General features: G+C 39.5%; 2 protein-coding genes and 2 long non-coding RNA genes across 9 annotated transcripts; 2 read left to right on the plus strand and 2 right to left on the minus strand.

The window, feature by feature from the left end:
- Positions 1–4,273: 4,273 nt before the first annotated feature.
- kitlga (kit ligand a) lies at positions 4,274–33,552 on the minus strand. 6 transcript variants are annotated; one of them, XM_044193570.1, is made up of 11 exons: positions 33,360–33,497; positions 33,158–33,254; positions 14,047–14,157; positions 13,588–13,644; positions 12,841–12,993; positions 12,337–12,517; positions 8,317–8,370; positions 7,082–7,179; positions 6,729–6,838; positions 5,822–5,886; positions 4,274–5,688 (listed from the first exon to the last, which is right to left on the minus strand). In XM_044193570.1, the coding sequence occupies exons 2-10, from the start codon at positions 33,170–33,172 to the stop codon at positions 5,856–5,858; spliced, it is 810 nt and encodes a 269-aa protein (XP_044049505.1). In that variant the 5' UTR covers positions 33,173–33,254; positions 33,360–33,497; the 3' UTR covers positions 4,274–5,688; positions 5,822–5,855. The 6 variants fall into 6 exon arrangements, with proteins under 6 accessions (XP_044049505.1, XP_044049502.1, XP_044049504.1 ...); XM_044193567.1 differs by lacking the exon at positions 33,158–33,254 and having other exon boundaries at positions 33,360–33,552; XM_044193569.1 differs by having other exon boundaries at positions 33,158–33,453.
- LOC122874964 lies at positions 32,779–46,509 on the plus strand. The gene is made up of 2 exons (XR_006377714.1): positions 32,779–32,913; positions 45,451–46,509. It is a non-coding gene; the product is annotated as an uncharacterized LOC122874964 (long non-coding RNA).
- LOC122874963 lies at positions 33,738–35,668 on the plus strand. The gene is made up of 2 exons (XR_006377713.1): positions 33,738–33,979; positions 34,631–35,668. It is a non-coding gene; the product is annotated as an uncharacterized LOC122874963 (long non-coding RNA).
- Positions 46,510–67,898: 21,389 nt separating the features above from the next.
- si:dkey-106n21.1 (solute carrier family 23 member 2) lies at positions 67,899–111,188 on the minus strand. Its single transcript, XM_044194275.1, has 12 exons — positions 110,816–111,188; positions 103,346–103,498; positions 93,941–94,098; positions 93,094–93,277; positions 90,250–90,431; positions 87,637–87,754; positions 83,272–83,428; positions 77,993–78,246; positions 75,457–75,621; positions 74,570–74,678; positions 69,617–69,712; positions 67,899–69,521 (listed from the first exon to the last, which is right to left on the minus strand). The coding sequence occupies exons 1-12, from the start codon at positions 110,885–110,887 to the stop codon at positions 69,337–69,339; spliced, it is 1,833 nt and encodes a 610-aa protein (XP_044050210.1). The 5' UTR covers positions 110,888–111,188; the 3' UTR covers positions 67,899–69,336.
- Positions 111,189–144,179: the final 32,991 nt, after the last annotated feature.

Genomic DNA, 144,179 nt, shown 5'->3' on the forward strand with positions numbered 1-144,179 from the left:
ACGTGATAATTCTTCCTCTATTCTCCCATTTACTTGACCCATAGCAACCCTATTAAAATTCCATTGATTGTACTGTAGTACTTCAGGTACTATTAGATATGCAGAGGAACTGCATCAAAGCTAGAACAGATACAATCTTCTTTGTATCTTTAAAATTCAGGATGGAAAAATAAAGACTGAACAAGATTTGTGTTGTTCAAAATTAAGGCTTAATTCCATAAAATACATAGGCTCAAGAATTGAGCATTGTGGTACACCACACTTGATTTGTGATGTAGAAGAGAAATGGACACAGTTACCTTTCTGTCAGTCAAATAACCAAAAAGAACAAGTCTAGAACAGTCTTTGAAATACAAACCCATCAAAATGTTTCCACAATGCTGCACTTAAGTAAAGAAGCACTTATGAGCATTAACATTAACAAGTTCACAACCACCAGTGTTGGAGGTAACGTGTTACAAAAGTAACCCAATGAGCTCCCTCTCTAGTTATATTTTTAATTTTAAAACAAAAGATTTTAATCTTAAATAAAACTAGAGTTTAAAAACCTATGGTTTAATCTTTAGTTTTTACCATGAGTGCTGCAATATAGAGGCATCTGCGGGGATACCGCTATGAAACAACATTACCCTCTTCCATTTAATAATGCCTAGTCGTGCTTCTGTGGTTATTTTGGTAAATGATGCAAAAGTAGTGTGACGCATTTCTCTACACAGAGTAATATGAAATTAACTAGTAAGATATAATATATTCCTTTTTCAAAGTAACTTGTCCGACACTGACAACCACTACATGGGCAGCTTCAAGGCCGTGATGGAAAAAAGGTTGAACTATGCTTTTTCCCAACACTACTAGGGGCTTCCAAATGATTCTCCCTTTCCAAAAATGGGGTGCATGTTGAGGTGATAATTGAGGTAAATGGGTTGATAATTGAGTAATTGAGTCTTAACAGCATTAAAATACAGAGCTGTTGACAATCAAGAGGAAAGTGAGACCAGTTAGTTTGGAACACTTCTGACAGAAGTTTGGTTGGTACATCGTCAAGAATGGACATGATGATAGATAATCTGTCATTATGCCCATGAGCTCTTCATGAAACATCTGTGTAAACTGACTCCTGACAAAGTAAGCAGGACTGTTGATGTCCTTAACAACATTTCACTTTCAGCTGCACCAGCAGAGTAGCCTCACAAAGCCAGACTACAATGAACTCAAGAATAATTTACTTAGAAATGGATTTGGTGGATAGTTCTGAAGGAACCAGTCAGGTGTAGTGGAGCCTCACATGACCACAACAAAGAAAGCAAAAATAGAGGGATTTGCATGTTGAATGTTGCATAAAAGCAATAGCATGCTCAAGGTTGTGCTAAACCGTGAGATATTGGCACCATTGTGAGGTGGCCATAGACAGAAAGCTGAAGGCCAAGTATTATAGGCCTAGTGTTATTGCTTTATTAAAACACGGTCATGATGGAGCTAAAAAGTCTTGCATTTTATGATTCTACTCTTCTGGGAGAGCTGAAACCCTGCAAGGCAAGAGATGTGATTTGCCAATTTTTAATAGAGAACTTTTTTTTAAAATAACCTGATACATATTTTCCTAAGTTATCCTTGGAGCTCAGTGTGATTTATTAAATAAAAATTGACATCTAAAGCAAGTTAATCTACCTAAAAAATCAGTTAGACAAAATACTTTAAAAAGTACATTGTTGAAGAGCACAAGCACAAGTTTTTTGGAATCAAACCGGAAACCCTGAACTCTTATTACGTGATTTTGGACAAAAAAAAAAGGTTGTTCAGAAGCTTTAAATCTCTTTAATAATGTAATTGAGAAAGCCAGGAACTAACAAATGCATTAAATCTAGAACTAACATGTCGCAAACATAGTAAACATGACCGTTAATGTGCATTTTTCTAAAATGCAAAACAGTGCTTTTCCTTTTAAAATCAGGCCGCCACTGGTTGAACTGGTTTTGCATTCAAATGGCTACAAACATGCAGTTTGAAACTTGTAGATTTCTTTCCCAGAGGCATGTGTGTAGTAACAGTCACCCTACATGTCTGCAGCTAAGCTATTTCGCAAATGTTTGCAAAGTGAGTGTGCCCCGAGTTTGATTCCCAGCTGATTTCCACTTTGAAAAGAGATGCACAGAAGCTTGATTAAAATTCCTGAACAACAACAAACAAACCACTTGGATACGTGTACTTTTTTCATATGTCATATATGTTTCTTTAAATACAAAAATACAGAATACAGTAGAGTTTTCACCCAGAATACCAACTGGGCAATAGTTACATTTGCTTTTTGGCACCCAGACTTATTTCCTGCCTAGAGCCATTTGATTCACTCACTGAAGTGGGATGGATTGGATCACTTGAGCCCAAAAGCACTGTTCAGGATGTGGCTCTGCTCACTCTCAGACCACACAACAACCCACATAGGAACAGTATTTAAGGGCAGTCATTCTCTCGATTAATGCATGAAATTGCTCAGTTTCTGGCTTCCATGCATCAGCCATACAGAATGTTTGAGGCTCTCGCAAAGACAGGAAAATGGGAGACCATGTTTTTTTGTTTTGTTCACAGCTTAGACCTGTTGCAGCTCAGAGTATGTATAAAAAGCAACTTTTGACATAGTATACCTTGTTTGTTGTCATTTTTGTGGTTAGACTAGCCCGTGGCTCTGTCAGAATACTGGGCACTGCACGTAATAGTCTTCATGTAGAGAAGCGAAACCTAAAGATGATTGAAGAGAAAGTCTCACGTCTGAACTGCCATAGATATAGATGCCAATATAGTTCCAATATTGTTCAAAAATTCATTTTCGAATAGAAGTTATAGGCTAAAAGCTTTAAAATAACAGTACTCTACCACACCAGTAATTTCAGATATTCCTGCTAAAAGTACTGTTGCTGTGGACTATATGAACACCAATGTGGTATACTTTCTTTAACACAGACTCAGCTCTAAACTGCCATAGAGAATATGGCACAGGTAATACGTCGCCATTAACAGTGATAATAATTAAGAGTACTCTTCAAAAGTGTATTTTTGAATGAATAAAATTATCTTGCAGTTCAACACAACAAACAATACTTTACCACACCAAAGAATTCCAGCTATTGATGCTGAAAGGTACTGTTGCTCTGAACTATATGAACACCAATGTGGTATACTTTTTTTTCAAACAAAGATTCAATTTTGCACAATATACTCTCATCTCCTATCAGAAAAATTCCCAACATATAGCCTCAAATACACATGAAACAAGCAGAGTTACCAGTTGAACTGTTTCCTAAAGGTTACAAAGACTAAAATGTAACGTGTGGACAGAAATGTCACAACCACTGCAGTTTATTCTGCAGAGTTTTCACAAACTGAAGCACTGCTTTTCCAGGAAACTACTCGAATCATAACTGGGCACAGGTCAAGTCACCTAAACTGTCATGGTTTTGACTTCAGTTAAGAAAAGAGACAGAGATTAGGGTACATATCTGATGGGTTATTGTGGTGAGACTAATCTAATCTGCCCTGTAATGATCTCTTTCACTTTCTGCTACCACACAGAAATATAGATAGGCTTTTCACATTTACACACTGAGTCAATCACACTAATAAAACAAGGCACAAAACCAAGAATGGACATAGTACAATGTAAGACCACAAACATGATACAAACACTCAAACTAGATACAGAAACAGATGTTTGTGTACTTTGTCATTGTCAACTATTCGTAGCAGGGCGTCCTGATGGGAAAGGTCACAGTGTGCCCTGTTCACACTCCTACCTCTTTACTGAATTTATCAGATTCAAGAGTGCATAAAAGAAAGGAGTCAGGGACGTGCGCATTGATTTAATATCGGAGTGATCCTGAGTGCTTCTGCAATTGGTATAGCTAGATACATGTGGATTGAACAACCTCACGTCAACTGTGTGGATTAGACTATCAGTAAATGATTTCCTGCCCTTCACATGGATCTTTGTATACCGGAGAGAAACAACTCTAAAACTCATCATGTGTCTTTTAAAAAAATTTTTTTTTTGAAAGTTACACCATTATGAAGGAGATGACAGTACACTTCCTTTGAGAGTGCATTATGGCGCAACTTTAAGGCAAAATTGATATTTAGGTGTGCATTGCATTCCCATGTGGTGAGCTTTGTGGATTGTGAAAATAACTAAGGTGCATGTCTGTAAATTTCATAAACAGTGGTATCATCCTTCAGCATTTCATTACAATTTGAATCTTGATAAATGCACTAACTAGCTTTGTCAGATTGTCTATAATGGGTTTTATTATGCAAGCACAACCCTCATACTGGACAAAGGCAAAGTCAGTAAAAACAGATGAAACCATGTGAGTGAACAGCGTAAGTTAATGGGTTTGATTCACGAGTATATTTGGTAGTTGAGTGAACAGTCAAGAATTGATAGCTTGATTTAAAATTTTACATCATAGCATTTGTGTATTACATATCATTTTCTTTTTACAAACTTTCTTTTTACAAAAGTTTCTTCCTTTTACAAGTTTTTGTGATTTCGTTTCTTTCATAGAGGAATGGCCGTCAAAAATCTCTCCTGTAACTGTTTTTGCCTTGCAAGCATAAAGGTGAGATAAGTAAAAAATAAAGGCATTGTTGAGCTAACATTTACTATGGGAGGCCCATCATTCTCTTACTATGTTCTGAATTCACCTTTTTTTTTTAAAAAATCCTGGATCCACAGAAGTCATCCCTGATACTTGTTAGCAGAAAGTCATTGCAGATTTCAATAGTCTAAACGTAAGTTAGTCAAAGCAGCATATTTTGTATATGTGTTTTTTTTCTCCATGTAATCCATTCACACAAACCTAAATCACCCACGTCATATATACCGACAACAACAACAAACAACAACAACAACAACAACATCATACAAGGAAATGTAACTTGTTCAGGAATGTGTTTTTTGGGTTTACGATATGTTAGTACACAGATTGTTCTTTATATGTGACCCATTAGTAGAGGTGCTCTTAAATGATCGCTTGAAACATTGCAGTTGTATCAACAGCAGCAGCTCAGTGCCGCCACCAATAAATAAATACATCATACACCCCCGTGGGTACATGCCTAAACCAGACAATGTGACTACACCTTGGAACTACAATGTTTAACATTATATTCTTTGGGAAACCCCAGACTAAGAGCAAACTGTAGAGCTGTTGAGGATGTGGTTAACGTGAGGGTCACCGGAGGTAGTAATTCATGCCTCAGTTCACACAAGAGATAACCAGTGTCAGTCACTCTCTGCTTTGCTGTTTGAAGATGAACTGGCGGGCCCCAAAACACACGCAGACTGTAGCAACGTGCTGAGGGGGAAGCAAAGTTTTCCCCAAAGAGTTCATGATGCAGCAGGTTCTGATGGATGATTCACAGGAGCCAGAGAATCCAGTGAGGGTGTGGTACGGGGGTTTCTCTCTGCTAAAATCTCAGTCTTTTTAAAAAGCATGGGGTTAATGCAGTCTTACAATAAAGGCAAGCTTATCCATATGGTAGCAGGAGGCGTGGTCAACCAGAAGAATCTTGGTCATTCACAATTGTGAATCTGCCATCATGAATCTGGAGAGCAGTCAAAACCTCACTATTGAATTCAGCTTCATGTTTGTTTTTCATCATCTTTGGACACCAACAGGAGAAAAGAGTAGAGCCCTGTGAGAGAAAAGTGTGGGGAGAGGTTTCAGAGCTCTGTGTCATGCAAGGATTCAAACATTTATTTTTAAAACTTTAAAAGTAGATTTTGTTTTTGTCACTCTAATTTACCGTGGCATAAAAAAAATCTCACCAATTACACTGAAGAACATCGAAGGGTCAAAGCATTACACTGTTTCAATGACGTTCAACTTGTTTCTGTAATTGGACAGAAAGAAAAATATTAGACACTAAACTTCACTTACTACACAGCTGAATGATCAGTGAAGACTGACTGGTGTGCCTACAGTCACAAGCTGTCAAGAGAAAATTGCATTTTTAGCCTTCATTGTTTTGCTTGTGAATTCATGTAATGTACAGAAACAGGCATATTATTATTATTTGAACAGCCAAAGCCAAAGTGAGGTAGAAAACTAGTATATATTCCTTATGTCCAGGGCCAGACTAACCTGCTGGGGCGCCCCTGGGGCTAACATTTTATGTGGGCCCCAATTAAGGGGTTACAACTGTGATTTAGTATTGTACATCCATAAAGTTGGGGGTCTCAGAAGAGACAGAAAAAAAGGATGGTCAAAATTGAAGCAGCACAGGCCAAAATATCCTGACTTTTGGTCCTTAGTAAATGGTAAATGGACTGTACTTGTAAGCCAGTATCATACCGTCGACCTTCCGATTAGTGGACGACCTGCCGGTCAAGCTCCAAATTATATTTTTTAAGTTGATTTTTATTTTTCTGCTCAGTTTTGATTAATGCTACCAACGTGCCTGCTTTTAACTTCTTCAAGTGAGGCTAACCCATCCATATCGCAAAACCACTGAGAGAAAATGCTCAAATATGTGAATTAATAATACTATTTTATTTTTTTCTTAATCTAGATTTTGTAGCTCTACATGAACACTGAATAAAATTAGAGCCTCTCCCACTGTCTGCTGCCATTTGGTGTGGAGCAACTAATCAATTTGCAATGTGAGCAGGCAGTGGGTTACATAAAGGGGAATAGTTACCAGTTGTAAATGCACATAAAAGAGAAAAGGCTCACTTTTCTGATATTTGAGCATCTAGTGGAGGTGCAGTCCCTTCTGTTCCTGTGAAGAGTCCACCTTCTCCAGGATTCTGTTGAAGATCCTCCTCGTTCCTCCGTGATCGGACCTGTTTCGGGGTAGGAAATCCTTTTTAATGCCAAAGTTCTCAGTTCCAGCTGAAATCACCACAACTCAAATCAACATAGTCTGCACAGCATCTGCAGAAAGTTGAAAGGCTGTCGGCAGTTGTAAAAAATTTCATTGAACAAAGCAGTTTCTCTGGACAATAAAACCGAACACTAAAAAATTGTATCTTTGGAGTGCCTCAGGAAGTTAAACAGGAAGTGTCAGGGGTCAAAAGTCAGCTCACCTTCCACACAAGCAGGAATACGAGGGCTAGGAGTGGAATGAACAGTAAGGAGAGAAGGCTTCGCTCCACCACCTCAGTCAGGGAGCTCGGTTCATGATCTGAGACAAAAAAGAAAAATAACATCACTTTCTCCCCTCCAACTCTTAACAGTTTTAGTAACAAATCATGATTCAAGAGACTTTTAAATATTTGTTTCCTCTGTTACTCCTGGACGATAATGGACATTAAAGATGTACCATCCTGCTTTTTATGACGCACAATCAACAGATGACTTTCAGAAGTGGCAAAGAAACAATAAAATGGTAAGCTTCAACTGTTGATTCTTAACATCAGAATAAACCACTGACTTTACAAGTCTTTTTGCACTTTAGATTAGCCTTAAAGAGCCCCTCCAGACATGGTTTAAGACATATAAAAATTATCTGTTTTAAATAATATTTTTGTCTTATGTTTTTTTTTTTGTTTTTTTACAAAAAAGTTAATTTACCCAGTTTTAAAAGCACATCTACTCCTCCTTCTCCCTCATTGAAAAATCTAAACTACTATTACTATTACTACTGTTGTAACCCACCCATGCTGACAAATACATGACACCAGACAGCCACAAAAAGATGAATGATAAAATATATTTTATCAGTTATTTTCCATTTTACTAGACAAAGTGCTCAACTAAGCCACTGTAAGAACCAATAGGAAACTCATTTCAACGTTACTGTTGTTGTATTACAACCAGTTTACTGTATGGTGGAAGTTTATTGCCCATTTCACTAAGCACTTACTTAGTATTATGTATTATTATTATTAAATGTGTACATTTCTATACAAATTGTTTTAAAAAATGACATTCTCTCTGTTAAACCCACATGACTGGGACATCCAATCACTGAAACAGAAACAGACTAACTTTTGAAAATGTAGCACTCTGCAAGGGTCTCAACAAGGTGGGTAGACAAAAGCCTTTGCCTGCAGCAGACAAGATGAGACATGGGACAGACACCGTGATGAGGAATTTGCCCCACAGTGGGACACAAGACGTGATGAGGAATTTGCCCCACAGAGCGTCATTAATCAAGTGACGGCAGCTCCGAGCAAATGGGCTGACTTGCTCTGGAATGTGGCAAAATGCTGTAGCCGGCAAAAGCTGCTGCTTTGACACACCAGCTGGGCTGGTTTTGCAACCTGATCACAGAACTGACACTGGTTTTCTCAGAAATGCTGCAAATATGCAAACTTACGTTGATTGCAGCCTGTTGCACACCCTGGGCCTTTACTGCTCGACTTGGGTGATTCTGAGGGAAAACAAAAAAAAGAAATGGCTTGGTGAGTTTGGGGTTACGAGGGGAGACAAGCATAAATTGGGAGGATGGATGAAAAAGGGGGAAAAGGGTGGGGTGTTAGTGCCATATGATGAAAACATTTCATTGTCCGGTGCTAAAAAGTCAACTCAACCCCTAACCCAACACACACACACACACACACACACACACACACACACACACACACACACACACACACACACACACACATAAAAAGATCTGATCCGACCACTCTGGCAAAGAAAAGCCAAGCGCTTGGGAAGATTGGAAGATTGCTCTGTAATCAACACGTATACAATCAGGTTTCGGCCCTTTTCTTCCTTTTCACATGCGCTACCTGGGGACATCTTCCCTCAGTCCTGTGACTCAGCCATGTCTCAATGGGCCGTCTCAGCACTGAGACCGTTTTGAGTTTTTATCTTGCAAAGTTCTTGTGAAGAAATAATGGTTCCTGGATTAAAAGCTTCTAGAAATGGCCACAAGAGATCTGTCCTAAATAGAGCCTGTTCACAATAGTCCAAAGAGAGTGGCGGGGGTTTTACAAGCTGAATTGAGCTTGTGACTGGAATGTTGCTGGTTTGAATCTGTAGAGCAGCTCAGGAAATGTGTGTTGGAAGCGTGACCTACAATAAAACACTTAAAGCTGACTCACAGACATTATCACCAATTATGAGTAATGTAAATAGGTTTCATGACCTCTGTATTTTAACCAGTAACAGTGAGGACATAGTCTTTGTGGATTGTTAATGTTCTGAGCAGTGAGATAATTATTCATATGAAAAAAATACAGCAGTTCTATCACAAAATGGGGCTCGATCCCACTTATCGCCACCCTGTAAATGCACTTTGTTTGCCAAATAAAATGATGGCGTTGAGCCTTCCAACGCCACATGAAGAAACAAACTCAGTGTTTGTTTGGAGTGTGAAATCCAAACAGACTTAAAAACATCACCTTCATCCAGAGAAAGCTGGACTGACTGTCAGATCTTTTCCAGTCTTCTCATTTTATTGTAGTATCCTTTGGCTTAAAGCATCACACACCAGATGGGATGTGAGTGCTCAGCGTACAGTTCATTGTGGGGATGTTACAATTTAACGATTTCAAATCACTGTACTGGGGTTAATGCCTGAGATATGTCAGTTCAAACAGTTTACATCAGAGCTTTTCTCAACAAGAGTGTGTCTCATTTTTGTTTTAACTAAACGTGTGGCTTTTGTCTTTTCTGAGTCCATAAGCTTGTCTCAGCCAACATTGTCACCCCAGGGAAGAGTCACATCACATATGTTCCTTTGCTCGAAGAAAACATACTTCTACCCAGTTTCCTGCTGATTTGGTGAGAACAAAACATCTATAAATCACATCTGGCAGATTTTATAGTAAAGTTGGAAAGCTTGATAAAAGTACAGCAATATGCGGAGTAAAGCCTGCCAAACATTAGTGAAATATTTAGGCAGCGGAAATAATCTGCAGCTGATTCTGAAAGAGGCCATGGACTCATTTCCCCTTTTTACCTGCAGTTAACAGTATCACCAGTAACAAACATGCTCTCCCAATAGGTCTGCACCAAAATCCATTAAAGAAGCCATAAACACAGCATCAAGGTGCTGTAGGGCTGCAACTAATGACTGTTTTCATTATCAGTTATTCTCAAATTTAAAAAAAGCATCGCAATTCCCAGAGCCCATGGTAAATTGCTTGTTTTGTCTAACCAACTGTTCAAAACATAGAGATACTCAGTTTACATTGCTTTACGAAAGAAAAAAGTAGCAAATTCTCACATTTGAGAGGCTGTGTCATGGATATGCCAGGCTCCATCAGTTTATCATACACACCTGCTCCCTATCATACTCCTGCTCCCCATCAGCACCTAATCACAGTCAGCATAAAAGCCCAGCACTCACCTCATCCAGTTGTCTGACCTTGGTTGTACTAAGGACTCCCCATAGGATTCTTCAGGATGCCTACAGTCCACTCCAGCGTGTCTTCACTACAGCGGGTTCCTACTCCTGCGTGTCCCCCACTCCTTCCTACTCCAGCGTGTTGCCCACTCCATCCGGCTCCTGCATGGTGTCCACTTCAGCAGGATTCCCTGTCTCCTTACCTGCACACCTGTTTGCTCTGGCTGTAACCTAATAAATACCCATCTGTCTCCATATCGGTGTCTCCTGCCTGTCTGTCCGTAACAGAAGGTCGGACCATTACCGAAGGATTATAGCCATCAATGACGTCACTTCCGCAGTTTGTATCCATTGGCGTTAGAGCCCTCAGTTCCAAATCTATACCTGGCTCGAGGTGGGTGCACGCAGTCACCAGATTGCACTCCAGTCTGCCAGTCATCAGCCGGCACCCCGGCCTGCCAGTCATCAGCCTACTAACCAGCGACTTGCCTGCACCACTGCCCAGCTGCACATCTGCTACGCCGCCCATCTGCTCGCCAGCTCCGTGGCGGCCTCCAGTTCCTGCGCTGCGGTGATCATCCACCCCTGCTGGTCCGCAGCAGCTCTCAGTTCCCGGACTCCCTGCTGGACCGCCCCAGCTCTCAGTTCCCGGACTGCCTGCTGGACCGCAGCAGCTCTCAGTTCCCGGACTCCCTGCTGGACCACAGCAGCTCCCTGTTCCCGGACTTCCTGCTAGATTGCAGACGCCTGCTGGACTCCCTGCTGGATTGCAGCAATACCAATCCCTCATTACCGCAGGAATGCAGCAGCAGCCAGCTCTAGTCACAATTGGATCACAGCCACCTCCTGACTCGGTGGGACCTCAGCACGCCGCTAAACCGTTGGCTGGTTCGCAACACGCCGACAAACCGTTGGCTGGGTTGCAACATGCTGCTGAACCGTCGGCTGGTTCACAGCAGCAGCAGCACCCTCCTTCTCTGCCGGAGTGGCAGGCTCTGGATTCCGGACATCCTTCGTCCTGCCAACTCATCAATCTTCCCGCCACTGGCTCGCTGTCCAGCTGTCCGGCCTCCAGAGGGGTTCTGCCTTCGCCACAGATCTTCAGGGACCCTCAGCCTTTGCCGCCGGCATTCCGCCGGGCCTCTAGAGAGTTTTGATCTTTGTCACGGACCTCATGCGGTGTGGTCTGCACTTGTCCAGTTCCTCAGATCCACCCAGGTCAAGCACCCGGGTCGTCCGCCCGAGGATCACAGCTCCGCATCAGGAGCTGGCCATTGGGGGGGGGGGGAGTAAATGTCTCCACCATCAGTTTATCATACACTCCTGCTCCCCATCAGCACCTAATCACAGCCAGCATAAAAGTCCAGTACTCACCTCAGCCAGTTGTCCGACCTCGTTTGTCCTAAGGACTCTCACATTATACATTCCACTCCAGTGAGATTTCCACTCCAGCATATTTCCACTCCAGCGTGTCCCTACTCCTGCATGTCCCCCAATCCATCCTACTCCAGCGTGTTTCCCACTCCAGCGGGATTCCCTGTCTCCTTACCTGCACACCTGTTTGCTCTGGCTGTAAGTTAATTAATACCCATCTATCTCTTGTTTTAGGAGATTATTTGAGTTGAGTGATTTTAATTTTTTACCATCAACAATGAAGATTCCCAAAAGAATAAAAACTGACAGTCATTTAATGTTTACCTTTCTCTCTTACAAGTAACTTTATTGATTTATACCAAATTTTGTTTTTCTCGCATCCAGGTGCCAAATGGTAGAAAGAGCTGATAGTGGTATTTCTTGAAAATTGTACAATGAAAACGATAATTAATAATCACTGATTTTCTACCCAGATACATAACAAGAGATAAAGAAAACTACTGGTTCATTGATGTCACTTCACACCTCAAATTGTTCAAATTGTAGGCATTTATGTCATGTATTGCCAATGAAGTGCCACCGACATGCTAAGTTGCCAAATACTAACCCTGTTAACAAGCACAACAAGCAGGCCACATATAAATACAACATATAATAAATATTCACCTTCTAAATATTCTTCTGTTGTTACTGTGTATGGTGTGGTGGGACAAGGAGGAGGATCACAGTCATCTGAATCTTCCCTATTCTGTGCAGCTATAAGGAAGTCTTTGACAAAGTCAAAGTATTGCGTTGTCTGCCACCTCTCTTCCCTGTAGTGGCACTCAAAATCATACATGATCGGCTCCTGCAAAGACAAAAACACAGTTCAAAGAAATTCATGTTTGCCTTTAATGGCAAATCAGTAATGTGAGTACCTGAATTAGCCAAGTACAACTCTGGATATTCTGCCCTTTTTTAAAATTTATGGATTTCAGCTTTAAATTTATAAATCAAGGCTACAAAACTGTCACTTCAAACATATACTCGCCACAACAATGGACATGTTCATTATGGTTCATTAAAGACACAGATCACACATTTGTTTTTGTCCCTAACAGTGATGACTGTTTTCCATCTGTTATTGGACACATTCAGTAGGTTTATGGTACAACCACAATATGAACTTACCACAGACACCATGTTGAGCCGCAGTTCTTGGAGCATTTGGATGAATATGCTAATATCTTTTCTGTTGGATGAAATGTTTCCAAACTTATGTGCTAAATCTTGTAAACTCTCCTCCAAGTAGAAGACATTTAATTTTACCCAACACATCCCCCCCTAGAAGAAAAAGAGCAGAGATATGGCATAAAATGAACAATAGCAAGTACTGTATAATAACTAAATACATGGTGCGCTAATCAGATTTACCAAAATGTCAACAACAAAGCTCTCAATCATATATCGAGATCAAGCATATCCACCAGAGTCTAATAATCCTCCCAGTCAGATGTTACTTTCACAGTTAAGACTGAACTTAGCAGATGAAACAATATTAACACATATGTAAATATGTAAATACATATACAGTAGTTGTAAGGTCAGCCAAAGTTTGGCATGAAGGTGTAGCTGAGGAAAAGGTAACCAAAGTCAATAGGTTTCTTCCTCTTGGGAGCATGAATGTGTACACATGTAAAGTTTGTGTCAGTATGAGTAATGGTAAAGAGTGCTACAAAGCTTTCTAGTGAAAATGAAAAAGTTGGAAATGTGATCATGCTAAACCCAACCCCAAACTAACCCAAAACTGGTCATTATATTTTGAGAAATGCTGGTCACAAGCCAACAAACGGAAGGACAAAAAGCTGGTCATTATCATCAATTTACCAATGTATTATTCCCCATGATTTACTGTGGGCGGATAGCACAATATCTTACCTCTTCTTTTGGAACGTAATGTACAGGAATTTTGTAATCTTTAGGAATATTTTGTCTCTGTAAAAAGAAAAAAAGTACCAAAACATTAATCAAATTGCATTAAAATCCTAGAAGGTAGAAATTACACGACATAAACTTTGGAATGACAAAACTGCAAACACACAATGACCTAATCCAAAGTCAAATGCATGGCAAGTTTGCTTTCCATTCTTTTTCAGTATCTGTTTACATGTTTTTTTGGTCCTATCATTATTTTGATTTTCTCTCTTTGCTGACAAGATGTTTTTTGAGCTCCCTCACTTTTTTACTTTTGTACATATTTACTTTGCTAATAAAGCAGGTGGCACCAAGCTACTGAAAAGAATAGTAAAGTCATAGTCCAGCATGAATACGATGACCATAACTAGGCTGGAGCTTTAGCTTAAAATCTTTTAAGTTAAATTACAGTATTGTCCTTACCAAAATAGAGAGTCTTGAGATGTCATCTGTCACTGGGTTGACGTCAAATTTACTTGAATGTACCCCAAGCGTGATGAACAGCAGTAAATGGACACAGATGCCTATCCAAATCTGCAGGTAAAATGAGACAAACACAAGACATTTTGTCAGATAGTCCCATCTTCTACATATAATACTGTTTTTATTTTTATTCAGCCTTTATTTAACCAGGTTTGTCCCACTGAGATCAAAGATCTCTTTTACAAGGCCAAGAATAGCAGCAACACAGAAAGTAAACAAAAGTAAACTAACAGGAAAACACATAGATTTGAGTAACATTAAAATACTCAGATAAAAACATTTGTGCACAGACAACTTGGACTCAATAAATTTAACCATTGCTTTAAAATCATTCAGGGTTACTATGTTTTGAAGTTTAAGATCAGTCTGTAGATTGTTCCATGCAGTAGGTGCAGAAAACCTAAAAGCTTTATTTCCCGGTTCAGTTCGGACTTTGGGAACAACAAATCACAAAATGTCCAGAGAACGAGGATTGTAATTTCCATATTTCAAGTTTAAAAGAGAAGATAAGTAAGTAGGAATTTTGCCGAGAATGGCTTTGTAAATATAAACATACCAATAACTGAGGCGGCATGCACATAAAGCAGACCAGTTCACTTTTGAATATAGTACACAATGGTGAGTAAGAGAAGTATGTAACTGAAGAGTGCACTCAGTAGATTGCAGATCTCCACCAGGTGTGTCTGGGAGCATGTGGGTGGGGAACAGGGGGTGCAGGGCAGGCTGTGTGTCCAGTGTGCATGCATGAGAGTAGTGGATTGTATAGTATAGTGTAAGTTTTCTTATAGAGACGTGTGCAGCATTTTTAATACAGTGTTTTTGTATGTATAGTCTCAGTTTTCTTTAAGATGCATAGAATAGTGTAATGGTGTTGTAACCGAGCGTCCTGGGTTCGCCTAACTGTATAAAATTAATAAGGAAACAATAAATGGGACAATAAGTCCAAACTTCTGAGTTTAAACATTGTTATTTATTTAGAACAGTTGTAACACACCACACAAAATATAACCCTTTCCTACCTCCCTCTCCCCTCCCAAACAAAGAAGAGTTGACTCTCACTCAATTGTCCCTCCCGGCTCCCTTACAGTCAAGAAGGTAGTGAAGAGAACAAAATGATTTATTCATCTTGTATCGTGCCTAACTTTAGTGGATCATAATATATCGGGTATGGAATTAATCTGCAGATGCTCTGGTTCTCCGGTACTGGATATGCGGCCGTAAATAATACATACATATGAAATAGAAGTATTTTTCAGTCTATAGATAATAATAGACTCATTGTAACCAGCATGTCAATAGTGGACACTGAATTAGAATTTCTCTGCTCACAGTAAATTACAGAAACAACAGGAAACAGCAGATTTTTCAGGTCACACTGCAACAGGTTAGTAAAACCAGCTATTAGCCTCCCCAAACCATTACATTTACATTATATGCACAAAGCAGCCTTTTCTGTTATGCAAGTCAGCAATAAGCAATGGGACACTGTGATTTACAGTGATTTTACAGCAACTTAGAGGTGTAGCTGGCAATAAAAAAAATGTTGAGTAGATTACTATGTTCACTGGCTCATTGTTTCTACACCAGTATTGCAAAGAGTAGGCGAGTGAATTATCAGTATGGTCTTGGTTTTGGACAGACCCTCAGATCCAGGTCATGTCCGTCCTAAATTACTATATAAAGTCTTAAGTCTGTGTAAGTCTGATTGGACCCAATGGAACCAATCAGAGCACACGAGAAAGAGTCTGATAGCATGAGCAACATATGCAGAATCGTTAGTCACTCAAACAAAATGCAAAGAATTGGCACCCATGCTGGCCACTGAACTTTTTCTGGGCTAAAGGCACTTGAATATGTGGGTTTTTAAATACATGTTTCTGTTCTCTTTAAGTGCAATGATGACACAGGAAAAGAAATGCCACTGTTCTGAGATAGAAACATTAAGCTCAGTTCAGACGAAAGATTTGCGACGAGACAAGTTGCAGCTACTTGCAATGTGCAACGTTCTGCCAGTGAGACTAGACGAGACAGTGTATCGTCTCCATAGCAATAACTCTGTACTTCTGTTCTAACTGTATTTTCAGGCTTTTTTCATGGCTGGATATATTTGTAGTGTCTTAAAATATGAATGAGGATAGTGATAGTGAGTTACTTGCTACAGTTGCATTTCTAGTATTGATGAAATGGCGAAAGCAAAAAAACAAGACGGTCATACATTGCTGTTGTGCATTGTGAGAAAGGGCAGTTTGTATGTTGATCTTATTTGAGTAAATTTTAAGGCTTGGGTCATACAGACACAGCTGTTCCTCAAACAAATCAATGAGGCGATCCTCTCTTTCCTCTGTCCGTAACTCAGCCATTTCAACCAGATGACTTATTCCTGCACGTTCTAGAACGGTTTCATCTTGTCTTGAGGCCTTTTTCACAGCAGACATTTTGACTTGTCATAGCAGAAGCAAAGTGTTACTAATAACATTAACAATGGCTTCATTCCATTCAAGTGTCCCAGTAAGCCATGCCAGTGTGACAATGAGACAGCATGCACAATACCAGGACCCTAAAACTGCATCATCTAAATGGTATTCAGCCATCATTCATTGTATTTATTTACACCTTTTATTCCCGTACTGTGACCTTTCACAATGTCTTCTGTGTAAAGGGCCTATTAGATTTTAATCAGAAATTTGGAGCTGTGTAACAAAGAGTGCTAACTGCTTTTCTGGACTCAGGTCTGTTAAGGCTTGATTATAATTTTTGTTGGATCCTTTGGGGGTTGGTAGTCTCTTTAAAATTAACAGATTTTTTTGCGGGGTATGTTGGTTTTGGTACAGTAGTCCTAGCTCCTTTTTTGGTTGGGTGTAATCACATTGCTACGCATCTAAGGGCCACTAGAGATAGATAGTAAATGAGCAAGTGAATGAATGAAAATGCAAATCAAATACTTTTGTCATTAAAATTGTAATACAACAAAAGAGTGACAGAAAGAAAAAATGAATGAATAGACTATGTGAAATAGTTCCCTTTTCCATACCAATGTGATAATTTCCTTGCAACTACTGTTAATAAAGATAGTTAGTCTTCCACCAGGCAACATTACTCTTGAAGTAATGAAAGAGTAATATGAGAAAGGCTCCTTTCATACAGATAACATATTCTGCTTTGAACTAGCAGCTTTCATCCTGTTTTAATTGGGCAGACCGACAGTTTTCAGACCACTGACCATTTTTCAGCTGTCTTCAGTTGCTGTCATGCAGCTGGCTGTCAGCCACCATTGAGTGCTGTGAGATAGGTATAGACTTCTAATAGTTGACTGTCATGTTGGAACAGTTGATGTTGTGAGTTGCAGGTAAGTGATCCAAAACTATCAAATATCATCACATATGTTTACACTCGAAGAAGCTGAGGTGCAAATATTTCTCACAGTCAGATTTAATTAAAACAGAAGATATTATCATGATCTGAATGTCAGGATCTGCATGTGCAGTGTCTAGTAATCCGATACATTTTGTTCCATCACCGTCTCTTAAAAGAAACCCTGAGCCTGTCAACAGCATTACTCAGCGACAGAAGATGTAGTAATTTGTCTACAACTCATCAAATTGACATCTTAGTAAGGGTGGAATCAGTTTGAAAATAGCAAGCTAGTTGTCAGGTCTTAAAGTGGTCAATATGCAAATTAGCATTGAAGGGAACAGTGAATTTCAGTTGGCACTCAACATGTTTGTTAGACTTAACGGGTACACAGTGCCTTTAGTAAGGAAAACTGAATGTAAACATAACTTTAGTTCAGTATTTTACTGCGTAATGGAGCTGCACTGGCTTACCATACATTAACAGTTTCCATTCATTTGGCTGACCTCCTACCTCTTCTCTATGCCAGTCTGGTCATATTATGCAATGGACCCACAATTCCACTCTTAACAGAGATTAGGGCCAGCCGGAGCCCAACCCAAAACACTTCAGCAACCTTGAAAGTGAACCTCGTCTTAAAATAAATAAAGCTTTAGAGTGTTTCACAAATGGGACTCAGTGAGAGGGATGAAAAGATCATAGTGAACTGAGCCATGTCTAATCTTCAACTGTTGCACTTCAACCAGTACAACAGGATTTTGTTCTATAGTTTATTTAATCAAGGGTTTGATGACCATGCTTGCTCTTTGGCAGCAGCTTGTGGCTTCTCATTCACAGTTACATGCATTTGCCGTCTACATTTCCCTGCCAGTTTGGCAGTTTAGATCAGTCATTTCAAAATCTTCAAGGCAGAGTCCGCCACCCACGTTCCTCCTGTTACTATATATTTGTCAAACGGAACACAACAGGAAGCGACTGGAACAATGATCTATCGACAGCAGGAAAGGCTGAAGGAAAAGCGTCATGTAAAGGGCAGATGGGATGTAATTCAATTCCGCCTAGCTTCTACTGCTCACCAAAACTAATCGTCTTCAAATGGCAGACAGGGACGAAAAACAAGTAATGTTCTAGGAGAGATTAGCAAAAGACAAATGTGTGGGACATGTTGCAATTCATCAGTTACGCCTCAACCTCTGCATGTCATGAACCACATTTGTACAGGATCATAACAGTGATTGAATTCAGAGATACCCCAGATTCAACTACAGTACATAAGGTCAGGGGTTTTGCAAGTAGCCATGTTACAAGTTGTTCAGCAAAGCAAAACTTTGACGTTTGCCCCCACAAATCTAAATAGATTCCCCTACTTTCTCTATTTTTAAAGAATTCACATAATGCACAAAATCAACAATAGGATCTTGTCTTCTTCAAAACATGCGGGGTAATTCTAAATAAAAAAAAATGTATTTAAGAAATTCCAGACATGGCAAAAGACCAAAGTCACAAACAATCTCCAAAGTGATTTCCCAACTCACTGACAGCCATTAAACCCCTACAACTACTCTTGACTTTATCTCTGTCTCAAATGCACATTGGTGTTCCACACCTGAACTGACTGAATGAGAAACAAGCATACTGTTTTGTCTAGTCTGTGCTGACACGTGGTGGACTGGCAGCCTCTTCAGCAGGGAGTGTGCTATGTCAGAATGAATAATATAGGGAAGCTTGTTACAGAGGCAATGTAAGCCTTTCGGACAAAATTATTCCATGTGGTTTCTCCATGTGATCTGACACCCTTAGACACATATGTACTACTAACTCTGAATTTTGTGTCTTGATTCAGCATGTCAAAATCCTTGTTTTTGTCTTTAGGGGAAGATGCAGATGCTTTTTACATTTTTAAAAAGGCCAGCAGATAGTCCAGCTTATATTTCGCTTCATGTTGCAACAAAGCACCAGGGCTGACTGTTTTCATTTATTTCATAGCTTCATAGACAGTTTCACTGTATCTGGTTTCAATGAATGGGAATTTCACTCAACAGTCACTTTTGCAGGCACTACCCTGTTTTTATCCCTGCAAAGTTTGTTTAAAGGATGATTCAGTAGGTGGTGGCCACTAATGCTTTCATGTCAAACAAATGAAAGACAGTAAATGAAATGATATCCGTTCCTTCAAATCATTAATAAAAGTACAAAAAAAACCAAATGTCAGTTTTATTTGGATAGAATCCAGCGCAGAAAGGATCAACAAGCCAGCGTCCTGAAACACAACCGAAACCAAAGAGGCAGAGCTGTCACTCAGAAAGCCTGGTCTATGTTGTGAGCAGTGCCACTCCAAAACTAGATTTACTTACAGTGCGTGCTTGCTAGGACATTACACATGCTGGTCCCACATCGTCGGACATTTGTCTTCTTTGCCAGTCAATGTCAGTTTGAAGAAAAAATGTTAAACAAAACCACATGGAACAGTTACAGAAAATGTTTCTCTCTACAAGTGCGTCCAGTATGTTGAATAAAGGTAATAAATGTTCTGAACACATCTGCAGTCTTCATGCTGAACGCAGAGCAGCTGTGACTGGCTAGTGGAGCTCATAGTTGCCATTCACAGTCATATGCTGTTCTTTTAAACTTATGGTCATCCCTGTGGATTTTTTGTGAGAGCAAGTACTCTAGGGCCAAGTAAACATAGCAGTATACACAGCAGGATGTGAAGCGTGAGTGATGACAGCAATATCAGCAGCCATTCCCTGGGTTTTTATGAGACAAATTCACAGCTCATGAAACAGGCCAGCTGAAAGTTACTAATGTTAGAGGAACCGCACGTTCTAATGGCAAGCCAGAGGTTCAAATCTCACTGGAGCTCTTGGTGCTGACAAGTTGTGAAGTGGCTTTCTGAATCACTTGTGAACAGATTTGGTGGGCAGATGGGCTGTGGAAAGGAGTAGCTGTTTAGATTTCGATGGTGGTCCACAGCTGACATTTCTGCATTTAGGCCTTTACTTTCAGTTCGACTTGTGCAGCACTGGTGCAGGTTTGCAAGTATAAATCATTGTTTCTTTGCTCCAAGGCTGATCAGTTCTCCAGGTTTTATGGAAATCCATTCATGTTTCTGAGATGTTGACAATTAACAATTTGTTCATTGTACTCCTCTAGAAAGTGTTTGTCTATCTCCTTGGTTTTTACTCACCAGGTTCCGAGCAGACATACCACCAAGGATTTCACACAAAAACTTCTGCTGACTCCGCACCTCCTTGCAAACCTTTGGCTTTCGCAGTATTGATCTGTCTAGACTGCTTCTGTTGAACTTTCTTCTACCATGTAAAACATCATGTTCTCATGCTCATGTAGTCCCATCCTGTCATCTGCAGCACTATTGGTTCTGTAATGAAGTTTGCTGCTGTTAAGTTACCATCAAGATATTGACATCTTTAGTGCTGTTTTGTCATTGGATTATAATTAAATATTTATAGGGAGTAAACAATAAAGAAGCCCAGTGAGCTGTTAGGGTAAGTGTTACAAGGAGATGCAGGCGATAGATTATTGCAGTTTGGGCAAACCTTCATGAAGGTAAACAAAACCTGTTCCTGGCGTATTGAAAACCCTTCATATCAAACAAACATCAGAGGCTCTAACTATTGCTATACAAACTGTATGGAAATTCAACATATAGCAATAATTTGCATAATTGTTATTATATCCATCAAAATGTAACTTTGTAGCTGTGAGCTATTAGCTTTACATATCATGAATCCATTCAGTAGTGGTTTTTGCAAAATATCCCAATAAATTCAACAAGCTGGACGATGACAACCCTGGTTATAACAATTATTAAGAATTTCCAGGGGAAACACTGTAAAACACCAAGTTATTGTAACAACCTAACTTTCGACCTATCAACAAGAATCACATTGTTATTGTGTTCCATATGAATCATTAACCTATACAACTTTTGGCTAGTTGTCATTAACGCCATATATATTGCACCTGGCTGTTGAGCAGGTGAATACATATTTTACCTAATAAATTACTACCTATTCACTAGACGGTGTAGTCCCTCATTCGTCCAGGAGTGTTCTATCATAGAAAAGGTTTCAGTCGTAGTCATCTCGTCAATGTTTTCAGAATCAAGACGTTTCGGCTCCCATCCGGAAGTCATTCTCAATTGTCAAAAAATGGACCGGGAAGGAGTCTTCCTGAGTATCTGTTGATTAGGTCAGTTAGGTCAGTTTCAGCCGAAACGTCTTGATTCTGAAAACAGTGACCAGATGACTACGATTGAAACCTTTTCTACCTATTCACAAGACAGACTGAACACTAGTGTTAGCCACTTGGAAATCCACTGATGTCTGGCTAACCAATGAGCTTCAAGCTACAGTATGACAGGACTCTTGGCCAGTCAGTGAGCTGCATGGGTTTTGTGTAAACAACATTTTGGTCAACATATGTTTCTTAAACATATGAAGCATTTGACTGGATACTGAAGACTTAAATGTTGTTGCATGGCTGAAAAGTATTTGTTGAGATTTGCTGGTCTTTTCAGATTGTTTTGTTGTTGTTAAAACCTGTTTTACAGGCCTTTTCAAATTATTTTGGCTGTTAAAATGTATCCCACTTGCGAAAGTCACGTTCTGTGTGAAGGTGTAGAAACAATTTTATGTGGAATCCCAGAGTTTGGGGGATGACTACTTCATACAAAAATTATAATGTTTGCATGAAGCATTCCTTTAATCATCATATATTAGATCTGCTCAAAGTGCAATGAATGTTAGGCAGGATCGTGCTGAGAAAAATAATGTGTTCTTAGCTAACATACTATGGAAAAAGCAATATTTCTGAGGAAATATTAATTTACACCATGCATGGCATTCAAAAATTTTGGAAACCTTCACAACACCCCTAGTGGTCACTCAGTGGTCACAGTGCTACAACAACATTTACATCTTGTAAATGTTGGTATGTATAATTGTATTCAATGTATTTTCCACCATTTTGCTAAGTTAAATTCAGGTCATGTCAGAATGACTGGCTCTGTTCACTGCATTTGGATGTTTGATTGCTCAGTCTTGGCATTCAAGAAAACCATGACGATGGACATTTCTAAAACTGTATGCGTAGATTATTGGCTGCACATTACTTAGATAAGACTAGACTAAGATAATTAATTAGAGAAGCAGCCACTTCAGTATGGTTTTGCTAAAATAACTTAGTTACAGTGCTTAGAGAAATCATTTTAGTCTGAAATGTAGTTTTTGATGATTTATTTTATCTATCTTCTTGTAGTATATGAAAGTGGACATGTTCTTACAAAAATATCAATGTGGTTTGTCACCCATACAAAATGTAGCTTGTAACTAAAAGACTGTTATTATTGTAATAAATGTATTTCTTGAAGGTAAACCATCTTCACATAATACTTACAACATTATCAAAATATTCTGTGATGCAGTCCACAGAAGAATAGATAACATACTTTGATAAAACCAAGATGCAAATTGGAACAATAATTCCTTTCTTATCGTGGAGCTGCCTTATTTCCACAAGGAAAACATCTCGGTTAAATAATGCCCGTGCAAAAACAAACAGATCTTGTTTCTACAAGTTCCAAAAATGCTCATGGACTCCCAACACACAGCTTGGGCCAAACATATCAATAAACAACAAGGCTTCAGTGAGAAAAGCGACTTCAACTCACTCATTTGAATGTTTCCCTGGCACTCTGAGTGACCTTATGAGACTCAAATCACAGCTGCACTGACAGGGAATGAAATTATTTCCCATGCTGAAAATGGTTCCCATTTCTATCTGGAACTCTGAAAACGATGCTGTCGCTGTATCCTTAATAAAGCAAACCAACCACTTTTATTCTTACAACCAGCTGATATCAAACCAAAAGAGCTCAACAGTCAGGTGCAACCCTCCAAACTAAAGCCCTCTTGTCTCTTGTCCGTCATTGTCAGGAGCATTACGGCTCTCGAGGCCTGCAAGCCTGTTCTCCCTCATCATATTGATGCTGAGGATGATTAACCCCGTCTCATTTTCCACCACCACTTTGAACCCGAGGCATCATTAGCTGAACAGGCTCTCCAGACCGCCGGCCTTGTGGCCCTCTTAACCACATAATCTCCTAAAAGCAGAACACAGGTCCTTGCATGACATTAGTCCACCATAGCAACATGCAGCCTGTTTTGTCAGAGAGATGGATATTTTACCCTAATCTTTTGCCTAGATCATTGTTTTGAATTTTGCCATGTGATATTAGTTCCCATGTTTCATAATGAGGATTAAAACAGGGCAGATGATAAAGGCTGTGCAAAGAAAATACCACACTGCTATTGTTGTCCAGATGTTCTAGAGTTGATCCAGGCTAAGGTTAACAAAGGGTTTCAAATGAATGCTTCATTCAGAGGTTTGTTTTTGCCCCTGTGATCAGGTTTTTTAAAGGTTTTTTTTTTTGCTGTTTTTACAGGGATTTTTCAGAAACAAAATAATATCAAACTATTACTTTGCATTGTGTACTGGAAGACGAACCTTCAATGTTGAGCATTACAACTCTGTTCCCAGCCACAATCTATCCCGGATTATTGAAATGTTTACAATATTTGTTGTTTATGACATTGTTTTTATCAGTCAGTACTCTGTACACAGTGCCAACATTTTCTATCGCTTCATGTTGTTTACTGACTGTGTCATATTTCTCTCCCAAACCACACTGTAAAGATTCGACAGGCCACCACTAAGGACCTTAGTCACATTCATATGTCAATATTTAACATCTAATTTAATGAATAAACTGCACAGAAAAGGGGGCCATGAGTCAAACATTACCGGGAACAAGATTGCAGTTATCACCAAATCCATTACCTTGATTATGCATTATAATATGACTTCTTAAATGTATTTTTGGACCATCAAATAGTACAACAAAGAGGCTAAAATAAGAATGCATGGACAAAAAACTGGACATTTACTACATTTTAAAGCGACTAGGGCTCACTTACTTCATGTATAAATCAAATTAGTATCTTAGAAGATTTGGTCTGCTGCTGTCTGCTGAGGTGCACTTACAGCTGCTGGCACTAACACATACACTTAAAGATAATAGAGAGGAGTCAAACTGGTTGTGCAGAGGCTTAAGAGGTCTGAAAAGTCTGGGGTGGCTCTTGGCAGTGATTACTGTTGCATATGTTAGTATTATCTCTGGATGAACATAGTGATTATTCTGTGTTAGAAAAACATAACACAGTCACTGTAACCTTTCCGAACCAGAGATATTCGCTTAATCTGGCAAAAAGATTTATATTGAATTAGAATCGCATACCCCACCTTTAATAACCCTGAATAACAGCTACCTCATTGTATGGAACTAATTGGGTTAAATTCGACAATTTTATGCATCAGGGTCTTCTGTGGTGTTACACTAAATGAATGTAACTTAACAAAAACAGTGCATTTTATAATCACACTGATGAATGAAACTGTATTTCATATGGATCTGGCCGATTCCTGACCCGCTATATATTTTGCACTAGGGTTTGCTGTGGTGCTGAAAATTGAGTTGATGGCCTGCCATGACAGAATTAATTTAATTTAGAGCAGAAAGAGTGAATGTTATGAGTACTTTGAAGAAGAAACTATATTTAACATGGATCTGGCTGATAGCTGATCCACTAAAAATTGTGTTGATGGCCCCCTGTGACTGAATACATGTAATTTGTAGCAGAAACAGGGAATTTTATAATGACATTGATAAAGAAACTGTATTTAATGTGGATCTGGCTGATACTCGATCTGCTTAATAAGGTCTGGCAACTGATCCGGCAGATTGGATCGGTGCATCCCTACTATAAAGGGCTAAATACCTGAAGGGCAGATGAGCAAAAAGTGAACAAATATAATGAAAAACAGTGTGTGACATTAATGAATGCCTTGAACGATAAATGCAAAATAAAGATATTAATTTCAGAAGCAATGTAACAAGCAAGTCTGATGGGCAACTTATGCAAAACATTTAATTACATCACACAAAAAGATGGCCTCCACTGATGTCTTTGATCTCTAAGTAAAGTTACGCAGGTCTGTTGTTGGATTTGGGCTGAGTTCAGTTAAACCATTTAATGGCACTGGTGCTCACAATAACATGCAAGCTGCCACACATACATTTTAAGCAAGGCACTCTTAACCGCAGACAAATGGCTCATTTAATACAACATGAAAACAGTTTGTTTTGTTGTGTGTGTGACTAAGCATATGCTGCTGAGAAAAACAGGAAATAAACAAACCTTGTCAAATGTCTGAGACCAGATCTCACCATTGCGTTGGTGGAAATTAGAGAAAACACCTGTTGTGTTAAACAGTGGGTTTCAAAGATTAGTGTGTACCAAATGTTGCACCCTTTTAACCAAATATTATCAAAGTGTCCGTAAGCTGGAGAGGATTAGAGGTTTTAATGGTGAAAACACAACTAAAAATGTAGCTAAGGAAACAATGGGTACAGAGAGGAAAAACAATCCAGAGGTGCTATTTTCAAGGACATACACAAGATTCCTATTTCAAACTTGGAACCAGTAAGTGTCTTTTGGCTCTGTGAGATCTTTTTATCCCACATTTCCTGAGAAGAATTTCTCCAGATATTTGTTGTTTGAGATGGAGCAGTGGCTTAATCAGATTACTGTCTCTGAGTCCCAACTTGTGATTGAAGAGTTATGGCCCTCGCTATGTCGACTTACTGAATGGACAATCGCTTTTTCACTGTTTTGCTGTCTTTCATTTGTATGACACTCGTGAGTGAACCCGGACATAATTTACGCAAATAAATTTCTGCCTCTTTAGAGGACGTGTTGACTTGAACTGCTGATGCTTTGATTGCAATCAAGTCATCCCATTGATGTCCAGCAGGAAATCTGATCTGACTATTGAGAGATTTTATAGGGGAAGGATGGAGATAAAATGCATTTGATGACTGTATGCTCTCTGATGTTTGTCTTGGAAAGGAAAAGCACTATGTTATCATTCCCTTACAGTGCCTTTATATAGTCACATCACTCTATGTCAACAAATAACAGCAAGTACCGATCTGGTTGATATGTACTAACTGCAGGAGGGGAATTTTATTTGGACAAGGAAGAAAGTTGAGTTGTGCCACTGCAATTTTATCAGAATGCCTTATGCACGCACTGCCAAATTTTTTACATTCACAAGTTCTCACCCACAGCTCAGCTAAATTTCTACCTTGTCTTACTCCTAAATCATTAAATTGCTCTTCCAAAGAAGGTACTGTAAATAAAAAAAAAAAAACCTTTGAAGGTTTGATCTTGTGATTCATCCCCGGATATGTTCGTATGACTGTGGTCGGAAATGTCTGTCATCCTGATGTTAAGCAGCTCATTGTGGACCAATTATTAAAATCCAATTAATTTATTATGCTGTCTGCTTTGAACACACAAGGTGCAACAATAGTGCTGCTGATCAGCAACATGTGCTAGATGCTGTTAGAGGACAGTAAAACACCTTTCTGCCAGAAGTGTAGTGTTTTTTTTTGTTTTTTTTTTGGTAATGGGGTTAAAGGAAGAAGGAAAAGAATGTGCCAATGATTTAAAATAACAAACTTAACTTCCTTCAAACTTTAAGATTCAGTATCTGTTGCACACTGAATTGTACAGAAGGAAATGTTCTGAAGGTCGGCTGGGTATTGAACCTCAACAACTTTTTGGTATAGACTACATAACGTCCGGAGCAAAGGGTTTTATAGAAAAACACAAAAGTTATATTTTGAAAACATTATCGTGAGAGTATCGTGCACTGTAAAGTCAGCATCAAGATTAAAATCCAGTCTTGTAAAAAAACAGATGATGAGCAGATTTCTTGTTGCCACTGTTAAGAGAATAACATGTCAAATTCAGACCAGTCATGTTAAAGCTTCATTTAACAGCCCTTAAAACCACGAGGACCAGTTCTAATTGACTGCACATAATGTCAAGCTTAAACCAATGTGTTGTTTGTTTCTTGCACAGATGACTAACACAGTTTCTAACTTCTGTATCAATTGTCTTTTGTGGCTTCTCATCCTAGCTCAAGGGAGAACTGATCATGTGGACACTGAAATTTCCTAGCAAGCAGACGCTCTATTGGACATGAAGATTTCTATGAACATGAGACAAATCAAACCCATCTAAATGCCCTCCAGCAGCGACAGCTCTGAGTCAGATGTACACTGGGATAGCTCATTGCTTAAGAATGCATAAGGGACCTCAAGCTTCTGTCAGTTGTGTGAGTTTAAGGCAACATGCCAATCACACAGACCCAAGCCACTTAAGAGAGCCTGAACACATACGTATAGCACATCCACATGTGTGCTAATTAAATGAGATGTTTCTTTGCATAAATGGAGTAATACACAGATCACATCATAATTTGCTTTAGATGTCGTCATGTTCACCAGGCAATGTGTCTTCACTTATTCTGTGAAGGCTTCTGCTGCAGAGTGTGAAAAAAAGTGAAACCAAATCAACTGAAAATCACCCTTTTATACAGCAGATGAAACACCACATAAACACATTAAATCCTGCTTTAAGTTAATATAATTAAGCCTCTAGGAGGATTGTTTAATGTAACATTATATCCAGACTTTACAAAATGGCCAAAATGCCGAACAGTAGGAGAGTTTAAATTCAGAAAGGGTTTAAGGGTTACATCCACAGCTCCCTGAAAATACTTGCGGCTACTCTGCAAAACCTTGTATACCCTAAATGTCAACTTTTCAAGGACCAACAAAAACAGACTTGTTTGACTTTGTTTGACTGCCATGAATTTGAGAGTTTATCCTGTGGATTTTTAAAAAGAATTTTCCCAACCCATAGCAGAGCAATGAACCCTCTGACAAAATTTAAAATCACTCGAAATGTGGCTTGGTGTTTTCAAAACATTCTCAAGAATGATCATATGAGACAGAGGTGAAAGGAGAGCGGTTCATTATAAAGAAGCACTGTGGGTCCAAAGCTGGTTCGCATTATGCCCTTATGTCTCTTGGCCAAAGCAGAAACCACAAAATACAACCTTTTCATATTTTGTTTCGTACCTCATGAGAATACCGCAGAGGAGAATATTTAAATGAACCCTTGATGCACCTGCTGAAGTGGTTGCCAGGTTTCTAACATCAGTGGCTGCAGTCTCTGCACTCTCAGTGGCTCAGTCAAATTCCCTTTAAGAAAAGCACTTGCTTTTTATTCAAAGAAATTCAAAATGATATAAACATAAACATATATAGATCAAGCAAGTGAAATAAATTGGATCTAATTTTGGGCACTAGGACTTCATCAAATACGCGTTAGAGAAGCTGCAGTAGTGGCGAACAGGGGAAGGACTCAACATTTCAACTCATAATTATGGAGAGACTGTGTTGGCTAGGGCAGCAACAAACAATAATTGCAGTAATAAGACATCAAATGCTCAGACACGAAGCCCAGGCTCTGTGACAGAAGAAGATCGCGTAACTCAAACCACGTTTGCTTTGTTGCTTTCATAGATTCTGCGTGGTTTACAGTTCTGAAAAAAGTGGGTTTTTACACAAGGGGAAAGCCAATGTTTAAGACTGTGACTTAACAAAGATTTAGAGAAAATTACGGCACTTTCTACGAAGCACTTTGAATGTGTTTGCTGGACTGTATTTTATTATTTTCTATGATTGGATTTCATTTTTAATGAAATTTAACTAAAACAAAGTTCTAAGAAACCAGAGACCACCTACCAAAGTGGTTTTTGCATCCGCTTAACCACACTGCAACCCTGTAAACATCCCTGACAAATGGTCTTTCTTCAGTATCTAACTGAGGTGGGACTTATATAATAATTTCCTTTTCAATTTCATAAAACACACTGCTGTACAGCTGTGGCTCTGGCAGTTTGCGGTAAGTATTATGTACCTCCTCTTTGGATCTGGATGGTACAAATGAGCCGAGAGTCCTGCATCCAAGAACATCAGCTTTGTGTACAAAGGACGGGGAGGCTTACTGGTGATAATCTCTGCTGTCAGGGGTACGATTTTAGTATTGATTCTGGACTTCAACCTCCACAATATTCCAGTATAATATAAATGAATATGAAACTGTTTATACTCAAAGTCCATTAAGTATTCAGACTTCTCAGAATGCATGAAAACAAATCACAGAACCAAACCAAATGAATTTAGTTTTACCAATAACATGTGGAGATCATTTGGACTGAACCTCTTCAACCCCACATAACCTTTGGTGGGTCGATCATCACAAGGTACAGAACAACTTAACTGATGAGCTGGTTAAACCTCCCTGTGAACATGCTTTGGTCAAACCCACAGGACTTTAAGTAGAAGTCTAAATTACAAGATTTCCAATGGTTTTATATGTCGAGCTGAATTACTGAGAAATGAGTATAAATTCGCAGCCATAAACTTACCACTTAAATTTAAAATTGAAGTGGAATATTTGGAACATTAAGGGAACCTTAAGATTCACGTTAGGCTAACACACAATAAGGTAGCAGTGATGGATCTCATTTAACACAAAGCGAATAACTCATGGAAAGATTTGCAGCCAGGCATGAGCTGTGATCAAAACATGAGTCATAGGGTCTATTTGATATGCAGCATTGACAAATGAGCATTCATCACTGATGCGAGTTGCTGATATATCTATCCCAGGGAAATTGAATGGCTTCACACTTGGCTCCAATAATGTGTCATAAATCACCTCTGGGCTAAAGTTCACAGACGCAACAGAAATTATTAACCGGGGACCGCAAGGTAAATCAGACAATGTTTTGATTTGACTTGATTTATATTAGAAGATCCACTTTGGAGGAACGAATTATTTTCAACAGCAGCAACACCATCCTCGCCCTGCACTGAGTGAGCTTACACCTTTCCTGCTGTAAATGTGATCTCATTATAAAACTATTAAAATAAATCATTGACCTGAGACATGACATATCAGATTCAAGCCTTTATTACATGTACTTTTTGTAATCAAACAAACACATCAACATCTTCCTTGCGGCAACGCCTACCTTTTTGTATGCTTCCCGGAACATGTGACGTAAATCTATTGATGCAGAGCGACCTGTCATTTTTTTTCATTCTTTGCCTTCTGGTCTGCACCTACCTGCATCTTTTAAAATCTGAAACAATTCATATTATATATATATATATATATATGTAATATTATTTATATATAATATCCATCAAAAATAAAAAATATATCTGTGTTTACTCAGGGGATTTTGATGTTGCACGCTGGTCCTCAGCAGGTCAGAGGCCACAACAATAAAGCAGAAGCAAACTGAGGCTACATTATGTGAGCAGTTGGCCTGTGGATTTACAGCCTGTGTTAGAACTCGTATCCCCTAGCTGGACCATGAGTGTGTCTAAATCATCCTGGTACTTAAACACTCCAGCTCCTTGTCACCAGGTGTATACCCTGGTCAAATAGCTCAGCCAGTCAACAACCGCAAGCTGCATATAATCATGGAGCTTGGCAATAAATAACACAAATTACTTTCACATATTTGTTTCTCTGTTCAGGACAGAGGGGAACCGCAGACATGTGATGTCTCTCTAAACCACAGCCCAAAGACCTGGACGGCTGGTCTCTCCAACACTGTGCAGGCATCAGAAAACTAGCGCTCCCTTCTGGTGTCAAATGGTCTGTGATGGTGTCGCACACACACACACACACACACTCTCATACATACACCTCGTGTGCCATAGCTTGTCTAAGAATTCTGGACTAGTCTTCAGAGTCTGGTGAACAATCACTTTCATTAGGGTGGATCTAAGCCATTTAATTCCTGGTTATAACTTATTACAAACACCAAAGATAGTACCGTCATCACTTTACTAAACATTTACTATACTGTATATACATTTGTACATATTTTCAACATGGGATTATGTGACAGTGGAAAGCACCAGGAGCTGTGGCAAGGACAGTAAATAAAAGATGAAAGGTGTTTATTAATGCAGCCAGGCACGCAACACAACTTACTATAACTTCATTAAAAAGCACAAAGGAAACTCTGCTCAGAATATGATTAACAGTGGCAGGGATGCAACTTCAAAGACTTTTATTCCCAGATACATGCACACACACAGATACACACCCTGTCTAATCAATATTAATTTGTTTCATGTCCTTTTATTTTTCATTTGATATAGTTATTAAAAGGAGCTTAAGTTGCCAAGCAGAGTGAGGCAGAGCTTTGTCAAAAAACTGATATGCAAAGGGTTCAGTCAAAGAGCCTGGGGGTGTAATGCAGGTTAAACCTGCCTAAATTGATTTCACACACCTTATGCACAACTCACACACACACACATTAAGTATACATAAAACAATTTTCACATGGCAGAGTTGCTCAAATGTAGAAGTGCACAGGGTTTTTTTAAATTGGTAAAATTAGAGATGTTTTCATTTGAAAGACATTACAAAACGTGTTTCTGTTTAATAGTAGGCTAGTTGGTTGCCTTCGGTGATCACCTGCAGGCACAGACAGAGGAACAAACCTTTCGTGTAGGCTATACCTCCACCGCAGTGGCAGAAAATGACAGCTGCAGAAATGTCGTCAATTTGTACATTTTTGGGTCAGCCATGTCAGAGGCCACGGATTATGGTGTCAGGGCTTGCAGTTTCAAAGCCTAACTAAGATGGCTCTGCAGCGCTCTTAGAACAGGCGGCCAGAGGCTGCTCTCGTTGCAAAAGCAGGCTGATGAATAACCTGAAGGCTGCCTAAAGTTAAATTCTTTAAATGGATAATGAATCACTTCAGGCCACAATCTGGCAAAGCACCACCAACACAAAGAGAAATATATCCAGAAAAGCAGAGACCTCACATCATATCTGATTATATACAGTTTAATTTACCCGCTAATTATGGCTTGAAAATCAGCTGCTTGTTCAGAAAACAACTTCTAGCCTAGGCTATTATATTCAATTGTATTGTATTTATATATGGCCAAATCATAACAGAGATTATCTACGGGCACTTTTCATTTCGAGCAGGTCCAGACCGTACTCTTTATAATATTAGCCTGCTCGATTTAGAGATCATGTCTTTCCTGAAAGACAAGCAGTAAGTTACCTCTTCGGCGTTACGGATGTCCTGTAGGTAAAAAGGTGTAAAGTGAGCCTTCCTGACGGCTACTTCCTCCCCGACTACAAATGCAATCATTTTAAGAATAAAGACTAAATAAGTGACAGTTACGCAAGGTGCAAACCGTTCTCAGAAGTGGAGTGCCAGACCGGCGCCGTTAATGTGAACTTAGTGACCGGGATGGCATTAGGAGCGGCGATCTTCCAACGAAATAAGGAAGAGACGTGTACGTGGGACGAGCTGCATAAACTGAGGACAGGTGGAGCATTTTGGAAACCGCTACGTTAAGGAGGAAAGCAGGTTTAACATCTTGCCACCACAAGAAACTCGGAAATGAAGGTAAATGAACAGTAAAGGAGTGGATCACTTGCACCCAGCTATTTATTACAGACCACTCTGTGTCTCTTTTCTAAAACTACATTTAAAACCTTATTAGAATTTCATAAAAAACGTGGCAAATCTGAAAGGCTTTCTGGTTCCGTTTGACTACTCGAAGCAGGAACATGTCCCGCTGCCCTGCGTCATGTCGTAACGCAAACTATTTATTTCCTAAAATAAAAAACAAACAAAACCAGTCACTTACTTTTGACTTCTTCATATGGAACGACAGGAGTAAATCCAGTGTGTGCGAAAGCCTATTTTATTTTACTTCTACGGGGAGGAAAGGGGTTGTCATCATCCTGTGTGCACATATCCAATGCCTAAGTCAGTAGTATCCAAGCAAAGGAGAAACAAGCCCCAGAAAGAAGACAAAGAGGAAAAAAAAGCGAAATCAAACTTTCAACCTTTGCAGCCTGTAGGCTAATGGCGTGTGGCATGTAGCCCATCTATCTACAACACGGATCCAGACACTGAGGGCTCGCAGCGGCGGAGCGGGACAGCGCGCAGAGGGAGGGAGTTAAGCCTTTATAATGATGCATAAAGAGGAGTCAAAGAGCCGCCCTCTGACGAGCCGCGGTGTGAAGAGGTTCACTCCAAAACCACGTCTGCCGTTACACTTTCGGCAAGTTGCAACATTAGCAACAGGTGACGGCGGGACAACATTGCGCCATGGTCGCTACATAACCAGTCCGCACGGAGACCGTTGCAGTAGCGTTATAGAATTACGCAATTTTGATTTCATTTAATAACGTAACAACGACGTTATATCACAGTCCCCATCCTTAACTGCATTACAAACTGGTACACTGCAAAGGAGTTTTGATGACCAGAGTAGAACTGCATACGCTTTGGGAGCAAAATGGGCATAAAGTACACTTCCCGGGCTGCAGTCTGTCTGACTGCCGAGAGGCTCTGACTGATTGAGTCTTTCCCGTCCGCGTCTGAGTTAGGCGCAGCCATGACGGCTACAGTCGGCTGCACGACAACAAAGCAATTTACCTCTACCAACTCCGCAGGACTGTAGGTAAGAAACCACCAAGTGAATAATATTAAGAATATTCAAGTTTGTCTTCTTGTTTTAATTCTCATAACTAAAGGACTAAACACGCTAACGTTAGCAGGTAGAAAATGCGTGGCGTCAGGCTTCTATTTAGTTTAGCTAAGTCGCTATACGAAATGTATAGTAACAGGAAATGTTTAATCTAGGAGAACTGTTGCTGTAGTGGTAACGTTAGCCGTAATCAGTCAGATTATTCGACAATGAAAAATATAGCATTCATTTACGTTAGCTAGCTGCCATTCTGGGCTAGTCTCTAGGCAACGTTAGCTGCTTAATGCTACTAATTTACGCTTATATATATGTACATATATATATATATATATATATATATATATATATATATATATATATATATGTATATATATATATATATATATATGTATATATATATATATATATATATATATATGTACATATATATATATATATATATATATATATATGTATATATATATATATATATATATATGTATATATATATATATATATATATATATATATATGTGTACATATATATATATATATGTGTGTGTATGTATGTATGTATGTATATGTATGTTGATTTGTTTCCTCATATGATTTTTCCTGCCTAATCGTGTCTCTCCTTTGCTCCAGGATCATACCTCACCTATCTGCCAGCCTGCCTGCTCTTAACCCTACATCCACCAGTCATCTCCAGCTAGCCACACCATTCCTTCTCATTCATCCATCTTGCTCCTGTCTCTCCAGCCATACCTCACTGCCCTCCGCCTCAGCCAGCTGCCTCCCTGCTCATTCTACCTCCAGTCCCTGCTTCCCTTACAATAAATACCCTTTTCAGTTAATCTACGTCTGCGTTTGGGTCTAATCTGCAAATCATAACATTTAAAGAATGTTTGCAAGCCCTTAAAAAGTCTTGAATTTATTTTTGTTCATACAGGTGTCTAATACATCATGACAGAATATGTCATGGTCATAAAAGTCTGCAATGTGTCCTTAGCTAAGACTACAACTTGCATGTGCTTACTTGTGTGGCAAACTGTCTTAAATGTTATTCTAAGAAGCATTTGAAATGTTTAAAAAGCCTTAAATTTAACTTGCTAATGCCTGCAGATGTTCTATTTTAATATGTGTAGTTCTTAACTGAAATGTAGTTCACCGCTTGAAAAAGAGTTGCCCTAACTACATTTTGTTGGTAGGGAATATAAACAGATCAGGCAAGAAAACAGGTTCAGAGCTTTGCTGTGCTTGTTGCTCAATAGTGAGTTTATCGCCTACTAAGTGGAGTTTTTTTCATTTAACCCATTATCACCCATACTTTTTGACTGATTTACATTATGTTCTAATAATGATATAGCCTAATAACAAGTAATAATTAGAATGAATTAAGGAAACTTAAAATAATCTAGCCTACCTTTTAATGGGATGATAGGGAACAATATACAGCCATACATTTAGGACATTTATTTCTGTTATTGTTTTCAGAGAGTATAGGCCTATACTTTGTGCAACAAACACAAACCTCTATGCTCATTTTTCTTAAACAGTGAATGATGATCGTAAGATATGGTTGAAAGATTCAAAAGCTTTTGAGTGGATCTTTTAGCTTTGACTATTCAATTACATATAACATTTTTGTTTTATAATAAACCTGTGTGTCTGTGGTGCTCACTATAATGATATAATAGTGGGATCTTATGGGCTTTTGATATTTACATTGTGTTATTATTGCTTAATGCTGATTTTACAGTGGCCTAATGGCATTTCCTGTTGGTGTTCTTATTTGTGGCATATATTTAACCTGTGGTCACTGAACAATTTTAGTGTAGTGATATTTATATCCAGGCCTTCAATTCCACAACTTTTACATTAGTACAAGTACAAACAGTTGGTATACTTTTTAATTATATGCTGTCCTATTTTGAAACAACATTCTTGTGTTGCATGTGACATCAGTCTTTTTTGAAGTCAAGCCATAGAGGAACTAATTTTCATTTTAGCACATTTCCATGTGCAGTGTTACAATCTATATCTTCATGTTTTCATGGCTAGGGACAATTAAAAGGACAAAAGCAACTTTCAGTTTTATGAGACCTGGATAAATTGTCATCAAAGTTCTCCCTGGGGCCATTTGACACAAGGTGAAATGAAATATGATTCTCAAGCTTGTCTGAGAGCAAACTCTCGTTGTAGGTGCTTTGGAGGGAAACATGGAAGCTTGCTGAGTATTTGCCAAAAGCAAAGGGCCAAATATTCTTCAACATTTTTTTTAAAAACTTTTGAGCACACTACAACACTTTCAGCATCCCATGATTTTAATGAGGCCTAAAGTACATGTTGACAGATGACATTTATAAGTGATACACAGTGATATACAAAGACTGGAGTGATACATATTGTATTACTATTTGAATCCTGTGATGTAGCATTGTCTCATTCTTAGGCTTTTTTCAGTTAAACTTTAACACAGGCCTAGCGCTACTATTTTACTATTAAATCAAAAAAAATAATAATACAAGCCTACTTTTCTACAATGTATTACAAATGTAAATACATAATTTACTCATATTTGTTGCTACATACAGTATTGCCTTAAAGAGGCCATATTATGCTTGTTCGTGTTTCCCCTGCCCTTTATTGTGATGTACTACATTTTTGTGCATGTAAAAGGTCTTAAAAGTCACAAAACCCAAAGTCTGTGCGAAAAGGTGCCGCTTAGTCTGTCTGAGATAATTGACCGCTCTGGTCATAGCGCTAAAATTGAGTGTGGAGATAGGTCTGGCTATGCGAGACTACTCTGCTCAGTTTTTGGAGGTTGTTCAGTATGTCTCACAGAAAGTGCTTTTTTGGTCGTGAAGGAAAGTTAGTTTTCTTGATGGACAGATGACTTTACTTGTTGGTAAAGTAACTACTGCTAATCACAGCTATCATTAGCTCAGTTAGCCGTGCAGCTAGCAGTATTAGCTAGCTGACTCTGCCCGGACTGGGAGCTGGGAGCCCGGGTCTGAAAACCTCCTCCTCCTGGCGGTCCAAACTCGTCCTAGGACTGTAAGCATCAAGGGCTCTTCTCATTTCTCAATTTTGTGCTTCCTCGTCTCCTCGCTCCTCCGTCCTGCCCGTTAGCCGGGAATCGATCTCAGCGCGCCATCTTGAAGGACATCTCAATTCCTAAAAGACATTTCAAGGAGACTCCACAAGTGAACCTTTTGTATTCACAAGTTGTATTAATTTTTCCCTCAAGGCTTTAGAGGGGCAGATTCTATTTACTGTGCCTGAGGAAAAACCTTTAATTATAGGATTTCCACAAGTATTTCGCAGAGGAGCACTCATTGGGTTTTATAGATCTGTAGCTCTTGTGAATTTATAACATTTAAGTGCAAGCTTCAAGCAAAGTCCTGTCATCACCTGCTTGTCAGGGGCTCATCATGGAAGAGTTGTGTGTGTGGTGATTGTTTGAGTGCAGGTGATCTGCACATATTTTATGCTCAGCTTTCAAAAGCTTTTGTGGTGTGGGTGCAGAATTTGCATAACACCTTGGACTGATTGCAGATAACATAATAGGATTAACAATCAGAGACGTAGTTGTTTACTGAATGACCACCACCTAAACTGAGAAACCACCTACCTCTCACGTAGAGCTGCCGTCTGAGAGGCATAATTACATAATGTGCTTATTTTGCAAATCTGTCTGTAAAATACTACGCCTCCACAGATATTTATCAATGAATTTAATCCAGACTTGCAAGAAACAGGATTTCCTGTACTTACAATACGAGTCCCCCGTAGAATGTCTGGAGAATTTGGCCACTGAATCCACATTAAAGCTGCATTCATTGATTTTTGGCCACTAGGAGCCAGAAAAAAAAGCAAGCAGCCAAACACACAGGCCTGACATATTATCATCTTGTAAAGCTGATATGACTAATTTGTTAGTAAACAGTATCTTACACATCCAGCAGACACAGAGAAGCATTATCACGCATTTGTGTTTCTTTCCCCCTGATTTATGCCTACTAATATTCACTCTCATTTTAGCTGTTTTTCCGAGAAAAATATCAGGCTCTTTAGCTGTGAGATGATCCACTTTCTTCACCAGCTAGTTGCTAACACTCTCTATCTGCAATTGGGTGCTGGACAGGAAGCATACAGTGGGTATATTGGACCTTTTTTGCTGAAAACTGCTGCCTGCCTCTGATGGACACGAGGATGATGAGAGGGCAGAGACTGAACCATTAATGTGCCAATTAAGACCAAAACAATGAGTTAAAAGAGGCTAAAAAGCTCATAGCAGGAAATGTGGGGAAAGAGGGGACTTTGTGGCTATGAGGTATCTGTTTTAAACCACCAGGCCAACAATGTAATGTTAACATAAACAATATTGATTCATGGAGCTTTAATAATGCTGTTGTAAAGTTAGGTTTTTGGGTACTACTTCCACAACTGCACACTTCATTGCTTTTCATCACCATTACCTCCATCAGTGTGTAATCAAATACACAACTGAGGCAATATCAGTGTTTACAGTTTTGAGTAATATATGGGCCCCCAAGGTGTGCACATTCCTTGGAATTAAATGCTTGAAAACATTTAAAATGTCAGCGTTACTAGCAAGCTTCAATGCACAGTGGCCCCAAAACTGCCCCTGCACAATAGTAAATATCTCTCAAGTAACACACTTGAAAGTTTTGTCTGGTTTATCTTTTACATTGCAAACTCTTCATCTTTAGTTATTTTTGGCTATTATTGTTTCCTGAAATTCAAATTTTCTAGAATCAGATCTTTTTGTTTGATTCTAGTGCTCATTCCCTTAAAATTCTTGAAGCAAGTTGATTTGTGTAGTTGAAAAAGTTTGACACTGCAATAAAAGATGTAGTAACTTGTATGAAAAAAATTTGACTTCCAAGGTAGATTTTTAGTTAGTTTTTAGCACATTCGATTCGAGTGTTGAGATCCCATGCTTGTTCACAGCTGTTCAGAAGACAGTCTGTGAAGTTTTTGGATTTTAAACTTTGTTTTATTATGCTTTAAAGCAGATAAGAGACCATAATCACTGCTAGCTTGTCTGTTACATCTCAAGTGGTTTCTTTTGAAATGAAGATCTTTATCTCATCTTGTAGTGCATTAGGCTAAGTCTTTCTCTACATCTTGCACATTAGATTAGATTAGATTCAACTTTATTGTCATTACACATGTACAAGTACAAGGCAACAAAATGCAGTTTAGGTCTAACCAGAAGTGCAATAAGCAAACGCAGGATATAAAGTGTGTGCATAAATGCAGGATAGAGCAGGAGTGGCCCAGTTAAAGTCCTAACCTGAATCCTATTGAGATGCTGTGGCATGACCTTAAAAAGGCAGTTCCTGCTCGAAAACCCTCCAATGTGGCTGAATTACAACAATTCTGCAAAGATGAGTGGGCCAAAATTCCTCCATAGCGCTGTAAAAGACTCATTGCAAGTTATCGCAAACGCTTGATTGCAGTTGTTGCTGCTAAGGGTGGCCCAACCAGTTATTAGGTTTAGGGGGCAATCACTTTTTCACACAGGGCCATGTAGGTTTGGCTTGTGTTATCTTTGACTAATATTTTAATTTGTTTGATGGTCTGAAACATTTAACTGTGACAAACATGCAAAAAAAAAAAAAGAAATCAGGAAGGGGGCAAACACTTTTGCACACCTCTGTAGTTTTGTAACTTTCCAAAAAACAACAATCTGACAACAAACAGCCACTTTACTGTGATTTATTCTGTACTGTTATTTTATGTGAGTAGGTGGGTGTGGGGGTTTAATTTGTACATTCATATATGTTAAAGGAGGCAAAAGTTGTGAACTAAAGATAATAATAATAGTAATAATATGGTTCTGAAATGACAAAAGCTATTAGACTGGCAGACTGCAGGGCAAAAAGGGTGCAGAGTTGCCATAGTTGTAATGGAATTGAAATTTTTAAATATTTTGCCCTCATTAACCCCACGTTTTTGGACATAATGATTCTGAAGTGCCTCTTATTTTGATGTACCACACCACTGGGTGAAGACCATATGAATGCTACGGTGGCCGACAAGGGCAAACACACTACAACTTGAGAAAACACAAGCAAATTCATTAATTTGAAAACACATGCACAGCATTTAGAAAACACGTGTGTATTTACAGCGCGTTTGTGTATTTGCAGTAGGCTATTGGGCAAGCTACTTGGAAATTGTAGTAAGCTAAGCTACCAGTTACTCTACTTTAAATGAAGCTTCACTACACTGAAGCTACCCCCCAAAGAAATGTAGCAAGCTAAGCTACAGCAACATGGCAAAAGTAGCTTACTACATAGAAGCTTTTATTTATTTATTTATTTTCACATCGAACCAACTTCATTCCAAGTCAGTGCTATCTCAGTGATCAGTAAAACTGTCAATAAGCTGTGATCTCTGCTCTTACTACTCCAAAACCAACCACGCTTACTTTTATTCACTTTCAAAAATTGTGGCTAGGTAGTGGTTAGTTGACAAGTTGCTGGCTAGTGTTTGCAGACTGCACTGAATTGTGATGGTTAGCTTGGTAGGCGATGGGTGTGTTAGCTTTTTCGGCAATCGTGTGAATGTGTAAACTCAAGCTTGTGTGTCTGTATTCCGCTGCAGCTACGTTGTAGGCATCAGCCCAAGGATTGGTACGTGATGTCACGTCACACGGAAGTGCTTCTCTCGGCTACACATACACGTCCATGTATGACAGTGGTGTCACCCACTGATCCTTAGCAGTTTTATTTCAGGCCGTAGCAGAAAGCTCCGTGCTACTGAGAAATATAGTTAAACTAGTAACACCGCTACTTGTAGCGCTGCTACTACCCAACACTGTGTATTTGGTTGTGCTGTATTTGCAGCACATTTCTGTATTTGGTTGTCTTGTGTGTATTTGTAGTGTATTTTCGAAATTTTGTGTTGTCAAATTAATGAAAATGTTTTCTTAATTTGCTTGTGTTTTGTTTGTTTGCATGTGTTTTCTTAAGTTGCAGTGCGATTTCCACTTTTCGGCCACCTTAGAATACTGATCACTGCAACTGCATAACAGCAGCCCTTGAACCCTGCAGCCAGTCACACTGCAGTGACTCTTTCGGGGTCAGTTTGGCAGGGATGATGTCTGCTCACACCTTCTGTCCAATGGAACAGATGGTCCCATTTTGCTTTTGAGTTTTATACCCAGTTTCAGAGCCAAACCACAGTGGATTTATTTTATAACTTATCGAGTTTGGTTTGTGTTTTATGTTATTTTTTTAATCTGAAAAACATTTTTAAATTCCCAGTGACCTCACCTTACAAAATACAGTGCAGACCTCCAGCTGTATCGAAGGAGGAGTTACACAGGCTGATACTGGAGTCACAGACTCATGTCAAAAAGAATCTGGCCAATTGGATGCAGGTAAACCTCAACAGCAGTTGTCTATATGATAAACGCATGCACACAGCTACACTATATACTGCTTTGGGGAAACAAACTCACATCTCACATCGCTCCTACACAAAAAAAAATTGAAAAAGTAATGAAACCTTTCATGACTGACAAGGTTTTGGAGTTGGTGTGTAAATTAAACATGTGTTTTTGTATTTAAGTTCAACATTTTAGGTTGGAAAAATTGGACTTGGTGTGCAAAGACTTTCACACCCCAGCCCAAATGGCTCTTCATTTCTCACTAGCAGGGGCATTGTTAGACCTCATTTACCTGGACACCAGCACCACCAATATTTGCTGTGTCTTCAGAGTTTCCTTTTTAAGGTTCACCCAAAGCCCTAGTGTACTCAGGATGAATACCTAGAAAAGATACACAGGCCAGACAGGGCTATACCATAAGAAGCCACCAGCTTAGGTAGAAGGGATAGCCAAGCAGGAATTAGACTGCAAACTGATCCAATTATTTTTGTGATCTTAAATCATGATTTAATGATCGTTATGGGAATACACCTACATGTTTATAAATAGATTCAGTATTGTGAATATTTGCTGTATACCTGGTTTGCATGTGGTTGGCGTACACTGTGTAATGTGAACCCATTACACAGAGACTTAGCACTGAAAGCACTGTGACCAATTGTTTGCATAAGTAAATTAAGGCTGTTACTCAAGACGCAGCCACCAGCAGTGGTTCAAGTCTTGCAGAGACCACCAGATTATAACCTACATTCTTTTGTCAACAGGAAGTGAAACTGCCAGTGTGGCCAATACTAGACGAGCAGCAGGATTAACTGCACAAAAATAAACCACATTACCTTCAGGGCAGCAGTAGGTCCTGAGGTGAGCATTTACGTGCATGACCGACTCCCCCAAACTGAAAATGGATTATTACTGTAAGTGGCCAAATGAACCAGTTTGGTGCAAATGTGCCTGAATCAATGCACTACTGTTGTTGGTGCGATTGGATTATCTTGAATTACAGCTACTAAAAGAACTAAAATAGTCTTGAATATTCAAGATTGTGTGGCAATTATCTATTTATTGTGAAGCCAAAGTGGCTGTTAAATAGTACTTGCTCTGGGCTGCAATCAAAACTCGTTTGACCTCCCTACCTCGAGGGAGGTTAGAGAGGCACATGTAACTGAAAGGTTGGTTATTTGAATTCCTGGAATGGTTTTGGAAAAGCTAGTTTGAAGAGGTGAATGCCATCTATTGCTACAGACCAGCTGGACTACAGGGGGTGGACACAATGAAAGCAACATCTACACAGTAAAGTTTTATATAATTCACCCATAAATTATATGCTAGATTAAATATAATTATAATAATGAGAATCTTGCAACAAATATCACCAGGTCTGTGAGAGGTATTGACTAGGGTTGGGTATTGTCAATTTCATTGATTCAGATTCTATTCTGTGAAAGCAAGAAACACCTTTATTTTCAGCAGGTTCAGACATACATTTGTCATAAAATCAAAGGTATTTATAAATGAAATAAAGAAATATAAGCTTGCATTGGTTTTACACTTGTTTTTACCTCATTTTAGCATTGTCTGATTCTGAGGGATTATGGCTACATCAAAAATGCTGAATTATGAAATTATTCTTGTGATTTGATTGAGCTGTAAGTTATCATAGTCTTTTGTGATACTTTGTGACTTGATGTTAGCATCATCTCATGTTTCTCCTGTTTTGGTCCCTCTTGGTCCCTATTGAGTTTTCGAGAGCCTCATCTTCCCAGTTGCCCTCAGTGAGTTTCTCTCCTCTAGAGATCACCTGACACAGTCACTTGCCTGCTCAGCTGTCTCCAAATCCCTCATCAATCTCCTACAGGGCACTTTTTAACAGCAATGACGCAGATTGCTGATGGTCACAAGCTGCTTGTAGTTTTCCTGGTTTCTGTTACCTGCCTGGCACGTGTTTCCTGATTTCATTACATAGGTGCAGATGCCCTGCATGCCACACAATCTACTTAGTTGATCGCTTGATTCTGCCTGCCAATACAGCCACATTGGAGGGTTTTCGAGCAGGAACTGCCTTTTTAAGGTCATGCCACAGTATCTCAATAGGATTCAGGTCAGGACTTTGACTAGGCCACTCCAAAGTCTTCATGTTGTTCTTCAGCCATTCAGAGACCCCACAACATCTAAAGAACTGCAGACCTCACTTGCCTCAGTTAAGGTCAGTGTTCATGACTCCACCATAAGAAAGAGACTGGGTAAAAATGGCCTGCATGGCAAAGTTCCAAGACGAAAACCACTGCTGAGCAAAAAGAACATTAAGGCTCGTCTCATTTTTGCCAGAAAACATCTTGATGACCCCCAAGACTTTTGGGAAAATACTCTGACAAGGCAAAAGTTGAACTTTTTGGTTGTGTGTCCCATTACATCTGGTGTAAAAGTAACATCGCATTTCAGAAAAAGAACATCATACCAACAGTAAAGTGTGATGGTCTGGGGCTGTTTTTTTGCAATCATAGCCCCATGTTGGCAGCATTAAATGTGGTGTCTAATAAAGCATAATTTGGTAGCAAAGGTAGAATAGCATCTAACTGTAGCATATTTTGGATCTAATACAGTATTCTATTTGATTTAATTAGACTATAATCTTGTAAAATGGTGTCCATTTGTGTATTATGATCTCCTATTTGGTTTCTATTTGGAGTATAATTCAGTATAACAGTGTCTAAGTATAGTATATTTTGGGTCTAATACAAAATTATATGCAGTTTGTAATTTGGTGTCTAATTAAGGTATAACTGTGTTCGTTTACTGTCTAAAAAAGAACATTATTTCTAGTTTTGGTCTAATTTGATACAAAGTACGGCTTATTACATTTTATGAGTGTACCATAAAATAAAGTACGACCGAAAATGCACACAGAACAATGTGTGATTGTAATTTGATCAAATTGGCTAGACCACTTGTGGTCTGGATTGTATTGTGATCAGATGTCTGCCATGTGTAAATGCAATCTATACAGACAACATTCTTAAGAACAATCCACTCAGCAAGTTGAAAGGTCAATTTCTAGTGGAACAGTGGAAGAACCCAACACTTATTTTATTGTTGACAACTATACTGTTGATAGTGCAATACTGTTCTGTAGATAAGATCTACAGCACCTTTTTGACATGTAAATATCATGTCTGCCCTCCTTCCTTCTCCAGACGCTGTTCTGGCACCACAGCAGATTGTGGGCTAACCACTGAGATAAAAAAAAACAGTTTTTACTTGACCATATCATTTTACTAGATAATCTGCCTTTATAACTGATTGATCTTGCTACTTTGCTGTGTTTTTATTGCCTCCAGATAGGCATCATATAAATCAAGGTATTGTAAAACTAGTAAAAGTGTAACTTGGAATTGCCATGAAAATAAAAAGCAAGCAGTGGAATATTGTACTTGACACCAAATGATCCAAAAATATTTGTATATTGTATTGTGTAATGTATAGAAGTATATGCCGCATGTGAAGTAGGTGAAGGACTGTATGGCAGGTAGGTACAGTCGCACTCACACCGGTGTGTCAGCAAAAACACCAGGGGGTAAGATTCAGATTTGAACTTAACTCCAGGCAACAGCTTCAGCGTTATAGGTGGACCTTGGGGGTCCAGACCCATCCAAAAAGGTCCCCCCCAAAGTCCACCAATAAACATAAATAGACCAAAGTCAACAACTGTTGGGCCAGTCATCACAAAACTTACAGGATGTGTCCACATAAGTACCTGAAACATCCCCTGAAAGTCTCATTCAAATCAACCATTAGGGGACGCTACAAATGCTAAAAATGGGCGTAGCATAACATGAATCAGACTTTAAATAAGAAATTGTTTGTCCAATCATCATAAAACTTACAGGATATGTCCACAAAAGTACCTCAAACATACCTAGATCGTGCCGGAAATTTCCAGTGAAACTCTTTCCAGTGTCTTTGCTTCAAGTATTTGTGCCATAATTTGAGCCCTTCATTTTCTGTCTGTATGTCCCTTGTAAATAAAACTTCCTTGTTATAGGTGCTTATGCTGCCGGATCCTGCTAACAAGTTGCTACAAGGAGAGGGGACAAAGCTTTCAACTGGACTGAAACTGTCAACTGTTGTGGATTGTGTGCACAAACTGCAGGATGAAGGCCTCTGCACGCACTGGCCAGTGCCACTGCCACATCTACCACCATTTCAATGAAACGCAGACCCCAAATCAGTAAAAACTTATATGTATGTAGGTGAAGAAATGACCGGAATCAAGTCCAATGACAAAACTGAGCTACAGAGACTGTATTTCAACGCCTTGGATTGCATACTAGGGGAGAGGGATTCACATTTTAGTCAGCACAAAACCGCACTGTCCACTGCACTTAAAGGGCTTGATCCAGAGGGAGAGATATTTTTGGATGTATCGGCAATAAAGCCAATCATGGACTTGACAAATACTGCAATTGTGGAATCCGAATGTATTGTACATCTCCAAACTAAAAAAAAAAAAAACAGTCAAGAAAAGTGGACTGTTGAAAGGCTCCTGTCAGAACAGCACAAAATACTCAAGGCCATTACGAGAAAACTCATTCTCTACATTAAAGGATGTTGTTTATCCTTTAATTTTGTCATAGTTTGAGGTTTTGTCATATGTTTCCTGTTTTATTTTGTAGTATTCTCCTCCCCTTGTGTGTCTTGTGGTTTTACTTCCTGTCTTTGTTGGCTCCTCCTTGATTGTTTGCACCTGTGTCTCGCTGTCTCACCTACCTCAGTGTATTTACTCTGGGTCTTTTCCTTTGTTCATTGTTGGGTCGTTGTTGCTGTCATGTGCGTGTTTTATTGTACCTATGTCAAGCAGCCAGGCAGTTGTTTCTGATGAGTTCTGTTGGAATTATTCTTTGTCTCCCTTGGACTGTGTCTGGATTCTGGACTTTGAACTTTGCCTGCTCCCTGTCAGCTTTGTTGGACTTATTTCCTGGTTTCGACCTCAGCCACCCTGTAACCCATTTACCTGGACCTATATCTGCCTACCAGTCTGTTACCTGTTTGTTGCCTGTCTGCCTGTGAGCTACATCACCAAATAAATACTGAAGTCATCCTGCTACCTCATAATAATAATAAAACTTTATTTATAGAGCACTTATCAAATCAAAGTACAAAGTGCTTCACAACAAGAGAAATAAAATAACACAGTGAATGATGAAATATAAAGTTTTGAGACGAGACTTAAACGAAGACACTGACTCAGCAACCTAATTTCTTCGGGCAAGTTGTTCCAGAGCCTCGGGTCCCTGATAGCAAAAGCTCTGTCCCCCTTAGTTTTCATCCTGGACTCAGGAACAGACAGGAGACCCCTGCCCGAAGATCTCAAACTACGTGAAGGTTCATAAGGCATTACAAGGTCTAAAATCTAATCTGGGGCCAGGCCATGAAGAGCCTTAAAAGTAATCAACAAGATCCTAAAATCAATCCTAAAACCAACAGGGAGCCAATGTAAAGAGGCTAAAACAGGTGTTATGTGGTCGTACTTCTTGGTCCTGGTTAACAGCCTAGCAGCTGCGTTTTGTACCGTCTGCAGTCGTGTCAGAGTTTTTTGATTAAGACAAGTGAACAGGCTGTTACAATAATCAAGGCGTGAGGAGATAAAAGCATGTACAACAGTTTCTGCATCACTAAGATTTAAAATAGATCGTATTTTTGCAATACCTCATCCACTTACCACTTCCTGGTCTGCATTTGGGTCCTTAAGCTGTGCACTGCATAACAAATTTGTTGTCACCTGTGAAGGTGGCCCAATGTATGGGTTTATTTGTTATAGGGTTGTCACGTTTTCGATTCTAAATCGAAAATCGATCGAAATGAGCTTTCTATTTCGACCTTTGAAATCAAAAGCAGGATTGGCGATTCTGCCAGTTTTCTTTTTTTCCCTCTCCACCCCTGCCTACTTACACTTCAAAGACGACACAGTGTAGCTTACAGGGTGGCAAATACCAACGTTTTGTCATGCACCTCTGCGTTGTGTATATATACGCATTTGGTACCCTTTAGCATCTATAGGAGACTCCTTCAGAACCTACTTGGTTAGGTAGTAGAAAGTCACGTCAAGTCATGACTTAAGTGATGCAAGTCTCGTGACATCTAAGTGTTAGATGTGTGTGTGTGTGTGTGTGTGTAGTAAGTCATATACTATATATTATAGTTTGAGTAGCAAAGGAAAATACCACTTAATTTCGTTATACAACCCTGTGTTGTTTAGATTCTAAACATACAGTGGTGTGAACGTGGTTGCCCCCTTCCTGATTTCATATTTTTTTGCACGTTTGTCAGACTGTTTCAGATGTTTCAGATCATCAAACAAATTTAAATATTAGTCAAAGATAACACATGTAAACACAAAATGCAGTTTTTAAATGAAGGCTGTTATTATTAAGGGAAAACAAAATCCAAACCTACATGGCCCTGTGTGAAAAAGTGATTGCCCCACCTGTTAAAACATAACTGTGATTTATCACACCTGAGTTCAATTTCTCTAGCCACACCCAGGCCTGATTACTGCCACACATGTTCTCAATCAAGAAATCACTTAAATAGGACTTGCCTGACAAAGTGACGTAGACCAAAAGACAGAAAGCTAGACATCATGCCGAGATCCAAAGAAATTCAGGAACAAATGAAAAAGAAAGTAATTGAGATCTATCAGTCTGGAAAAGGTTATATAGCCATTTCTAAAGCTTTGGGACTCCAGCGAACCACAGTGAGAGCCATTTTCCACAAATGTCGAAAACATGGAACTGTGGTGAACCCTCCCAGGAGTGGCCGGCCGACCAAAATTACCCCAAGAGCGCAGCGACAACTCATCGAAGAGGTCACAAAAGACCCCACAACAACATCCAAAGAACTGCAGGCTTCACTTGCCTCAGTTAAGGTCAGTATTCATGACTCCACCATCAGAAAGAGACTGGGCAAAAATGGCCTTCACGGCAGAGTTGCAAGACGAAAACCACTGCTGAGCAAAAAGAACACTAAGGCTTGTCTCAGTTTTGCCAGAAAACATCTTGATCCCTAAGACCTTTGGGAAAATACTCTGTGGACTGACGTCCCATTACATCTAGTCCAAGTACTGAATCCTATTGAGATGCTGTGGCATGACCTTAAAAAGGCAGTTCCTGCTCGAAAACCCTCCAATGTAGCTGAATTACAACAATTCTGCAAAGATGAGTGGGCCAAAATTCCTCCACAGTGCTGTAAAAGACTCATTGCAAATTATGGCAAATGCTTGATTGCAGTTGTTGCTGCTAAGGGTGGCCCAACCAGTTATTAGGTTTAGGGGGCAATCGCTATTTCACACAGGGCCATGTAGGTTTGGATTTTGTTTTCCCTTAATAATAACAACCTTCATTTAAAAACTGCATTTTGTGTTTACTTGTGTTATCTTGACTAATATTTAAATTTGTTTGATGATCTGAAACATTTAAGTCTGACAAACATGGAAAAAAATAAGAAATCAGGAAGGGGGCAAACACTTTCACACCACTGTATATAATTAGTCTAATAAAAACAGACAAAATATGTGCTATTATACATGTTTATTAGTTGATCATATTACACAAGCTGTTCAGTGTAACATTCAGCAACATTTTTAATTCGGCAACATTTAACATTAATAAAACAAAATGCAATATATCATTTTTCAAAAAGGAATGAAACTAGGGCCATTTAAGGGAAGTGAGAAACACTGCAAGATGGGAAACAGCAAAAAAGAGATTTATGTGCTGCAAATGAAACAGGTTTGTAATGACAAACATCTTTTATATGACAAATTATTTGACCATGAAAATTAGGTTGAGCAACAGGCATTTCAGATAAAAATTAACTCTTGTATACTGAAAACATGCCTGTGTTAAGTCATGGGGTGTTAGGAATGTAAAGCACCAACTACCTACAGTGTTTTCAAAATCATAGGCACTCTGGAACCAAATTGTCATAAAACAGACTTAGATTTAATTATGTAATCTCTTGTCTACAAGAGATTGCATAGATGGAAATTAATCATGTTGTCTAAATGTCAGATTATATCCACCAAAAATATAGGTAAATAAAAGTATTCATGAGGTAAGACTAACAACACATTCTCATTTTCTCTCTAAGCACTTTCATCTGCCAACAAAATCAAGTTTAGCTCACTGCTCCAATATGCTTGAATAGCTTGGGTTATAACACCTTACCTATGCACAGCTGATCAGATTTAAATTTCTCTCCAGTGTGTAGGTCTCATTCTGCCCTCTGTGAAACAAGCCATAGCTGCTGTTACTTAAGTATTTTATTCATTAAATAAATAAATAAACAAAGCTTAGTGACCTTACATGGCCTCCTCTTTCATCAACATGGCTGTGTTGGACCCACAAGTCAAATGTTGGACTTCAGTCTAGAACTAGAAGTTAACACAATGTCTAAGAATGATTTCTGATCAGAGGTTTCACTCTCTCCACGGTTATCTCCCCACCTTCAGTATAGACAGTTAGGGAATGTCTGCCGGGAATTCTTACTAAATCATATCTAACTGTCCTGTCAGATAGGGGTCCCTGGGACAAAAATCTTATTAAATGGGTAGTCCATGGCTTGTTATCAATTTGGGGGTCCTTGACATGAAAAGGTTTGCAAACTAATTGTTTATGGTCCAATTGTCAACTGATGGACTGATTAAAAATAAGCATCACACTATACTTGCAATATTCAATAAACAGCATCCGATTCTATACCATAAATATGAATAATACCCATATGAACTTAAATTGCCAAAATCAAAATGTATCCAAAGTGCTTATTCTGTTGTGTATAGCTTTCATTAAATCATCAAATGTCCCACTTATAAGGGTAATTAAAAAAAAAAATCTTAGCGGGTGAAGGGCACATAGTTATAGTTAAAAAGTGGGGGTGCAAGATTAATGACACAGGCAAGGGGACGTATGGCAGTAACATTTTCATTTAATTAACACCTGAAAGTGCCATCTATGCAATATAGAGCCTTCAATCATGACCAATAAAGCTGCTGTTAAAAATAGCAACAAGGAACAACTTTAGCAGTTACCTAGTTTCTGTAGTGGTGACAAAACATTAAAAAATATACATATTAGCAGTTTGAATTAAACTAAAGCTCCATGTGCTCTCTGCCAAACTCCACTTAAGAAACATGACATTAACAATTCCTTATGTGTCCGTTAACTAACCCCCCCCCACACACACACACATAACTTACTAGAAACACAAGATAAAGGGCATCGACAGTCTTGTCAATTCTGCATCAATATAACCCATAAAAATGAACTGTATTTCCGTACATTTGGGATTTTGTTGGCTCAACTCGCTACCAGCCTCCATTGGTTAGCTGCACTATTTTAGTCAGAGAACAAAACAAAGTGGGAATGACAGCCAAACTGTTGCAAGAACAATGATTTCTCACAAAAATAAGTGCTGGTTGGTGGATCAGATGTACACTGAATTAAACACTGACTCATAACACTGTTAATTCACTATCGTATGTGACGGTATTTGAGTTTTATGTTTTACATATGAGTTTATAGAGTTTTTTCGGCTGTTAACGCTAACGATTAAAATACATTTCTAGCCAAAAGAAAGACATGACAGTAATGTTACATAACTTGCTAACACACAATATACTGTGTGTACCTTGTGCTTAAAGTGCATAGAGAAATTAAAACTCACCTGGAACAAAGCATGAATGCTTCTAGCGGGGGTCATTAGAGACTGTATGATGTCAGCCTGGTAGTGCAGTTCAGCCTCTTGTGGCCAAAATGGGTATTACAACAACAAACACTTACAAAAATGACCCTGGAAAAAAATTTCACTTTAAGATATAAAAAAATAATAACTTTGAAAAATAAAAAAAATCTTACTTGCCTTTCAGGGCTTTCACAGATGAAAAAATAAATTCTGCCTGTTTCACAGATGTAATACTTTTTTAAAAGGAACTTAAACTTAAAAATTATCCTGGGGAAAAAAATGTCACCTGTTAAGTCAGAAACACAGGAGAGAAAACTGTTTTGATCAGACTTAGAAAATTGATCACCAGAAAATAAAATTCTCGCTTGCCTTTCAGGGTTTCAGTGTGTGAGTGTGTGCTCACCTGTACGCATAAGTGACAGTATGTATGTGCGCCTCTCTGTCACAGTTTATTTCTTTCATGAAACATGATAATGTTATTTATACACTTAATAAAAGCTATGTGAGGTGAACAAAATGCCCCCGTCAAAGTTGATTGCCCATCAGTTCCTTATGCTGTGGTGCTGGCCCTGCCAGGCAGTCCAAGTTACAGCATGAATTGCAGGCAATCCAATATATTCACTCTGTCCAGTAAATGTGCTTTGTCAACTTCAGTGAATGAACTTAAATATATCTACAAATGTATGTGAGTGTGGTCTACAACAAAACAAAGAAATAAACTTCCTGTTAATTATGTAAACATTTCTGAGGTTCTACAACAAAGAAATCAACTATAAATTACAATCCACAGTATTTATAACAGAATCAAAGTATGTAACATGTACTAGCTAGCCTACTGGTAGTGTGCAAATATCATGTCTGCGCTCCTTAATTCCCCAGATGCTGTTCTGGCACCACAGCAGATTGTGGGCTAACCATTGAGATAACAAAACAGTTTTTATTGGACCATATCTCTAAACTAGATAATCCGACCTTAAAACTGATTGATCTTGCTGCTTTGCTGTGTTTTTATTGCCTCCAGAGGCATCATACAAATCAAAGTATTGTGAAACTAGTAAAATTGTATATTGCAATTGCCATGATAGTAAAAAGCACACTGGAGTATTGTACTTAACACCAAATGAAAACCAAAAATAATTTTACCCTGTATTGAAGTGTATGCTGCATGTAAAGTAGGTGAAGGACTGTATGGCACGTAGGTACGGTCACACTCACACCGGGTTGTCAGTAAAAACACAAGGGGGTAGGATTCAGATTTAAACTTTACTCCAGGCAATCAAATTCACAGTATCCAGGTTACAGCATGAATTACAGGCAATACAATCTACTGTATTCATTCTGTCCAGTAAATGTGCTTTGTCAACTTCAGTGAATGAACTTAAATGAATATATCTGCCGTGTGTGTGTGTGTGTGGTTAACTTACTGTAAATTATTTACAGAAAACATATTGCTGAGGTTCATCATAAACTAGCAGTAAAATTACAATCCACAGTATTTATAACAGAATCAAAGTATGTAACATGTACTAGCTAGCCTACTGGTAATTCAAAGCCCATCCTATCCCCACAAACCGAAATGTGTGTAGGCTTCAATCAAGCAAAATTAAGAGTCCTGTCCAATCCAGCAGCGGTGGTTTGCATACACAAACGTTTATTATTGTTAATGTTTTTCCTTATTAAAAAGATTGTCAAGCAACAAGGTCACTCACTTGCTTAGCCTTCCTAAAACCGCATGAAGCCGATATTTCGACGTCTCATGGCATCATCAATGCTAAATAGAGGTACAAGACACATACATCTTTCTGAACTGAAACAGCAGTAATTGTCAAGTAACAGATGTGGGGCAGTGAGGTACAATAAATCCATAATGGGTTCTTAAAGAAACATGGTACCTGAGTAAAAGTTAAAAACTGAACAGCTTTTACCTTCAGACTGGGGAAAGCGCTGTGGGTTTTATGTTCACATGTGTTATGCAGTATATGCAGTATCATAAACCTTTCATAGTGTTATATTTTCTACAAACATTATGTCAATTTTATTTTTAATGAAACAAACTCGACTGTTTCATTATATTGCTCCTAACTGTTCTCATATCGTTGTCTGGAATTAACTGCCTCCCTCTGTCTTAGCGTCTCTTGTCTCCTTTTCCTTTGTGTGAATTATTCTTGAGTTTTGCCTCTAATGTATTCTTCTTGTGTATATGTTGTATGTCCTCTTGGCAAGTCTTCATGGCACAGGGGAATGTTTTGTGGTCTAGGTGTTAGCAGTTCTTGTTCTTCTTGAAAGTATTTCACTTATTACACTTAATATTTACTTAATATTATATATGTTTGTACTTCATTTACATAATGTCATTCTGTTTCTTCATATGTTTATTTTATTACTGCTACTTCTGTCTACTCCTTATAAAGAGGGATCCCTCCTCTGTTGCTCTTCCTAAGGTTTCTCCTTTTTTCTTTTATTATTATTAACATTTTTTCCTTATTAAAAAGAGTCACAGTTTGCTCAAAACTAGTTTGTCCGACCATGTCTAAAGGCAAAAGTATTTATAGGTGTTCCAAATGGCCGCACTTGAAGACATGGTGAAAAGCTGGCTGTCATATGAGAGAGGTACGAAGACACAATAAATCACAAAAGTTACAGATTTCTGTTTGGCTATCCGACTAGCACTTTCTTTGATGCATACTATTGCCTTAAAGCCCCTGAAAACTTGGTATCAAATCTTAAGTATTTCTTTTTAACCTTAAATATTCATGACTAAATAAGCAACAATAAAAGTTAAAAGTTGTATAAAATCATCCAAATGTATTGTTTAAGGAGTTTAATACATAGCTAAACTGCTTCACCAGGACTGTGTGGGTCTGGTTTGATCAGATTTGATAATTTAACGACAGTGGCTGGCAACAAAAGCAAAAAACACCACAACTGTCATCACATTTTGATTCCCATAGGTGGGGCGGAGCAGGTTTTTATTTTAATTTTTTATTTTTTACCTGATACACAGGCTCCATCTTAGTAGCGTGTGGTTGCATGCCAGCTTTACTGCGTGCATATTGAGTTTTGCCAAGTGATAATGCAGTTGGTTATGCAGGGTTTGGAAGTGTAGGCTATATTAACTGGTACTGAATTCATTAACTGGATCGTTTTACTACAGGATCATGGATACACATTGATTTATTTTAATGTAAAATGTAAAAACACCCACAAGGTTGCTCTGCTGCATTATATTATTTCCATAATTTTTAAACAGATTGTACTCGTTTTTTTACACAGTTCTATGTAGTCTTTACCTGTTCTGTAGCCATGCGTAGAAAAAAACAATAGGCCAGCTGTGTAAAAATAGAGATGAACAGTGGAATGCCAGCACTGGTACATGTGGCTTAAGTAATCAGTGTAGCAGCTTCAGTTGATTATAATGGATGCGCTCTGCTGTGGGCTTGCTGCGGCAGATTTGTCCCATATCAACATCTTTTGTTGTCTGCTGTCTGTAATGAAACTGCGAAAGGTGTTTTTCTTGTTGTATTTTATAAGTGATTTGTTCAGGTTTAGACTGCCTTAAATGTACAAACAAACTAGAAACCCGCAATCCTTGTGTCTGCTGTCACTGCTGTAAATGATCTGATGTTCATGATAGTTGAAAATCAAAGAAAATGGCTGAATGTGAATATCTGTTTCAAGTTTCTTTTGTTATCATTGGATTTCCATGTAAAAGGAAGTTTTGGATATCAGATATCATCAGTATCCTCCAAAATCCCTGAATGGTCAAACCAGATGCTCAAAATACCATGTCTTATTTTCTGCAATGGGAGCTTTCTCAGTAACCAACTACAACATTACATCTATAGTATGCATGGGCTGACAGTGTACGTGAGATGCCTACAAATTAGATTCATACTTAGTTACTCATTCTAATATGCAAAATAAAACAAGGCTATATCATTTTTTTCTATCTTCCTCATTTTCTTTCCAATTACTTGTTGCCATTCCCCACTATGTACCATAATCACTGCCACATGAGTCTTAAGCTTTTTCTGTTGACCTGAGGGTGAGGAGTTTATATAAATATATAAGCTGTATGAATTTCCAGTAACTCACTGAACAGGGAAATTTAGAGCAACACACATCCTTTAAAGACACAGTGAAATACATTTTCCAAATTCTTATCTCGTGACCCTGCATTAAATGTCAAAAAAGCATTAAATAGAACCTGTAGAAGTGCTACAGGTTTTAGGCATTTGCTGTTAAAGGCATAGGTGGGATTGCATATAGATTTGTTTTGCCTGACATTAATTACAACTTCCTCACAATAACATTTGGTCTTGATTTTAAAGTTTAATTCTCAGGGGTGGATCTTGTTAGTTTGAGTGTTTTCCCACATAATACATTATTGTCTTTTATTGATTACATAAAACAATTTCCTGATTTGAGTGATTTGATTTAAAGTCACAGTGTGCCCACAAAGTCAGTCACTGCAGTAATAAAAATACAGCGCATTTGTTTTTCAGCTGTCTGCATCAATACTTTTTCCATGAATTCCCCTCTTGGTCATTCTTCTCACTCTGTTCTGGAAAACCTCAAAGCTGTATAGCAGCATTCACAAGAAGAACGTCTCCTTTGTGCGTCCTGGTACTGGCAGGCAGTGTTTACAAGTCAAATCTATGGAAAGTAGCAAAAGCCTTGTAGCTTGTAGAAGTTGTACCTCCGAAAGCAATATAAAATATTTAAATTAAAACAAGTAAAACCATTTGCATAGTTAAAAACGTACTCTTTGTGACAGAGTTCCATTAATCAATACTTTTGTGTAATCAAATGACTACATGTAAAGTAAACAGGGGCTTGGTTGAAAAAAAAAATAGGTACACACCCTCATTCTATTAGTTTATATACTGTCACTGTCATATTTGCCTTTAGTTTTTTAATGTTTTGTCATAGCACTTCAAACTGCATTCATATGAAACTATGCTATGCCTTGGAACTGGAACTAGCTGCCGTATGAGTGTTGTACTGTGATTGGTGTGCACATGTCAATAATCAGGGCCTCGTACATCATGTTCGCACTGGGCCTGGGCACTGGTTCTTGGTCAAATTATTGTCAAATAATTATACAGCAAGCCACTAGATTGATGTGTGTGTTGCAAGAGTGCTGGTCATTTCTGCCAACCACACTGTGCTTTTTAGGGAGCTACTTAACTGCAGATGTACTTTATTAAAGAATGTTTTATTGTCACTATACAGTGGTGTGAAAAAGTGTTTGCCCCCTTCCTCATCATTCCTTGTTTTTTTGCATGTTTGTCACACTTAAATGTTTCAGATCATCAAACAAATTTAAATATTAGTCAAAGATAACACATGTAAACACACCCAGGCCTGATTCCTGCCACATCTGTTCTCAATCAAGAAATCACTTAAATAGGACTTGCCTGACAAAGTGAAGTAGACCAAAAGATCTTCAAAAGCTAGACATCATGCCGAGATCAAAAGAAATTCAGGATCAAATGAGAAAGAAAGTAATTGAGATCTATCAGTCTTGAAAAAGTTATAAAGCCATTTCTAAAGCTTTGGGACTCCAGCGAACCACAGTGAGATCCATTATCCACAAATGGCGAAAACATGGAAGTGTGGTGAACCCTCCCAGGAGTGGCCGGCCTACCAAAATTACCCCAAGAGTGCAGCGACGACTCATCCAAGAGGTCACAAAAGACCCCACAACAACATCCAAAGAAATGCAGGCTTCACTTGCCTCAGTTAAGGTCAGTATTCATGACTCCACCATCAGAAAGAGACTGGGCAAAAGTGGCCTGCACGGCAGAGTTCCAAGGCGAAAACCACTGCTGAGCAAAAAGAACATTAAGGCTTGTCTCATTTTTGCCAGAAAACATCTTGATGATCCCCAAGACTTTTGGTAAAATATTCTGTGGACTGACGAGACAAAAGCTGAACTTTTTGGAAGGTGTGTGTCCCATTACATTTGGCGTAAAAGTAACACCGCATTTCTGTTTACCAAAAACTCCTGAAGTGACCTCGTTCGTGACCTCAAGCTCAAGCGAACTTGGGTTCTGCAGCAGGACAATGATCCAAAACACACCAGCAAGTCCACCTCTGAATGGCTGAAGAAGAACAAAATGACGACTTTGGAGTGGCCTAGTCAAAGTCCTGACCTGAATCCTATTGAGATGCTGTGGCATGACCTTTAAAAAGGCAGTTCATGCTCGAAAACCCTCCAATGTGGCTGAATTACAACAATTTTGCAAAGATGAGTGGGCCAAAATTCCTCCACAGCGCTGTAAAAGACTCATTGCAAGTTATCGCAAACGCTTGATTGCAGTTGTTGCTGCTAAGGGTGGCCCAACCAGTTATTCGGTTTAGGGGGCAATCACTTTTTCACACAGGGCCATGTAGGTTTGGATTTTGTTTTCCCTTAATAATAACAACCTTCATTTAAAAACTGCATTTTGTGTTTACTTATGTTATCTTTTACTAATATTTAAATAAGTTTGATGATCTGAAACATTTAAGTGTGACAAACATGCAAAAAAAAATAAGAAATCAGGAAGGGGGCAAACACTTTTTGACACCACTGTACATACCTGGTCACTGTTGTTACACGACAAATTATAGTTACTCAGGTATACTTATTAGTCCTTTGGATGTCACTAAAATGTTAAGGTTTTAGCTGCAAGTGCATTTAAAAAATGGAAATTGTGATGCTTAAAGGATGAAAAGGGAGAAACAACAGGCAACCTTAATATCTTCCGTTCAATGGCTAAAATTGTAAAGCAGACAGCTTCTGCCTTCTTTCTAGCTTGCAAAGGGACACTGTTTGTTTCACTTTATACACTTTTACTCACACTCAGTTCAGGGTCGGTCTGGCATAGTAATTCAGGCTGTGAATCTAACTCCAAGTGAGGTCAATCTGCTGGCATATACTTTCCATTACTCCAAGGGCAAAGTAATGCAAAATTGCATGATTTTCTATTTTCATGTCTACCAAAAGTATATTAGTACACAGATGTTTTCTAAACTTGCCACACATGCACACAGTAAAAAGCAAACCTGAAGTGACTTCCCATATCTGACAATGTTCCATTGTGTAAAAGCTGAAAAAACTAATCTGAAGATTAGTAGTGATAACTTTACTTCAAACAGGTTTGTGACACATTACAGAGAGACCAGTAATGTGTTTATTTTTTCCTAATGGGTTGTCATGACCTGCAGAGATCATACCATTAGATATGATCACATATTATAATCAAACTTCCTTTTAGGAAATATTGTGCTCATTGATGCCTAATTCAGAGTTATGTTGAATTCACACCGTTTTACATGGCTATTAATTAACTGTCAGTTAATTGATTAATTAGTGTTTAGGCCTCTGGGATTAAAATATTGTGTAAAAATGCTATGCATATTTTACACCTCGGTCCAAAAGGAAGGGGTTTTCATCAGACGTTAGTCATCACCTATTATGACTGACTTCTGATGAACACCCCTTCCTTCTGCTTTTCCCATGGGTTCAGAGTAAAACACTATTGGATTTAGCAAAACTTTCCCCATTTAACTTTCCTTATGTCAGCTACTGTGGTAGTGTGTGCGTAAGGCCTCTCTTATGAGATTGTGATTCAGTATTTCCTTGTAATTTTTCCTTGTATGATTCTTTGTGTTTTTCCTTGCGCTTCAGGTCCACACTCTACCTGCCTGCCTGCTCTCAACCAGCCATCTCCAGCAAGCTTTGCCATTCACTCATCCACCCAGGTTCGGTCTCCCCAGCCATTGTTCACCGCCCTCTGCTTTCTGCCCTCTGCCATTGCCAGCTGTCTCTCAGCTCACTTACTTTCCAATTCCCTTACAATAAATATCCTTTATATTTTCTTTTTATTATCTACTCCAGAGTTTGTGTCTGTCTTATTTCTTTGTAACAAATCTGGTATGCCATTGCTCACACCAAATATTAGTTTGTTCTGGGTTGATTTTCAGTTCAGGCTTGTTTTTTCCACAGATGATGCTTAACAACTTCATTTGATATCTAAGTCACATTGTATTACTCTACAATAAAATGTTCCTATCTTCAGCTGCTTCTTTTAACTACTCAGATTGTTATGGTCAACCTTAAAGCTTCATTGACCAGTTGTTTGTTTTGTTTTATCTCGCTCAAATAACCTTTTATTGAAAGAAATGGTGAACAAAATGTCAGTGGGGGAAATAAAAGGAACAGAGAAAATGTCCGGGAGCTATTGTGACTGACCAGCACTAGGCTGGCTGGGCTGGATAGTGAGTTAGTGGTTAGCTCACCAGCTACAGCAGTTAACTAAGGAGCCATGCAAGTAGTCACTATATCACCAAGCTTCCGGCCCCACCTGTTTCGCGTGGACGAGTCGCTTATCTGTAATACTTTGAAGTAAAGAAAATGTTTAGCTGGCCTACCTACCAATAGTAAATGGACTGTATTTGTATAGCGCCTTTCTAGTCTTCTGACTAATACATATCGCATTCACACACTGATGGCAGGACTGCTCATCAGCACAATTCACACAATCATTCACACACGCACACTGACACACCAAAGGCACAGACCTAGGGAGCAATATGGGGTTCAGTGTCTTGCCCAAGGACACTTCGACATGTGGACTGAGGGAAGCCGGGATCGAACCGCCAACCTTCCAATTGGTTGATGACCCGCTCTACCACTAAGCCGCAGTCAGTTTCTTAATGTGGTTTGTAGCATAGAATTTGTGCACCTGCAAAGAAGAATGTGAGAAGGTGTAACTGTTGTGTTTGAGAGAAAAAAGATTCTACAAGTTTGCAACTCCTGAAGTATTTTTCTTTGTGACTTCAAATTTACTTATACACATGTGTGACTATTTTCTACAACTACAAATTCCACTGTCACAGGTGCTTAGTTGTTTTGCTCCAATAATACCTTCATAACAAAGCTTTTAATTAATGCAAGTGAAATGGTTGGGCCCTGGTTGCTATACATTTTTAACAGCTCTCTATCCCTGGGCTGCATCCCAGACTACTTCAAATCTGCTAGTGTTCAGCCACTCCTAAAAAAGCCAGGGCTTGATCACATGGTTCTTGGAAATTACCGACGTATTTCAAAATTTCCTTTAATATCAAAAATACTGAGCAACCTTTTAATTGTTGGAGACTCTATCATCAGATTCGTAAAACTTCCCAGTCCAATCACTTACTGTCTCTCAGGAGGCAAGACAGCTGATTTTATTGAACTAGCTCCAGCTCTCCTTGACATCCACCCCTCTTTTCACACTATGATAGTGCACGCCGGCACAAATGACGTCATGTCCGGGCAGTCCATTAAACTGCATTATGAACTTGAGTCTCTGGCCTCCACATTTGAAAGACTGGGTAGGAGGTGTGTCCTGTCCAGTCCCACTCCTACTACGATCAAGACCTCTGAACATTTTAGCTGTCTTTTTAGTCTACACCTGTGGATGCAAAATTGTACTACTGCCATTGGTCTTGGTTTTATTAGTCATTTTGATTCCTTCTGGACAGAGTGGGACCTTTTTTAAATATAATGGGTAAGGAGCAGAAAAACTGATTTATAACTTTCTAAAATGTATTTATTTCTGTTTCTCTCACTAATTTATTTATTCCTGTTAGGATTACTGAAATTCAGTGTGTGATAGCAAAAGCTACTTGCAGTCCACATAGAAACAATCACAGTTAAGACCACTTCTTCCATCCCCGCTGTTGAATCAGCACAATTCTGTTTACTCAATGTAAGGTCCCTTGCCAATAAGTCTTTCATCTGCCAGGATTTTATCATTGGTTTTCTTTAGGATTTTTCAGCCCTTCTATCAGTCATTATGCTACAATACAACAGAGTTCTTATTCTTGGTGATTTTAATATCCATGTTTGTTGCCCTTCTTCCTCCTTGTTTACTTCTGATTTTATCAAACTTTTAGCAGCCCAGCCATGACAAAAGGCACATGCTTGACCTTGTGCTCTCCCATGGTTTCTGTGTGGACGATGGGAACTTGATTGATTTTGCCATCTCTGATCACAATGCACTGCTCTTCCAGGTTCCAGTCCTTTCTCCTGACCCCAAACCCACCACACTGATTCGCTCCTGCCCCCTAAACTCACTCTTTGTTCCTCGCTTCTGTCAAGCGTTTACTGCCTCAAATACACCTTTTAAAACCAGTGAAAACCGTGAACATCAGTGTTTTAACGCCTGGATAACTGTAACAGCCTTTTTACATGCCTAAACAGAAAAACTCTAGAATACAGACAGGACAAAACTCAGCTGCCAGGCTTTTAACCAGAGTTTTTAACAGGTTTGAACACATCTCCCTGATTATTTACTGTGGTTCGTTTAATATTTTTATTCTATTACTGCTGTGTTTTATTTGTTTTTAACTTATGTTTTATGTGTTCTTGCTTGCTATGTGAAGACCTTTGTTACTTTGTTTTGATAATTTACATATAAATAAAGATATTATTATTATTATTATTATTATTAGGGCTGGGCATTTAGGCTGTCGGACCCTCTTGGAATTGCTACTGTTACTATTAGGGGCTGGTCAGCTAGGCTGGTTTCTTGCTTGGCAGATAGCCCAGCAAGATCATTACTTGCTCTTAGTATTTCAAGTCCTGGGTGCTGCAGAATAAACATGCTTATGTCTCCTCAACTATTGTGCTGTGTGGATTAGAGAAGCATGATTTTTTAGGGTTAATAACTGGTCTGGTCTGGAATGTTCTGCTGATGGACTGCATTTGTCAATTTTTGACTCACAACTGTGCAGCAGCTATAATTATTAATGAGTTTAGGTCTTAGTTTCCTTATATTTTGCAAAAAAAAAAAAAAAAAAAGGTTTTTATGATGAAACTAGTTATTCTTAATTATGTTTTGTCCAGAAAACATAATTAAGAATAACCGGAAAGACTGGCAGCAGCAACTGGCCTCCCGATGGCCAACAGAAAATGCTAGGTGGCTAATGTATTATCTGATTGTCACATTTCATATAACTCAGCAAGACATGTTTGGGGTCTGGACTAGTAGTTAAAATACAGTTCTGAGAGTTTAAACAAATTTTAGCCATACAATATGCTTTTGTCAAAATGGCACCATTGAATGGTTTGTACAGTTGATGTGATTATGCACTGACAATTGCACAAATGTTTAGAAGTCTCATGGGCTACACATTATTGGATTACTGCCTGGTGTCACTGTGTGATGGCCAATGACAATTTACTGAAAGATTATTGGTGTCATAGTTTGGGGTTTTGTCCTGTTTCCTGTTTTATTTTGTAGCGTTCTCCTCTCCTCGTGTGTCTTGTGAATTTACTTCTTGTCTTTGTTTGCGTTCCCTCCAGTTTAGAGTGTTGGCCCCACCTTGATTGACTGCACCTGTGTCTTGTTGTCTCACCTACCTTAGTGTATTTAGTCCAGGTCTTTTTGTTTGTTCATTGTTGGGTCGTTGTCCTTGTCACTACTGGCTACAGCGGACTACACCGGACTCACTCGCTCTGGAAGAGCTCAGATCCACCAGTGTTTGCTTGCAGTATATAATAAAAACTGTCCCTACCTCATCAAAATACCGCTTCCTTGTGTTCTGCATTTGGGTCCTTAGACTGTGCACTAACTGGTGGGTGCGTGGTGACCTTTTTCTTTATGAAATGTGAGAGCAAATTGATCTAAAATATATGCACTTATGCATATTTAAACATTTGTGTGTGTATATCATGTAGCCTATAATTTGATCTTGACAAATGTTATGTAATTTATTTCTACAGACCCTTCAAAGGATACAGCTCTTAAAATAAAATACATGCCATTTGCTCCATATGTAGTAAGGTAATATTAAGAATAAAATTTGAAGAAAAAGCTACAATTGACCACTAAAAACAAGATGGTATCTTATCTGCACATGTGTCATGGTTGGAAATGCTATTGTGAAATTCTCCAGTAATCTGCTTGTGAGGATACACTCCCTGCAACGCAGAGGCATGCTAATGTTTTCTTTCATCCAACATCATACTGGTTGGCTTAGTAGTATCACCTATAACAAACTGAACATGCAACAACAATTTGTTATTTCTTATCAAGGAAAGAGTGTTCTTGAGAATAGGTCACTCCTTTCCTGTACTCCTTACACATTGGCATCAGCTCAGGGTTTCTCTCGCATGGTTTATCTCCAGGTGTCTGTGTAACCATAGTGCTGTTTGCTTTTATGATGGTGAACATTACCAAAGATGACATTTCTTTTGAAATACACTGTCGGTGTTTTCGAGGCCCAGCAACAATTAGTTAACAAAGTAACACACTGCTGTGATATGGAAAAGGAAAAATCTGAGACAAGTTCTCTCAGCAAAACAAAAAGGGTCAAAGTGTGACACTTATTCACTATGGTTCTCGTTAATTTAACTATCATTCGGGACAGCATTTTAACCATCGCAAAATTACAGGATGTGGTCATGTTTCCAGTAAAGTTAAACTTCTATAAATGTTCACCTGCAACTAAATAGCATTGACTCTTATGTTCTCAAGGAAACCTATTCTTTTTTTTTTTTATCAACCTAACAAAATTATTATTTAGTGGAACTTTAAGGTAATCGAAACATTGTCAAGGTAAGGGCAGTGTAATTTTATAATGGTTAAGGTCAGTAAACTAAAACACTCGGATGAAGTTAGGGAAAGATTGGTAAGTATTGAAAAAGTCAGATGCATGACACATCGACCCTGACCTCTCCCTATGACCTGTGCTCTAAGAAAATCATGCTACTTTCCTGCATTGGAACAAAATGTTGCCAGTAAACGTAATCCGAATTTCATTACATTTCCCCCATAAAGGTTTTAGACAATGCAAACTAGTTCCATATGAATGTAATTTGTAGGAGTCAGGGTTGGTTACACAGTGCTGTAAAACAAAAGCAGACTATGCACACATCATACAGATATTTCATGTTATTCTTTTTAATATACACAATTATATACATATTGGAAAGTATAGTTACTTGAAAATGCATATGTAAAATAAATAAATAAATATAACATTTAGGAAACACCTGATTTATTATACAAATTAGTATGTTTAAATCTAACACAAATGTAGTCCACTTCGTTGTATACTTACCACAAAATAACCTTGAGTATACTTTAACTTTGGTGGGAGTGAAACCAGCCAGCTCTAAAAGTATTTCAGTAAATTAGTAGGACAAAGTGCAGGACAGTGAGCGCTAATACATTTCCAGTGTAAATCAGAAAGTGAACACAGCTTCCCAAAAAGGTCCATAACCTTTTTGATACTGACCAACTTGGAGACTTTCCGGTATCATCATGACCCAATTAATAAATAACAGATTACAGTCTTCTGAACTAATTCATTATGGTGTACCTTGGAGTAAAGCTCTCTAAAGTAGCTTAAGAGGAAACCTGAACCATTTTTTGGTCTGATCCATGATCTGTTGGTCTTGGTTACAATTGGAGATGAATTTGTTTTACTCTCCCAGCTCACTGTATCTGTTTTGAAAGTCAAATGTGAACTGTGTTATGTTTCAAAACATCTACCAGCAGAGAAATTTAAAATCTGGGGTGCTTTTGAGTTCTATAACAAAATCTAGCAGTCTAACTGCATAACTGTATAAATGTTTATACAGATTTGGGATTTAAAATGTTCTACTTTTTCTTGTAATGAGTAGGGAGTATTCCTAAAATTAAAATTAGTTTTTGTCATGGTTACTATTAATAGCACTGAATGAAACAAATTAAGCTGATTTTCTTAATTAGTATTGATTAGATTCTATGCCTGGAGTTGACAGGCTTAGTTTAGTAGTTGACACCTTTTACTTATCCATCCATAAATCCAAAATCTTCAGCTCAGAGGTGGCACGCGTCCAAGATAAGTCACGTTTCCAGCAGATGATTAAACCCAGGGCACGTAAAGCCCTGACAGACTTTCTCTAATACCTCATGTTCAGAACATTGTGGCTAAAGGTGCCTCTTCACTTAATGAACACACATCTGTCGATACAACTCAATCCTGATTATAGTAATCCTGTTACAAGTGTGCCAACCAAGTTGCAAGGCTAGACAACCATATTAAATACAAATCTGTGCAACTGGCCTGTTCCATGACCGGGTGATGGTCTTGATGTTAAACTTGGCACTTGTCCCAGCCACATGGCTATCACATATGGTACGCTTCCATGTACATTTCATATTGTAAGTGAACATAACAATCCAGTGCACATGTTTGGCAGCAAACTCAATTATATGTAATTTAGAACGCAATAAAGCTTCAAAGTGACACTCCTTAACATGAGCCACTCTGCAAATAAAAACTCTTAGTTGCTGCTATTCCAAAACACTTGCTTAGCATAAAGTCTGGAAATATCAATGTTTTGCATTGTTCCTTCCAAAGTTTGTCTTCATTCTATAAAGGCACATGGCACTTACAGATAGACAGTAAACACCACAGGGGATTAAACCTATGACCTTTGTTACAAAATGATGTACCTGAACAGGAGACGGAAGACTGCAGAGACCCTTTAATCACCCAAAATATCTATACGAGAAAAGGCACCTGAGAGGCAAATCTGTACTGTTGGATATACTACAGACCCAAATCCCAAGAAAGGAAGAGATTTCAAGATTGTCATTATCAGTGACAAATGAAGAGCAAGACAAAACATCAGTCAAACTTCAAAGCTTGTTTTTGAAGAAAAGAATTTGGAAATGCCAAAACGTGGACGTACTCTTGCATCCATGTACAAACCCACACACATATAGACTCCTGTTTATTACATACTTATATACTTTAATCTGTGAGGGTCTCTTAGCTCCATTGCCTAAACCTCACATTAACATTTACTACTAGAAGCCTAATCGTAACATTTCTGTTAACCCAGTTAACCTTTTCCTCAGCCACTATCTGAACTGTAAAACAGGATAAAATGCTGTGCGGCAAGTAGCCACTGCTCAAAATCAAATTTCTACGTTACGTTACGTCACATTTTCTTACTCATTAAAAATAAAAAATTCTCAATCATCCACAGAAGAATCCTTCAAAGCCTGTTTTCAAATAGAAAATGCTTTGCAATTATTGTTGTTAGCTCTTAACATGCTATCACAAGTCCCCAGCATTCACCAGACAGAAGCAGCCCAAAGGAGAGAAAGTAGACAATTGAGTAGACATAGCCTAAAGTATCTTCTGATATAATATCAATTTTTATAACAATCCACCTTTGATATAATTGATCTTAAATTGTGCCAATCATCATTAAAAGCAACAAAACCCTACCCCCATTCACACCCATCCACAGTAACTGATGGTATGATGACCCCTCAGATAATATGCAGGCTGTCTGACCTCAGAAAGCTGTGGTGCAATAGTTTGTTCCTTTAGCAGCGTTGGGTCTTGCCTTAATGTAAGTCTTCAAAAGCATTCTCTTCACCACAATTGGGGTGAATTCTAGAGTGTTTAAACCTTTTTATTTTGTTAAATTTTAAGTGGAAATCAGAACAATGTCATTTGAACTAGGGTGGTACCAAGTAACCACACAGAAACGCCTGAATATCCAACTGGTCCTGCGCCAAGATAACTATGCTGCAGCTTGTTGGGATGAGAGTGAAATTATACCCACTATAGAAAATGATCCCAAGCTGTGAGGGCATTTAGGTGTCAGGATGCTGATATCTGATCAATATCAGCTTATTGTGCTTAAAAGTTGAACACAGAAGAATGAGAGAGCAATTTACAGTCTGGAGTGATGCTAATATTAATAGTCTTGGTTTTATCATTGTGATTTACAGACTGGGATGAAAAAACAAATATTTCTGTTTACACACTCACTTCATTCACTCAGCACTTATTCATGGTGCTTCAACAGTACATCCGTCATCAGATTTAACAAGTGTAATAATGTTATTAAAATGATAATGACATAATTACCACAATTTGTCTGTGTATCTCGCAGATTAATGATTTCACTGGGTGTGTTGGGTGCTAAGCAGGGAGATGTGCTCACCTATACAATAACGTAGGAGTTCAGGTAAACTGAGATGAACATGATGGTTGTTGAGAGAAATCAACTCCACCCACTCCACCATGCTACTCAGCTGCCCCAGGCTACAAAAGTACTTCCATCTACAAAACTGCTTTGAACTCAGCCGCACAAAGACACAGTCACATCACATAAAGTTCTGTTGTTCTGTATTATGTTATATTTTAATAATAACATCATATCAAAGGACAATGTCTGATGTGAGAAGCATCGCTTGTAGTGATGAACATACAAAGAATAAATCTACTCTGCAGTTCAGAGTGGAGATTATAGAGCTTTATAGTGAGTTTCAGCTCACTGTTAAGCTGTCAGGCCCGCAACTTTACTATTTTGGTTCACTCTCACAGCATCCCAAGTGGTCGCAATTTTTTTTAGATTCAAACCCAATGGAGTACCAAGTATTTCATTTTTTCATTATATTTGCAAGGGAACAAATTCCCTCAATTTCATACCTAAAGAGAAATGTTCAACTGACCATCCTTCACCCCGTAGTTGATTTCACTGCTTTTGTGACTTGCTTGTAGTTTTCATTCTCAAATGAAAGAGTGAATGCGCACACACACACACACACATACACACTCACTCACTCACTCAACAAAACAATCATGTGAATTGAATTAGAAACCTGTGGAGATAAAAACAACCCAAATCTAATCTAAATCTAATATCTCAGGTTGAAATAAGTTTGAGAAAGATAATAAAAGTCTTTAACTTAAGAATCTATTTAACAACAATCTTTTATTGTCATTCAACATTGTATTACAAAAATTAGTAAAATTACATATACAGTATATTCTTAAATGTAAAAGCATTATATTAAAAGATTTTAAATTTACTTCTATACAGTGACAAAACACAAAATGAAATATATAAAGCAGTAACCTTAATAAGGTTAATAAAAACAGCTCTTTTAAAGACATATTATAATGTTTTTTTTTATGAAAAAGCCTTACATTAATTATCTGTTTCTGTAAGTTACTATTCTTGATGAGGTAGTAATGATCCTACTGAAAATTTATGGGTTACAACACATTTGTAACACCTGAACAGTGGCTTCAGAGCAGCTTCATGACACACATAATTGCATACTGACTCAGTCTTTACACCAGTGTTTTTCTGACTTTGTTTATTGAGCATAGCCTACATAAATGTATTTCTACATCAAAGTCACTCGGCTGTTGTCCAAAAAAGACGAGGGGCATTTTGAAACATGGGTAATGCAAAGAGTTGGTGCATGCAGAAAGTCTCAGAAAGCTTTGCATACCCAAGAGATGTTAAAAAAAATTAAACTGACAAAATGTTCTTCAAAAATCTCTTTCACAAATAAAGGAGTGTGTAATTAATGTCTTTGCAAGCTCTTCATGCGGACTGATGATTCTTCTTAAGTGTATCATGCTGCTCGTTGCTTGTTCAGGCTCTGCAAATGTTTTATTAACCTAGAAATGGGGTTTATTTTGTTGAATTCCAACTGTAAGGAGACACAGCAGCTCAACTTTATTCTATAAATTCAATAAAAAGTTTAAATAAGTGTTTTACTATATTTAAGGACACAGTAATTTAACTTAACGTTATAACATTTAGAGTATTTATTATTTAGTCAACAGAACCTCAGTCACTGTGGATTGTTATATTTTTTATTCCCTCAGAGTTGTATGTTACTCATTGTAGAGAGGCCCAGACCAGTCCCACATCAGCACCCTTATGTCTGCAGTGGCAGTCCAGTCTGAATGGCGGTTTCAGACACACACTGAAGGTTAAAGCCACAGCTAGTCAACTGCAGGCTGCATAAAGGTGCCATGTGCACTACCCAGGCAAGGCAAGGCAAACAGTAACCAGTTATATTTGTTTTAAAGATTAAACATTTTAGGGTTTCGATTTTGTTTTATCCAATGAACAAACATTCATGTTTTTGAACTGTGGGAGGAAACTGGAGCAGAAAGACGTCAAAGTGGCTCAGTGGTTAAGACAGTGAGGTTTTATATCAACAAAAATAATGTAGAGGAAATTAAACAACATAATGTCTTGTTCACTTTTGTGCCAACAATGCTTAAGTGAGAATAGAAGTACATTTTGATGCAATTTCCTCGTTTTACTTTCTTTTTTCAATGCTCACCAAAGACTGTTTGGTTTTATAGGGCCAGCATCAGCAACTATAAGTTACTTGGATGTCCCCTGTTGGTTGGTCTTGTAAGAAGGGAGGAAGGGCAGGTACTGGAAACATCTAAACCGCTTCAAAACACTCTTGCAGAAAGGGATTTCATAGCATGACTGGTCACACATGTTTTTACCTTCCCCTTGCACCTTGTCCTGCCAGCTCTTGATGCCCCGCTCTTTTTCAGTGCCTGAAAAAGAAAAGACAAGGTTAGCTGATAGTGATGCTATGGCTTGTTTGATAATAGGTCTTTGATAATTAGATAAAATAAGTATTTTGTCATACCTGGAATGGTGTTGTCCAGGATAAACCCAAAGAATCCTCCGATGAACATGTGTGTGGTGAAGAGCACTACAATCACTTGGTCTAGCTCTTTTATTCCTTCAAACAGAGAAGAGAAAAAATGTGTTACCCATTATTAGCTTGAAAATAACAACGTGACTTTAATCTTGTAGGGAGATTCTCTTTGCCCTTTCCTCCTCCACACAGAGGTCAGGTTTAAGTTCTGCCTATTAAAACTGAAAGAAATACAAGCTCCCTCAAACCGAAACCAACAGCAACTGGGGCCTGGCAGCAAATCCTAGCCAACCCATACACGGTCCAGCCCTGATCCATCTTTTGGATGGATCTCATACCTGCTTGCTGGCTTTCTTGGACAACCCATATCTCTGTGTGTTGAACCCTCTGAGCCATATCATTTTAATTCCCTCCACGTGTCCAAAAATGACATTTTCATTTTCAGATGTATATTGGTAAGCATAAGACCTTTTCTATTACTTCAGAAATCAAAATGTGTGAAACATTTCTTAAGATGACATATTCATGAAGCAAAGATTTAGTGCAAATATAGTTTTTCAAAACATATAGGAAGTTAAAGTATCAGTTCACCCAATTCACAGAAAGAAATACAATATTTTCTGACTTAGTCCAAATGATATCTAGCCATGAAGATCGTTTTAGTTTTTGGTTTTATGTGCTGAGCTTTTGAGATATCTGTCTCTGAGATAGGATGGAGGAGGAGAATGGAATTTCTGCAAATCCCCACATTATGTCCGGGGGGTTTACCGGGGGTTACCTCTATAACCTAAAGATATCTGTTTATAGAGATTATACCTGAAGCAACACGCCCCCACCAATGCCCCTTGAATTTTTTAATGCCTTTTTTAACACTCACTCTGGATAATCTACAGATTTCACTGTGATTTCACAGTTTTCATTGGAGCGGAATTCTTAAATATCATTTTTCAGTTCTGTAAGCACCACAAACAAAATTCCATCCACCTCCATTGTATTGGGGTGGCGGCAGAAATCTCAGTGATGGATGTACAATATACACCTTGTGTTTGTTTTGGAGTGGCAACACCTTGTCTGTAAATGCACAAATTGAACAATAATAAAATAAAAGAAGAAGAGATGGATGTGCATGGCTAGTCAGAGTTGACCTTTCATGTGGCATGTGTAACCACCAGCACATGGGTGAATACAGGGCGCCATTGAATATGTGGATGCCCGCATGTTGATGCCTTGCTTTCATAATGCGGCTCAGGCAATAAACTGCCTAATGAATGTGTATCGAATTGAATCAAGAATTGCAAACAGCATTGACGTAGTTTGACTCTGAACTCACTCTTCAAAGAACCAATCCCAACACACACACACACGCAGGCACACACACACATTTCCTGCCCAAAGAGGCAGCGGTCAAAAGTTCAAGGCACCCGGCTGAGTTGATTTTAAGTCCCACAGCCTGTACATCTAAAGATGTCTGGATGAGTAGCAGTTTGTTTACAAAGAGCACTGACAGGCCTCACTGACAGACTCAGCTATGAGCTGAGTGTTGAGGCAGGGGAAAAACTCGGAGCAAGAATGCTGTATCTGACCTGGGCAGATTACAGCCAGTGACATGGCAGTTTGCCAAGAGGATTGAGAAGTAAGCAGCCTAGACCTGAGAAAACCAGACAAACCCTCATGCCCAGTGTTGAACTCTGGATTAGCACTTTCCTGAGAGACACTCGCATCACATGACTCACGGAATCAAGGTCTTATGTCTGCAGAGAAGAGCTGTTTAATCTTGAGGATTGCTCTTTTGATGGCACTTCATGGGACGTGGCCACAAAGACACAGCACAGCCGACAGCGCTGTGATTGATCTCTGATTGGTTCTAAAATCTCTGATTGACCAGACATTTTGTAAAAACTCCACATGATCTAATTTCATCTGTTGGATTAATGTTTCATGGCTGGATTAGCATAATTGGGTTCTACCTGTGACATGTATGTTTGTATATGTATGAGTTCATGTGTGTATTATGTTTATTTAATGTAAAGTGGAGAATTTCCTGTCTTTAAAAACAATACTTAACTTACTTGTCTATATTTTCTCCACAGTTTGGTTTTCCCAATTTGCTACTGGTTTCCTCTAGCTACCCAACCAACCAGTAGTGGTACTAAGTGACAAAGACATAATCCACTGGCTTTTCACCAAATACCTCTGCCATTTCTGTACACTGGAAAACCCAACCAACCCAGAGGTACCAGTAAACCCATATTAAACCCAGATTAAAGCTCTATTATGCAAGAACTGGGTTTTTTTTGCAACTTGGCGCCCCTACAGTTTCAGAGTGCAATTCACTTTACACCACTGTCATAAATACAACTCGTGCCTCGCTAAACCTCTGTTGAAATTGGCTGACTTGGCTTATGATCAAAAACTGGCGAGTTGACAACTTTGCTAACATAGCCAAACATCAAGCAAGTACAACAACACAAGACTGCTACTTTCTAGTCCAACAGCAAAAAGGCCAGCTCAGAGTCTGTCTTGCAGCCTTTTATTTTGCGAAGCTCACGCCAACAACTAAAAGCCAGTCCGAGATTTACTCTTGTCCGGCCTCCTGCTCGGTCACTCTCTCTTTTTCCCTTCTTAGCTTTCTCCATCAACGTCCCCATCGGCCTCTTTGCCCCTGCCATGATGTCTGTACTGAGAATACCAAGCTAGCTTTTTCTTATAGCTAGCTAAAGACCCATAGTTGGTGGTGTGTGACATAGTGCTGTAAAGCGTTATGCACTTCTTGCGGGAGATTGTACCTGCTCAACCTAAGTTACATAGTGCAAGAACAGGCGTTCGGGGCGTGGAGTGGGAATGAAAGAGACTTCATTCTCCCTATTACAAGTAAGTGTACCATACAAATTATTTTGAAGCTGTTATTTTAAGGTAAAGTAGTTGCATAATGTTGCTTTAAATCCAGGTGGTGATGTGTGAGAATTTTGCCCTCTGTCACCCGAGTACCCTATATCTCTTCCTTGAACCTTTTTCCAGAGCTGCCAGATTACAAATGGAGTTCACAAATAATAAAACCTTTTACAATTTATGTCACATAGCAGATGGGTTTACCACATTACAACTATTCAGGCAGTAGCAGGGCAATTGTCAGTCAAAAACAAAATAAATGTATTTTCATATTGTTTTTCATCAACATTTTTCTACACTCAAAAATTAAGAATTATTTTCAAAATAGACTGATTAAAGAATTCTTGAAAGTCAATCAATAATATCTGTAATCAATATGCCCTAGTAAGCAGGAATAATATAACATTAAAAATGAAACCCAGTCTAAAAATGAGTGGGCATTGCTTATATGATAAAAAAAAAATTATGACACATCATCCTGCTTGTGCGTTTTTAATGTGTCCATTCCCTTTTTGACAATCACCAACAATTTGCACATCCCTGGTGCCTGTACAGTCACACTCTCAAAGGCACTGAAAACACCCACATTATTAAACTTTAAATAAATATGACACCCTCAGTGATACCAAGCAAAGTGTGAATGTGTAAAGAACCAAGATTAAGAGTGTCAATGCCCTACCAGTGCCTCTTACAGGCTGAACATCCTCACACACCCAAGTGGACCCATGTGGTCTGACTACCTGACCAACTGAGATAACACTGACTGACATTTCTATCCTTAAATTGCCTATTTAGAGTAAAAAAATAATAATAAAAACTATTTCAGAGTTCAGCTTCAAGTAAGACAATTAAAAATGCTCTCCTTGCCACTTTCAAATCTAGGCTAAAGACTAACGGTAACCAAGTGTTTGCCATCTGGGCCTTTGGGATTTGGGAACACCTTGGCTTTAGGAGCTTAGGCTGGCAGAACTGCTGCCATCTTTTCAAGGATAATCTTTAAGTGGAGCAGTAGGAGCACACAGCTTCCTACTCACTGTCAGAGGACCATATCACTCCTCTGATAAGGATTAACAGCCTGGATGTGTCAATGTCTGGCATTGTTTACTGATTCTATGTTTGCTTTTTTAAGAACAAACAAGATAGTCAGACCCAACATTTTTCAGTTGCTTCAATAAAAAGTATTTCCACAAAATGTTTTACACAAAATAAAAGCACATCAACACAAAAATGATTATGTGTGTGTAAAGGTGGGGCAGCAAATCATGAGTGTTGGGCCCATTATAAATATTATTTAGGCATCATGAGTCTGTTACAGTCTGGATCTTGACAGTCACCAGATAAAATCACACAGTGTGTGTGGTCTTGAGGATTCTAAAGTATAACTCACACCGATGCAGGTACACAAGAAGAAGTAGTAAAGGTACTGTACAGTAGCTGGGATGTACTAATCTGGGGAGCAAATGTGATAAAATCGCTGCTTTTCTGAAGAGTTGACACACATTGATGCTGGGAAATAAACCAGTGCCGTGTATAAGTTAATATGCATCAGCGTGGTGTGCATGCTTATATAAAAAACAATGGGTGTTTTGACATGTGCCATTTGCTACCGGTGTGAGTTGCCCTTATTCGTTAGCCATCTGACTGGGTCTGTTGACATTATGTAGCAAAAAAAAATACTAATAGCAAACCTGGGTATAGTAGGTGTAGTGTATAACAACATTCTGAAAAATCCAATATCACAATTTTGCATTTTTCCTTCACCTTTTCTTGCCAAATCACATTACAAAAAAGCAGCAACACAATTTTTAATGGAGACTTGGTGTTCTGGCGGGATCTGGGGGGTTAATGTAACTAATAATATTCTACCTGTCCACTAGATCCTTGTCGTTCACTTATTCTCCTTCTGACTGTCAAGACTAAATACATTTGTGTATGTTGGTGGAAATAGTCATTATGGGTAGATTTTTTAATAATCTTAAGGGTTGTTCCCAGTTTAAGGGAATGAGTCAGTGTGTGTGTGTGTGTGTGCGTGTGTGTGTGTGTGAAAATCACCTGTGTCAATGATGCTGGGATTGGAGTGAAACCAGGTAGGTAAAACAAGACCGCTGAAGGTAGAGAAGCCGAGAATGAGGAGGTTACGGGACGAGTTAAGGTCCACATACTTGGGAGAGAGAAAAAGAGAGAGAGAGAGACTTTGTTTTGTTGTTCTGCTTAAGCTGGCTGCCATCTCTGTTTTGGAACTTCACTAAAATGTGATTAGAAATAACCTGGAAACTCAAAAAGACCTGATTTCTATTTGGGTCCATGATTCACATTTATTTGGTCATGACAGGTCAACACAGGCCAGATTGAGGGCAACCCTGTCTATAAATGTTCTCTGACTGATTAATTACATTTTTTTTAAAAATTAAATTCTTGGACATAGGCTTGCTTGGCTCAATAAGTGACAATTTGTGTTTATGAACAGGATTGGATATGTCATCTATTTTACAGTTGTGAATTTTAAAATGACTATCAGAAGAGCCCATCAAGAATGCCCCACCCCCTCTGTGCTGAGAGTCTAGCTCCGCCCCAGGTCTTTCTGAAAAACTTTAAAGTTATACTGGGGTTTTCTGTCCATATTCTATGCTAAATATGAGCACTTTGTCATTGCAAACAATTATTTTGTATATATACTATACTTTAGCTCCCATGAGGTTTTGACACCTATGACAAAGACTCAAGGGACCTGTAGTTGTTAAATGCATACAACATAATCATTGGAATATGTGCACAAAATCCTGGTATCATGATTCATCTTTCACGAGTGATTAAATATAGTCCTTATGGGAAAAATGCACTGTCTGGTGGGACTTTGGCTCTCTTTGTGACTCAGGGTCTTGGGACGGGCCCAAGGAGGGGGCTTTGCTGTCCACCAAATAGTAAGTTAGAATGTTTACCTGGAGGTTGGATATCCCCACTGCTGCGATCATTCCAAACATAACGAGGAACATGCCTCCAATGACCGGGTCTGGGATGGTGATAAAAACTGCTCCAAATTTCCCAAAGATCCCCAAGACCATCATCAGAATGCCGGTCGTCTGGAGGACCAATCTGCTGCCAACCTGGCATGAAATTAGCACAGGCACTTGTTATCCAGTGGATACAAGATGGGTTAAGCGGTCATTCTCACCATGACAGCTATATTTTTTACCAGGACACTGCATGGGAAAAAACCTCTAAAAGCACACAAGTTTTAATAAGGAAACTATCAATCTCATTGGTGATGATTTTGAGTTGGATGTAAACATGAGACAACAGAGAATGAGGCCTCAGAAAAAGAATGCTCAGGTCAAGCCTGCAGAGCCCACAAAACATTCAGCAGTCGCATAGGCTTTTATCTGCAGGGGGAGCAGTGCTGCTCAAAGACAGGCTGTTAGTTTAGACAGACTTATAGTATATCAACCTGACACACTATGGCTCAGTCACAACATTGAAGTTAGCTTCCGATTCCGCAGTTAAGGGGAAAGTTAAGGGAAACTTCACTTACAATACTGAGCGACCGACCCTCTGCTTCTTTGCACCTCTTACTGTTGTGAAAGCCTGTTAGACATTGTGGGAGCATCTTTGGTATGCCTTAATGCTTTCTGAAACTCACTTTTAAATTTGTGAAACCTATTATTATTTTTCACAATTAGACCACATTGGACCAGGTTCACTATACCTGGACCTGTCAAATCGGTACTAGATTATCCTAGAGAGGCTAAAGATTCTTTAAAACATAGTTTCAGATTCATGAAACTTTTATTCTGTTTGTGAAAATGAAAAAAAACCCAACTTAACTGCTTTTTTCACATCTAGACTACACTGGATCAGATTCAAATCAAAACTCACTATACCTAGACTTGTTAAATCTGGACTAGATTATCCTAGAGAAGCCAGAGACTCTTTATGACACAGATTTCAGATTTGTGAAACCTTTATTCTATTTGTGAAAATGAAAAAAGGGTGGTTTTACTGATTTTTTTCACATCTAGACCACATTGGACTAGTTTCAGATCAAAAACCACTATACCTAGACTTGTCAAGTCAGTCTGGAATTAACATGACAAACATAGTTACCCTCAAACAGGCCAAAGAATTTAGAATAATTTATTATTATTTAGTGCTACTCAGAAAATGAGGAATAAAATTGTACCTACTATCTAAACCTGTACAGATGTTGCATTCATTTACAATCTCTTATCATTTGATTGGCAAAGTGCAGAGGAACTGATAATAGAAGATCACAAAGCATTCTTGGTAGGATGTGACCCTTGCGTGCCTCTCACTCGGCCCTTGAAAGGTTGAGTTCACAAGTCCACTTGAGTTTTCATTGTAACCTAATTAAAGACACCAGCGGGGATTCTTCTGAGGGGAAGTGCCGAGGGGCAGTTAACCATCACAACGCTCTCCTACGCCTAAAAAGGTCTTCACTGACACAGGCAATAAGGGACAAGCATTTGTCTGTCAAGATACAGTAAATTGTTCCTGTTCTCAAAAGAACCAAAAGCAAATAGGCAGAATCTGGCATTGGCAGCATTAGGTTTGGATACATGTAAAATAAAATAAATAAATAAGAGGCTTATAGCCAGTTTACACTGTGCATGTTAAAGGTAGTGTAAAAATTAGTATCATTATACCAACTTTCAAATTATTCTGATGGCATATGGTTTTGTCTGTAGAAAAATGAAAAAAATCTATGTATTGCCTTCAGCTCATTCATCTAAATTCTATTTGCCACAGTCATACTTATTTATTACCACCAGATGATGCCGAAGAAAGGGATTTTAAAATCCTACAAAAAGAGATGTTTGAAGCTGCACTAATAAAAATATATTTTTTACTGTATATTGTCAATGACTTAAATCACCGTGAGTAATGTGAAAGGTGTCAATCGTAAGTACAAACTCATAGAAATTTATCACTAACTCTATAGCTTTATGAAGAATTTAGCCTCTTTTAACTCATTGTTTTGGATTTATTTAACATTTACATTATGGTTGTCAGTGCTCATCATCAACACCATTTCCAGCAGCAGCAGGCAGCTGTTTTAAGAAAATGAGATCTGAGAAACCCACTGTGCTCTACCTGCCCAGCTTCAAATGGCAGACAAAGTTAGCAACTAGCTTGTGAAGAAAGTGGAATAGCTTGCACCTAAAGAGCCAGATATTTTTCTCAGGAATTGGTGGAGACAAAAAACAGAGCTGAAAGGAGAGTGAATATTGGACTTACATTCATCAGGTTGGCAGAGACACAATTCAAAAGAAAGGCTAATAGCTTGTCTACATGATGCGTAAATACCCAATTATTTACTAAAATGTTAGCTATGAACTTAATAAGGTGATGTCAAGACTGTTGGTTTGCCAGCCTTTCACAGAGTTCTTATGCCCTCAAATGGCCAACAAGATCAATTAATGCTGCCAAAACACAAGAGGAGTCAATTGTGACATGTACCTTGGTAATTCCAAGTGCAGCGATGTTCTGGCTGTAGGAGGTGGTGCCGTTTCCAGTTCCCCACAGTGCAGCCAGGATGCAGCCAATGCCCTCCACGGCGATACCTCGGTTTATAGCGTGAGTCGGTGGAGGAGGGGCGCCAGACAAGCGAGCACATGCATAGTAGTCACCGATTGATTCCATGGTAGACGCCAAAACGCCTGCCATCATACCCAACACTGATGACACACTCACTGTGGGCGCACCCCATTGACCTGTGGTTACAGAGTAGGCATACTTAGTTTACACAGGCATACAACTTTACATTTAAAGACTGTGTTTTCTGCATTGTACATTATTTTAGATCTTTTAGAGGTTTTCCAGCTCTGTGTGGCACAATAATGGAATGTTCCATATTTTGTTTTGACTCAGAGAAAAGCTAGCAGACTGCTCCCAGATGACCTGAGTTCATATGTTAAAATTCAAATATGTGTTTTGCTCCTAAACCATTGAGAGATTTATAGACAAGCAGTGGTACACAAAATCTGCCAGACCTAAGGTTTACATGAAGCCATGCAAACTTTACTCAATCTGTTATAAAAACATTTGACAGGATCCAGTGAACTCATCCCAGCAGTCCCAGCAGAAACCTTATTTTCTGGATTATAGAATTCCTCACACAAATAAATCAACAGGTGAATGTGGGATGCTGGCTCACTTATCCTATTGTAACTCTCCACCACGCTGTGCGCTCTTTCTGGTGCTATTAACTCAACAATGATGAACAAAATTATCTGATAAAAAATGTGATTATTGCTGAGGTTCAGTTCTTGACATGTCCGTAGGACTCACATATGGCCCTCAGCCCAAAGTAAAGAAATGCGTTTTAAGTTTAGAGGAAATTTTCATTTACACAGTCTACCGTTATACATGGTTAACCTGTTCAGCTAGTTGAGGTGTCCAAACATCATGGGTATTCATTAGAAATAAATTGAAATGGAATCAGTATAATGATTTATTTAACAAAATGGTCAAAGTTTGGCACATAGGTATCACAAGCACGGATTAAAAATCCCTGGCAATGCTTCTGGCTCAAATAAAGCTGTTGAGGGATCATGGCCTTGTTGCTGCATGAGTGATTCCTGCTAGTTGTCTTGGGCACGTGTGTTTTGGTAAAAATGATACAAATTCGTCAACGTTTACGCAACAAAGTTTAACAATGTTTTTAGCTGGATTCCATTTTAAATTTAAAAAGAATATGTAAATTAATTCAAGATACGTGACATGATTACATAATTTATTGAGCATCAGTAACTGATACACAATGGCACTGCATTGTTGCTTTCCATTTAATATGAGGGGTAAAATGCTAAAAGATTCTGCATCTGGACTTGATACAGGGTTGTTGTGGTTACGTACATACCAAACACCCCTGCTCTTTTAAAGCTTAGTTTTTGGTCTCTCTGGTGGAGTGGAGGCCTGTAACGGTGAGGGGCAATATGACATGAATGCTTCATCTACAGTAGAAGAAGCAGAAGCTTCTCTTTATTTGATATGCAAACCATTTCACTTCAGCCAATTGTACAAACTTATTAGTAGTAGTTAAATTTCTACTCAGGATTTTCTATCTACAAATTATAATGCACATAAAAAAGGTGGATGGAATGTACCAACTGGCTGCTGAGTAGTTAAGCACTCTTTTACAACAGTTTTAATAATAATAATAATTGTATTTGTATATCACTTTTCAAGCTGGAGGCACAAAGCGCTTTCCATAGACTGCTTAAAAACAATCACAAATATAAAAAAACCCCAGAAGAACAGCAAAATACAAGCACACAATTAAAATACCGTATAAAAGAAATTTACAAATAAATCATCCAAAAGGTAGAACAAGAGAAACTATTAAAATAAAATTAAAATCAGGTGGTTGCGCAACAGAGCTGTATTATGTAAACAAATAAGACTAGTTGTCAGGCGAAAAGGCAAGTCTGTAAAAATGTGCCTTAAGACAGGATTTAAAAGCAGAAACAGTGTCAGCAGATCGAATACTAACTGGAAGACTGTTCCAAAGCTGAGGTTAACCTGGACTCTGGAACAGCTAGCAGGCCTAAGATAATATTGGCTAATGGTAGCATATACAGAGAGAAGAGAACTGGTCCAAGAATTGATGCTTGAGGTATGCCACATGTTGTCAATTTCAAGAGATGAATGAATCAACTGAGACATATCATTTTCTATTTGACAGATAGGAGAACCACTCCAGGGCCGTTCCAGAAACGCTCATCCAATCCTTAAGTCTATTAATTAGCATAGCGTGATCGAAGGTGTCGAATCCTGCACTAAGGTCAAGCAGCACCAGTACATAAGTGTCCAAAGTGTGCAGCCATTATTAAGTAATTTATAACCCTTAGAATAGCTGTTTCGGTACTATGTAACTTAAGAAATCCAGATTGAAATTTCTCAAAAATGCTGTTGTTACTAAGCGCTTCCAGAAGTTGTTCTAAAACCAGTTTCACCAGTTTCAAGTGACAGTAAGCCAATTTATGACCCTCACTAATTCCCTCTCCTACTGATATCTGGACTTCATCAATAAAGGGAACAAGGAATAAAAGAAACCAACTTTGCAATTCAGAGTCAAATGTGCATTGATTGATATAACATGTTTAATTAAGGTTATAGGAAGAATGCAAAGTTTATTTCAACATGCTGATTTTGATACAGGAATTGAACTTATCTAGAAAGGAGATATAAATGGGAATGTTGAATGTCACAACTTGTGTGTGTCTAATATGGGAGTTGGTTCTTCATGCCTCTCAGAGACAAACAAAATACATTCCTGTGAAGAATATGGGCATAACACTGGCCTGTATTGATTTTATTTTACTTTCTCATTTGCTGTTATAAGTATATGGATGCATATGAACACATGTTTATTAATAATGACAGATGTCATTTATGACAAAATATATAGTTATTCTAATCTAACCTTAAGTATATTTGACAATAAAGTTTGCACCTAGACACACATTTACATGGGTTCATATTCATAAACCCTCCTACAATATAAGTTCTGCAGTGAGCAGAATTTGCAGATCAGTCATTAGTTTTGTTTGTAAATTTGATTATGACAATGCAGATGCATCAGCTTTGCCTTATCTCAGCTTATTTGTCCTAGACATCCTAAATAAGATTATTTAACAGCCTCTGTCAAATCAGCTGAAGATTTCCACCCTCAACATAAAAAAAAACGTCATGCATGGAAGAAGGGTTGGGTTCATCTTAGAAGAAGAGAGTGAAACAAGCAGATTTTTATCTTTTATTCATTCATAACCATTTATGCATAATGAATAACATTAAGTCCTGTCAAAAACATTGTGTGCAGACATGTTTCCACTTTGCTAATAGGGAACGTGTTGAGAGCTGCTATCATATAAAATGTTTTGTTTACTTGTTTCATTGGCACATTTGTTCCTGTTATCATTGTAGATTATTTTCTGGCTCAAATGTGAATTACAGGGTCTGAGTGAATGTACAATCTGAAATTTACTTTAAAGAACACTGACAAAGATTTTTCCAAACTTCACAAATCCATAGATTGTTTTTGACAGACATATGCATTCAATATTTGGCAGAACAAGATCTTTTGAGATATATCTAAATCATTGTTACAAGGCATCATATTCTATAAGATCACCATATGTATGTAGCGTCGCTGTCCTGTGAGAACCACGTATCTCTAAAAAGTCAACTTTTCATGAGCTCAGAAAAACAGCCCTGTTTTCAGCTTTGTGACGATGCATTTTGCACCGAATCCAAGGAAGTTTTAAATTGTTTATTTAGCTTAAGAAGTAGGAGAATTTTCTCAATCCATTAAGGACAAAAGCTGTCAGACAAATGTAGTGTAGTAAAGAGTACAATATTTCCCTCTGACATGTAGTAGAGAAGAAGTAAAAGGTTGCATAAAATGTAAATACTTAAGTCAAATTCAAGTAACTTGAATTTGTACTTAAGTACAGTACTTGAGTAAATGTACTTAGTTACATTCCACCACTGAAAATTATTATTATAATTGGTTTTGTCCAGTTTGTAGAACGTAGAATATTCTTAATGCAGCACATGTTCCTTGAAAGTAAGGAACACATGCTCCACATGTAAATCCTGCACGAGTTGTTGCCAGTTTTTGCCACTTTAAGTCATAGCCAACTGACTGTTCAGTCAGTCAGGAGGCTTCTTGTCATTTAATAGATCTATCAACAACATTCCAATTTAGACACTAAGATATCAGGAGATATACCTTAAGCAGTTAAAGCAAAGTTGATCATTTTGATATGCTCCAAGAGATTCAGCAGTTTCTAATGATTTTTGACAGTTAGGATACTTTGAGAATTATTACAGCAATAAGTGACAGATTGTTCTTTAATGGTACAACTGCTACAGGCAGCACTGACTAACCATACTTATTGTAAAATGCATCCCGTACACATATATATACACATACATACACACATATATACAAAACCTGAACGTTTTGTATTAGATGATGGTGTTATGTGGCAGGAAGAAGAATTTACCTTCTTTTTTAAATGGGCTGCTCTCAGAAGCGCCAGAACGAAAACCGAGACTTTCCTCGCAGCGACGGCACATTCATTATTCTGCCGCCTGTAGCACACACGGATCAGTGGACTATACTAGCAGGCCTTTAGCCCTCATATATACAAATATATCTTTAAAAAAAAATTAAAATTATACACACGCACACACAAATATATGTAAAACTATATATAAAATAAAAAACTGAGCTGGCAAATAAGTATACCAATCTACCTATTGGGTCATTCCACCTATCGTGTGTTGCAAAGTACTAAAATCACGCTTGGTGAAATATATCCATGAGATTCAAATGTTTAAGGGTTTGACCAATTTGGTATTGAGGATCAAAGGTATGTGTTACGGTACAGACTGGCAGGGGACACCAGGATTACCAAGAATGCACTTTATTGAAAATACAACCAGAGAGAGAGATTGGGTATGGAACGAGTGAAGCGTGGAGGACGGGGGAATCACTGGAGACTGAAGATTGCTGGAGCAGAGAAAGCACAGAGCTAGATTACCAAGTGACATGTAGAGTCCTACATCTGAACGTGACACATAGTTGAGTGGTGTGCTTATGTACTGGCTGTGATTGGGGCTAATGGAGAGCAGGAGTGTAACTGGGAGCAGGTGTGGGTGATTACAGGCTGGTGAGGCCTGGTATATCTGTGACAGTATGTGTTAAAGTATGATATTTATGCACTTACCTGGGTAAGGCACATGGAACCAAGGGGAGTTTGTCACAGCATCTAGGCTGATGTCGGTCCTGGCTGAGAAACCGTACTCATCAGACTTTGAAGGAAAGACGTCAAAGATGGTCAGTAAGAAGCAGACCAGCCAGGCGCCACACATCCCGAACAAAGCCTAGAATTTGTTATCAGATACAGAGTGTCTCAGTACATTTAAAGTGAAATTCATCCAATATAAAACATACAGTACTGAAATTATTTAAAGCAATGCCTTAAGGCTTGGCGAGGCAGTATTCACTGCATGTTTTGAAGACTAAACCCCCTCAACCCAAATGGCAGCGGTGGATGGCTGAATAAGCGCTATATAAATAAAATTGAATTGAAGTGACATCCTTAGTCTCACATAGCCCACATAGCTAACATTACCTGCCAGTTATATGATTTTTATCAAAAGCCAATGACAGTCTAATCTATCTCAAAACCAATAAATCTTCTGGAGCATAGGTTTCTGCAAGGGAACTCCTTTACTGCACCATTTAAATGTTCAAGTATCTGAAGATGATAATGTTTCCAAAACCATGTTTGACGCTGGATTATGAGCACAATCAAATTTAATAATGAATTTTGTTACTGTGCTGTTTATCACTTGCATTAGATTTGAGCCTGCACGGGCACTGGTGTGCACTTCTGATTGCATTTGTAGGGATTACATGGCTGCAGAGTTGTGCACAAGAAATCTTTTATTATATACAGGGCTCTTCAAAGTGAGTCAAACAGTAGCTTGAGGGCAAAAAACATGTGATGAAAACTGTGTTATTCAGATTTCCTTGATTTCTGCTTTGATGTCATCTTGACACCTTCACCTATAGGATCCAAGAGGAAGATAAATTGAGTGAGATCCATAAAAGAGTCATATTTAAACTACAAATTATACATCCAAAGTGCCAGAGTATGCCATGCATTATATGGCCACTTAATGATGAATAGAAATATGACAAAAAGAAAGTAATTCTCAAAGCACCCCCAAAGGGTGAAATGCACCCCTAACTACACTGCCAAGTAAAAAGCATCTTGGTGCCCCAGTGCTACTTGCATGTATTTAAATTAGGTAATGTGCATACATTTGGCACAAAATTGGCCCCTTTCTATGCAAATGAGCCTCATTGCAAAAAAGGTCCAATTCATACCAACACCAGAGCTAATAGCCACATGCAGTTAGAGTGAAAATTATTTGCACCTTCAGAGAGTTGGTGGTAATTAAAACACATTTATAAGGGGTTTCAAGTCCAGACTTTCCAGTGATCATGGCAGCAGTGATTGTAGCCAGGTGAAGCAATAGCACATCATAGTACATCATATGCGCACACATGGCACAGACAGTACAATACCTGATATTCACCATGAGGGAATAAAACTGTAACACAACATAAAACCTACTGCTGTGAGAAACGGAGATGGTGGTTACGCACTGTAACAGCCCAGCATTAAGCAGAGTAGGAGGGAGCACAGTTAAAGCACCCCAAATAACATTCACTCTGACAAAACACTCCATACAGAGTGAGTCATAGAAAAAAAGAGACATTCCACATATAGAAATGAATGAAAGAGCAGGGGGAGTTAATAGATAATCAGAATAGTTATAATTATAATTAGAATAAGTCCTCTTTCAAATAAAACATTAAGATATGAGTGTAAAGTATTGTTCTTGCAACTGCATTCATGCAAATTTTTGACTCAAATGTTGCTTAACCATGTCATGTGGTATGCTATGTCAGTACAGCTTAAGAACAAATATTACTGGGACCACTATAGAAATAGTGCAGATGAACATTTAACAGATGCAAAACAATGGCAAATTGCACACAGCTGCAAAACTTTATGGGAGTGTAATCTCATACAGTAGGCTATGTTGTGATATAATCCCCAGCTTCATTCCATCACGTTGAAAAGTGCCACATTTTATGCTTTGTATGGCTCAATTTGATGATGGACAATAAATACTGATGAATAACTATACAAACTACTGTAAGATCAAGAAACCTTAGTTTTTTTATTTATTTTTTTTATTTTTAAATTTTGCTGGCTTTTACAAGATGTGAGTCATACTGCCAAAATGTGTAGAGCTGCCATAGATAAAGCATTCCAAAGACTGAACCCTGAAGCCAAGCTGACTCAAAGGTCTTTAGTTCTCTGAAGGAGCTTCTGCATTCAGTTTTATGTTTTTATCATACTTTTATACCTTTAATTATCGAGTGATTGGAAAAAGGTTAATTTCCATTAATCCTCAGTGCAAAATATATGGATCGCTTGTTATAGTGTAAATAACCTTTGCATGCAAAGCAGCATATGTATCCACTGATTTCTGATTGCCATCAACCAGAAGAGGATTGTGGTTGTGCTTGTCAGCTCTCACACTAGAAAGGTATGTAAATGCATGAATGTGAAGCAGGGCAGATGTTAAAAAGAACATGTGTTGAAGAGCTTAGAAAAAGGGCTTACATAATCCCACAAAAGACTTGAGGTTGTGTTTGTTCAAGTCAAACGCAAGCCCAGAAAAGACTCTCAACCCGGAAAAGAAATAAGAAAAAACGTAATCCTGTATTTCTTTCATACATTTGGATTTATTTTTCCCACTCACATTGACTGCTATTTGGGTGTTAATAAAAAAGAAAAAGGGTGAGCATTTTGCTCAAGATAAAGATTCACAAGATAATTATTATATAGTATAGACTTCTAAAATGTTATTTCTTGGTGTCAGCTCTACATAAAAACTACTCAACATAAGTAGGATTTCCTGTTGCAGGCCTTCCTGACATGAGGATGTTACCTACTGTGAAAGACCAAACAAACAAAATATTTTTTCTCACAAACCTATTTTCTTTAAAACAAAGTGTCTACGAAGGGCCAAGGCACCAGTGACCCCGGTTTCCAGGGGGTCAGTGTGGACATTGTACAGGATTACAAGTACCTGGGAGTACACATGGACAATAAACTGGACTGGGCTAAGAACACTCAAGCTCTGTACAGGAAGGGCCAGAGCCGCCTCTATTTTCTGATGTCCTTCAACATCTGCCAGACAATGCTGAAGATGTTTTACGATTCTGTGGTGGCCAGTGCTATCCTGTATGCTGTTGCATGCTGGGGCAGCAGGTTGAGGGTAGCGGACGCTAACAGACTCAACAAACTGATCCGTAAGGCCAGTGACATTGTGGGGGTGGAGCTGGACTCTCTGTCAGTGGTGTCAGAGAGGAGGATGCTGGCCAAACTACATGCCATCTTGGACAGTGTCTCCCACCCGCTCCATGACGTGCTGGTCAAGCAAAGGAGCACCTTCAGTGGAAGACTCATCCCCCCAAAAAGCACCACAGGAAGTCATTCCTGCCTGTGGCCATCAAACTCTTTAGCTCCTCCCTCTAAGTGTCAGTCCACATGACCCTAAGTCATTAAACTGGACATTGGATCATTAACATCACTGTAATACTTGAAATAATTGTGCAATATTCTCTGTTTAATACTCGGGTTCAATATACTCTGTTTTCAGTTTAATTTATTTATATTTCTTCATACTTCTATTACTACTGTGCAATATCCACCGTCTCATAATCATCTGATAAGCTACACTTAACTTGACAGTACTCATTATTGCACTATTGCATGTTGCTTATATTATTACATTGTATTATACCGTACATACAACCTCTAGCTGTAACAAAAGAGTTTCCCCTCAGGGATCAATAAAGTATTTCTGATTCTGACTCTGATTCTGACAAGTTGTTGATTATGTGGATCAAATGTGACTGAACAGTTCCTGTACACAGTATTTATACTAGCATATAAGAAGAAAGCAACAATATCTGCACAGAAGCTTCAGGAATAAAGATAAGAATGCTTACATTGTAAAATCCGGAAGTGTAAGTAAGTGGGATATACTTATGTCAAAAATCTAGTTGTACTTGTTTTGAATATGGTAAACGGACTGTACTTCTATAGTGCCTTTCCGACTACTCAAAGTGCTTCACACTACATATCACATTCACACACTGATGGCAGGTGCCAACTGCTCATCAGTACAAAGAAACTAACTGATCAGTCACACACACTCACACACTGAAAGCACAGCCCTTGGAATTTTGGGGTTCAGTGTCTTGCCCAAGGACACTTTGACATGTGGGCGGAGGGAAGCCAGAATTGAACTTCCGACCTTCTGATTAGTAGACGACCCACTCTATCACCAAGCCACAGCCGGCCAAATATAAAAAGATTATCTAGCACAAAAAAAACATGTCTTAAAGATCCCCATTGTCACTGCAAAAGTCAATTTTGCATACTGATACTCATTGGCAGATGTTTTTTTTCGTGACCTGGATAATGTTGGCAACTCACAGAGAAGAGCTTGAAGAGAGGATACTGGAAAACCTTCCACTTCTTATCTTTGTAAGCAATCATTGGAACATCGACTTTGCTGAGATACTGAGAGAACAGGAGGATCAGAAAGACCGTGCTGTGGGAAAACAAAAGACAGGGCAAAATGTGTCACTGACAGTCAATTCCCCCAAGGCCTGGCCCTCCCTCACAGATAATAGTGCAGTTGTGCTTAAGCATGACATGATTTCATACATCACAGTTAGGGGGAGGTCAGAGCAAGTGAAAACATGTCAGTTTGCACAGCAGGTATGCTTACAAGATAACTATCATAGTGGAAAGGATTATGGGTAAGTAACAGTACAAGTGTGTGGCAAAAGTGGCCATCTGAACATTGTAAATTACTTCACTCAGTTCCTTGCCTTTGAATGGCATTTTGTGATGTGCATGAAGCACTTCATGCTGTGCATAAAATCACTGCACATTGTGCATGAAACACTGTTCAGGACGAGTGTCATGGTGCATGTTATTTCAGTGGGAAAGTCTGCAGTCTGGTGAGCACTTAGAAAGGTCTACCAGACAAAGTTACTGGACATAATAAAGGCTTATTATATTTTGGAGAAAAGAATGTTCCCTTCTGTATCTTTCAGCTCCACTGTGTTCAACATAATGAGCAAGTCACTCAAATCTGATTGAAACATTTTCATTTTAGCTGAAACACTGATCCAGATTAAATTTATGAATTCAGTAGCAGCAAAATCAGTCTAAAAATCTAGTTGGACATATGAAAAATGAAAAATATGCGCTTTAACTAAAAATGACCAAATTCTAAAACATCTTAATTGATCTTGTATGAAAGACCACGACAAGGCCAGGAGGGTTTTTTTGCGTTTTTTTGTGAGATGGTGACGTGATTTCGGGGAGAGATATCAACAGGCTTATCTTCTCTTCATGAGTTCCTCACTTATTTATACTAATATACAAAAATCACTTCATAAATCAAACATTTAACATTTTAATTGAGAGCCAGTCTGACTGGCATTCAATTACTTTTGTAATATGTCCTTTTAGATTTAAATCCTGAATTGTCCTCAAGCTTAAAAGTGTTAAATAAAGGATGTCAACAAATACTTTTTTTTTGTTTATCATATTGATCATGTTTTGGAAATGTACTTCTTCATTTCCCCTTTGCTCCTTCACTATGTCAAACTGGCAGAGTCTCTGTCTCTGGGCTGCGAGAGTTGAATTACATCTACAAGATGTCTGTGTCTTGCCCTGCTCTGCGGCAAGAGCAAAGGTAAATGACAGGAGAGTTCATGTGGAACAGGGAGTTGTAGTAGCAGGCAGTAGCTGTGGAGATTAGTTGGATATAAATAGTGGACATGACTGCTTCGATAAAGAAACAAAGGGGGTGGAAAACAAGCAATTTGACATTTGGCTGCACAGAAACATGGTTTGTAGTTGCTATGTTCAAATATAACCACATTAATCTTATTATATCAATCAAGTATTGAAATGTTATTACTCCAAATCCAATTAAGATATAGGAGAGACATACAGTATAGTACATACAGACAATGTTTTGCCCACAATACAGTTCAACAGCACCACAGCCTCCAAAATGACCACAGAGTTAATTAAACTCTTCACTTAAAATTATAGCTTTCATGAAGGCAGGATTTATTGCTGGGCTGCTGAATGTACTGTATACATACATACAGACAGATGACAAAATAAAGGAAAAATCTAAATAAATGAGTTGAGAGACCTAACAAATACAGATGCTTCCATACAGGGTATGAAGGGTTCCTAAATAGTTTGATGAAAATTATGTGAATCGTATACTATGGCCCTCATAATCCCCAGATCTCAACCCAACTGAACACCTGTGGGAGACTTTGGACCACCATCTGTCATGGTTTTGGGTTTGTGTCTAGTTGATTTCCTGTTTTATTTTGAAATACTCTCCTTCCCTCATGTGTCCTGTAGTTTTGCTTCCTGTTGTTGATTGCTTTGATTGTTTTCACCAGTGTCAATTAGTTTCACCTGTGTCTTGTTGTTATCCCTTTCTGAGTGTATTTAGTCTGTGTTCTTCCTTTCTTCTGTGTTAGATTGTCATTGTATCACTGTGTCAAGCGTCCTGGCATTTGTTTCCTGGTCTTCTATTGGACCTGCACACTCATTTATGGATTTGTTGCCTGTGTTTTTGGACTGCCTTTTCTGAGTTTGATCTCTCCATGTAAGCCCTTGTGCAGCCATTAAATCCCTGACCTGCATTTCTCTGCCTCCATTGTCTGCATTTTGGGTCCTACTTCTGTTTTCCTGGTTCGCCTGCTTGACAAACTATGACACCATCATAAAAACACCAAATGAGGGAATATCTTTTGGAGGAATGGTGTTCATTCCTTCAGTACAGTTCAGAGACTTGGAGAATTCATGCCAAGAAGAATTGAGGATGTTCCGGAGGCTCGTGGGCGAACAATACGACACTGTTGGTGTTTCCTTCAATTTGTTACCTATCTGTATATTCATACAGTACATTGAAATACACATGCACTACATACATATGTCCTCCATTATAAGAATGTTAATATATTTTGTGAAAGACAGTGTTGTAAAACACCATCCACTCACAGAGCAGCTATTCCCCAGTGACCTCCAGACTTCTTTCCAGCCTCAATGAACAGTGACAGGCCGATGAGGTTGATGGTGGGAGCGATAGCCAGCGGGCCGATGTATTTCAGCACGAGGCCCACCAACCCAGAAAAGCCCAGGACGATCTGGAGCAGAGAGGAGACCAGGATTGCTCCCTGGATCTGTGGATGAGAAGAGACACAATTGAGATACATATGCCCGGTTTTTGGTACTCAACTGAGCATCATATAGCATGATGGGTCCTGGAGGGAAGGGAGCAAATGATACGCTGCAGTCTGCCCCTGTCCTTGTCAGTGGCAGCAGCGTAGCAGATGGTGATGGAGGAGGTGAGGATGGACTGGATGATGGCGGTGTAGAAGTGCACCATCATTGTCTTTGGCAGGTTGAATTTCTTCAGCTGCCGCAGGAAGTACATCCTCTATAAAAATGTAGCAAGCAGGTGACATCACTGTCTCTGTCTCTCTCCTCTGCTCTCTGTCTGTGACACAGATGTATCTCCAGTGCTGGCACAGCGCTAAAATGAAGGGTGGAGGTAGGTCGGGCTATGCAGACTATGGATGTATAAAGAGCTGCACGTTTGTGTGTCTGTTTGACCGAGAGTGGGGCTGAGCTACACAGAGCAGAGCAGAGAACAGGATGAAGATGGCTCCTTCCCGCAGGGTTGTGTGGGCGATTTTATTTGTGCTTTAGAATGTAATTGCCATAAAACAATAAGAAAATAACGTTTCGTTTCTCTGATTCACTGCTTTGTCCTCGTTAATGTCGCTCCCTCTCTTCATTCATTCTCTAGCTAGCTCTCTCTGGGGAGGAGGGGCCAACTTTTGTTTACAATCAGCAATCAACAAATCCTACTTATTCTGCCTTTAAACTGTATTTTTTTTTTTTTTTTTTTTTTGGCTAAAGGAGGTACTCCATGGATTTGGATGTACCAGACAGTTTCTACAGTCCAGCTAAGATTTAACAAACAAACATAACTGAACTAAAACTAAGTAGTTGATTTAAAAAAAAAAAATTCTTCAAGAAAAACAAAACTCTCAACCAAAGAGGAAATGAAGGAGGACACGAAAAATATATAGAGCTCAGGATTAATTATCCGGGCATTAACAGAAATGTAAGGATGGACAATTTATTTTCCTTTTGGTTTGGTATTTGAATTAGCCTAACAGAGCTCTGAACAAAGAAACAAATTTAAGTTTATTTTATTATGGTGCAGGTCTAAGTGAAACTGTGAAGGGTGAAAATATTAGAGAAAATAAATGAATGTCTATTTCATAAAGCAGAAATTGTGTTTTATTTATCACCCTCCAGCCTAAATTCTAGATAATGGTGTATTACTATTCCATTGGCTTTTAACCCATTCCATCATAACTAGAAGTTATACATAGGCCTACGTGTTTAGTCTTAAGTTAAAGAAAAGAAAAAAAACTTCAATTTGAGTGAGAAAAACCTCTGTAACCTGCACTGTCATTAAAATTGTATCATTGTAAGTCTTGTCAAACAGATTTTTTTTAGACTACAAAATACTTGACACGCTAAACTGAAAACACAATAATAAACTTTATTTATAAAGCACTTTTCAAAACAAAGTTACAAAGTGCTTTACATCGTAAAACCAAAAATGTTAAACCTGCTAAACCCACTCAACCATGAAAAAGAGCACTATTATAGGAATACAACATCTTATATGATGGAAATTGGGTATAGACTGTATTATTATTTATTATATATTATTATATAACCCAATTTTGTGAAAGGACTAGAAACTTTTAAGACAAAAATTAATTTCCTTTACCAAACTTCACAGGTTTTTAGAAAAAAATCTGGCCTTTTTAACACAGTTTTGGGGTCTTGTTTGAACGAAATGTTTGTGTACCCGGCTGGTGTACTTATAAAAAGTTGCGTGGAACGCTGGATACTTATCCAAACATGTCAAAATGGCAGACGAGAAAGCTGTTGCGGTTGCTCCAGTGAACACCGCACTATACCAATGTGAGTTATACATGTGTTTTTTTCCCCACTAAGTACCACTACACTGTTGTCGGATAGAAGCCGTCACTATGTTCACTGGGTTAATTAAGCAGTTTGTAATGATTTGGTACCACGAACGCTTGCAATTCGCCATTAAAAAGAAGAGGATCTACGCAAGTAATTGATTAATTTGCAATAAAACAGATTATTCTTGTCTAGACCCATAGTTTGATAACAATATAGAACATTTACTGTAATTCACATCAAGTCTTAAAGGTCCAGTGTGTAGGATTTAGTGGCATCTAGCAGTGAAATTACAGTTTGCAACCATTTGAATACCACTCACATCACCTTCCCGTTCCAAGCATGTAGGAGAAACTATAGTGGCTGCGAAACTCGCGAAAAACGCCCACGACCCTATCTAGAGCCAGTGTATGGTTTGTCCATTCTGGGCTACTGTAGAAACATGGTGGTGCAACATGGCGATCTCTGTGGAAGGGGATCCGCTCCCTATGAAGATAAAAATGGCTTATTCTAAGGTAAGGAAAATACAACAATTCTTATTGTCAGGTGATTATACACCAATGAAAAACATACTTTCTGCCAATAGCTCCTCCTAAAGGTCACACACTGGACCTTTCAGTACTTGCCAAGTTTGGCATGCAAATGTCTGTAGATGGTAAATTGTATGTGAGTCTACATGTGTGCAACCAGAAAGCACAGTACAGAGATAACCAGAATGTTATGAACCTTCATCGTTACCCTTAAATCTGTTACCACTGCAAAGGTGACCGAAATCCATGTAGGGGTAGATATTGAGAATCATCTTCTGGCTCAAGTCAATATTTTACATACCTCACGCATTCGTGACATCCAGACCTCCTCATTATTTTCCATTTGCAGCGGACTGGTGCCGTTCTGCAGCTGCATGGACAGCATGACAGATGTTTTTGGGGCTGGACACTGCCACTTGGGCAGAGCGAGAATGGCCAGGGTTGGAGTGATGAAACTGAAGGTCCCACCCTGGAGGATTGGTAACCTGCAAGTCAGTAAGGTGACGGGATTAAAGGTCAGAGGGCACTGGACCAAATGATGTTTTGGACACGATCCAAAACCTATGGAAATCCTTGCACAATTGGCTGAGCTTCAGATCCATAAATATAGATTTCTTCTCTTTCAAAACTATCCAGTTAGGAGTTATCTTGAAGAACAAGAATATTGAATTTCTAGTTAACAATATCATCATCATAACAAAATACTATATACATAAATGTCGAGAACTGCAAGAACAATGTGTATGTAGACACAGGTATACTGTCACGTAATCCTCAATATATTAAGATTTTAATTCTTCCTTGTCCTCATCATCAGAGGTGTAAAACATTCAGCAAAGGTGTATGAAAAGGGAAATATACTGTAGTCTCATTCATCTTGGGAACATAATTAACAGGCGCATTCCCTCAGTTTACACCAGCTGTAAATCTTAAACCTGTCTGACAGCACTACTTAAAATGTGAATACACATACACAGTAATAAATATAATTCCACAGAGGGTTACAGTACCTAAGAAGCTCACACACAAGCAGAAATTGTCAAATCAGTGTGGCAGAAAGAGGGACTTCTTAAGAACTCTATCAATATCTCTGTGTGGCATGGTACTTTCTGGTTCACTGGTGCTGTGAGACAATAAGGGGATGTTACCTGGTACCGACAGTTGTCTGCAGCAGCGTACATAATCCCGACACAAAGAATATAGTGGAGATGAGCTGGCTTTTGGCGACGTTGTTGTCCTTTATGCAAAGGGGCTCTGCCAGGATCAGCGGGACTGCGATGATGCCACCGAATGCGAGGATGTAATGCTGTGGAAGGAGATGAAAGATGATACATTTGGGGACTCTTTGAAGGGTCAATTTTCCTCCACACCAAAATTAATTCTGGCTTCTTGGTTTCCTCTGAGCTTAGCTGGTCTTTATTTTGATATGTAAATTTGTTTTTCAAAATTAAGACATTTATCTTAATTGCTTTCTGTTGCAAAGGAGGTGTTCCAAAACCACACATTGCAAGGAATGATGGAAAAATAAGATGCTAAAAACCCTTTATAATAGCTGATACGTATCTAGGTGAGTTATTGTAAGCTAACAAAAAAATCATGTAGTCTATTTTATGAAATACTGAATAACAAAAATAAAGTGTTTTGAACAACCCAGCACAATATCCTTCCAAATCTGACTTTTTGGCAAACAAAGTCAGAAGCAACAAAATAAAAATTTTTAGTTTTGATTAGGAGGAAAGAGGCCACCCTGTGTAGCTCAGTAGTAGCTTGGGCAGCTACGATAATACTGTACCTGCCACATCGGATCAGGCTAGGTCACAGTAGCTCACATGGTGCGTGTTCTCTCAGATATCTTATGCTGCAGTTTGATCTGAGTTATGTGCAGACATAAATCTGGACACACTCTGGATCGTTCACACACTGCTTTGCTTAAATCCTTTAAGCTTTCACAGTTTGTCAGGTTGTGGGAAGTCGACTGACAGGAGGACATGGAGACTACCAATCAACCTCGTGGAGAATGGTAGCTGACGGAAACTTGAATCTTTGACTTGTATCTCTCCTTTGAATTTGGGGGACACCGATTTGAAGGTTGCAGGCTTGTGCTACAACAACTGCTTGACATTCTGCCTCTCTTTCAAGCCATGCAGCGAAGTCCATTAGGTTATAGTGAACATTAGGAGAGGCTGAGTGGGCATGTCTAGCAAAGTTAGAAACTAGCTCTACAGGGAGTTTACTCAACAATCACTGAACATGTGAAGCACAGTCTAGTTCTGCAGCACTCTCTCCTGATTTGAGTGATTGTAGCATGCCCACTGATGACCTCACTCTAACCACAAAGTTTTGAAACACCTCAGCATCTCCATGAGCCACTTTAGGGAGATTTATTACAGTCTGTATCTCCTTTAGGGCCAGTTGATGCGGTTGACCATAGTGTCGCACTAAGTCTGCCAGCGCCCTGGTGAAAAGTTGTGGGTCATGGGCATAGGAAAGTGCAATATGGCGAGTGGAGGGGAGATGTAGATGATCCAAAAGTATATGAAACTTTTACAGTTCAGGTTCCTCTACTGGTAGAAGGCTAGTGAAAGCCATCTTCAACATTACAAACTCATGAGGGTCGTCATGAACGAAATAAGGGAATGAGGGTCCCTCAACTCGTGATGGATACCTTGAACTCAGTCTGCTGCACGGGAGCCACGGGTAAAGAGAAGCTTGGATCAGGGGAACTCTAGTAAGCTGTGGGGCATATGAAACTGGAGCTGGCTGGGACACAAAATATTGGGGTTGAGGCTGTTGTACAGGCTGCTGACATACATGCTGATAATTGTATGGAGCTACATTATTTGGATGGTAAGCAGATGGCTGTGAACTGATTTATGGAACTTGAGGTGTAGGGATAGGTGGAGGTTGTATTGCATACGATGGGAGGGGAGTAGAGTCCCCTGAGCTGGGGGTAACTGACTGTGAGGGCCATAGCCTATCGTAGCTGTGCTAACCCCATGGGATGCTACTGGGGGGTTTATTTGGTGAGAAGACTCATGGGAAGAAGAGGCTGGTGGCATACGTTCATGTGGCATATGGATTGGTGTTGGCATTTGACTAGGAACTTGCGGTGCAGGTAGAGATAAAGGAGGCTGAATTGTAGGCATGTTGGTAGAGGGGATATTAGATGACAGAACTGAGCTTAAAAGGTATATAGGAGCCAGGCCCTGAAACTGGTAAGGCTGAACTTTAAGGTATGTAGAAGGCAAATGCTAGGTTTGACGGCACATGAGCCGATGAGGCTGAAGGTAATGGACTTGAGGGTTCCTGCAGTCGAAGCTCTGGACCATGTCTTATATAGTGGGCTGAAGCAGGTCTTTTATACTCACATTCGAAAGAGGCAGAGGGCTTATGAACATGAGGGAAAAGTGTTTGGGCTGATTCAGATATGTTAGGTTCAGATTGGGCTTTCTCATACTGAGCCTCTGTGTCAGTCAGTAGTGGCTGGTCACATTCATATTGCGCTTCGTGGGACTGTGTATCACACTTTACCTCTGAATCTTCTGAATTTCTGTTCATACTGTTGAACTCTTCCAATTAATTCTTGTATTATTCATTTGTCATTAATAATTTGTGATTCGGATTTGTGTGCAAGGGAGGACAGAATTGTGAGCGTAACAGATTATTTGAGCAGCAAGAGGAATTGTGTAACTACATTTGAGCCAGCAATAGGGATTCTCACGCTCCTAATGATCAAAGCTGCTTGTGCTCATTTCTGATGGTCTGAGTCCCCTAAACGGCAGTGTTGTGCATTGTGTCATTGACTGTGCTCATGTTTTTGGTGAACGGTGAACTGAATGTATCCGTTTGCAACTAATGAACGTGAATGTCGTTCACTCCCGAGAGAGGTAGCTGTTCACGGACTGTGTTTTACGGCATCCGGCATGCTGGCGTTTTAGAACACAGAATCTGATTTTTGAAACAACACATCGAGCTGAAGCATCTGACCAGTCTGAGAAATATCTGTGAGTGAATGATGGTCACAAGAAAAGGGCAAGACCACTAGCCAACAGCCGCAAAGTTCCTCCACCCAAGTCAAACTTACAGCATTTTGTAAAGGAAATAAACAGAAGAAATGAACGCAAAATTCTAAATTGTGAACTAGTTCTTTTTAATCTGTATGAACTGAACTTTGAGCTAGCTCTTGTGAAGTGTGAACTTGCACAACACTGCTGAGTGCAAACTCAAACTGAGAGCAGAGCATCACCTGTGCAATTTGACAGTGGTGTTTTTCAACCACCAGATGGAGATGAAAAGCAACCTTTGTCTGTATTATCTTAAAAATCGAAATGCATTGACACTAAATGACTAAAATCCCATTCAACTTGACGTGGTTTGGAGTAAATTTGAGAATCAACTTACTACCTGTATATCAGAGTGGTAGTGTTTTGTCTTAAATTATATTTCTGCAGACTGCAAACCTTGCATCTAAACCAGATCCAAGGTTTTCTTATTTCTTCTTTTTACATTTTTATGAATAATTTCAGAAGCCCCCTATGAATTTTCAACCAAGGCCAGTTACGTCGCCCGGATTGGCGCTACCGGGGCCCCACCCTGGAGCCAGGCCCGGGGTGGGTGCTCGACGGCGAGCGCCTGGTGGCCGGGCCTTTCCCCACGGGGCCCGGCCGGGCACAGCCCGAAGGAGCGACGTGGGGCCGTCCTCCCGTGGACCCACCACCCGCAGGACGGTCCGTAAGGGGCCGGTGCAGAGAGATCTGGGCGGCAGCCGAAGGCAGGGGCTTCGGCGACCAGATCTCCGGACACAGAAACTGGCTCTAGGGACATGGAATGTCACTTCGCTGGGGGGAAGGAGCCTGAGCTTGTGCGGGAGATTGAGCGTTACCGGCTAGATATAGTCGGCCTCGCCTCCACGCACAGCCTGGGCTCTGGAACCCGTCTCCTCGAGAGGGGCTGGACGCTCCATTTCTCTGGCGTTGCCTGCGGGAGAGGCGGCGGGCTGGTGTGGGCCTGCTCATAGCCCCACAGCTCAGCCGTCACGTGTTGGAGTTTACCCGGTGAACGAGAGGGTCGCGCCCCTCCGCCTTCGGGTGGGGACAGGTCTCTCACTGTTGTGGCGGCCTATGGGCCGAACGGCAGTGCAGAGTACCAGGCCTTCTTGGGGTCCCTGGGAGGGGTACTAGACAGTGCACCGCCCGGGACTCCGTTGTTCTACTGGGGACTTCAACGCCCACGTGGGCAACGACAGTGTCACCTGGAGAGGGGTAATCGGAAGGAACGGCCCCTGATCTGAACCCAAGTGGTGTTCAGTTGTTGGACTTCTGTGCTAGTTGCAGTTTGTCCATAACTAACACCATGTTCAAGCACAAGGGTGTCCATCAGTGCACGTGGCACCAGGACACCTTAGGCCGGAGGTCGATGATCGACTTTGTTGTCGTATCATCTGACCTCCCGGCCGCGTGTCTTGGACACTCGGGTGAAGAGAGGGGCGGAGCTGTCAACCGATCACCACCTGGTGGTGAGTTGGATCCGCTGGCAGGGGAGGAAGCCGGACAGACTTGGCAGGCCCAAGCGTATCGTGAGGGTCTGCTGGGAACGTCTGGCGGAGCCCGCTGTCAGCAGGGTCTACAACTCACACCTCCGGAGAGCTTCTCCCAGATCCCGGGAGGCTGGGGACATTGAGTCCGAGTGGACCATGTTTTCCACCTCCATTGTCGATGCGCGCGGCTCGTAGCTGTGGTCGCAAGGTTTCTGGTGCCTGTCGCGGCGGCAATCCCGAACCCGGTGGTGGGCGCCGGAAGTAAGGGATGCCGTCAGGCTGAAGAAGGAGTCCTATCGGACCTTGTTGGCTCGTGGGACTCCCGAGGCAGCTGACAGGTACCGGCAGGCTAAGCGTGCTGCAGCCCGTGCGGTCACAGAGGCAAAAACTCAGGATTGGGAGAGGTTCGGAGAGGCCATGGAGGAGGACTATCGGTCGGCCTCAAAGAAATTCTGGCAAACCGTCCGGCGGCTCAGGAGGGGGAAGCAGTGCTTCACCAACACCGTGTGCGGTGCGGGTGGAGAGCTGTTGACCTCGACTGGGGATGTTGTCGGACGGTGGAAGGAATACTTTGAGGATCTCCTCAATCCCGCTGTCACGTCTTCCGAAGAGGAAGCGGAGGCTGGGGACCGGAGGCGGACTCATCCATCACCCTGGCCGAAGTCACTGAGGTTGTTGGCAAGCTCCTTGGTGGCAAGGCTTCAGGGGTTGATGAGATCCGTCCTGAGTATCTTAAGTCTCTGGATGTTGTGGGACTGTCTTGGCTGACACGTCTCTGCAACATCGCGCGGCGGTCTGGGACAGCGCCTCTGGACTGGCAGACCGGGGTGGTGGTCCCTCTGTATAAGAAGGGGACCGGAGGGTGTGTTCCAATCACAGAGGATCACACTTCTCAGCCTCCCGGTAAGGTCTACTCCAGGGTACTGGAGAGGAGAATTCGTCCGATAGTCGAACCTCGGATTCAGGAGGAGCAGAGTGGTTTTTGTCCCGGTCGTGGAACACTGGACCAGCTCTATACTCTCCATCGGGTGCTCGAGGGTTCATGGGAGTTTGCCCAACCAGTCCACATGTGCTTTGTGGATCTGGAGAAGGCATTCGACCGTGTGCCCCGGGCGCTTTGTGGGGAGTGCTCTGGGAGTATGGGGTCCGGGGCCCTTTGCTAAGGGCTGTCCGGTCCCTGTATAACCGGAGCAGGAGCTGTGTTCGCATTGCCGGCAGTAAGTCAGACCTGTTCCCGGTGCATGTTGGACTCCGCCAGGGCTGCCCTTTGTCACCGGTTCTGTTCATAATTTATATGGACAGAATTTCTAGGCGCAGTCAGGGGCCGGAGGGTGTCCGGTTTGGGAACCACAGGATCTCATCTCTGCTGTTTGCAGATGATGTCGTTCTGATGGCTTCTTCAAACCAGGACCTGCAGCATGCACTGGGACGGTTTGCAGCCGAGTGTGAAGCAGCTGGGATGAGAATCAGCTCTTCCAAATCTGAGGCCATGGTTCTTGACCGGAAAAAGGTGGTTTGCTCTCTTCGGGTAGGTGGGGAGTCCTTGCCTCAAGTGGAGGAGTTCAAGTATCTCGGGGTCTTGTTCACGAGTGAGGGACGGATGGAGCGTGAGATTCACAGGCGGATCGGTACAGCGCCTGCAGTGATGCGGGCGCTGTATCGGACCGTTGTGGTGAAGAAGGAGCTGAGTCGAAAGACAAAGCTCTCGATTTACCGTCAATCTACGCTCCTGCCCTCACCTATGGTCATGAGCTCTGGGTAGTGACCGAAAGGACAAGATCGCGGATACAAGCGGCCGAAATGGGCTTCCTCCGCCGAGTGGCTGGGCGCTCCCTTAGAGATAGGGTGAGGAGCTCAGTCACACGGGGGGAGCTCGGAGTAGAGCCGCTGCTCCTCCACGTCGAGAGGAGCCAGCTGAGGTGGCTAGGGCATCTGATCCGGATGCCTCCTGGACGCCTCCCTCGGGAGGTGTTCTGGGCATGTCCCACCGGGAGGCGGCCCCGGGGAAGACCCAGGACACGCTGGAGGGACTATGTCTCTCGGCTGGCCTGGGAACGCCTCGGGATCCCCCCGGAGGAGCTGGAGGAAGTGTCTGGAGCGAAGGAAGTCTGGGAGTCCCTGCTTAGACTGCTGCCCCCGCGACCCGGCCCCGGATAAGCGGAAGAAAATGGATGGATGGATGGATGAATAATTTTAACAAGAGAGAATTACAAGAACCATTTTGAGAAACATTATGAATGAGGCTCATTGAATGCTACCCTCTGCCCCTGCCGGACATGGGGTGGTTGGGTTTACTGTGATCTGATCCAACTCCATGCGGAAATGAAAACTAATGGTTCAAACAAAAAAAATACAATAAAAATAATAACAACAACATTATTATGGGCTGTGGCTACATTCAGAATGACAGCATTTTCAGGACTGGCATGGCACAAATTTGTTTTACAATCTGAACAGCATATGACACCCTCTTTTCTTAGACCCTCGAGTCGGATAAGGAAAAACTCCCCTATAAAAACTTTTTAACAAGGAAAAAATGGAATAAACCTCAGGAAGAGCAACGGAGGAGGGATCCCTCTTCCAGGACGGACAGACATGTAGTAGATGTGTGCACAGAATAGACCAATGTAAAATGACAGTATGGACAATCAGGATAGCAAAATCTTAAATAGATTGTAAACATATATGAAGAATATGGATCTGGGAGTAAGAAGAGCAACTTCCAGGTGCCCCCAAACGAACCAGGACTTGAGCCACTCCTCTCTACCATGGAGACCTGGAAAGAGGACAGACTACACAAACACACAAGAGGCAAAGCTCAAGCACAGAGGGAAAGAGAGATAAGGACAACGTGCACGAGAGAGAGAGGCGAGGCTGTCTCCTGGAGGATGGAGATCAAGATCCAAAACTGTTGAGCTGTGTAATAATCTGGACCCAAAAGCAAAACTCGGCAAGGGCTCTTAAAACAGTTCAAATGGATTTATTGACAACTAAAAAGTAATGAGTCTGTGAGAGCAGGCTCAGGGTTTCACAGAGGAACAGGGCAGGCAAAGAGACAAGCTAGGAATGGCACTGGACCAGGCAGGGAGGTACTTAAGCCAACTGAACCATCTGGCGAAGACTGGAGAGGAGAGCCGGGGTTTTATACAGTAGGAGGTGATGAGTGGATGATTCTCAGGTGTGCAGGTGGATTGGCAGCAAGAGCTTGACGAATAGGGCAGCAGGTGTGCAGGTGATTCAGCAGCAGGAGAGAGGTGGCACGCCACAAGACATGGACACACACATACACAGACAGAGAGAGAGAGAGAAAGAGAGAGAGGACAAATAGGAAACACCAGAAAGGGGAGAAAACAACAAAAGACACTAGGAATGAAGAAGAGGTGAAGCCGGACCATGACAAAAACATGTGAAAAGAGGCACCGACAGCCAGGGGAGAGAGAGAGGTCCCAGGACACTGAGTCAGCACAGAGAAGTCTGAGTGAGAAGAATAGTCATATGGTCGCAAATCGCTCATTACAAAGTGGCAATATATTCAAAAGCTGACTTTTTTCCTCGGGTGGACTTTGACTTTGAAAAGCATGTGTGTGTTGGGAGTGTTGGTGGTGGTGGGGTTGCCAATGATCCAAAAGAATTTGGAAGAAGGGAAAAAAATTGAAGACAGATGTTGAAAGCCCTCACCAGATTTATGGGGGTATTTTCAAACCTATTTTCTTTCTACCAATAGTTCCTACATAAAACTGCTCACAGCAAGGTCGGTGGATTTTATTGAGTAACTGGGTCATGATTTCTGGAAAGAGATATTTTTGAGTTTTTCAAATGTATTTTTTGGCACATTGAGCACCACAAGCCGAGTGCCTCTACAGCCGATATCTCCAAAACTCGGCAACTCCCCCCAGAACAATCTAGATTGATAAATAGCACCACAGGTAAGAGGAAAAATATGTATTTTTTATTTTTGAGTGAACTGTCCCTTTAACACATAGAACGCTTTACTGTAAGGTGGCAGAATTATTAATTGTGTAAAAGTATTTTTTTCAAATGGTTGCTATTGGCTCAATACACTGTACGTGTATTATATTCACTATACTATACTTGCCTGTTTTGGATAAAAGCGTCAGCTAAATAAATGTAATGTAATACATTACTGTACAATCAACATTGTTATTTGATTGTTAGAAAAAATATGCTAACTCAGAAATTAAAATACAAAGGAGTTATTTTTTATATACTTATTTTCACCCAAATGTATATTGTTTAAATATCTACTAATTAGCATTGCATTGAATTAAATTACTTCATGTAATGTTAAAAGGGGTCATTTGCAGTGACAAACACATAGAGAATTATCACCAACTTGGCAGCACTACTGTGTTTTTTAGCCTCTTTTAGCTCATTTAGCTCATCGTTTTGGCTTACGGAACATTTACTGTATGGTTCAGTCTCACTACTCTCATCAAACTTGTTTCCAGCAGCAGCAGGCAACTGCTCCAGCAAACAAGCTTTGGTAAACCCACTTTAAAAGAACAAATCTTTTGGGTGAACAAACTGAACTGAATTGCTTCCTGAAACAATACGTTCTCTCAGTTAGTTAGAGTTCTCAGTCAGTTGCGAGCAAACGTGCAGGGATACACTAAATCACTGAGTGAGCGATTCCAGTCATTCCTTCGCAGGAGGAATGAGGTGTGTTCATGACAGAAAACACGCAGCTGATTGAGGTTGCTAACATTCAGCTGCAATGATTCAACAACATTAGTCTTGGACTGCAATCCAGATATATGTCTGTATGACCGTTCTCAGTTCACTTGCTAGCGAGCTGAACTGAACGTTTGGCCGTCTTTCGGTTCAGTGAGTGGGACTATGCAGTCTGCACTCCGGTCAATTTGTTTTGGCCTTCTTCTGATAAAAATCTAATAATGCAGATTTAAAGAAGGATTTCTGCAGTTTATGGAGGAAAATAAGAGGACTTCTACAATAAATATTATCACACCAGACCAAACAAGCCATGAGATTAATTTACCTGGAAGCCAAGTAGAATGCAGAGGTACCACGGCGGCCTGTCATTGAGGGAGTAAACCAAATCTACACCTTTGTCCGCAGTCTCTTCCAGGGCCTCTATGTGTGGCTCCCCAACGTCAACTGTCAGCTGTGGCTGTTCATTACTGTCTTTGCCCTTGGAAAGAAGCACAGCAAAGGCAAACAAGTCATCAATTCATCAATTTCATTTATCCAAGCAACATTAAATAAAAAACTATATTTTCTTACAAATTCTGGTTTAATTCCATCCAGACTATTTGGACACCAACTCCCAGACCAAAATTTTCTGATAACACAAACATACCTTAAACCAGTCACTCACTGTGAGCATACCAGAAATTCTCACAGAGCCAAAGGTGTCTTTTTTTTTTTTTTTGTCTTTGAAAGTGAGAGTAGTCCAGGCAAAGCCTTTCATCTTCACTGTAATCTAGAGCTGTTGGTTTAGTTTAGATCAAATGAAAGACAAATACTGAGCATATGCAATGGAATAATTGTGAATTATGGGCTGTGGAGCATCCATGAGGGCGATAGTGAAGGGCAGTTGGAGTGAACAACATACCTTCTCCCGCATCCTGTCAAGATTTACTGTTGATGAAAGTGCTTGAAGCTAAACTGCTCCAGCCTTCCTCATAAACAATATATTTTACCTTTAACAGCTAATTTCATGTTTTTAAAGATGTCTTTAAAGATGTGTTTTAAAAGTATTTTTTGAAAGACAGTGATTTATGTTTTACTATGACATTTCCCTCACCTCTGTCACTTTCAGAGATCACACTATACTTGTTATTGTTTTGAATTAAGATGTGGCTTTGACAAGGAAGGACTGAAGTTGCTGGCTTTGGGTCCAACTTAATGAGAGTGGTTGGATTTGCAGCCAAAGCTGTATATAGAAACATGAAGAGAGGATGTTTGGACAGCATATAAATAGGCATTATAGCTTAATTTTCAAGTCAATGTAATGCTTGTAAGGTGATGGTTTGCAGACAGTGTTCCATTTCACATTTAAAGACAGCTGCTGAGCACCTTCATTTAAAGCAACTATTTTATGTAGTTGTAGCATATTTCAAATTATTTTGGTGGCATACACTTTTATTATGAAAATGTAGCATTACCAGGGGAAACTGGCACAGTCTATATGTTGCTTTAAACAAAATTAACCTGGTGGAGAAGGGTGTACTAGCATTCATTGCTGTATGCCCTACACTAATAACAGCCCCTGTTGAAGCTGGTGCAATATAAAAGGCTAAAGTAGCCTTGTTACAGCCTCGGGTGGCATTATTTATGTTGTACTAGCTCCTCTCAGTTCAATTTCACTTTCCAACTTTGTGACTGGTCCACGCTGAAGCTGTGATGATCCACTTCACCGACTGTTCCATTCAACAAGACAGCCTCCATCCTGTCGCAGTGGCCTCTCCTCGTCACCTGCCTGGTCCATTAATCCATTGCTCCAATTTTGTCATGTGCTTGTGATAAAAAGCCTCTAAAACTGTATTTTGTGGAGCTATGATTTAAAATGAGCAGTCAGCCTCTGTGTCTTTTGTTGAACACTGTCTGTTAATATTTAATATTGATTTTGTTGATGAGAATCTTCTATGTTGAGAGTCTAAGGCATCCAGGTAAGCAAATCTGGGACTGAGCAAGATCTAGTTTCTGACTGTCCTGACAAAAAGCTTAGCAACAAACACATAGTTTACACTCAAGTATAAAGGCAAATTTTGACTTTCCACATCCATGTAGTAGCAAGCGTCCATATGACGTAAAAAGGGGGTGGTTGTATTCTTGTATATCTTATGGCCATTGTGGGAAATGAACTTCTGCCCAAAACCAACTCGTAATTCTAATTAATAACATGTGACAACAGCTAACAATTTCCTGAACCTTATGCAGCAGCTGCCCGTAGTGTGAACGTAAACCTTTGTTGAAAAGACGAGTGTACTCATTCAGTTGTATCCAGGTTTAACAAGCAGGAGAAATTTATTGCAGGTCTACACGTCTGCGCCCTTATTTTTGGCTCTGACTGCTATTCACATGTCTGGGACATGAGGCCAACAGCGGGCTAGAGGTTCCGATCCCATCGGGATGATATAAATGTGTGTGGTGGTGGTGGTATAAGGATACAACTAAATAACCTAAGTTATGTGACATGTAACTCCTTTACCGTTATGTTGTCAGTGGCAAAGTCATTAACCTTTGCTAGATTCACCTCAATATACTCTTACAAATACCAAAAGAACCTTGAAACCAGAGATGTTATTAGGTTTTTCTTCTACTACTTCTATTTGAAAGGGTCTTATTTCTGGAAAATGCGAAGAGGTCAACTCACTCTTAAAACATGCCACATGGCATAGATCAGTTTCCTGTGGGACAGTACAAACACTTTTGAGAATTTGTCTGTTTGAAGTGTAAGTAGATGACACCAGTGGTTGAATTGTGACAGTGGTATTTAGTGGAATGCTTTAAAGGTGGAAGAGGTGGGGGATTAGGTAGTGACATGAGAGATGACATTGCAAGGACAATTGTGGGGAGCCACGCCTTGGTTTAATAAAATGAGCAACAGTTCAAATTATTTCCTCCCAAATCATAATGAGGAGAAATTATTACTTAGAATTATTTCATTCAGAGAGGAGCTTTGTCTTTAGGGTAGCTACACTAAAGATATCAGTTACATTAAAACGCTTAATGGGTGATGATGTCCATAAAGATTGCCCATATTACACAAGGCACCACTGTGTCATGTAGCCTACAGTCAGTCATGTAAAGCTGTTGGTTTGCCTACTTTGTGTTTAGATTTTTAACGACATTAAACATACAGTGTATATATAGTATATATATGGGGGAACTAGGAGAAGACAAAGTTATATCATGTCATGGCTTTAATTTTGACCAGAACGTTTCTTTGATTTTGAAAATAGCATGTGAACTATGGGACTGGTTGAACGTCTCTCTGTTATGTGAGTCACCTCACAACCACACCCCTCACTCCACCATCAATTTGACCCTGGAACAACTGGTAATGTTTCCGCCTTGTGTTATGTGCATCTCTGCCTTTTTTGTCCGCTGAGCACAAATTAGGGGTTATAAATGTTGTTAAGAGAAAATATATTACTGCAATAATTAGAGTACGAAAAAGGTTCTTCCACCTCAAATTAGCTTTTAAAAGCCACCATCAGTAACGTTATGTTTCTTAGTTCACAGAGCACTACAATTAAAGACTAAGGCTAAATAACCCTTTCAAGTGACTTTTTAAACTGACTTTACTGGTCAAAGATATTCAACATCTCAACACCAGAAACCAGACATTTTCACTTTTTTATATATTTCTTACATAGGTATTACATCACATTTCATTTCCTTTTTTTGTAGTTTCTTTTAGTAAAAATAATTCATCGAAATTAACAATAATATATCAGTTTTAGAAATCTTCTGCATTTTGCTCCGGACCAATGGTTGAGAAACTCTGGTATATCTGCTTCATTTGACAGTACAGAGGGAAAAGTGAAAGCGAAGTGAATTTTTAAGTTATGGCTGCAATCCTGCTGAAGTGTGTGAGTACTTTAAGCTCTGCGTTTAATCTGTCTCTTTCTCAGTGTACTATATCATATCGATAATAATTAACAGTGTCTGGACTATTGCACCATCCTTCTCACTGGATGCCTCAAATATTACACACTACAGCCAGCACAGAGAACATCCAGACTCCAGTGGACTTTAGCCTTGACTCTGAAACCTGCTGTGTCTCAAGGGGTGAGTCTGACATTCAGGCAGCGCTTCAAACAAAAGAAAGTTGTTTATATCCCACCACGGTATCTGTTTCATGCAAGAGTCACATGACAGAAACAGACCATGCAAATGTGGAACCGTCTGCACTGTCTTTGATTTACTCTCACGTCTCAAAGTTCTCAGCAGATAGTGTACGCAGACGTTTGCTTCAGTGATTACATGGACATTTGCTTCCATCTAGTGGTTATCTACCTGCACTCCAGTAACCACAGGAGGTCAGAGGCCATGCAAGTGGAAAGTATCAGCAGAATGTTCACTTGCAACTTTTAATTTGTTTTCTTACAGTAGCCTCTCTTGTAACACAATAACTGCTTGATAACATTTTTTCTGGTTCTGTTTAGTTCTGGTTGGTCTTGGTTAAATATTGAAAAAACCAAAAGGGACTTGAAGAATGAGACAGGACCACTTTGCTTTATTAACATTTACCTTTCCCTAACCTTAACCAAAGTGTTTTTACTGCCTCTAAACCACATGCAGGACTCATGTGAACCCTGGTCTCTACAATAGTAGTATATAAATGTAATTTCGGGGTTGCTCTAAGGAAAAAGGGGAAACAGTACTTATTTACTTCCTATGTTTTCATATTTTAATCTAGAGGCCAAAAAGGTTGACTTATTCCATTACTCACCAGGCCATTATCTTGTTTTTCCTATTTTCTTATTTTTCAAAGTTAATATTTACACATGTGTACTAGTTCATTAATGGTTAATGTGGTGAGTAGCCTGTTCCTAGAAGCCTGTAAACATTGCTTGAAAGTACCATATGAAGTATTTTTTCTGCAGTCAGGGGTTGTACCGTTTGTCTGGAATTCCTCCTTAAACAAGTTCACACATGAACAGTCTTCACTCATCTTGCTAGCGCAGCATCTAACTTGACACTGAGGTCAAGCCTACTCAGGCGCTAATAAAGCCAATCGCAAATGCAGCAACATCCACTCACCATTTTACTTGCAATAAAAGAAATGCTAATCATTTCTATCTTCCAAAAATTTTAATTGGACATTTAAAACTAAGACTTCCCACTTTAAGTAAAGGCTTATGACCTGTCAAGCAAATCGAGCTGTTCTTTCTGAGACATTCTCTTTGTGAGACTCGCAGACTAGCAGATGACTGAGTTTGTGTTTATTGATTTCCACACTCATATAAACATGCATGCACAACCCCAACTACTATCCACTGTAAGAAAAATATGTCACCCCCCAAAAACAAAACGTAATGCAAACTAAGTGGCAGTATTCAAAACAAGGGAAGCAAATATGTCTAGGTATAATGTCTACAACTCCCTTTGCAGTTTGGTTCTGCATCTATCCCTGCCCATGACAGCATCACTTTCTATTAATTAATTTAGTTTGCAACAAAATATCGTAGAAAAGGTTTCAGTCGTAGTCATCTGGACACTGTTTTCAGAATCAAGACGTTTCGGCTCCCATCCGGAAGTCATTCTCAATAATCCGGATGGGAGCCGAAACGTCTTGATTCTGAAAACAGTGTCCAGATGACTACGACTGAAACCTTTTCTACGATAGAACACTCCTGGACGAATGAGGGACTACACCGTCTTTGCAACAAAATGCTGTATAGTACTATGACTACTACTACTTGCTCAGTTTTTTTTTTTTACACAACTAGCAAACATTTTACTTTTATTCAGAGCCATTTACAATGAGTAAAAACTAGAACTTATTACTATCACCAACATTTAAAACAACCACCAGTACTGAGATCGGGGGTCAGAGTTACAGTGCCATGAAAGTGTTCCAGTATCCTAGAATGCTAAAGTCCACCAAAAAGTAATGAGAGATGCCATGCAGAGGGTTAGAAGTTTTGTTTCATGTGAAGACAGCCTTTGTTTTATAGTTTAGCCTCTGTTGATACCTAAAACCCTAAATGGACATTCCCTGGACTCAAAGCTGCACTGACAAACAAAAGCTCACTTGTATGAATGGAAAGAAAAATGCAAAAAACACATTTGCTTTCCCATTCCATTGCTTTGCACTGGTGATTTGTAAATCTAACCCTGTTAGAGAAGACATTCTGTGTACCAGGTGTACTGTGTGTAAAAGTATTGTGTCCATTTACACTCATAAAATGACAACTCAGGCATCTATGTATATGCACGATGAACAGCATGAGGACAAGGAGGGTAGACTGTAAGCTATGGGCTTCATTACCAAAGATACATATAAGAAATCATTCCATTTTACTAAAATCTTAAATCAAATAATCAAATAAAAGCATATAAAAAAGAAACATGATTGCTGCACTTGCTGAAATTGTTTGGTCTCACTGTTAAAAACATGCATCCTTATCTGCTTCCATTGTATTATGGTTTGAAACAGTTACTACTATTATTAGCTTACAGAAGTGACTGCTGGGATTTCTCATACACTATATGTGTTGGAAATTTTAAGCTCTAAACACTGCAAAAAAATCTCAAAACGGCATTGAATATGGTATTCAGCTGTTAAATTCAAATTTAATATTCCATAGGATAAGAATAATTGCCAGCAGGATGATGATCATGTATGAGTTTGAAATGAAACGCAAAGTGTCTTCTACAGAGTGAAGTGACACCTATCACCTTTTTGTTCTTGAAAATCTTTCGCATTTTAAATGTTACAATAGAGGGAAACGCTCTAAATTAAACATAAATATACACATACTGTACATCTCTGTAATTTGGGTGAGTTTGTCCCAAAATAGCCTGAAAAGACCCAGCAACTCCAAGAAACAGACTTAGATTTAGATGCATCTTATGGAAGAGAAACTGTGAGTTGAACTGATTTGAGAAAAAAGAAGGGCCCAAAATTTCCAAAACTGTTCTTGTGTAATATACAAGAACATGATCAAAGCCTAAAAATGAATAATGAAAACTTAATCTAGATGCCGAAGTCAGCACATTTAATTGATTTATTAAATATATAAACCCTAATTCAATATCTTTGAATTTGCTATATGGTAGAAGTCTCTGTATGGGCCTTTATATAGTGTGTCAGGTAGTATACAATACAAGTATAATAATAATAAATGAGGTCTCGTGCCTTTGCCTGTATTACTTTGCAGATGTTGACAGGCTGATGTGTTCATCCATCTGCAGTCGAAGCTGTGCTGTTTGTTTTTCTAAATTCCTCAATTAATTGGGATGGGGAGAAAAAAGGGGGAAACATCAACCCTGGGATCAGCTGTGTAAACTTGCACACACCATGCAGCCAGACCTTTATACCATTCACACACACACAAACCACACGTCCCCACTTCAATATCCTTTTTTCAGTTTTTGTTTCTTGGTTGAACATTTTATCAAAGAGCATTTCTAGTTTTAGCTCGGAGCTCTTTGATCCGTCTCGACTGCACTCAAGCCTGATCTTTGCCACATGCTTTGAAACCATGCAATCAGTTCCACTGAAATATCCCGTCTTGGAACACATACACACTTTAGTCATTTCACATTCCACAGTGGCTTACATTTAGCTCTTACTGCTGTAATGTAAGAAAATAGCACTGTATATCTCTTGGCCTGTAAGTAAAAGCAAAAGAATAATAATAAGAAACAACTTTCATATTATATTATATATTACTCTGTTTTATCTCACCCAGTGTCTGACCCTTTGATTTTGTTGGCGTCACAAAGCCAAACTAAAGAATTGAGAGAATTAAAATGAGACTACACTTACCCCGAATGCAGGATTGACTGTCCCCTGCTCCTTGAGTCCCAGCTCTATTTTCTCCTCTGTAGTGAGATGCATTCTGGTAAAACAAGGCAAGGTGGTGTATAGTTGATGAATGAAGTGGACTCCACACAGACAAACAAACACACACGGTGGGAGTAAAACTCTGACAAACCGCAAACCTAAGAGGACAACGTGAGCGACCGCTTCACGTCACCAGGGAAACTGAGTACAGCCAAAAAGCGAGAGGCTAAGTTATTTTGCAATCTCCTAGCCGGCTCTGAAAAGTTTCTGGTCTGCTGCTAAGTGAGTGTACTGTAGGCTTTAGTTACTCTGACTTACGGCCATGTGCCTGCTGTTGTGTGACGATGGATCCAATGAGAGGACACAAGCACGTTTGTCACATGAATCCTTAATTTGTCATACTCACTAAGATGCTCTTCTGTTATCAGAAGTTTGGAGTTAAGACATTTTGGGAATAAGTGTTATTGTGTAGGGTTTCAGTGGATCAATTTGATTTGATTCTTGGCTGTTTCACAATTTTTTAAAGATACAGTAGTTCACCTGTACTACAATGGACACGATGTTATCACATGTCACATTATGATACTTGACATTTAAGATATAATTTTCATTAGTATCAGTTTATGTCCTAACAAATCATTATGTTCCACTGACTAACATTAACTCACATTAACTATTCTCACTCCAGGACTAAAGCCTACAGTGATGCTGCATTCAGTTCATTTGCCTCCAGCCTCCTGTGTATTTCATATTGCGCACCTCTATTACAACTTTTAAAACTTAATTTAAACTATATCTTTTCCCAATTGCTTTTACCTTGGATCTTTTATTGTATTTTTCCTTACCACCAGTATGTATTGTTATTTATTCACTGTTACTATTTTTGTGTTTTTAAATGTCTTTATTTTTCCAGAAATGTAGTGCTGCCTAATTTTTTATCAACATAATGAGGAAACGTTGTTAATGAATGTATTTGCCAAGTTGTTAAATATTGAGGTTGGGGTGCCAACAGCGATTTTGAAACCCATGAAAGAATATTGTGCCCCCATAGATCACCCGTGAAGGCTACATATCTGTAACAAACCACACCTGCAAAACCCATTTGCTGTGACTGCCTAAACATAACTATAAAAATGTTGATCTGGTGCTGGAATATATATCTGAGCTCCTCACACTGTCCGAATAAGCCCGAACTATTCCAGAATCCAGGTTAAAAAAAATGGTGATTGAGCCTCAGCAGTACTGGCTCCTCGGCTCTGGAACAGCTGACTCTGTTGCTGCTTTTCAATTTCGTCTTAAAACTTACTTTTACAGTACAGCTTTGCCTAACAGCTGACAAACTACACTTCTGAGGTCATGACCTGTTGGTCCTAATCTCTTTCATTGTGTATACAGATGTGCACACTTGTACTTGACTTTTTATCATGGAACAAGATCATTTTTAATGCAGTTGCTCATCTTTCTGATCATGTCCATCCAAATGCCAGTCATCTAACATCGTCTGTAGTCCAACCTACTGGTCTCTTTACTGTGACTCTCTTCCCTGTGTCCTTACATGCACTTTCTTACTAACCCTAACCCTAACCCTAATTGCAAGGCCCTGATGTGCCTGATCATCAATTTTATGGTCGGTTTGTGAAATGTGACTAAATTTTCAGAGTCTGGAGCTTGGTGTCTTGCCCCCTCACATTATAATTGCTTATTTAAAGGTTTTGGATATTAACCATTTCTAAACCATTAATTCAGTCTTTACAATCTTTGAAATGTCTCCACAATTGAAACCTTACCCAAAAGCACTTATCCTCCCTGTTCCTATTACCACGCATGCTCAGGAAATAGACACGCTCTGGGTATGTGAAAAGAAACATGAATATTATGCTTAACATCACTGTCCCGCATTCCAAAATAAGAACAAATCAATTCACTCCTATGTCATGGCACATTTGGGAGACAAGATTTTGCTGGGCTAGGAGCAGCTGAGGGCTGCTTTTCTAAGCTTGGTAGTTGGAAAATATAAATTTGATGTAGGAAATCACAAGCTCACATGTCACAGAAGTGAGGAATTTGAACTATGACTTTGCACAGACTAAATTTCACAGAAGATTGGACCATGAGAAAGAACTTAATGTTGTAACGCTTGTGCTGGATGAAAATGGAGAGTAAAAAAAAAGAAAAGCTTGGGCTAGTCAAAATTCTTTCTTTAAGTTGTGTTTTTTTCTTTGCCAAGCGTGATATCAACTCAATATCAGCATACCTACCTTATCATGCAAGGTCTCAAGGTGACAAATTCAGAGCTGTGAGTTCTTTTTCAGTGAGATACAGAGCCGGATATTCAGACTGGATGTCAATTTTGTTCCCACTCATTAAGTCTGACGTTGCCTTCTTGTGTGCTGTTTTCTGTGACCGGATGACTTGCTTTTTCCCCATCAAACATGTCTGACATGTGACATAACCGCTGACATTTTCAGCTGATGCTAATATTGTGTTAGCTAGAGACCAGTTAGCATTTTTAAAGCATGTTTACAGAAAATGGCAATCGAAGTTGCTCAAAAAGTAATTTAGTTGTAAAATATGCAATAAAAAAAATGTGAAACTAAAATTGTGCGGTTCTCGTTTCTCTAATTTTATACAAATTATTTTTGGCTAAACTGCTAACCTATTCCCATCCTCACAGTTTGATATGGGCACATTCATTTAAAACAGCAAACAAACACCTGTGTCAAGGGTGTCCAGTTAATTAATGGACACCTGACAGCCAATCAGAATTGAGAATTTCAGTATTAACAAATCAGTGATCATCTAATTTACTTTTCATTACCACAATTAAGTGTTAAATGTTGTGCTAGCTCTGATAAGGGCAAAGTATATTCAATATTTTGAAAGGTTTTATTGCCCTTTTGCTATATGATTTATATATCGTGACCACAGTAAGTGTATTATGCCTATGTATAAACTTAGGAAGTAAATTTATCACTACATTGCATCAGTAATAAATATCAGAAAATACAAATATGTGTAACATTTTATACCAATCTTGTCACTCCATCACTTTAAGGTTATACTACTTTAGACACAAACTATTTCTCTTTTCCAGCTTTTTATGTTTAAATTTATGTTTGTCCTAAGATGTCTCTCAGTCTCTGCGCAACTGATTGAAGCAGAACAGAATGAAGAAACTAAGCAACTTTGGTTTGGTGCACCACTGAGACTTGCATATATTGTGTGTCATTGCACCATGTAGGGCTGAGTCAAAGGAGATAGTTTGTGATTGTTTGCTTTAGAAATGCTGCCTGGTGTGAGGATGAATCTTTGTGCCAACTTGGTGAACATCAAAGGTGTTCGATGTTCTGCCATGAACAGCCACCCTTTGATTTTCTTATTTATCACTTTCTTCATGTACCTACATCATCACCACAAAGAAGCCCCTTGGTCACGGTGTGCATTTCCCAAGGTCTTTGAAACTATAAATACTGTTATACGCTAAGTTTTTTCTGTTCACGTGCATAATCGTCATTCACGTCTGTTTTCACAAGACACAACAGAAACATCAGCAGTCACAGATTGATTCAAATTCAAATTACACATCTCCATACCCAAGTGAATTTTCACCCTTGAACCTTCTTGCCCTTTAAGTGCCGCTTACAGATTTTTTTTCCACAAAGATGCTGTTGAGATTCTGTACAGTGGGTGTCTGAAAGGATTTGACATGGTACTACTTGCATCAAAAAGATTCTTTGTACCTCCAACCTCTCACAGTTCACAACAGTATTGCAGGTGGGAATACTTCCATCCTGAGAAAGTTAACCTTGGTTTCCTTTTGTAGCTTCACTAACTGAAAGCATAGTGTGTCAATATCGGACTCTTAAAGAACCAAGAAGTGCCAGATGTTGTACATGGAGTATATTTACTATAAAAGATCTTTCAGATGTTGTACACATTTAGAAAAAAAACCCTCAACATTTAAATTTAGAGGAGCTGTATCAAAAGTAACTATTATTATTGTGAATTGGTATTGTGAAACCTAACACTGTAATATGTTACTAACCACTTCTAACAATCAGACAGATAGTCTCGTAGATAGTGGCCAATGAAACGTGAGTGGGTGTCCATTGAAAAGAATTGACCAGAGCTCAATTTCCAGGCTTTGATGAACCATGGACCCTTGAGATGCTCCAAGAAATAGGAGTTTGCACAATAGCTGCTGACAAGCTATAAAAAGCGAGTGGTCAGCACGATTGTTGCTGTCCTCTCCAGGAAGACAGCTTAAATCAACCTATACTGACATAGGGGGAAGTACCATGATCTTCTGATAGTGTAGCGAAAAGTCATAGGAAGAAGGTCAGGGTGGATGATGTGTTTAGAAAGCATCCAATTTTGACACTAGAGACAGGGGTAGGCATTCCATCTCCACAAAATAGATTTTATAAGGAAAATGTTTCCCCAGCCTTAACCAAGCAGGTTTATTGCTTTATTTATACCATTTTGCTATCACCATGGTTTTTCCTGAAACACTAACCAAGTAGTTGCTGTTCCCTGATCTTTAGAAAAAGTATTGCTGGAGTGTCATTGTCTAACCACAGGGCCACCACATCACCAAAAGGCTCACAGGGGCTGTTGTGGAATGTAGAGAATCTGGTAAAAACCTACCTGAACCTGACGTGCATAAATTGATTTTCTAAAAAAGAGAACAGACCCGAGAAGAATAACTCTAATCAATCCAAGACCAGAATATATGTAGAGCGCTAGTAACAGTATGATGTGCCACAAATCTTGTAACAAGCAGCCGGGATTAATAAGAGTCGTAAAAAATGTCATTTTCCCCTGCAGTTCACAGTTCACACTCTCCATCTTGCCTTTTTTTTCCTCCTGTGATGAGTGTAATGCAGCACATGATCAGAGCTTATCATGAGTCTGCTAGGCTCCACTTGGTTATTAGACATATTGACACAGACCCAGTCCAATTACTCAGTTAACAATTACTCAAGTAAACATACAACTTAATATCTGCATACATTAGAGGGTTAAGACACCAACCACGAACCGCAACATGCTTGGTTTGAGTCTGGCTGGGGACTTTTCTTGCTTCTCTCTCCTCCTCATTTCCTGTCATCTCACTGTTGATATAAAGGCATAAAAGGCCCAAACATTTAAAAAACAAACACATACATACATTTACGTTCTTATATTCTTCAAACTAAACTGAAATTAGCCATGTCGATGAAAGGGTTATCAGTTTCGCTGGTTATCAATTGCTAATCTATTGACATCTATTCACGCTCTTGACGTGTGTCAGTTCAGATCAACTGTCAGTGGATAAAGTGCAACACAATTATGTAGCAATACAGATGTGCCATGCAGACAGAAGAAATAGTCAAGGTATAGCAGGGACATGCCAATTTGAGGAATGTGATAAAGTTACTGCTTTTCTGAAGAGTTGACGTACGGACATGACAGTGACGTATTCTGAAGTAATATGATGTGCTTCATTCACCACCAATGTGGGTTGCTTCTGTCCAGCAAGTCAAGTCAAGTCAATTTTATAGCCAATATTTGTATAGCCCAATATCACAAATTTGCCTCAAGGGGCTTTACAATCTGTACAGCAGAAAAAAAAACCTTTTTAATGGGGACCACCCGTCTGCAGTTCTCTGCATCAAAGTGGGAAGAACTTGCATTGTTCTTAAATAACTTAGATTAGAGCCAGTATTGATGCTGATGTAAACACAGATGACTTCAGCAAACCCTGTAAGAAACAATGTAACCCTGGGAAAATTAACCTGTATTACATTAACTGAGCTTTGCAAGACTGTCACTGAGTGTAACTCCTCCACCTCATGTATTGACCCTGTACCTAGAATTTTTTAAGCAAGTGTTCGATAGTGTTTCAAGTCAAGTTCTGAAGATTGGTCTTACTGAAAATCAGAATCAGAATTCAGAATCAGAAATACTTTATTGATCCCCGAGGGGAAACTTTTGTTACAGCTGCTCACTATCACGTCAGTGCACACAGGAATAGAAGTACTAAGCAAGAAATATAATACACTATAATACAGGTCAGATAAATTAAGTACCAAGTGGATATAAGCATAAAATTAAAATAAGTGTAAAGTACAAAGTGGATTACCGGTTGATGATAAGTATGTACGGTATAATAATACAATGTAATAATATGAGTAATAAGTTGTAGTGCATGAACTGTCAAGTTAAGTGTAGCTTATTAAGATTATTATGAGACAGTGGATATTGCACATAGAAGTATGAATAAATATCAATAAATTAACCTGAAAACAGAGTATATTGCACCGGAGTATTAAACAGAGAATTTTGTACAATTATTTCTAGTATTACAGTGATGTTAATGATCCAATGTCCAGTTTATCGACTTAAGGTCATACAGACTGTTGCTGTAGTTTGGCCAGCATCCTCCTCTCTGACACCACCGACAGAGTTCAGCTCCACCCCCACAATGTCACTGGCCTTACGGATCAGTTTTTTGACTGCCTGTTAGTATCCGCTACCCTCAGCCTGCTGCCCCAGCATGCAACAGCATACAGGATAGCACTGGCCACCACAGACTCATAAAACATCTTCAGCATTGTCCAGCAGATGTTGAAGGACCTCAGCCTCCTCAGAAAATAGAGGCGACTCTGGCCCTTCCTGTACAGAGCTTGAGTGTTCTTAGCCCAGTCCAGTTTATTGTCCATGTGTACTCCCAGGTATTTGTAGTCCTCAACAATGTCCACACTGACCCCCTGGATGGAAACCGGGGTCACTGGTGCCTTGGCCCGTCGTAGATCTTCAACCAGCTCCTTAGACTTTGTTGCATTGAGCTGCATATGGTTCTGCTCACACCATGAGACAAAGTTCCCCACCACAGCCCTGTACTCAGTCTCATCACCACCGCTGATACATCCCACCACAGCAGAGTCATCAGAAAACTTCTGAAGGTGGCAGGACACAGCTACGTGTGGTAGCTGAAGTCCATGGTGTAGATGGTGAAGAGGTAGGGCGAGACAACAGTCCCCTGAGGGGCCCCAGTGTTGCTGACCACGCTGTCCGACACACAGTGCTGCAGACACACATGCTGTGGTCTGCCAGTCAGGTAGTCAACAATCCAGGACACAAGGGGGGCATCCACCTGCATCGCTGCCAGCTCCTCACCCAGCAGGGCAGGCCGGATGGTGCTGAAAGCACTGGAGAAGTCAAAAAACATGATCCTCACCGTGCTTGACGGCTTGTCCAGGTGAGTGTAGATGCGGTTCAGCAGGAAGATGATGGCGTTCTCAACTCCCAGCCGGGGCTGGTAGGTGAACTGAAGGGGGTCCAGGAGGGGTCTGACCATGGGCCGCAGCTGTTCCAGCACCAGTCTCTCCAGAGTCTTCATTATGTGGGAAGCCACCGGTCTGTAATCCTTGGAGCCACAGGGACGCGGCGTCTTCGGCACCGGAATGAGGCAAGATGTCTTCCACAGAATAGGGACCCTTTGAAGACTCAGGCTCAGGTTGAAGACATGCTGAAGGACTCCACAGAGCTGGGGGGGCACAGGCTTTTAGAACCCCTGGGCAAACGCCATCGGGGCCTGCAGCCTTAAACATGAATGTGAGAATATACAAACATGTTGACAAGTGCCTTACTATTAGCCTGTTAGTTAATTTCAAGAACCTAAATATACATGAAAATATACATTTATACAGAAGAAAACTGTTGCCTCAGATGTCTCGTTCAGTGGAGCCGAGCTCCTCATAGCTCCCCTGTATTTCGAACCCTGCTTGCACCTCAGTATGCCCAAAGTAGATGGAACGCCCTGCCTGAGGACCTGAAAGCGGTCCCTACACTGAACACCTTGAAAAGCAGGTTAAAAATCTTACTTTTCACTACAGTCTATGACTAAGTTCTTAGTGTGTGAGTGTGTTTTGTATATTCTGCACTTGCACTTGTATGATTGTATTGTGATTGTATTGTCATTTTATGAAAAGCACATTGTTTTGACCTATGTATGAAATGTGCTATATAATTAAAGCTTGACATGACTACACAATCACATGTAGTCATGAACCTTTATCACCAGACTCTTAGATCCATGAACTTCTAGACCGATCTAAATCTTCCCTGAGCTTCTACACAGAGCTGCTGACAAGGGGGGAAAAAAGAAATTCTCAAATCTCAGCTGCGTCTAAGAGAGACTCAAAATATGGCTCAGAACAAAGGCTATACAGTATAGTGCAAGTGTCAGTGAGGTTGTCAGTGATTGACCATTCCTGCATGTGACACACTGGCTGACACAGTTTATCCAGTCTTATGGAATTGGTTTTGACGCATGGATAATGTGATGTCATCAGATTTTGTGTAAAGAGATCCCACATGGGTCAGTCCTGTGTTGGGAAAAGGGGTATTAGTCATTATTAGCTAGTGAGGTGTTGTGTCCTTTTCTACATTTTCTGGCTTTTCAAGTTAATTCCCTCTGGGGATTTGGAGTAATTTCAAATTAGAGCTAGAAATAAGATAAACTTTGACTAACCTAATATGCCTTATAATTAGATAACACACAGTTTTTAATGTTAACCTTGTCTAGTCTCACAGAGCCTGAGCTCAGTCTTTACTACAAAATTTCAGCTAGGAAAACACTGCATTCAGTTGAGCCCGGTTTTCCAGAGTGTTGCAATGACGATTTGACTGCCTGCCTCTCGAAACTTCAGAATGTCATAGACAATATTCTGCCACTGCTCAGACAATTTTTCAATTCAGATTTTTCAGAAAATGATGATAATTTGAGAAATTTGAGCATTTCTCTGGGCCCGTTTTTTTCCAGGTTGACAATCAGAAGCAAAGCCCAATGTCAGCGCAACAAGCAATGCCTGAGGGCACTGTAAATCAGTGATGGGCGGATTGGAACTGGATAATTTGCTTTACTTTAGTTTCCCTTAGCTACTCAGCAGACACATAAACACAGTAACCAGCACTTAGCCCCATCATTTATTTTTTGAAATATTTTTTCAGTGGACATTTTGCAGGTTTGTTCAGTATGAACATGTACATATGTTAATTCAAGAACAAATTTAATCATGGTGATAATGTAACACGTGCTGCATTACGTTTCTTATAAACATAAGTTTTAGGAGACAGGATTAGCTACAATGGCTGAGCATGGTTGGTTTTCTTGCCAGTTAATGAAAATATTGGCAACTGTGATATTTGCAGGAAGGCTGTCCGCTACATCGGTTGTACAACAAATTTGTTCAAACTTGATGAGAGTTCATCACTAAAAAGAATGATTGCACTATCTGACACAACTTTTCATGAGTACATCAAACATGGCAGAGCTTAAATCAGTAGGCAAAGGAAGCACAGTCATTGTATTCACATATACAAATATACCCCCTTTTTATAGCATCAAATAACTAATTAAAAACAAACTTATCAGGAAAACGAACACTGGAACACACATCAGGGTGATAATAACTACTTAAACCGACAGAAACCATCTTTGGGAAAAAATGTATTTGACCTGTACTTTGAGTTTCTAGTTTGGCACATGTCCCATCCCTAACGTGGAGGGAGCGGGGTTTATGACCTATACTGCAGCCAGCCACCAGGGGGCGATCAAGATGTTTTGGCTTCACTTTTAAGATGCTGTCATGTGTCTATCTTCATATACAGTTTATGGTCTATATGCTGTATTGTAGCCTGTAGGTATTTGTGTGTTTTAAATCAAAACATTATCTCCAAACTAAAAGTCCTTTACAATACAACACTGAATTAAATGGATTAACTGAACTCAACTGATTTTCTTTGAAATAGCTTTTCAACGTAAAATACATTTCCCATACTGGAAATGTGAGACTACTTAAAAGGCTTGTCCACAAGATGGCGGTATAGCCTAAGCCAGGTTTTGACAGTCCTCTGCTGAACACTGACTGAACAGCTGAACACATAGAAACACAAAAACTCTGATTAGAACAGCTGAAAAAACTAGATTTGTAGCACCCACACAGGTGTTTTCACTCATCTTGCCTGATTAGACCTCTTCTCAGGTAGTACTGAACCCTGATAGACTTTAATTGACATCACCTGTGTGATCTGTGTAAGTGCAAGGGATGTAAAATACTGAATGAGGAATGATACAGCATGCTTATATTTCACAGCATATTATATTTATATTAAGTTTCTTAATTTCGGCGTATAGCCGATAAGGCTGTTAGAAACCAAGTGAAAACACATCATGATACATGATACAACAAATAACTAGACACTGTCCGTGATACCATGTGTGTATTGTATAATTTTTTATTTCAGACCTCGCGTCTCATCTCTTCCTTGTGGTTCTTCACGCAAGCAAAATCAGCAGCATTGCAGAGTTACTTAAATAATGTGGGCAGAGAGGGTTGAAAATGCCTTGAAAGGTTAGCACTCAAGCAACTGCCAGTTTCACAGTGGGACAACTTGGAACTGAAGACAGTTGTATGACTACAGAGCTGGTTATATTAGGGTTAAAATTACAGTGCATTGAGAACTATATCCATAAAATTTGGGTTTAATTACCTTGAATGACGCTGCTGTGGGTTGTCAATATTGTTTAGCTTTTTTAGGCACTTCTGTATTATTATGCCAAACACAACATATGGAAAAAGAGTACACTTGATTTTGTCACATTTCCACTGTGAACACACCACATACATACTGTATGTAGTATGGATCTGAGTTACAGTTACAGTCTATCTTATAATGACAACATGTTGTGAATGTTTTCATTTAAGTTTGAAAAAAAAAACTGGTGTTTTAGTACATGGGGTTTGGTGAAATAATCCCCTGCATAGCTCATCCCAACTTCAACATGAGCAGAGCTCTAATTAGTCAGATTTAAAACTCCTGTGTCGGTGCTCAGGGCGGTGTTCAGACCCCTACAACAAACACACTCCTCAAATTGAATCCATACTCATGTCAGCTAAAATAATTTACCTACTTCATCAGCAGTGCCTAAAAAGTATCGCAGTGTGTCCCTGTTTCTCTAGGTCTCTTGTAATCCCTTTCATTGAGTACATACACCCCATTCATGCATAGGTCAAGGTTTACAAAGGTACATTCACAGGACGAACATTGTAAATCCTAATCTGTAGCCATGACCCCATGAGGTCATTATGTCTCACTGCAGTGCAAGATTATTTGAGGTAATCCTACACTGAGATCCCTGGATTTAGACCATGTAGATCCTGGGAAAATTAAGCTATTCATAAAAGTCCTTATGTGTGATGACTGCAGCAGTGACACAAATGATTAGAAAGTTTGAGAACTTGAGACACACACAGAGGCCATAAAACAACTTGTTTATTTGACAGGGAGTAGTTACTAACTCTTATTTTAACCTATAACAAACAGCACCATTCCCTGCTCAATGTCATTCATTTCTCTTTCTTTTCATTGTGAATGTTATAGGACTACACTGTAACTGAAAAACTTTTGTGTTAGTTTTTCAGTTTTAAACACTAAGGGTTTGTAGACAAGGATTAACCCTAGTGTTTTTTTCATTTTGTTTTAAAATTACTGTATACTAGACGTAATCCCTGTTTGAGAACCGGCCCTTTGCATGACTGCGGGTCTTGCTTCTTTACACAGTGCAGGCACAATGGACTGACTTAAATGCACAAGTGAAGGAACATTATAGCAGGTTGGTTTGAGCACGTTACATTGTTTGTGTTGCCGGGAACAAACCCATCTTCGGTTCCAACAATCCCAGCACATGGTTTGTCTCCTCTCCACTACTCTTTACTGTATGCCCTGTGTTGTTGTAACTTACTGGGAAACCATAACGCTCACCATGACAGATGAAAATGACATGTGATAGAAATGTCACTCGCTATATGAGCTATACATCCATGGGATAACCAGCCTAGCACAGTTTCGCTAACAGACAACAAGTGCCAAAACTGTCCAGGTGGAAGTCACACTTGAGAATTTATGTTCCACATGTGCTATGATGAACACCTACAGTGTATCTAGCGGTGTGTGCTACAGGTGGTAGTTGACGCAGGTCAAATGACGAAATGCTACTTGGCGCCGTTAATGTGTGTTTGCACTTTGGGTTAATTCAATGGTAATTATTTGTTTCACAGGGTGCACTAAACCAACAAAAGTCACAAACCAAACATCCTATATCATACAGTGTCGGATGAGTATATTTACTGTTACAAAACCAGTGCATAACACCAGATTGAACACTGGCATTGGCACTGGCTCAGCATTTACATAAATTCACAGGAAATGGGGAGAAGCCCAGAGGCAGGAGTGAACAGCTAATTAGCGCCTCACGGCTAACAGAGGTTGACTAGCCGCAAGCATGGAAGTGTGTTTGTGTGTCGGCACAGGTTTAAGTGCATGTGTACTGTTGTGTGAGAGGAAGTAAGCCTACTGGTTATCTAAGTGTGTTGATGTGTGTCACTTGTGTGAGCATGTATGTGTGACTATCTCTGTGTGTGTGCGCTTGTGTGTTAGTGTCAGTGAACAGTGCTTTTATTTTCCGCTGTCACAGGAAGTACTTCAGGTGATAGCGGCCCTGTGGGTTTATGTGTAATTGTGTGTGTGTGTGTGAGTGTGTGTGTGTTTGCTTATGTGTTTGTACATGACTATTACTATTTAAGGATGTGCATGTACGTGTGTGTTCCCGTTTGCTGGCTTTCCATTAGTCCACAGATTATTCTCTTTCATACACACACACACATATGCACCACAAACACTCAATCACACTATTATCTGTAGTGGTATCCTCAGTGCTAATGGAAAGCCAGAAAGCCAGCAGAGAAAGGTGAACTCTCACAAAAACACACAATCGCAAGAGTATCTAGAGTAAATCAGGTCACTCTGCTTCCTGTTATCGAATTTCTGGTGTTTTTTGTTTATGTTTAAGCACATATTCAAAATGTCCTCCCTGCACACACAAACTCAATACTGAAGTAAACAAACATATGGCCCGTGGGGGACAATCAATTGAGGGCATGTTTGTTTGAGCATGTATGTGTGACTATCTGTGTGTGTGTGTGTGTGTGTGTTTGTGTGTGTTTGCGTGGGATTGAGCACTGGTCAACACAAATGGCCTTGGGCCTCAGTGAGTTTGACTGACCCAGATTGAATTGATGTTTTTGGCATTTAGTTTAAAGAGTAAATTTCAATTCATCAACCATCAATATTAGTAGCAATTAACAAGCATGATAAGAAAAAAATTGGATAAGGATGACTATTGTACTTGTGCACAAAAAAGAAATTCTAGCCTCAACTTTCTGATCTGAGTCAACTATACACTATTTACTGAGTAATGTTTTTTATTCAATTATTTTATGCAAAAAAATTAACTCATGGTCTCTGTCCCTTAACCTACATACAAAAATGTATGGGCCTATGCCCTAGGTCAACATTTTTGAGAATTAATCAAAACACTGATTTCATATCCACTATCCACTGCCTACATAGTTAAAACTAATATTGGGTCTAAGTCTGTAATGCTCATTACACACCAGAAACCAAAGTATGTGAAGTTTCTCCTGAAGGTGGCACCAGAAGAAAAGGCCATGTTGGAAAGCAGTGCCTGTAACATTAGTTAAAGTCACATTGTCAAGAGGCAACAGGGCAGTTTACATTACTTTGTGGGGATGAGCTCAGTACTTGTGTTTTACTAGTAGTTGTGATGGATGATACGCTGTCGCCGGACATGATTATTGTCTGTGTATTGCAAGCTGGATACAATGCTGGATAAGGTGTGGCAGTCAGTCTTGCTGGAAATTTGTCCAGGTGGCCAACTGATATACTGTAACAAAAATGTCCAAAGAGCATTTCCCAGTAGACACATCATTATAGACCTTGGATAAGCACCATGATTACAAATTCATTGCATAATTAGTCAGTATGTTGGCTGTGCCCGCCCTGTAACAATTTTATTGGCTTCTGCACTTCATTGGTATAAAATCTAAAATATGCTTCTTCTTTTGTACATTACTGTCTCCTTTTATCTCCCGTTCACCTTCTGCTTGTACCATTCTGAGCTGAAAATCCTTCCTTGTTCTTTATATTACTCTGTCTGTCTCTATCTTTTACCCTCCCTTCATTTCCATCCACTGCTAGTCCACTATGCTAATACACTGATGTAAAGCTAGCTGTTGCTATAAACCCATCTTTATGTCCGTCCCTTCTCCTCTCTTTCTCTTGTTTGCTCTCTCTGTTGGAGCCAGTTTTTCTGAATGATATTTCCTCTGATGACGGCATGCTTTCCCTTCCCGCTCAGGCGCTCTAGTCTTCTCCCCTTCTCCCTCCCCCCTCTTTCATCCAGCTGCTGTTGTCCTGAATGAACACTGAAACCATCCCATTACCTCACCATTGGCTCAGCTGTGCCCCCTCCCCCCCAATCTCGAAAGATGGAACGATGATGATAATGATGGTGGTGCAGATGATGATGGAAAGGGAGTGTGGGATGGAGCAGCGTTTATAAACAACTGCTGTTGCCATGTTATAAGGCAACCAGACATCCGGTCTTCTGCAGACAATTGTGCAAGTGCACACACAAGAACGCTCACATGCACGCACTGCATCTCTGCGCTTCAGGATTACAGCACTTAATCTGCATGGCAACAGCCCCCATGCTGCTGTAATGCTGAGCTGATGAGTGAGAAAAAGAGGACGGAGGAAGAAATGAAAGAAAAAGGAAGCATGACAGAAAGCAAAAGAGGAAATGCCAGAAGAGAAAGCGCAAGACAGAAAAGCTAAAAATGTTACGGGAGACACACAAAAAGCTAAAGAGAGACCCGGAGACAGAGGAGGTGAAATCAGCGGGGAGAGAGAGAGACAAGATTAAGAATGGCTGCTTATCCATTCATAATTTCCTCTTCATTCAGATCACCCGTCAGCCCAGTAGACAGCCGTGATCACCCTGTTATGTAAGCGAGGGAGAGGGATAAAGAAGGGAGGGAGGGGGAGGGGCAACAGGAGGTGAGGTCAGGTGAAGGAGGGTGGAGATGGAGGAAAAAATGAGAAAGAAAAATAGGCGAGCGAGCAATACATCCGGTAGCACTAATCGCATCCTTTTACTACTGGACCGATCACCTAAGGATCACTGTCAGTATGTGATTTATGTAGTTTGATGATGATAATGGTAATTAGTGATGTCCCAATGGTTACAGAGCTGCAGGGAGGAAGTGGTGCACACAGCACAGATGATGTCGTAGTAATGGTGGTGCACTGCGCTTCAACCCCCCCCCCAAAAAAATCCCCAACTACATCCATTTTGACTGAAACAAAGAGCCATAGGATGTGCACTGTCCAGATTTAGTACTGTATATATCATTATTCATTTTATGTATTGTATTTCCCCAGCACAAATAGCACAAAGGAATTTACCTTGCACAAGGACTCATCAATGACTATTGTAAAGTGCATGAAGGCACAGCACCGCACCTCGTATTCAAGTGAAAAGAAAAACAGCAAGAGGTGCAGAAGATCGTGTGCATTCTCATGCAGTCGCATACAGTACGACTGAAGCTGTGGGAGGTGTGAAGAGAGTCGACGAGTGTGTGGGAACAGCGTACAAACAGCTACAGACGACTAAGCAAGGACATAATGTGCATCGTTCTGCAGTCTTCTGCTTTTAAAAGTTTTGAAGGGCAGTATGCTGAAAAGAGACTTTGAAGGACAGAAGAAGGAACATGTTATGATGGCAGTATGGAAATCACTACACCCTGGACACATCTGACTTCACCACTTGAAAAAGATGAAATGTGCAAAATTATTGAACTATTTAAAAAAAATAATGCAAAGAATAGGAGGTGCATAAAAGAAACAAGCATGGCAGTGCTACTAATAACTGATATATAACACAACAGTGATTCAGTGATAGAAGTAAATACTAGGTTGCGCTGGCAGCTAGTCTGATTATCAGACTTAGTGGCAATTTCATTACCACTCCAAGCTAGTTAACTTATTAGCTTATTTCTCAAAAGGAACAGGCATTGAACTAAAGATTTGTTGTAATAATTTGAGGAAAAATGGGTGGGCTGGGACAGGGCAAGTCAAGGAATGCAATAGCACATTAGATAGCTAGCAAATGATAACAAGCGAGCATGGCCAGGCTGTCTTCATTAGATTGTGTCTGCTAACACTTTATGACTAACTCATCTGTCTTATGTGTGTTCAGACTGAACATCATGCTTATTTTAGAGGTGGCCCGATTGCATGGAAAGTCATGGGAAAATGTGAGTGGATTCGCGTGTGTGGAATTGAGGAAAACACGCGTCTGTGCAAAAACTGTGTGCATCCTGAAGCTGTTTGACTCTAAATCATGAATGCATAAAAGTAAAAATGAAGCATAAACAATAGGAAAACAACAGAAAGTTGAGTTCCCGGTTAGTTTTCATATCAGTTTGATTCTGAGCTGCCACACAAACACACAGGTAAATTCAGCACACACAAATATATGTGTATGCTGATAGTACATTGGCTGAACAACTGTCCAGCAGTAGACTGTGTGCAAATACAGCGAAGGAAAATTTACTTTGCGTTTAGTGTGATGACACCTTTAGAAAACAATTGAATCGTGTACATGTTTAAATTGTATCTGTATTTAGTTACAGTACATGCAGTTCATTAACTATAATACATCATGTGCAGTACTTTGGAACAGTGATGAAACTGTTGCCGTAACTAATGCTATGTCTGACTTTGACACACGTTGATAATGTCACCAGCTTTAGTTAGTCCCACCCACAAAGTTTCTGCTTGGCTCCGTTTCTCCAAGCAGGTAAAACAAACATGAGGGTGACACAAGACCTTTTTGAATCACTGACAAAATTAGAGATGTGGGTGGTGATTCAGAGGTCTGGAACTAGGAAACTGGCAGCCACAAGATCATAGCAATGGAGAATGGAATATTGTGCAAGAGGAAAAAACATTAACAATCTCTTTTTTAATTATTTACCATTGTCAAGGTACACGTAGTCATATGGTTTACATGTGATATTACCTAGCCCTGTGACTTAGGCTTCCGTCCTCTGTAATAAGCTAATGGCATCCTTGCAACTTGGATGCAACTTCAAAGCACACTTAACCTATTAACTCCTCCTGCTTCTTGCTTGATCTTGATAAGAATTAAATTTTTTCCACCTGTGGTAAAAAGTGAAAAGAGGCCAATGTCTGTGTCACCTCCTGTCCCTCCACGGAACAGAAAGGGAGTTAAAGAGTGGGAAGAGGAGCAAGAGAATAAAAGAGAGAGACAAGAGATGGAGAAAATGAACCAAGAGATGAATCATGCCATGATGACTAATGTCTTGCATAACCCAGTCTGAGAATCCTTCCTATTGCTTGTCAGCGAGCGCCCACAAAAATGACATTTTGTAAGCCTCCCACTGTGCCCTCCTCAAAATCCAGTGCTGCAGACACACTAACACCATTTGTTACCTCATAGGTAAACATTGGCAGGTCTAAAGCCAAACTGGCACATGGTGTATATTCTATTGGATGTAGGTGACATGTTTGGGCTAGGTCAGAGCCCATGTTCATGTGCACATTAAGTGCCATGGCCGCTTTAAACTAACACAAAAACAAATCATAATTATCGGTGGTCCTTGACAGCTATCTAAGTAGAAATACTTGTTACATCATTTTTTAAAAGTAAGGAATGTGTCTCCTACACTGTCCAATTAGTGTTTAGTTTCTTAAAGGCAAACTCCATTGATTTTACACATCAAAGGCTGTTTACAGGTCTTGGAGAGTACTACTGCATGTGTGAAACAAGTTGTACATAAAGCCTTTTGTGAAATCTGATAAATTGCCTGAAGTAATGCCATTTGAGTCCGAGTGTGGGCTAGGGCTGAAGACTACAAGTCTCAAACTAAAAATAAATCTGGGGGTGTAGAGTTAGAAACAAGTGAGCTTACCAGACCTAGCTCCTCATGTCTGCTTGAGGCCAGCGGCTCAAGGCTATGTTAGCTGGCTATTAGCGCAACACACTTAAAACTTCGACCAAACTGTCAGCGGTCGAGTTGCATTGTAGGCAGTGTAGGTGCCAAGTTTTGACAAGGGAGAAGAATCTGTCAAATGTCAAACTATGCCTTTAAAATGAATACTTTGCATGCAAGTTGGATGCAATTTCTTCAATATCCTTTGTTTAAAATAAGGTTTTATAATGCATATCATACAAGAACAATTTAAAGTGCTTCACAAAGAATCAATAAAATAGAAACACTATAGAGGATGTGTGTGTCCAAACTGTGTGTGCAACAAACTGTGTCCCTGAGTTCAGCGAGTTCAGTCCCTGTCCCACATAAACAGGAAGTACAGTGTAACACCCATTTAGAAATGGGCCATCACATGGGAACACATGACTGTGTGGAGTGTTAATGAACAAAGCCAGTAAATGAATGTAGAAATATGTTTGTGTGTGTATGTGTGTGCACACACAGTAGTACGTGTGTAAAGAGATGTCCTTGTTTTATAAGGAAATGAAGGACATGTTTTTAAAAACTATTTTAATTCATCTCTGCAGGTTGAATCAATAAAAATGAATGACATAAACATGTAAATAACATGTACAAATGTGATACTGGGCCACACAAATAAACTTCACTGACACTCACTAAAGAACAACATCTAAATAAGTTTTAATCAGCATCAGTTAAAGTAAATTCCTTAAATGTACTGTACATCTAAAGTGCTTCCAGTGGGATTGGGAGATATGAGGTTATGTTAGGTTGTGTGAGCTGCGGGTAATTCCTGGAGTTTATTTCCTGTGCAGTATTTTATCTTTTGGTTTCCCTTATTTCTAGGTGATGGCCTACTTGTGTTTGTAACTCCCCCTCCATCACCCTCCCAAACACAGACATCCCTTTTACGTCATCCAAACCTCCCTCGGGGATTTTGCTGTTCCATCCAACCAAAATAAATAGCCTATGGGAGTGGATGAATCAGACACCTCCCACCACTAAACTCTCTTCATCCTTCATTTCTCTCTTCCCCTACATCACTTGTATATTGTGGCACTTTCTGAAGGGTGTCTCTGTAAAAATCATACAGCCAAGTCTGGACTTTTGTTTGTATTGTTTTTAATTCCCCTGAAATTCAATTTAAGATGAGGATTTCATTCTTTAGATAATAAGAAAACACTTGATTTTTTTCTGCAGATAATTGAGAGGCTTCTTCACAACTTTTAAGAATTGAAATGTGCAATTAACTAACTGAAATCTCTTGCATTTTGCTTCTTACTTTATACCCTGTAATTTATTTTGGAAAAAAAATGTTTTTTCCCCTACTAGAACAGGAAGCTTGTCTACAAGATCATAAAACATGTCATATTCAAAAGTTAAAAAGCTTCATTCTTAGTCAAAAAAGCAAAGTATAAAACAATACGTAATATAATCTCTGCACTTGAGGTCTGCACAGACATGAAACTAAGAGTTATGCTGTTGAATTTGATATTCAACCCTGACTTAATTGAATGCTATATTAATATAGGTATCCTTATTTGTTCTTCAAAAAGGAAAAGATCTATGCATTCTTTGGACTTTGCTCTCTTTTTATCTTACTTCACGGTAATCTGTCCACTTGCACAACATCACATGAAATTACATTTTAAAATACCCAGACCCAAACCTAACCCAAGACAGAAGCCGAACACAACAAAACGGTCTGAATCTGGCCCAAAAAAGTTATACTTTGAAAAGACCTGTATGTAGGTCTTGTCTCCATTTTATAGTTTCAACTACACAACTTCAGTTTCATTGCTCTCCTGCTGGTGTTGCTTCTGCTGTAATGTTGGTACCCCTTCTGAAATTGTTTACTTGTACCGGTACTTACCACTTTTATCCAGAAAATCCACTGTGAAAGCATAGTGCATCACACACAAAAACTCTTTAAGTTGTCATAATTTACTATTACTATTTGGTAACATTTTTTAAAAGCCACCAAGATCCATATGACTTCACAATCATTCATATGTGCCCACACGCAGCCAAGCGGATCCAGAGACAGAAGCATGTGTCAAGAGCACAGACGTAGACTGTGAAAGCTTTGGCATATGTGCTGCGGGAGTAACGTTCAGCAGAATAAGTGGGCCACAGTTTTTGGATACCTCATCTAATGTTTAATACTTCTAACCGTTCATGGTTTTGACGCTCAAAGAGAAATAGCTCTCTCAGAAATACAGTAGCTTTGATCAAGTTTTTCTATTATGGGAACTGCCATAATTCTACTTAACCATGTCAGTCTGAATCTGCTTGTGGCACAACTGATGAACCAGAGTAACAGTGTGTCACACTAGTCTGGATGTTTACTGCCAGATGAACATGGCAGCCAGGTGTGGGTATACACGCATGATGCAGCCCCTGGCCCAGACTGGTCCTGTTTGCCAGCATCAGGAAGCCGAGCGGGCTGCAGAATGCTTTGATGTGGTATGTCTCTCGCTTGGTAGTGTTCTGAAGGGATGAGGTGTTTGTCTTTAGCCTTCATGTGCTACTGGCACAGGCAGGAGACTTTCCTGTAAATCTAAAGGAAAGATGTGCAATTTATTCCCCTACTATTTTGATAGCATAGCATTTCATTAAACACAGATTACTGTCAAAGTGATTAAAGACTTTAATGTGATGTCATGTGCATAATAAAGTTTACTTCCCATCAGTACATTCCCATATTTCAGTATTGCATATCACTTGACAGACCCAGTCTCTAATTTATGGTATATGGCTGACCACAGTAATACACACACACTGAAGTGGCAGCACTTACACCTTACCCGCCTACTCAATTTCATAACCTTTCACTAGAAATCACATATACGAGTGAAGTGACAGGCGGGGTGAGAGGAATTCAGTTCTCTCCCACACGCATACAGTACACTCAGCATGTTGACTGCCTCTCTCATTTAAGCCTCCAGACTTTTAATGAGTCTCTTGAGTTTTCTATTTTTTCTCTCACCTAATCAATCTGTAATTATTTATTTTCCTGTTTCTATCTTATTGTGTTCATATGTGCAAAAAACAAAATTTTGATATAAAAGTGCAACTGTGTTATGAGCCTACTGTAAATCAACATGTGAAATTCTATCAGAAGACCATCTCATCCCAAGTAAGTGAGATACCACAGATACTGTTAGTTCTTTTGAAGGTTAGGGTTAGATCTCCTCAAACCTGGGAATAACCGTTTGCAGCAGTGAGCCATGGCTGAACCCTTTCATCACCTCCATCCCCACCAAACTCTACTGCCCCATTTACACTTGTCATTTCAAGTGTCTCAAACCTGGATGAAATATGGTCATAGTCCAGCCACATCTCTCCCCCTCTCCTTGTGTGCTCTGTTGTGTTTCTCTCCTCCCTGTGTTCCTTGTCAGTCCCCTGTGTGTGTGTGTGTGTGTGTGTGTGTGTGTGTGTGTGTGTGTGTGTGTGTGTGTGTGTGTGTGTGGTCTGGGGGTAGCACTCTGGTCTCCCTCCTGCTGCTGATCACTGGTACACCTGATCATCCAATCAAGCCTCACAGTATATCTACCCGGCTCTGCGCTTCAATCGTCGCCTGATTGTCTCAGTGTACCATTGTGGTACTTTTGTTATGGCCAAGTCCTGACAAAGTTTAGTTTTTCTAGTTTGCTTGTTTTCCTGTCTGACCTTGATTGTCTGTGCTTCAGATCCATTCCCTACCGGTGATCTCAGCCAGCGTGATCAACCAGAGTCTCTTCCGTCTCCAGTCAAACTGCTTCCACCTGTCTGCCTGCCACGCCACTCGAGCCACCTCCAGCATACTCTACTCACCGCCTTCACCCTCAGAGGCCTGCCAGTACACCAAGGGCCTCATCTGAAATCCTGCCGCCTGCTTCAGCGTCCTCGCCCGCCCTGGATCCCCCAATTACAAGTGACCTATTGAATCATTTGCAATAAAACTGACTGAACTAACTCTAGTTCTTCCTCTCTACGTCCTGCTTTTGGGTCCTTTACATCGTTATCCATAACAGATACAGATGGGATTTAATACACCTGCGTTTACACGTGTCTGTTTGCCAGTTCACAAATCTGATTGTGTCTGATCTGCTTAAGATGCATGAATTGACTGGATGATGGCAGCCATGATCATTAGGGGCCTTGTACAAGGATGAACAGATTTATGAGCACTGAGTTAAGGCCTTTTGAATTCATCATATTGCTACAACAACATCTAAACAGGAAACACATTCAGTAATTATGCACACTTACTGTAGTCCTTGCTTACAAGAATTTGACCAGTTTCTGGTAAATTATACAGAACATCAAAAACAAATTACTCATTTTGTAGGCTCATCCAAATATCTTTTGTACCAATTTTTTTGTATGAAATGTGTTGCAGGGCTGTTGAAAAACTTTTGAAAAGCAAAAATCTATTACACATGGGTGTAGCTCCAGGTATTTGTCTTGAACCAAGGAATACAGGAAAACAAAAGCATTTTGCTGCTACACCTCATGGTTGACCTTGATCAGATCACCCTGAGACACCACAGAACATTTTTGAAAAATGCTGTCTTGGGAAGAAGTGAAATAATCTCGCAATTTTGATTCATGTTTTTTTTTTTTTTTTCACTTCACAAGTGATTCTCTTCTGTTTATGAACCTGCCTGTTCCTGTTATTTTGTTTCTCAGTGTGTTAATAGTGAGTTGCTGTACAAGAGAATGTATGTATGTATGTATGTATGCTCAGTCGATCTACCAATTTTTGGGGGGTTTCTTTATGTAAATGAGCCTGTTTGTGCACGAGCACAGCCACATGGGATTTATCACTCCTGATGGCGCGCAGCTGTGCATACACTGTGCATATGTACACGTGATAAATACCAGTTTTTGTGTGCGTACTGGAGGTTCTTACACACATATGTAGGGCTCTTTCTGTGCATGCTTTGATAAATGAGGCCCCCTGCGTCAGCTCAGTCCGGAACCCCTACCAACTTACTCATAACAAGCAGTCAGTAAAACATTAAAGAAACACCACATCATGTATGCTGTTGTTTAAGTGTGCTGGGATGATTAAATACTGTTGTAACATACTGGTCAATAAGCTAGCTTTCCACTTGACATCCAGATGAGAAATTCAAGCATGCAAAATGAGACTCTAGTCCATACACACATACACTCAGACATACTGAAGCCTCTAAAGTATTAATGAGAAAATTAGTAGATAAATATTGATAACTAAAGTTAAACATACCCAGAACAATAAATCGAGACAAGCTCATCTATAATTCCACACTCTGTTTGCCCATTCTTAAATCTTACATATAGATTTCTGAAGTAATGACTACATATTTTGTGCCACTACACACTCATTCATCCTGAACCCACAGCTTGGGGCAGATAGTGAACAGAAAATATGAATTTTTCATGAGCATTCTGGGAACAAATGTTACGTGACGTTTACTGCTCAACATTTTAAAAGTACAAATGAGGATCACTTTCTTGTAAGCAAATGTTTACACTAATTCAGTGGTTCTAAACTTTTTTGTAGTCCTAACGTGCTTTAAGTATTTTGGAAATATCAACCACAAAAATACCCATTTATTAACACTTACAATAAATGGCTTTCCTGTAGGATAAAAGATGAATTTCATGTCAACTTTGATCAATTTGGTGCTGTTTGTGTTTACATTAACACATCATGATAGAAGATACAATGGGGTTTTGCCCAAAGAAAAATACTGATTTAGTTTTGATTTTATTACTGCTTCTGATTGATTACCACAGACTTCCAGCACTACCCGCTGGATTGAGAAACCTTAATCTTCTCTTTTAATATGACATCAAATCTATCAGGGGGAAACAAAAACACATAAAGTTGTATATTAGGAAAATCCACAGTTCGAATTAGTAAAAGATTTCATTTTAGAACTTGTAACATTGGAAAGATTGGTGCATTGGATCTCCCTCTGAAGTTGTTAAGTAAGTATAATTGCATGGGAATTAAATACAATTTAACACTAACATAATAAATATGCACCATGTTCATCGTTCATACAACTTATATACGTGTGTATTTATAAATATAGATATATGTATATGTATATAAATATGTCATATTTTCTCACGTGAACCTTAACCACACTGTTTGCCTGCCCAACCACAACCAAACAGCTCTGAGCCTCCATCAATCTAAACTGACAAATGATGACCCATGCAGGAGTTTGTCTTTGACGGTGTATTCTCACAGGCTTCAACATCTTGGCCATGGGCTTTGATGTGGTACTGAGAAGGCGTTTTCCAAAAAAAAAACTCCACTCACTTCTTCTACATTAAGTCCCATGCCACACCAAAGGCCAAAGACATCTGGTGTCTCTCTAATGAGGAGCTCAAAGATCTGCAGCTTCCCGTCAGCAAATATGGTCTAAACTGTGTAATATATTGTCATGAGAGAAGAGAAACACAGGATTGGATGGGAAAATAAAATATTTAGTTTCCATTCTGTAAATAAATTCAAACAGTTGCTGTTGGGCCTCTACTGACCTTCTGCCCTCTTTACAATGTATGTACCCTGTCATCTCAAAGTTCCCATTAAGACCAGTACTCCTAGACTGGAATAAGGCTAAATTTGTGCTAGTTTATGGTAATTTGAGTAAACATAACTTCATTTAGACTTCATGTGACTAAAATTAGTGACCACAATGTTTTGAAATTAGATTTTGACAGTCCCCCTGCAAGATGCAGCCACCAAATTGACTAAAAATTGCGGATGCGTCTTAGTTGATTCTTTATACCAGAATGTGAATTTTGCTTGCAGCTGGCCATTTAACAAAATTCATGATCACAATAAACATATTAAATATACAAGATGTATTAAATGAAACATTGGAAGTGTAGCAGATTTTGAATGTTGTGTATTGTGTACTTAAACTGCCCTAGAGGGCCAGTACTAATTACACTGAACATTGTGGTTGGCATTATTTTTGTCCGAAAACGTGTTTGAATTTTATACTGACACAACATTTTTGCTCAACCTATTTCTGTTTGTTCTAAAGGGTACCTGCATCATTTGTTTAAAGGTGACATATTCACAATAATGTTATAACTGTATCAAAACCCTAATGCTGGTAAAAGGCTGGTAAGTGTTGCAAACCTCATATATCCAGGCCAGTCCTTACCTACATTAACACATTATTCTTGGACTACACAGTCACTCCAGCTTTTGTCATGTGTCCCATCTCATCTCTCAAGAATTACTCATATCACCCTCATACCACTGAGTCACCTCTTTCCCATGTGCTCCATTTGCTCTAATTTGCTTGCCCCTTCCTCCTTTCTCCATTTCTTTATCAGTCTTTGGTAACAGATGCATTATAGTGTTTCACATGATATAGTTTATTGAGATGCTGATGAGCTAGCGAAAAAGCAAATTGTGTTACTGCAGTGATTGTCATTGTATAAATACTGTAAAAGGTCCATCATTTTTGGTTTACACTGATTTTCACTGAAAAAAACCTGCATGGTTTAAGATAATTGTTGAATTTGATGATATTTTTATTGGATTCTACTGTATCTTAGTAAACTATGTCCCCGTGATTACTGATAGTTTGTAGTGGAAGAAGGTAATTTGACTTGTGACAGTGTGTGCACTGCAAGCAAGAATAAAACACCTTGGTCTGCGAAGCCATGTAAGGTAACAGTTACAGGCCTGACAACTGCAGGTGAGAGCTGTCCTGCCCCAAGGGTGGTTGTTTAAAGGTGGGTCAGCAGAGGCATCAGTTGGTTTCTGTGACCATCCCAAAGCCAAAAGGATAAAAGGGGTCATTTACTAATCCTTTGAATTAAAGTAAACATATACATCTACAGAATGCACTCACAAATATCCCACAGGTCTCATTTTCATCTTTTGTGAGTAAAACAGATTATGTGAAAGAAGAGACATTTGGATAATTACAGGTGCTTACGGAGTGTGTGCTCATATTATCTGACAAAAGAAGGTAGCAGGAAGTTTGAGGCTGCTAATTGTCCTGAAATTGCTTCTCAAAGACCACATGATGACAGCAGGAAACACCCAACATTTGACACAGACACGCACACAAGCACAGTGAGCAGATTACCAAGTCTGACCTTAGATTAGTAAAACTGCTGAAACATGTTCATTTCTAGTCTTACTGTTGACTTCTCACGCAGTATCAAAGCAGCTAGAGAGTTTTCAACCATTCTTACACACACACACACACACACACACACTCTCTCTGCAGTGAAAAAACAGCCCAGCATGTTACCTCAGCACCTTGGCTCTCACCAAAGCACCAGATCATTAAAAACCCATGAGCCTTTTTTTTTTTTAATCAAATGGTTGTTAGAGCAGACACTGCAGACCTGACCTCACTGTGAGCCAGGAGGCTAAATTATGTATGGGCGCCTTGAGATGACATCATTCAAGAGAGTTCTCTGGAGGGAGCCCACGTCACCGGTGTTTCCAGCTCTACGCTAATGCTCTGAGTTTGTAATGAAAATATTTGTACATTGTGTGAATATGGTTCTCCTTATGACAACAACATTAAACAAACATTTATAACAAACCTTTATAGAGTACAATAGTTTAAAATGTACTTGAGATTAGAGTTCTGCTGCCCAACCCAACCTGACAGGGCCCTGCTAACTTTCAGGTTTTGGGTTGTGTTTAAGTTTAGTTATTTTCAAAAATAATTCAACTGAACCGCGCCCATGCCTATCATGTATTGTAAGCAGATATGCACTGACCAGTGGAAAGAGTGAATGAGACAGACCATAGCCACTGTGTTGTATTAGCTTGGAGAGCTTGTGGACAGTAATGGTTAAATAAAGCAACAAGACTTCACGCCAGCGACTCGGTGAGGCTGTACTGTACTGAGCTTAACGCTAACTTCAGCACTCTAACATGCTCACAGTGTCAGTGCTATGCTGATGTTCAGCAGGTATAATGTTTTCCATGTTTGCATCTTATTTTAGTGTGCATGCCAACAATTGCTAATTATCACTAAACACAAAGTACGGCTGAGGTTGGTGGGAACGTCATTAATTTTGCAGGTATTTGGTCATAATCGGACAAATTAAATTTGGATCACCAAAGTTATTACATTTTGTCCTGAGGGGAACATGGATGCCTGCACCAAATTTCATGGCAATCCATCCATTGGCGTGGCTCAAAATATAACCTCAGTGGTTCTTGTGTTCAGTTTGGGACTTAAATTTCGCAGTGCCAATCAGGTTCAGTCAGGTCTGATCTTAAATACACAGTCAAGGGTCTTTTTTATGGAATTAGAGAGACTGTGAACGTTAAATAAAACACCACAACATAAGTGGTAATCAACCCATATGTGTTAATCCTGTATGTTTAAGAATTTTCTTTTCTTTTCAGTTTCACAGTTTTCACAATTTTGACAAAGTCAACAGCTGAGCTTTTTAAATATCATTGATCATATGGATCATATTGTTTAGCCTGCTATAATATTATTTTCACGCATTTCAGATTTAACTATAGAAAATGTACTACATCTGTCAGTTGTTTATTCTAAACGTTATTATGCGCGTGCACGTATCCTGGTCAGCTCCCCCTACTGAAAATATGTTCCCGCACGCATGGCTACTTTGTGGATCTTTCTTTAAATAGATTTGAGCTGATTGTTGCTCCAGAAGGGACATGAGGTGGTCATTTTACTTGAAATCCTGTCTCATTACTCTGAAGAACCAGTCAATGTCTCTGTGGCATCTGCAGCCCTACATGACATGTAATTAAATCTTGAGTTTGTCTGTGAAACCTCTACTTATCCATAGACTCCCCAGAGATTGTGTGCAGCTTCCAATCATCCCTGCGATAGTTTTTCAAGTTATGTGAAAATGAAAACTCCTTACTTGTGGCTGCATTCCCTTATGGTTTATTGATTCAACTGTAGGTGGAGGAATTTTTATCTCTCACTTCTCCATGTATGGTATTTGATTCTGAGGGAAACACCAAATTTAGATTTTTTTGTTTTTGTTTTGCAACTAAAATCCATCAAAGCTGTGTTGGAAACATCTGGATGTGATGCTGTTTTTATTTTCAGTTGTCGAAAACGTGAATACTGTACTTGTATTTTACTTGAGTATTACCATTGTTGGTGGGCAGGTAGATACAGTGGGTTTATGAGAGCTGTTTTTATCAGTGTCAAAACAAAGAGCTGAAAGAGGCTAAAACACCCAGTTGAACTGAGGAGGATTGCAGAGTTGGGGGATAATTCTGTGGGATCATCACTGCATGCAATCCCTCTCACATTTGAGACCCATTGTTAATATAAAAACGTACTGACTATTGATTAATGAAGCTTGAAGTAAAATTTTAAAGGCTTTTACTTGTAACGGTTTGATGTTACACTGTTGAATTGATACTTTTATTTAAGTTAATATGCTTTTTCCATAACTGTTCAGTTACCTGCAGAGATAAGACATGAATCAAGAAATACAGAAATGCCTGGTACATCCTCACTTTTAATAATATTTTCAAGGTTTTAATTATATAAGGTTTACAGCAAATAAATGCCACATAGTGTGTTTCCTTTCTTGCTGTGAGAAAGTAAGGAGCCAGTATTTTGATAGAAGTAAAAAAAGTGACTCCCAACAGTGTAGAGTTTTTCTAGTGGTGTTGGCGGGTCTAACTTCTCTACTATGACTCACCCTCACTGAGAAATGTTACAACCTGGAGGTCACAGAAGGTGTTCACACAACATCACTTTATAATGATGGTGATTACAGGCACATTATAAAGGAAATGAGTCACCTGACATGTTTACAACTGTGTGTGCAGTGATTCAGTCTTTCCATCTTTAAATTGTTGTTTTTCCATCATGCTTCTTCAAAATCTGATATGATTCATTGTTTCAAAGCTCCCTAACATCACAGTCAACTCCTCATTTCCAAACACTATAATTAGATGACTGCAGGAGACTGCTGGGTACAGTGGGTGGACTCTGCTATGAAGCGTTCACACCCATACTAGCTTGTTGAAGTGGGTTTGTTGTAGTTTACAACAACACTTCAGCTGCTGTAATGTGACATTTTTGTCTGTGGTACTGAAGATGTTTCAATTTACTGTCATTCAGACAATAAAGTCTGTATCTTTCAAAAATACAATATATGATAGAAAAGGCATGACAGTCTCTCAAGGTCAAAAATGCAAGATTTATGTTTTTTAAGAAAAGGCATGATTCAGTCTTGTAAGCTTCATCAGATGCAACACCAAATTGATCACAAACACTATGTGCACATCTCCAACACTTACCCGGTGACATTGGTGTTCTTTATTTTAAATGGGCAGTGGCATGGCACAACTCGCTGCCACAGCTTCTGGTTACATCTGATTATACTAACCACCTGTAGCATATGCTACACAAAACCTTAGCATGCCATAAAGCCTGATTATATGATGTGTGCTCAAAAAAGCATGCGGGTAGACTGCCTCTCTGACCAACCAGATTGTTTGGTTGGAGCTACCTGTGCATAATGTGAAGATATCTGCAGCAGTACAGGAAGCAGGGACAGACAGAAGTAACATGTATGACAGCTGAAGGCATGAGTCATGGTGTAACTACATGGAAGCTGCGTGAGAAGCATTGCAGAATCTCTAAACATGATACCTGCAGACTTTCATAAGCCATTTTCCATGCACTGGCCCACCTCATATGCATGAAGACTTCTCTTGGCATCACCCACACACACACACGCACACACACGTACTGCACGCATACACACAAAAGACGTACTAGTTCTGCTACTACTCATTATTGTTCACAGAAGCACACTTTCTCTCTTTTGCATACAATGCACTCCAACAACACATATATCTAACTACACACACACAGAACACACACACACTGTTTTCATTAACTCTTCTCTGAAGCCACTGTGACTCACTGAGTGTATTATGCAACTTCCCATAAGCGCACAATCTTCTAGAAAGCCATAAGTGTAATCTCATTCCAATTCTCTGTGTCCATTGCTCTATTTGTTTCCATTCATATACTCATAGACAACAATAAAAAAAACTATTTTAAATTTCAAGCATTTTTTCAGAGGAAATTGGAGAAGTACAGGAGTATCCCCTGCATCTGTGGTGCTTCTGACTTGCTGCTGAATAAGAAACACCTGTAAAACAGTTGCATACTACAGCCACATGGTGTCATGAGTTGAGTGGCCAACATGTTGGTTTCCTAAGCCTCAACCTGATGCCCAGTCAGACATCTAACACTTGCTTTACCAGACTTAAGGTAACAGGGACTCGAATGAATCAGGTTCTAAAAAGGATACACATAAATTGTTATTTTCCTAATAAGTCATCAAACACCACCATCCCCATTCTGTCTCCAAATTTCCACTCTTCTTATTTCCGTTTTCCCACTTGTGGATGTTTAAAAAAACAAGGTGTGCTAGGTGTGGACCATTAATTCACCATCATGTTATAGCAATGTGTCATTTTGGCAAAGGTACTGTTGCCTTTATCTTAGACATAAACTTTGCACTGGACAGTTGGTGCTGTGAAATGAAATAAAATACTTTGTCAAAAATATAGTGAAATGGAAAATTCTTCTGTTTGTTCTTGCAGTTAAAAAAGTTTTAACTGACAAGAATTTAAAAAATTAACTATGTATGAAATGATTGCTTGCATGACAGTAAAGCCCTCCAAGTTATTATCTAACTTTTTACAACAAAACAATACATAAAGTATAAAGATTTTCAACTGAAAGGCCTTCTACTAAAGGCCAACATATTACTTAGCTGGATTGTAGAAAATGCATCATTTCCCTGGTCTGTAGCTGAGCACAGGAAAATCTGGGAACTCACGCCTCCTTTCAAAGCATCAATATTTTAGTTCCTCACAAGCCTCTGCTTCCGCTCAGCAGTGATGCCATGTTGAGTCAGATGTTTGACTTGAGCAGTCTTAGATCATTTTGCAAGGGCTGGGAGAAGGGTTGAAATAGGTCAGTGAAGGCAGCACAGAAAAATATTATACTTCTGTTTTATAAGACAACGTTCTTTTGCTTACTCTGTTCTTACTCTGAAAATATGTGACTGCTAAGGTATACGCCTTTCACCAGGCACGGCTCAATGACATTGCGTCTGGTGGAATCACAAGCATTGTCTAGAATGGTCGCGATCAGCTCCAGCATAAATGGAATATAATATTCACAAGTATGTTTTCATTAGTGTATAATCACCTGAAAATAAGAACCGTTGTGTTTTCGTTACCTTAGAATAAGCAGTTTCGTTTTACATAGGGAGCGAGTCGAGGCCGCCATGTTGCACCGCCATGTTTCTACAGTAGCCCAGAACGGATAAACCAATCACTGTCTCTAGATATGGCCTTCTGCATTTTCCGTGGGTTTAGTGGCCACCGTAGTTTCTTATACACACTTGGAACGGGAGGGTGAGGCGAGCAGTATTCAAATGGTTGCAAAGAGCAATATCAGCGCTAGATGCTACTAAATGCCACACACTGGATCTTTAAGGGAACAAATGACTCATTTGTGCACATGAATTATTATGCATTTTCATCATAACATCATTATCACACATCATTCTTTTGTTGTTGTGTGGTCGCTGGTCAGTCTCAAAAGAGTTCAAAGGTCATTGAAACCTTCCCTGAAGGATGAGCCTGTAATCTGCTGCTTATGAGGTGTGTGTGAAAAGGCTCCACCCCCAAATTCATGGTGACCTTTTGAACTTCCTGTTAGGATGAAGTCAAACTCCTCTGTTTTTACCAGGATACACAGGACCTTTTACAACATGAAAGGTCTGCTGGGAATTCCCACTGAAGTGGCCCACTTCAAATGAGGGCTGTTCTGCCTTAGGGCCAGGCATGTGGCCCCTGGCTCAGAGGTCAAGTAAATAAAGCTTTATGGCAGCCCATGAGGAACAAGAATGTCAGCTTTTAAAGCACTTTGTGCAACACAGTTCTGCAGACAGGCTTTATAGACTTTGTTTTCATGTTAGAACGTTACGTTTGTTTGCTTTGTTCTTTGGTGGCCAACTTCTGCATGACAATGATTTCTCTGCTGTTTATCGTTTTTAGCTTTAATTGATGTTGTCTCTGGAGCAATTTAGAAAGTGATAATATAAATAATTTTTATTAATGTTATATTCTTGTGGTAATCTTTTTACTCTGTGTTATTGTTTTGAACACAGCCATGTGACTGGCTGTGGTGGAGGAGCTGAACTGTTTTAAAGAAAGTTGTTTCTTCTTCAGAGTAGACTATTTTTATTGTCTGAGGTTCACAAGGAACAACTAAAATTATTAATTCATTGTTTCATTAATTGTTTAATTTGGCAATTACATGTTTAATTTGGTATACAAGTCTAGCTGGTCAATACCAACTTCATACTAACTTCACCTTGAAGCAGACTCTATTTGATCAAAAAGTGAAATGAACAGTGGTTTCCTGCGTTAAAGTCCTACGACCGATAGAGAGCTTTGTCACTTGAGCATAAACATGTTTTGCGACATTTACTGAAACGACTGATTCTGTTGTTTTTCTATGGAGTGCCTACCCAACAAAACACTGGGGGAAATCCTGCAATGTATGTTGTTTAGTACATCCGAAATATAAAAACGCAAATTTTTGGTTGGGAGTTACGTGCTGGAGCTTCTTCTTGACAAACCACCACCGGGTGCAGTCACCCAAAGTCTTGTTGTCACAGTGAGGTTGCCAGGTTTGGTACCCAAAACCTGTGTTCACCAACCGTATCTGGCAGAGTTGCTGTATGGAAGCACTAGGTGGGTGGATAAACTGTTGTTTGTCAAGGAATAGTTACAGCACGTACCGCCACCCTCAAACTGAGACTGAAGATAGATATAGATATTACTTTTGTGAAACTTTTTTTTTTTACAGTGACAAAGAGATACTGAGTCAACTTTGGACATTTTCAGAGGTCATAATTCTTGGTGATGCTGAATTGCATTATAATGTGAGGTGTTGCTATCATTATGTCCTCTCCCTGTGTAGTTATTTGCCTGATAGTTTTAAACAGTTTCCATCACTATTGTAACAGTAGTAGTGCAACCAAACTTAACTTTATTCTCATTCTAGGTGAAATGTTATGTCTAAAACTCACAGTTATCAGATGTCTGATCTTATCAGATGTCGAGGTTGTGTGTGAGTCTGTCGCACTGGAGTAAAAATATCCCTTTCCTGGTGGAATTATTTTTAAAAAATGCTCATGACTAAATCGTGAACAGGACACACATGCACAGTGAAACATGCTTTGCCTTAGTGATATTGTTTGTTGAGTGGTCATGTGAACTGTAGTGGTTAAATTTGGCTTCCTCTCTGCATCCCATGACATCCTTTGAGGGCAGGCGGTCAGGGCTGGGAGGGAGAGGCTGAGGAACAAACTAGATAACA

The sequence above is a fragment of the Siniperca chuatsi genome, linkage group LG4 (assembly GCF_020085105.1).
Source record: "Siniperca chuatsi isolate FFG_IHB_CAS linkage group LG4, ASM2008510v1, whole genome shotgun sequence".
Taxonomy (NCBI): Eukaryota; Metazoa; Chordata; class Actinopteri; order Centrarchiformes; family Sinipercidae; genus Siniperca; species Siniperca chuatsi.

Coding starts and splice junctions, on each gene's coding strand:
- kitlga (XM_044193565.1), bottom strand. CDS start 32,652: ATGATTGCATTTGTAGTCGGGGAGGAAGTAGCCGTCAGGAAGGCTCAC. Junction 6,839..7,081: donor TATTCCTGCTTGTGTGGAAG/GTGAGCTGACTT, acceptor ACCCCGAAACAG/GTCCGATCACGGAGGAACGA. Junction 5,887..6,728: donor GATGCTCAAATATCAGAAAA/GTGAGCCTTTTC, acceptor GTCCAATTACAG/AAACAAGTTGAACGTCATTG.
- si:dkey-106n21.1 (XM_044194275.1), bottom strand. CDS start 110,887: ATGCATCTCACTACAGAGGAGAAAATAGAGCTGGGACTCAAGGAGCAG. Junction 103,499..110,815: donor CAGTCAATCCTGCATTCGGG/GTAAGTGTAGTC, acceptor CTTCTTTCCAAG/GGCAAAGACAGTAATGAACA. Junction 83,429..87,636: donor CTCTCTTCAAGCTCTTCTCT/GTGAGTTGCCAA, acceptor AACAAATTCTAG/GCTTTGTTCGGGATGTGTGG.